We start from the raw sequence: 121,896 nt of genomic DNA, 5'->3' as shown, positions 1-121,896 counted from the left end.
GGCGGATGCTTGGAGCGATTCAATTTTCAGTTTCAGTTCATTTCTCATTCACACAGAGAGCAAAAGAGAGAGAGGTCCCAGTGTCAGAGCCGAAGAGATATTCCCCGTAAGCATTAACAGACAAACGTAGAATGTAACATCAGAACGTGTTCTGAAGACCATGGCCTCCAAGACTGGGCCACGCGTGGCGCACCGCCCGATCTCGGAGGCCATGTGAAGATAAGTTAGCTCTGTATGGAAGGAGTACTGATGCATAGTACTTAGCGCACGTCGACAAGTAGTACTACGTGTTCGAAGTGTGCATTTTTCTTTTGTCACTCAAGTGTTTTTATTCGAGTTTCTTGTTCGTGCCAAATAGTGAGGCAACGCCTAGTCAAGCGGTAACTCCGAAACTTGTGCCTGTCCCAGCATCCCTTGATGACGAAATAAAGTTGAAAGTTGATTTACTAGTGGGGGGGGGGGGGGGGGGGTCATCTAATTTGTCGTAGCGTAGGCTGACTCGTCGGTCATCTAATTTGTAGTAGCGTAAACTGAACGACATGGACACAGAAGGCACACGACAGAACACGCAACGCTGCTATCCTCATTGATTCGTTGGGTTTAACGTTCCAGAAACTCTGGGGTTGTGAAAGACTCCGTAGTTGAGGGCTTTGGAATAATTTACACCACGGTTTCGTTAACGTGCAACTAAATGTGGCCGCATCGAACGGCAGTCGACCCCGCAAGCCGTAACCTAGTACTCGGCAGAAAGTCGACAATTGGCACCAAGACTGTTAGAAAGTTCATACAGTGCTTCTTTGTCCATGCTCTCAGATAAGATGGAGGGGAGCGTCCGCTGAGGCGCGAGTTCTTCGATAAAATGCCGAACGTTTCTTGAAAGTTGGCGGGCAACAAACATGACGCTTTGCACTCGTCACGAAAGTTTACTGATGATCGACGATACCGAGGCATAGTCGCCGAAACGCACAAACACGACCGATAAGTGCTCTTACGCCGGCGCCAACACATGCATAGTACATCAGCTAACTCGTGACACCAACTTCACAACAAATTTGACTACGCCATCACTGCCGTAAAGGATGCCGGTATTTAAAGAAAAGGACTCTCATCCATCAGAAAGAGTAAACACGACGATACAAAGGAAACCCACACCAATTTTTAAAAAGTAAGCTTCGCATTTGAACAAAAGGTTTATCCTCGCCCAGACACTCGTACCCAGGACGTCAGTATTCCCGGAGAGGGCGGATGGTCGCTCTAAGACATCTGAGCTAACCAACATAGGCTAGCAGGTAGCCGTGCGAGACCCGAGGTCAGCGACTATACAGTGCTATATAGTCTTTAGCGGACAGAGCAAAATATATGACGCGAAGAGCATTTTAACACTTCTTGTGCTTTTTTTTTAAGCGCGACAAGCCGCCACAATCATTGATATGAATAAGCAGGATATGACCTAAAAACATCACAATATGATAATGATTACACGGGCACACTCTTTGCGTCTCGCTCTCCCTGTCCCTCTCTCTCCCTGCTCGCATCATATGCTGACGTCATGGCGCCGACAGGGCAAGTGCGCACGTGCACTGAATTTCTGTTGGCACACGTATGCGGCCTTTGTAGCATAGTCGTCTCGTCTTTCGTGATCAATGTTGTTGAAGCGCTAAAAAAAGAAAAAGAAAAAAAAAACACGTGGAAGACTGGGACATGCACGCGCATGTCCGTGTCTGTCCCGGTTCTCCCCGTTTTCCTCTCGCGCTGCACCTCAAGCCTCGATTAATTTGCTGGTCCAGCAGCGAGGGTTGACAGCATGCCAAAGTCTAGGGTCGCCAGTGAGAATAACTAAGGTCGTCGCTGAAACGTTCCGCACGATGATGATACGGTTTTATTATATAATGGGGATAGGCTCACACGGCCTACTATAGGGTAAGGGGGTCGGGGATCGAATCACGCGATGTCGTTCGTCACAAATAAGCCGACTAGGTTAAAATGCGACATCACCCTCACGACTCGTATAAGCCCCCCCGCCCATGAAACAGATTAACGTTTCCTTTCGTGCTCGGTCAACATACATACTTCACTCAGTGCGGGCACAGCTCTCCTTGTGGGTCCGTGACCGACACGCAGGACCGTCCTGGCGACGCGCAGCTCCAAACGAAGCCGGCCCTTCGGTTTCCCAAGCACGCAGCATGATAGTGTCGATAGTGAGCGAGATGTTCGAAGAGAGGAGCCGATAGCGTTCGCCCGCGCAAAGTCTGCCGGCGCGCCGGCGAAGCGGTATGCGTTGTCGAGCTTTTCAAACCTACGACGCCCAGAAAAAGTCGCGGTGGTGTGCCAGTCACCCAATACTTGTGAGCAGAGCTCGCTGGACCATCAATGTGAGTCAAGCTGCCCGCACGAGCGGTGGTCGTTTGAAGGAAATGTCAACGGAGCGGCGGCCCGCTGAAAAATAAGGTGAGTGTTACTGTTTCAGTTTTACGTATTGCAGTCTTTTGAAACAACTCCCGCCTAAACTTTGATTTGCGGAACGTCTGTGGAGCGTGGAGGCACATGTCCTGTCTCGGGTTTGCGCATTACTTAAGCTATCGCATTCATTTCTACAGAATACATGTCCCAATGAGACCCTAAACTACCGATGATATAGTGTGTTTCGCGCATTGTTTTTCTTTCTTTCTTTCTTTCTTTTTCTACGAATTTCGCTTTTTTTTTTCTATCGCTAGTCATATATTGCACGTGAAGCAACGTGCCGAGCTTCTTGAGATACATCAAGATGGCGATACAGGTCACTAGCTGGGATGTGACTTCTCCAGGTATCATTAAACTTTCTCTCTGAAGTATATCGTGATGGGGAGATATGTACAGAAATGTATATGCAGGACCCAGTAGAGTCCATGTTGGACTGCAATCATGTCTTGCGCAGACCAGAAATACACACAAAGCAGCAGCTGCACTCTTGTCGTTGTAAATGTATATATGTAGAGCCTTGCAGTTAGTGGCGCGTACATTCCTACTCTCGGGGATTGGCCAGGAACTGGGTAGTTCGGTACAAAATAAGGAGACAAACTTCGAGAATTTGAGGTTAGAATCATAAGAGATAGATTAGAGAGAATGATTTTTTTTATCGATGGGAGCGAAATGCGAAAACAGCTGTGTACTTAGATTTAGGTGCATGTTAAAGAACCCCAGGTGGTCGAAATTTCCGGAGTCCTCCACTACGGCGTGCCTCATAATCAGAAAGTGGTTTTGGCACTTAAAACGTAATAATACAATACAGAATGATTTTATGAAATTTGTCGCCGGAGTAGAAACGTCCTCTCCTTCGTGATGCAAATGACGAGAAGACGGCGAGCCGACCCACCCTGTATATATTCTTGAAGACATTACGTGCAACCTCACACTTCCTCAGCAACTCTCTAAACAATCGATCTGAGGAGGCTCGGTCATTGGTAGTGGAACATTTGGAAGCAACACACAAGAACGAAACAAATTTACACGGACGGGTCAATCAGCATGGATTCCGATAGGTGTGCTGCTGCATTCTGCCCAAACCCACCTGTTACAACATCATTGCCAACACCACCACGTAAATTGCTCGTGGCACTGTACCACTTTGATGAAATCCATAGTAAAGATGGGGTCCGACAGATGGAAACACACTGTGGGATACCACACGACGTCACTCTACTAACGCATTAAAAACAACACAAGGGTAACAGGGCAGCCTTTGACAAAGATAAGTCCACCTATTGAAATGTCGGCCAGCCTGCCTGAGGCACTTTACACTTGTTTATCCAACTTTTAGCTCTGAGAGGAAGTATAGCTTTGGGCTCCAGGGAAACTCAAGTTTTCCCATTTAAATACACGTGGCACACGGATTTTCTCTTCCTATCAGCTATTACCTGCCTGCACTAAATGTATTCCGCGATCATTTTTAATGAATGTGAAATTTGTTACGCTTCCGGCTTAAGTCTGCGTCGACCTTAAGCTACGTCAAAGCGACTTCCATGCGCCATTTGACTCTGTCTCTGCATGGAAACGTTCAACTATAGCGAACGTTGAGAAACGTGTCCAGCGACGACAGAATCCATTAAAATTTCTCTCTCTCTTCGTTGGAAACATGCTAACACGGACAGGAAGAACAGTCAGAGGAAAGTTGAGAACTCGTTGGGTACAACTACAAGCCGCAACTTGTTCAGTATGCTCGTGACACACTCACGCTTGTAGCGAGAGCTAAAAGACATGTTTTTTGCCACAATTTAACACACGCAAAAGGAAGACACACAAAGAGAACACGGGCGGCACTTCCAACTGGTTTACAGCGCACGCGTACAGCGCATGCCTGTATGTGTATATATATTCATGGGTCACAGCCCAAATTAAACCAGTTGGAAGTGCCGCCCTTGTTGTCTTTATGTGTCTTCCTTTTGTGTGTGTTAAATTGTGGCAAAAAATATGTCTTTTAGCAAGCACCAACTAGGCCAACAAGCAGTTCTGTTGTAGTGAGAGGTCCGAGTTGAGGGCAGACACTTGTACCGACGACGTCAAGTCGGGATTCGGGAAGCTTTTGTAAAACTCGGAACATTCGATTTTGAGTTCCCCAGCATTTCTACCCCGGTGGTATACGTGGCACTCAGATATTTGGATATACTAGTCGTCAATATACGCCCACTGCGAGAGCAGATAGCGACTTGACGTCACTGTTTCACGCGCAGCCCAGTTGGCCGGAGCCGGTTACGATAGTAAAGAGCAGACCGCATTTCCCGTAGGAATTCAGCGTCGTCTGCTCCGCGACCAGATTTTTGCCGAGAAGTCCAGAGGTATCGTAGATAATAGCGCAGACGAGAAGACAAAAAGTAAACACAGAACACGTTGGTTGGGCTCTGGAGGGAGGGGTCGGGGTCACAGTCAGGCTAGGCTCGGTGCGTTCGGGATAAGGGCAGCTGCGTGGAACGGCTGTGTGGCGAGAGCTGTGCGGTTCGTCTGCTGGTGCGCACAGTCGCGCGAACGCGCGCTCCAGACGGACGCTATCCAGGCTTGTCGTCGCGTGTAATTTCTTTCCCAGCAGGAATGTCGGCCGTGATGGGTCGGCCTTGTCCTACAGAAATTTTGTAACAATAACTTCGTCACGTTGTAACACTGAGTGGAAGTGAAAGTGAACAATTGCGCCGCTTTTGTTTCAAGCATCAACAAGGATAGAGGAACAAAAAAAAAAGGGTAAGAGAGCCTTTGTCTGCTTTCCTATCGACCTCTTCTTATCAGAGCTCACGTCTGGCTCGTATATTTCAGTACAGACGTGCAGTTGCAGAAGGGGGCTTCGCACTGTGGCAGCTCCATAGTCGCTGCCTCTTGCGAGAGCATTCTTAAACTACAAGTTCCACTTCTATCAGCGCATCATTGCGTGAACTGCTTCACAGGACGCACTGCTATCATTGCTATCATTGGCGCCAGGCCGGTCGTAACCGCCGTAACACTCCTTCCGCGGTGCCTTCAGTTGCTTCAGTTTCAGTTGCTGCATTGCATGCGTCACGGGGAGCCTCTTATCAGACCAAGAAATGTCTAGCCGCCGAAATTAGGGGCAGGCTCTTACAACTACCGCAGTGTATTCACGCATATATGCAATGAGGACACACGATTGTTACTCTGTCTCTTTCTAGAGGCTGACAAAAGCGCAGCATACATATACAACGCGTAGCTCGAGTATTCGTGCGCTCGACATTGACGCGGCTATCTGAGGATAGCTCGTGCTTCCATTAATACCAGAGATAACGGAGCGGGACAGTGATAATGAAGAGGAAGCTAAGACACAAGGAAGTACTTGAGTGATTGTTCAGAAGCACTCGATAACTGGGACTACACCATTTATATGCCTGCAGGCATACATAGGGTGCGAAGAAAAAAAATTTTTTTCGAGAACTTCGAGCCTCAGGCCCAGAGTTTCCTGCGAAAATTACTGGCGCTACATTCTGAGGGAGGGCAGAAAAAATATCAAAGGAAGAAAGGTACGGAGGTCAACCAGAAAAGGAAAAAAAAAAAGTCAGGTTTGTTACACTGCACGGGTTAATAAGGATTTAAAGAGATAGAAAGGGCGAAAGCTGAGTGGCAAAACGGAATTCGACCCAGAATATTACGAGGCGACACTATCACAACTTATCTAGCAGGTCTTATTCGCATGAGGCGAACTACAGCGCTCCGACTTCCTCTAGCGCTTAAGTCCGTTGTGACTCTATGGGTACATCCTATACGGGGATATATACATTGTCCCCAAACAATGTTCGTCATCTATTCTGCGTTCTTTTCCTTTCTTTAACACTGCGCACCAGGTATTTTCGGGTCACGAATGACATGCACGTTATCGGCGTGACATAACGCTCTTCACAGGAAAGCAGCGAGACAGATGACGATTATTGCTTTGGGAAAAGATAAGCCCAGAACGGGGTAACATGTTTTTCAAATTGATAGTGTACAAACTTTAATTGTCATATCTTGCAGGGACAATATTGTCCCTAAAAGAATAATCGCTATCTATCTTGCCTGTCTTTCCTTTGTTTAACACTACAGCCGCTGGCTACATTTCCCTGTCAGGAACATTATATGACAGTGTGGTACGCGCATGCGCGATTCGTTATCTGAAAACAAGGGGCGCGTATAGGGTTAAAGAAATCATGGCACGCAAGATAGGTGACGAATATTGTTTGGAGACAAGATAAGCACGAAAAGGTGTAAACATGCCAGCGTGGGAATAACAGCTAGAGCGATTATATATATATATATATATATATATCCACTGATATACTCTAATCTTCTGCTTGCCCTTCTCTTCCTCTTCTTTACCTTGCGGCGTTCTTCGTTGCAGTTACAACATATATGTATATACTGCGGCTATGGAGTCGGCAGCTAACTTTGAAGAAAAAGAAGAAAGAAAAAAAGAACCGGCGAGGCGTGTTTTGTACTAGTAGTTTCTTTAAGACTTCCATGTGCTCGTACTTGGCGTCGATAGGTGTGACGTCTCTAAAATAGTTGTGAATGGAACAGACTACATCGCCCCTCTGCTAAGTTTTTGTCTCGCGCTGGAAGGCAGTAACTTTGTGCATTTCACGCCGCCGTCTGTTTCAGGGCAAGCCGCACCACGGTGCTCGCGTCACCGGGAGCTGCCAGGGCCGCGGCGCGGCTGCAGCTAGACTTCGCCACGCCTTCCTCCTAAGCCTAATGTGCGGAATTCCCACGCACGGAATGGATTTCACGATGTCGTCACACAGCCGCCGCCGCCGCCAATTTGGGGCTTCCGACTTCGCCATGGAGGCGTTCGCCTTCATCTACATCTTCGCGCAGTACACGTCGATTAGCGTGTACAAGCTGCTGCTGACGATCTCGGAGTGCGTCTACCGCGGCGACTCCAGCTGGCCAGACGTCGTCGCCAACTCGACGACGTGGTCGACGACGAGCTCGACGAATGGCTCCGCGCAGCTGCTGGACGAGTGCGTCGATGCGGTGATGAACGCCACTGGCGGGACGGAGCACCCACGCGTGCGGGACTTGGTTTTCAGCCTTCCGCTCGTCGAACTGGCCTGCTCTCTGCTCGTCTGCTTGATGGTGGGCGGCTGGAGCGACGCCCACGGCCGGAAGCTGCACTTCGTACTCGCCATGACGGGTGCCCTGATCAAGGACCTGTCCGCGTTGGTCTTCGTGCTCGCCAGGATGCCCGGACGCAACGCCATCTACGGAGTGACTATTGTGTCGGGTGAGTGACTTTCTTATATTACAACGAGCGCCTTCGTTATGATGACCACATATATTTCCTTCTCTCTCGGTCTGCTTCCTCAGAACATTAGCGAAACGTATCGCGCACGTTTCCATGTGGCCGCCCACTGGTCTGAAACCAATGTAATGGTATCAGCTTACGTTACTTTGAAACCAGAAGGTTGATTCATTCATTCATTTATTCATTCATTTGATAAATCGACTGACCAGCCGCCCTTTATGTCTTTCGTCCTTACTGTTCGGCCTTGGACTCCGACCCGCAGGGCTCCTGGGGAGCCTCAACCTGTTCACGGCCGGCGCCCTGTGTCACGTGAGCGACAACTCTGACCACAGGAGCCGCACGTTCCGCATCGGGACGCTCACATTCGCGCTCTACTTGGGCAGCGCGGCATCTGTGTTCGTCGAGAGGCTCTGGAAGCCGCTCCTCGCCTCCGACTCGTTCGTACGCATCGCCGTGTCCGTGGTGGGCGCGCAGCTTGTGCTCGACATGGTGTGCCTGGTGGGCGTGGCCATGGTGGTGCGCGAGTCGCTGCGCGTCATTCCCGGGTACCACGGGAACCCATTGTGGAACTTCGTGAGCATGCGCCAGGTCAAGGACGTCGCCATGTTTGCGGCACGCAGGAGGCCCAGCAAGGCCAGGGGCTTCATACTCGTACTCTGCGCCGTGTTTCTGCTGGAACGTTTCGTATACTGCGGTGAGTTGGCTTTTCCATACGGCGAAGGTTGACACATATCGTTATAAGAATAGTTCATCTCTGGTGCTATATAACGATTTAAACTAATGGCGGTTTTCTCTGCCTACTTCCTCCCGCTTCGTGCCCGAGTGTCTCGCCTCTGCGACACGCTGTGGCCCTATATATGCGCAACACTGAAGAAAGGATGGCCTTGAGCTCAATTGTTGCCCACGCTCTATGTTAAAAGCGCAGAAAGACGACTTGAAAGCAGTGAATGAGGTTTTAATTTATCTTACTTCGGTAATGGGCAGCGTGTGCAACAGACCTGCGCTGATGTATGCGGACGACGCAGTCCTACTAGCGAACAATGCAGGGGGATTGCAGTGACCTGCGATACGCGTGGAAATGAAGCGACAGATATCTATGCCTAAACTTTAGCAAAGAGAACTCGGGCCGGGAATCTGATTGTTAATGTCTCGAGTGATCAAGATTTATTTGTGGAGCTACTTAGTCTTGTATTGCTGATGAGCAAAATTTGCCCAACAAAAAGAAAACACACAGAGAAAGATTTTGTTTTCCCTTCCTGCGTGCGTTGCCTTTTGTTGCACTAATTTTCCTAATCAGCAAGTAATCCATCAAGACACGAGTAATGCCGCGGTATTAATACAACAGCGAGTCGCGCACACAAAGTAAAGCAATGTAAATACCTGAGCGTATAAATAAACGAAGGGGAGACCTGTTCAAACATCCACCAAAGTAATCTGAGGCAAAAGATAAGTGGAATGTAGCTATGAAACATATAGCACTTTGAGTATACAATAAAAAAGTAGCAGTTTCACCCCAAAGGCGAAACTAGGGCACGATAGCGATGACAAAATATTCCACGACGTAAGGTTCGTAGTTTCATCAGCCACATAAATGGCCGTAAATATTCGCTTACTAACAAATTACCAATAATGATGTCATGCACACGCAAAGGCAAACATCAATATATCTCACTCGATGACCAACCGACACTCGCGACAACACTGGCGTGTGAAGAGCACCGGCACATTTTCGAAACTTGAGATTACGCGATTACGAGATTACAACATGACAGCGCGCACGAAGCCCCCTGCCATCGCGGCTTGCCCATAGTGTTTGCACCCGCAGCATATATAACGTCCAAGATGCTGCGCGCGGGTCGCCGTATAGCCACGGCCTGGATAAGGAGTAGATGCGCGCTCTTCTCCCCTAGAGCGCGCTTGATCCCGCAACTTCCGACATTAGGCACTGGAGTCGCAAAATTCGAAGTCATCAAAAAAGAAGGTTAGAGAAGCACAAACGATAAATTGGATGCCATGGCTGAAAACAACAAAAAAAGGAATACTATGGAAATTTTGTACGATAGCACAAAGGGCAGTGCCTCGCTATTTGGGGTCCGAGCTGGCTGCCTATAAAGACAAAAAACATACTGGAGCAAATATTCGGATGAGGCATGTGTCTACTGCAGCAAAAAATTTGGTACAACTAAGCACATACTACAGGAATGCAAAGGTATTCGCCAAGCTAGACCAGTACGTAGGAAACGTCCATCTTCCATAAAGGCTGGAATTCAAATCGAATGCAAACAATAATTGGTAGGCAGTCGATATTAACCAAACTACATTTAGAGTATAGGTAGAAAACGGGCAGGGAAGAGATTAATAGAACCAGGAGTTGTAACAGGCATAGATGACTGTACAATATAAAGAGGTGGTTTAACCGAGAGAGAAAGGTTAAAGGAAAGATAGGCGATATGTTCCATTTCGCCCTATTTCGAATGGGGTGCCAATAAACATCATAATGAAAGGGCAACATTGTAGTATACCTCACAGTAGCACGAAGCTACAAACGAAATCAATAAGGGTTTCTCAGAAAGAAGGCTTCCTAGTTGAATAATTCGTCTCGATCCACGTTTCGAACCCGTGACCAAAGCCTTTCCAGGGTGGTCGCTATACCATCTAAGCTAAACAAGAGGCTTGCAGATCGCAGGGCGAGGGTGAATCAACTCGATACGCGCGGCACTAAATATAGCAGATCAGTTCGGAAATGTGCAAGGTGGGTGAAGCTAGATGAAAGGGAAAGGCTGTCATCCGCCTAGGCTAGATCGAAGCTATAGAACACGAAGCAAAGAGGGCTTTTAATAGAAAACATTCTTTGCCTCTTTCCAGCTACCTTAATCGCGTCTGTGGTCTGTCTGACTTCTCTGGGACTTCTTCGATAATGAAGAAAGTATCACAGTTTCACCATAAGGGCAAAGCAATGAATGCGATAGCAACATGCTAGAATGTTACACGAAGTGTAAGACTCGTAGCTGTATAGTGGCAGCACGAATTGAAATAAACGTAAACTGACTAAGCAAAAAACGAGCTGTTGTGCTAGGGGTCTCCTGTTTGAATCCTTCCATCGGACACTTTCACTTATGTTTATTAAACCATCCCTCTCGAGTCACCCTCGCAAGTTTCCACTCGCACCTACAGCGTACGGCGCACCGATGTTATCGCACATGGACTTTATACGGAACCTCAGGGCGACGCCGACAACGGCGGAAATTCGCCTGGAGTGTCCATAATCGCAATAAAAGATCGACGTCAACCTGAACGTACAGTTACTCAAGTGATATTGCGCAACAAAAAAACGACACGGACGTAAGAGAAGAAGACGCACCAAGCGCTTGGTGTGTCTTCTCTTACGTCCGTGTCGTTTTTTGTTGCGCAATATCACTTGAGTAACGGATTACCAACTTGCCCGGAATGCTGCCCTCATTAAGAACGTACAGTATTCGAAGAAGCTACAACCGCGTTCGCACGTGCGATTTCTCAGCTTGCCGACTTCCGCAGCTATCCTCTGTTTCGACGCGATATACGAACGTCGGTCGACGCTGCAGGTGAGCAGGAGGTGTGGGCCGAGTATCTGTTCCGGCGCTTCAGCTGGACCCACCAGGCGTCGCTGATGCTGGGCCTGCAGTTCGTGTGCGAGGCCATGATCACGATGCTCGCCGTGTGGCTGGCGCACAGCCTGGGCTTCCGGGACTCGTCACTGGCCATCGCTGGCGCTGTCTCCTTCATGGGCGCGTCGGCCATCAAGGCGATCGCGCTCACCGGCGGAATGCACGGCATCGGTAAGTGTTCTACTCGCGATACTTACTGTTTGCACTAGTTCGCGAGGCTTTTTGTCTGAAGCCGCTTGTGTGTCACATGTCTAGCCGGCTAATCGCGCAACGTTTACTTGCGATGGAAAAACAGTCTTAGTTTACGCAATGGTTCGTGAAGCATCTTGTGTGTCACATATCTAAATACAAAAAAAAAATTACTCGTCATAGCAAGTTATCTTGGTTTTCGAATTGGTTGTCGAATTCTCTTGCCTGAAGCCTACTGTTTGCCATATGTCCAGCGCAAAATGTTACTTGCGGTAGCAAGCCATTATTACTCTTTTCACTGGTTCAGGTGCCTTTTTTAACGTCTCTTGTATGTCAGGTGTCCATTCTGATGTGAAAGGCACGTAGACGATGACACACATAAGACACGTACTCACGGAATGAAACGCGTCAATTTAGGGCTAAGTAATGCGCATAGTTTCGTTTCAACCGGCTACAGTTCGTGTCACATCGACGTAATTCCGGCGCGTACACTTACATCAGAGTGCTGGTCACCTTTGGTGACCAAATTCCTAGCGACATGACATGGTGTTCTCGCGTACTTTGCACACATGTAGGGTTCTACTAAATGTTCCGTGTCCCATTTCATTCCGTGAGCACTGTACACATATGCTATGTGTGTCGTCGTCTACGCGCCTTCCAGCTCAGAATTTGCTAAGCCAACACACCCAGTTTTCCATCTTAATGTAATGTATGTCTACATACGCAAAAATTTACTTCATTAACGTTTGCACTGGTTTGTGTCCCCTTAATTATCTGAAGCCTCTTGTGTGTCATATGTCTGGTTACGTGACGAAAGAAGTAAGCAATAGAGGAGGAAAAAGACGCAAAAGCATGTCCCAAAAGCTCGGAGGAAACAGCCACTATTCACCCAGTGTATGATAGATGGCGCGACAAACCGTGCCGCAGTGTACGCCGGAGTAGTGCTGCAGCACAGTGCTTCACCAACGCGCGCTGTATTCGCCCATGGGTTGCGCAAATTCGTCACCACGTGCACCATATATTCGCCGTTTATAAACGGCGATTTATAGCAAGTGCGCGTACAACCGTCAGCGGCACCTTGTGCAAAAGACTTGCACTTGCTATGCCGCAAGTCCTTCCAGACGCAGTTTTATGCGGCCAGCTCTTGATCTTTATCTGACGCCGATCGAGACGTATTCTCTGGTCGCCGTCTGCGTATGCAGATTCGTACTGATGCACGAATCCAACACACCACTTTCTTTTATTCCAGCTGTTATCGTCGGCTCGCTGTCCCCCCTTATCGCCATCGCAGTGTTGGCTTTGCTGACGAAGCTGATTCAACCTGAGGAATTCGGTGAGTATGTCATACAACTGCGCTTGGCGAACGGGACAAATAATGTGCTGCGGTGAAGACGCTCCTCGTCCCGTGCTACAAACAAATGTGCAACGTTACGTTGCAAAGGGAACGCGCAATTTCGGGAAGACGCAGAGATGCCAGTTCTTGAGCGAAGTGGCGCTGAAGCAAGCACAGTATAGACCCAGATAACTTCTGCTGCTCAATAACTTCAATATATTCAATAGCGAACGCCAGCCTATATGCAAATTTGTCGTTTTCCTTTCAGATTACTTAACCAAGCTCACCATGTCTACATCCCTTTAAACATGTTCGTAGGGGTGGGCAGCGCAACCGGGACGAAAGACAAAAGGAAGTAGACGATACGAGCGCTCGTATCGTGTACTTCCTTTTGTCTTTCGTCCGGGTTGCGCTGCCCACCCCTAGGAACATGTTCAATCGTCAACTCGCCCAGCTTGCCGTGTTAATCCCTTTGAAGCAATGTGCAGGGCTATAGCGTCACACTTCTCTCTTTCAACGAACACTTAGCACAATACCACGTGCGTCTGCTGACGCGTTTCCTTGTATCATTACTGCAACTGTTATTGCGCACCACATGAAATGACTGAAAGCAGTTGTTTCTCCTTTTCGATCTCCTTAGTTGGTTGACTGGAAGTCCAATCCCGAACGCCATTAGATGCATTTATGTCACGGTGCAGCTAGATTCACCGCTGCAAGTTCTGTAAATTGTAGGTAGGAACCAACTTCGCACAAAGCAATGAAGCGTACCCTCTTTGTCGTATACATACTTTGTAAGTCTTCCCGGACACTGCACGGTGACCACAGAGCAACTAGAAACACACCAAATATAGTCATAGTTTCGACCCCAAACTATGTAAACAATATATCAAAGTTCACACGTCATCCTGGTTAGAGGTGGAGTATCGGAGCACATCAAAGGCTGTAATGATGCAAGAGGCGAGTATCCCCTGCGACTAGGGCCGTCCATGGATGGCAGGCGGACAGAAGACGTGGAAGGATAGGTTATGAACGTAGGTCAGGAAGGTAGGCCACGAGCATGGAGGTTGTGGCCTGTGCTCCAGTGGACGCCCCGCAGACGTACACCAGCTTCAGACGTTGAGCCGTAGGCTCGGGAGCACCAGGCATAGGCAGGAGCCCGGACCCATCGTCCGACCAGGCTGCTGCCTCCTTCTCTCCTCTCTCACAATGGCCACGCTCCCACGTTCCTCGGTCGTGCCACGAGACTCTCCCCGGAGGTTCTTCTTTTCTGTTCATGGACTTTTTCCGGTGCCACTGCACGATCATACTCGTGCCTTCGTCGTCGTCGATGACTTCGCCCTTCCTTTGCAACGCAGCAGGCGCGCCTCGCGACAATGTATCAAACAATTTAATACCCCAAGTCAGACGGGCAAACACTTCGAGCGAGTGCACTTTGCCTCGCTGAGTGTCACGTCGGCGGCATGCTGCTAGACGCCAGAGCGAAGCGTCATTCGGGATTGATGACAATGACGACTTAGAATCGCAGAGCGCTTGATATGATTTTTAGCAAGATCAAGAGTTCGACGAAAACTCGTCTGGTCGGGATTGCTCATAGTAACCGCCTCCGGAAGAAAGCTTCCCAAAGAGAGGTACCCAGACGTTGTGTATAATCGTTGTGTACATCGGCGAGACGGGCAATTTTCGAAGGCGCATCAAGTAACGCTGTCATGATGTCAAAAAACAAAAAAAAAAGTTTCTTCTAACGCTCTTGCCCAGCGTTCTTAACAGAAGGGCATGATATTGACTGGGGTAGGGCTCATGTGCTAGCCACTGAAAGTAATTTAACCTCGCGTTTGCATCTCGAGTCATTACTAATCCAAATCACTGATACCACGCTGAACCGCAATGAGGGCAGCCTTCCTTCCGTTTATTCCCGCTGTTTGTGCCATCTATTCACACGTACATAATCCTCTCCTCCCTTTCGTTTACTTTCATTGTGAACAAGGCTGCCCGTATGGTAGCGGATACGTTTTGGTTTCTTTTCTTTTTATGTTTTTGGTCGGCGTCCGTTTTAGCTTTGACTATGATTCTTAGCATTTTGAGATTTAGAAACGGTTACTCTTCTATTAGAAAAAATGCTTATTTAAAAGAACTTTTGCAATAAAAATATTGATAATAACAACATAATATAATGCTTATTTTTCATCATCACACCGATGAAGGAAGCTGTAGGTATCATAAAAAAACACCTGCCGTGGTTTCTTAGTGGCTATGGTGTTGGGCTGCTGCGCATGAGGTCGCGGGATCGAATCCCGGCCACGGCGGCCGCATTTCGATGGGGGCGAAATGTGAAAACACCCGTGTACTTAGATTTAGGTGCACGTTAAAGAACACCAGGTGGTCCGGAGTTTTTCACTACGGCATGCCTCATAATCGGATAGTGGTTTCGGCACGTAAAACCCCATAATTTAATTTTTTTTGTAGGTATCGCAATCTAGTTAACACACCTATTTGTTTTAGTCAATACAGGCTCGGAACATATCCAAAGACACAAAATGGCGTATTCCGCCGAAAATGAGCATAGCACGCTTATTTGGGCTTCACCGATGTCCTAAGACGCTCATAACATCTGAACTCACGAAGCAGTGATCTTAGAATTAGTGCCGACTCTGCTGTGAGCATTTATTTATATATTCTTGAGGCACTGTTATCGAGGATAAGGCACAGCAAAGTAAGTTCGTCGAACAAAGTCGCTGGCGAGTGCACTCCACAGCGAGTGCCACTAGACCATCCCGTCTGTGAGCCTGCGAGTGACACTAAAGGCGAAATGCACTCGCCCGAAGTGCCACCCGTCTGACTGGGGTATAAACAATTAAACATAATTTCATTATCATGCGGACTTCAGAAAAAAAAAACTTCATAGTTCACTTTGTTTAGAAGTGAGAAGAGATTCGACATTCTATTCGACATAACTTTTTTTTCTCGAATATTAGTATTCGATTCGATTCGGAAATTTTGCTATTTGAAGGCAGCTATTAGAGAGTTTTAGAATATGGGCCCCAAACGTTTTGGGGCCCCAAAGAAACAGCGTCGAAGCCACTGCGCATGCGCGAGACGCGAACTGCGTTTGGGTTTTGCGTTGGAAACGCTATTTCACCGATTTAGCGGGAGCCCAAATAGCGGTCCCAAAAGCTTTGCGTCAACAAACATGGCGGCACCCATCGAAGCGACGGCTCTGACCTAGCACCAAACTGGGTTTGATTCGCGGTAACGCGTGAAGTTCGCAAGCTAGGAGAAGTGACTGCGGTTATCGCTTTCTGTCAACTAGCGTGTGTTATGAAGATTGATTCATTAGACGCCGCTGATCCCGAATTCGAGTGCGGATTTTACGGCTCGTAGGCCTAACACGGCTAAGCTTGGCTGGTGAAGGCACGTAAAGTTGGGTTTGTTGCTCAAAACTAAGCGCAACTAATTCTTTGCTGCTTGAAGAATAACCTCTAAGTTGTAATTAAACGCGAATACACGCAAGTCAAAATTACTATTCCTATCATAAAGTGGTATATTTTATTTAATTATTTCTAATAGCTTTTCTTAGACGCCGTAGTGGCGCTGTCAGCGCAAGACGCTATCCGCAAACGCAAAGCCCTATTCTTAAACTCTTCACTCCTCCGTGCCCCAACGCTAGCACCCGCAAAGCTCTTTGGGGCCCCAAAATAGTGGGGCCCGTATTCTAAAGCTCTCTATTTCTTCCCTATTTCTTTTGTACTCTCCTTGCGCTGTTTTGGCCGGTCATCATCATCATTATCATCATCAGCCCATTCATCTCCACTGCAGGACGAAAGCCTGTCCCTGCGATCTCCAATTACGGTAACGTCCTCTAACTTCGGATGCCCTATTTTTAAAACTCCCTAATGTTTTGTTAGTTTCCGCCATGTCTGTAATATTGTTTTTTTTTTTCTTTTTGATAAATTGCCCGCGATTTCCTCTGTTCTCGAAAAGCCTGTCCCCCCTCCCTACGGACTGTGTCCTTGAGCCCTCGCGCGTGCGTGCAGGCTCCCTGTTCGCCAACGTGGCCGTTCTCAGTATCGTGGCGCCCCTGGCAGCCAGCGTGGCCTACTGGGAAGTGTTCGCGGCCACGAAAGCCATGGTCAGCGAGTTCATCTATCTGCTCTCCATATTCGTCAGCACGATGCTCTGCCTGCTGCTAGTGTGAGTATAGGACCCCTTTGTTGGGGTTCTATTCCTTTCTTTCTTTCTAAACGTGTCCATCGGTTCCCAGAATTGAACGATTCGCATTGAAAAACACTAATTACACTGTGGCGTGGGGAATCGAACCAGCGCTTATCAGGGTTTAAGTCGGGCGCTCTAACCATTGCTACAGGTAAAGTACACAATAAACCAAAATAATGTAAACAATACCGCCAAACAGAGATCGCATAAATGCGCACGTAGTCAGGTCGCAGAAAGGCACTTGAAATGGCAGGTGTGCTACGATGTTGATGTGTGGTGCTTTATGGCGCAAGGGCCAGGTATGGCCAAAAAGCGCCATGACAAGTGGTAATGTTAACTATGTATTGTGAATGGCGTGGACAATGAATTCCTCATGGTAGATGCGACGACATGGCTGTAAAAGGGCCTAAAACCTGTCGCTGTAAATGGCATAAAATACATAGGCGCTAAAATAATGACACTGATTAGGTAGTGATGTGGGCCATGGTAGGCTGGTGCGCAACGAGAACACGCTGTTCTCCTTCTTGTGCTTGTATCAGATAGATTCTGCACTTACTGGCAATGCTGCGGAGCCATCAACGAGAATTCAGCGTAGTGTTCCAACGTGGCGTTAGCTTGGCATCACCCTAACTAATGCTCTACTGTAAACATATGCGCAACTGCAGGTCTGCGATGCATATCGACCCGTGACTGTAGGGCAACCTTTCCTGGGCAACCTGCTTAGTGGTTTTGCGAGTCATGACCAGTGACGTTATCGACAACGTTCCTTTCTGCGGACAAAACGTTGAGCGTCAGATATTCAGATAGCTAAGTATAACCCTTATCGTGGTGGCGCGCACTATTCGGAAACCATAGTTCTGCAACAGAGGCCAATTAAGAGTACCGCCTAATCGGTTTGGTCTAGTAAGGCATCGTTTCATGATTGTGTTTCCAATTATAGAAAACTCGCAAAGGCACGCTGCACAAACAGGGCAGAGGCACAAGAACGAATACAACAAACACGGCCCTCGTATAGTATTTGTTTCTTTGCTTCCATCCCGTTCACATAGCACGATATTACAATTTTGTTACTCACAACCAGCTCACCAAAGCTCACACATTGTTAATTTATATTTTCGTTCACTTGTCAGAAAATAAACATTGCAAACTACTGAAGCAAATGGAGACAAAACTTCTATTTTTTTTTCTTCAGAATCTCGCGCCGGAGCCTCACCGTCGGCACGTCAGTCTGGCGTCGCTGATTTTATTATATTTTCTCGCATTTGGGCCGCTCTGGCGCAGGTAAAGATGTCAAAACTTGCTAGGCTGTCTGTTAGTTACGTTACAATGCAACTTCTTCATGGATGAACTATTTAAGAGACTCGAGTAGACACTGTCGAGATCCACGACGTCACAGTGAGCTTCACGGACGCCGTAGTGGAACCCTGGACTAGCTTTCACCCCACGGGGCTCTTTACCGTGCGCCCGAATCTCGGTGCACGAGCACTTTTAACGCGACAGCGTTAGGAGCCCTTCTCGCAGAAAATTCTGCGTTGGTGTCCGGAGTCGGACGTCGTTGCGGCAAAAAGATTTTTCGAACCACACATACCCAGGACGTTCATGTCACGCAAGGAATTCACTGAAATAATTGAATTTCTCAACCTAAAATACGTAGAAAATCGTAAACTACGACTTAAACACAACCTACACACATGACATCTCTCGGATTGTAATTTGAATATACGAGAAAACATAACTCTGTTAAGCGAGAACTCAAACAAACCCCTTTTCCAGTGTTTCTACAATGCACAGACCGGAGACGGCGTCCGCTATTTGCGCACGCCGGCGCGTAAATCCACGGAGCGGCGCGCCCGCTTCCTTGAAACACTTCCAGCTGGCGCTCGCAGTGGAACGCCTCGCGTTGGGCGTTCACGGGAAGACTACAAATGAAGCTGTGCAGGGTGACATGGGCTGGACAAGTTTTGAAGCGAGCGAAGTTCACAATAAAATTGATTATGAAGAACGACTGAGGAATATGGAAGAAAGTAATTGGGCTGGGAGAGTGGTGAGGTATTTGTACAGGAGAAATATTAATTCAAAGTGGAGGAAAATAACTAGTGTTACGTTTCGCCTACGACGCGCGGTATAGCCGGCGCGGATGCAACGGACGCCGGGGCTTCAATCAAAGCGGCGGACATTTTGGCCCGTTCGGAGCTGCCGCAAAGCCTCCCCGCCAAGCGCGTCCAGGCGTGTTTCAGTGCCACGTGTCTTCGTGTGTGCGTGTGCCCACGCATGTCAAAGCGCGGCAGCCGGGGAGAGGAGCTCCCCAAGTGTGAAGCGAGGAGGTCTGACCGGCGCCGGCTTGGCGGATGCGTCACTACACTCGTCTCAACGTGTCTCTCAGCCTGTCCGTGCCCGCCGTCACGTGGTCTCGTCACGAGGCCTTCCTCTTGCCCTCAACTCCGAGAGTATAAGAGCAGCTGCCCCCGGACGCCAAGAGAGAGGCTCCGATTTCTTCCGTTGAGTTACGTGCTCTCCCGTCTCTCCACTTCGGTCGACCTGACCGCCCGCTCTTTTGCGATGTTAGAATAAACAAGTTGTTCTGTTACCAGTCGACTCATGCTTTGCCGGGACCTTCGGATGCTTCCAGTTGTGCCCCAGGCCGCCAGGCCAACGCTACCCTTGGGGCTTGCGACCCATTTGCAACAACTCGTGCTAGCGGTGCGATTGCAATAACGGGAGTCAGCGCTGAGATACCAACACTAGGAAGCTTACCAGCAAGTATGCAGCCTGTAGGGTGAGCAACACAACAACAAAGAACGTCAAACGGAAAGTTAGGGAGTCTGAAATAATTTGATAGGTGGCGGCAATGGAAAAGAGACCTGCCATGAGTAACTACGTAAGAGGAAAAAACGAAATCAGGAAAGAAGCAATTTATGATAACTCAAAGGGAAGCTCATCACTTTCCGAAGCGAGATCAGGATGCCTTAGAACACGCACCTATAAAGCGAGATATAAGAACGAAGAAGAAGCATTTGCTTGTGCGGTAAAGCTAGGGAAACGATGGCGCATATTTTATTAAAATGTGAAGACATATGCCCAGCGGTCGATTTAGGCACCACTGGCCTCCTTGAAGCCCTTGGGTTCAGCGAGAGAAGGGGAAAAGTAAACACGTCCGGAATAGACATTAGTAAGAGGCGATTGGAGGATTGGTGGAAGTAGGGAAACGACAAAAACGGAGACGTACAAAAACAAAGTCCACAATAGGGGGTCAGAAATATTGGTTATGGGTTGGTTGGTTGGTATATTGGTTTCTCTTTTTTTTCCTTCTTTAACCTAGCTGGGACATTAGGAAATATAATATAATAGCAAGAGCTTGGTGGAGCAACCCACCGCCCCGTTCCAAAGGGAACGCTCATAACGTCCGTCCGTCCGTCCGTCCGTCCGTCCGTCCGTCCGTCCGTCCGTCCATCCATCCATCCATCCATCCATCCATCCATCGCGGCCCATGCAAGAGGCCGCGTTTCGACCAGAAAGCCCGCCTTCGTGCCACAGAGTTTCATACAATAAAAATTGTATGAAACTATACTTCGTGCATAGCGTTCGCCGCGAGCGCTTACCGGTAAACATTACGACGCTGTAGTTGCCGGGAAGCGTGAGAAGCAGTCGGGGATCTTTAAATGCTATCGCTTTCCACTCTTAAAGGCGAAGCTTAAGCGTCCTCAAAATTTTTGCATTTTGTGGCATCCGGGAATCGAATCTACTAACTCGAGCTCATCAGAACGCCGTTCATAATGCTACTCATACGTGTGTTACAGGAATCCCTGTAGTCAAAGTTCAAACTGCGATAGTCGCGACAGGAATCCGCCATGGATACAACGGAGTCGAAGAAAGCTTGAAACAAGTTGTTGCGTATCAGAAAAAAACACTTGAAGTTGCCAAAAGTATTGGGACGCTTATCTAAGCAGCAGCTTAGGTTCCGGAGACACTCCGGCCTGTTTGCCTGCCTATCTTTGTCAGGAGGCCCCTTCCCCCCTTCTTTCCTTTGACTTCTGTTCTCTAAGTCACTATATATAGTGCTCTGTGGGATGTTTACAGGACGTTTCGTGCTTACGCCTTCTAAACCTTGCCATTGTGAATGCACAGTCTTCCGGCCAAAGGACGATTTCTGACATTGCGTGAGTCGATGCAGCGCTGCAGTGCTTCGTTTCGAGCAAAAGAACTCGTTCACAGTCCACATTTATCGCAACCGCGAAATAGCCCTCGTGGGTCATGCAAAAACCGCGAGCACACAGAGGCTCTAGTCAACGCCGCATAAATAAATCACGCTTTCTTGCATCCTTTCTTTTCTTTTATTCGTACATTAGACACAATCTGCAACCAAACCAAATTGACTAACTCTGTCGTAGCCCTAACAGTATATAGCAACCCTTCCCCAACATTGACTCTGTCGAAACCTCCTAACCTTGCTCAGCCTTAACTCTGTCCGAACCAAGAACATTGCCCCAATCCTATGAAGTTCTGACAGACTCCATCTCAGACGAATGTCGACGTTCTCATGTGATTAGAACTGAATCAATGTAGCGGCACACCGTATCGTCACCGCAGAAACGCGTCATGTACGGATAATGCATGTACGCAGATGGGCATCCTCCCTCGTGCTTCCCTCTGGGCACACTGCCCCATCTAGCGGCGCCGCCGCGACATCTGCGCGTCGCGCGTGTATGACCCTATACGCGTGTTGAGAAGATATTGCCAGCGTATCTATCATTTACTTTCCTTTTGCCTATCCTTAAATAAATTTTCTTTTGTCATCGAAGAGCGGCGCATAGCCAGTGACCCAAGTCAGCGTCGAAGACGTCGATTGATGAGCGGCACGTGCTGACAGCCACATACCCAGCGAGACAAGTTGGCGTGAAAGAGGCTCATTGAGGAGCGGCACGTACCCAGTGTTGTATCCGCCGCCATGCCCTGCCCGGCTAGCCCTAGCAACGCACACAAAAGCCGTTTATTGTTAGTCCGCGATGGGTATTTATACAGCTGCATGTGGAGTTAAGGCGCGTGCCTAGCGCCATATAGTTTGCACAAAACAGGTACTGAACGCTATAAGTGTCACACACCCTGTGACCCAAGTTGGTCCGACAATTGTTTTCTAAGCCGGTTCCCTCAGCACAGCAGCCCAGTAATACTCTATATCCATTAGACCGTGGACTACCCAGTGACCCAAGTGGGCGGGAAAACGGTTAGAGACGTAGTCGAAGTGGCAATTTGGGTGAGTTGGTTGTGCATTGCTAAATGTTCTTTGCGCTAGAACACGCGGGCAAAGAAATGGGGTAGAGGACGCGCTTCGGGTGTCAGGTACCCTTCACTTCATCCGCGCCTCCTAGCGCAAGGACAATTTTGCAATAGAGACGCAGACACGGGAATATGCGTGAACCATCCTAAGAATGCTAATCGCACGAAGACCTCCTAAGACCCCAACTTTTCCCCAACACTGACAGTAACCCCAAACTTTCGTCCCAAACCTGACTGTCCTAACCACTAGTTTGCAACAACCATAACTCTGCCATAATCCCGAACATTGACCCAACCCTAAATGTGTCCCACATCCTAACCCCGCGACTTCGCAGCAACCCTGACTGTCTTAATTTTGGCGCAACCCTATATATCTGAATTTTATTGCGTACTGCGTCGAATACACACCGTAATGTGCGAGAAAAAATGGAAATAGAGAGACACGAGACGGAAAAGCGCAGTTTAACCACGTGTATTATTTTTCGGAGCGTCATGAAGCCAATATAAAGGCAGGTTACAATTGCATCAGCTGAAGAAGCATCTGAACCTGAACCAACTAGCCTACCAAAAGATACTTCTTGAAACTATAGATCTGTTCTAGCGCCAAACTTCGCCCTGAAAACCTGTCTGTCATGACCTCCTAACTTTGCACCGACCCCAACTCTGTCCTAATCCCCTGACTTCGCACAGAACCTAACTGCCCTAACTTTGCCCCAACCCTAATGCTATTCTAACCCCATTACTATGTCCCAACGTCCACCCTCCTAACCTCCTAATTTTGCCCACCCTTAATTCTGTACTAAACGTATAACTTTGCCTCAGCCATTACTCTACCTCAATTACTCTTTAGAACGAAGTGGCCACTTGTTCCCTGTCAAAAAAAAAAGAACCTTCCACCCCTAAGAGAGAGAGAGAGAGAAGGAAAGGCAGGGAGGTTAACCAGACTGAGTCCAGTTTGCTACCCTACACGTGGGGAGGGGAATGAGGAGAGAGAGAGAGAGAGCTTAGGTGTAGGATGTCTATAGTCGGGCACTGAAGTCTGTTGCCTTCAGGTAGTGAAAAAGCGCTCGAACTGCTTTCTGCGCTAATGAACTGTGAGGCCAGGCTCCCAAGATCTTCGCTTCCGTAAATGGCCTGTCATCCAGTTTATTCAAGGCACACTGGAGAGCCTGACGTTGATTATGGAAGCATGAACAGTGGCACAGAAGGTGACTGATGGTCTCTTCACACTTGCACTTAGCGCACAAACTCCTACAGCTATCGTATTGGAATGGCAGATTCCACCCCTAAATCGCCTGCATAGCTCTCAATGCTGGCTGCGACCGACTGGTCAACGCTGGAACTGTTGAGAAATAGAGTTCTGGCCAAGCGGTCGTTTCTTGCTCCTTTCTGGAGAGAAATGCAAATGTGGGCTTGTGCTCGAAAGTTTCTAGGTTGGATGAGCGTCCTGCTGACCAGCGAACTACGAGATATTAAAGCAAATAGCTTTCTGACTCTATTCTTCGTTCTCGTTGTCGGCGGTCGGACTTTCTCCACTGACAGAATGAGAAGGAGGTAGCGCCGTAGAGACAAGGAGAGGCTGGAAAGCGAGCTACTTAGTTCAAAAGGAGTCGTGTTTGAGCAAGGTTGTGGCAGTCTGCTGCACATTGCTTTTTGTCGCAAAAGAATGTGATACAGAATGGACCCACATAGCAATCACGGGAGTGTAGTGTGATAATCTAGTGTAATAACTTATGTTGCTAGTTTGTTTAATCCCCGCAGAAAAATTGGATGGTAGGCTCCATTAAAGCCACCTATGAGAAAACAAGACAGTTAAAAAATTAGAACTACACATTTCGCCATAAGCATTCCACTCAAACATACTAATCCTATATAAAAAAAGGCACATTAAGAAACTGACAAGAGAAGTGTCCCATAATCACTCGCATTAGGTAAAAGAAAGTTAACGTAAACTGTGCAATAAAAACACGTACAGTTATACGCGCAATACACGAATGTCATTTTAACTAGTCATGACACCAACACTCAACTCAATATACTATGGAGTTCATAAAAACCTACAAATCAAAACAAATTAATAGCTTGCTGTCGACAAGAATATACGTGCTGTCAAAGCACGCCTCTGTTTAAGCTTAATAATTCTCTTCTGCGTCCGTTCAACCTTGTTACCTTACGTTCGTCACGCAGGTACGTCCGCCGAAACCTGCACCTCGGAAGCCTGGGAAACTTGATTATTCAGGAAGAAAAAGTGCCGCTTCTAAGTCCTAGGCAGCGGGACTTCGGAGCCGCCATCCTGTGAGGACATACAACTGGCCAAGACACGTCCACGCCGTGCATTCTGAGAACAGCGCTTGCTACATGTGTGTGTTAGTGCGCGTGCACTGTGACCGCAACGATGGGAACAACGGTTCAGGCTCCTGCAGCTAGCAGACAAAGCTATTAGGAGCCCAAATACTCGGAAGACACACCGCTTGGTCAAGACGTGCGCACATCGTGTCATCTGAGCACTGTTGCTTGCTACGCGAATGTGTACACCACGTGCGTGCTTGTGCGCGTTTTTATGCGCATCTGTGACCGGGACGCTGTCAGCGGTGGTTATGGCTGCTGCTAACGAAAACGAAAGACAGGAGAAAACAAATCACGCGCATTAACCACCATATTCTGGGCCGGTATTCTCGGACGGTCAGTTTTGGGGGACACTTTCACTTTCGCGATGACTACAGAGTCAAATGCACCGGATCGAAAGCATTCTTGGCACAGTGCCAAGCGAGCAGGCTGCATTGGCACAGTGCCTGGCAGGCTGCCGCCCGCAGACGCTGACGCAACCTGCGCCAGTCATGTGAAATATCGCGAAAGTGAAAGTATTCCCCGAAAGTCATCTTCTGAGAATACAGGCCTTGAAACGTCGACTCCACTCGACACTCCACCTCAACTCGACTCGACACGATAATGATGAATGAATGAATTCACCTTTGAACCGAGAATATACGGTTATATGTACCACCACTCTCAAGCAAATTATTTGGGTTCTCATGCAACTGTAATGTCATTATGCACGTTTTAATCCCACTTGTTGTCTTTAAAAAGCGCATTATTACACTATACCGTAGTCACGTACCAATTTTTATTCAACGTCATTGCGAGTCTTCTCCATTTATGCGCCACCAATCTTCCAAACGTCTCTTGCTTATGTTCTCCGCGGCAATGTTTACCTTCTCATTACATGTCTTTAAACACTATGCAATCATGAAGGCTCACCGCATTTTATCTACGCATTGAAATGCGCACTTTTGATATTCTAACGCGATATGTGTCGCAGTCTCCGCCGTATTTTTGCATGCTATGCACGACAATGATGATTATAGTTCATGGGATTCTTTATGAACCGGGATAGCGACAAAACATCACCAAGCCTGTGTGAGCAGCGTACCAGGGTTATCGTATCGTAATCTAGCATTCTACCTATCTGTATGCTTTATCTCGTAACATTACCATCGTCTGCGACGACATCGTCCCAATCTCTTCCCTGCTCTTGTTCACCAACACTAGAATCGTCCCCTTGCTTGTCTTCGCCTGTAAATAGTTAACGCTCCCATAAGCTTAGAACCCCAGCAAACCTAAAAGGAGCACAGGTCATCTTGACGGCGCCGACTCTCGACTGGAGCGGTTATTACGCTCCAATGACGCCCCCCCCCCCCCCTCCTCAAGCGATTCTAGGGCAAACGTTTTGCAACCAAATACTCTCGGTGTCGAATCGAATGCTTTGGGGTGAAGGTGCTTTTTTTTTTTTTTTAAGCAACTCCTCCTCGCGCGAATTACCGAGAAACGTTATTGAACTGTAACGCCTACCTCGGCCGATGTGTGGCGCTGTGCTCGACTCGACCCGTAAGGAACGTCCATCTTCCAGAAGCGCTGGGATTCAAAGCGGATAGAAGCATTAACTGGTCAGGTAAGTAAGAGACGTTTAGAGTATTGGTGTAAAATAAAGCAGGGAAGAGAAGGTATATACAGGCACAGGGATGTATCGAGGTTTTAATGAATGGGGAAAATATCAGAGAGATAGGCAAAATGCTATACTGCTACAAATGTATTTACTGATTGACTCAAGCAGGTCAGGTGACTGTTTGTCGCCGCCCCGTGTCGAAAGGGGATGCTAATAGAGATCATCATCATCATAATGAAACCAAGGAAAAGCTTCACGTCGACGGCAGTTTGTTGAACACGGGGATAAAAGGCACTGTCAACTCTGCTTCTCGAACAAATTTTGTCTGAATAAAGAACGTTAAAGAAAACAGCCGTTTCTGTCCGAGTACAGATTCGCGTTCACTATAGTTAGCTTTCTTTTGCCATTTGCAAATTCTAACTCAACAGCAAAGTATGCCGTATATTCGAGTTCCCGACCGCAACTCCTCGAACGAGGTATCGAGGTATCATGCTGGCTAAAAAAAAAAGAAGAAAAAAAAATAGAGACATTTCTGTCAGCGACCAACTCAAAACCTAACTGACGCTTAAGGACCCGAGCTGTTCATTTGTACAGCGTGAATGGCATATACGGTTTTCCCCAAATGTTTAAACATGCATGATGTGATGTAAGCAGCGTAACTCAATTGACTTAGTAAAAGTAATTCTCTTCTTCAAAAATATATATTTTTTTTTTTTTGCAATCCAAAATAGTGACTGTTGTAGTAAAACAGCTACTGGAAGGTGAATGGAAGGTGCGGTACTGCTCGAGCAGCAAATGAGATTGCGATATTGTGACGTTGTTATATATATATATATATATATATATATATATATATATATATATATACATATACTTACGTTTCGGAAGGCCGGACCCCGGCTGAAACGTCCATAAACCGCTTCATACGCGCGTCTACTTCACTGTGAATATTTACCCAGACCCAGAATTACCTTTCTCTCGTGTGTGTGTATATATATATATATATATATATATATATATATATATATATATATATATATATATATATATATATATATATATATATATATATATATATATATATATATATATATACACATAATGAGGCCGACAGCGATGCGTTGATGTTTAACCGAAAACTAGAACACCCAGGATATTGGATGTGTTGTCCATATTTGTTGACCACGAAAGGTGCTGCTACTAGGTATATATACCGTGTGTCCAAGCTAGCGTTAGCCAAACTGTCTCAAGCAAAAATTATTGAAAAAACACTGCACGATACGATTATAAGAGCTATGCTGTTCGGTCGTCAGAGGTGTGACTACCGAACGCCGTAGGTCTTATAATGGTACCTTGCAACGAAGGTTGTAAATCTTTATTTTCATTTAGCAGCTTGGATAACGCTAGGTGGGACACCCTATATGTTAGTGTATACAGTGACTATGTGCATTTGACATAAGCAGGTGACGGTGTGACATTACAAGCGATAAGCTTTAGCATACCGCGCACAATACAAAAACAGAGCTGTCTTCAACGCCGCTAAAACGAAACGCCCAAAAAGCTTACAATGCAGTTAGTGTAGGAATACAGCTGTCTGTCGTGTTAAGAGCAGCAGAACAAGCACCTTCCAAGATATGAATTGCAAGACGCGCTTGCAATGTGTATAACTGAGCATAACGCAATAGCACACCACGACACAAAGCCTATTTTTCTACCTGCTTCTTTTTAACACGCGTAAAAAATAACTTTTTTTCTTTATCTTACTCTTCGAAAGACATTTGGCTTCCTTTCATTGAAATTCACCAATCACACACATGCCACCATTAACGCCTCCCCCTCCCTTCAACTACCCAGCCTGCTTTGTTGACGACAGCTCAAACATCTGATTCCAGCCACTTATTGTGCATCAGCACTTGCAGTGCGCATATGCAAGGATGAAATGTATACTGAAATCGGTCTGCCATACTATGCCGTCACAAAACATGTTTTCGCGTCGGCTTATTTCTTATCCCGCTTAGAATACCTGTATCTCTCCCTTTCCCTGTGCGCCGATTACCCCTCACTTCAAAAAGAACCCGCCAATAAAACGCGGTAGCAAGGACAACTTTGCCGAATAAAAAAAAAAAAAGCAGTGAGAGAGAGAGAGAGAGAGAGAGAGAGAGAGAGCTCAGCCAGAAAACGAGAGAAAAGACACGCGTGCAACTTTTGGCCGCCAATTTCGTGTTCTAACAAACTTCACGGCCGGGTGACATACTCTATTGTGTGTGCCAACAAAGTGACAACTATTTCAGCAATATCCTGAAATCGCTGTTCCAGCGCAGAAACAATGAGCCTCTCATCTCGAGAGATGCAGTCTTATCGCCGTGAATCGAACAAAGCATTCCACGCGCGCCGTGCCTGATCAGAACGTTGAGGAAAACGCGGGAAGTCGCACGCAGGAGGAAATGCCTCGCTGAAAATAAATATTCACGAAGTAGCTGCGATTCTCTGCAGCCGGCCACGCATCGCGTCGAAATTATATGCACGGCGCTGAAAAGATAGTATAGACACTCTTCAAGACCGCTGAATTGGCTCGCTCGCATAGCTGGGCGCCCAAAATATGGCGGCGATGCGCATCACTTAAACGGCGGCCACGTGTTAAATGCACGTTTTTATTTGCCAAGCAGTTTCGTGCGCTCCACGAGAATATTTCATGAACAAAATCGCAATAGCAGCAATGGCGCACGCCAGATAGACAATATGTTAAGGCGTCTTTGAAGTGTTCCCTTTCCGTTTATGAAAAGGGTCTGTTCTTTCTGATGCAACTCTAAACTGAGAACAAAAGCAGTCCTGCAATACAGCTATGGCGAAGAGTTGCTACGTAAGAGAGACAGCCGTTCGGTATGCGCTACTCATTGCACGATTGCTGCGCGCCCACTATAATCTCGCGCTCTGAAGTGGAAACAGCAGCGTGCATTCGCTCACCAGAAAAGCGACAGTGCGATTGCATTCGTCACTTTCCTGCGTTCTAAAATCCCGCTCTCACTGGTTTGGCTTAAGAGGAAGCGTTAGCTCAGGTGCTCCTATCTAAATATATGTAAAAGGAGAATTCGTTTTTCTCGGCAACCACGGCACCAAAGTTGACGAGGTTTGTTTCATTCAAAAGAAAAACTTGAAATCTAGTGACTGTTGGTTTCGAATTCTTGATTTAGGTCGTCAACTTTTTACTAAAAATTGGCGAAGATCGCAAATTTTTAGAAAACGATACTATCAAGTTTACAACTTCGTAACTCAGCAACCAAAGCGATATCACAATTCTGTGAAATGCATCTAACAGTACATCTAAAGCGGACAAAATTTATATGTTACACATGAATGTCAAAAATTTTGTAAAGTGTAAATACAGCCTTTGCAGAACCCTTGTACACAACGTAACAAATTCACGTAAAATATACATTGATGTATGGAATATGTCCGCTTTGAATGAGCTAATGGATGCCGTTTACAGAACCGCGACATCTGTTATTGACGGAGAGCTATTAATTTGTAAACTTCGTGCTTCTTACTTTTTTTTTTCGAACTTTGGAATTTTTAAAAGTTTCTTCAACGAAATTCAGACCCTAAATCGCAATTCCGCTTTCAACAGTCACTAGAATTTTTCCTGTCTCAAATGCAACAAATTTCACTAAAGTGGGTCCAGGGGTTATCTCAGAAAAGCGTTTCTGCCTTTTGCCCGTATATTGAATGGGCCGCGTCGGAGTTGGAGCACCTGCGCGCTGTTCGGTTCGCGCAGGGTGGACGCGGCCGCGCACGCAAACCGTTAAAAAAGTTCATTAAATTATGGGGTTTTTCGAGCCAAAACTACTTTCTGATTATGAGGCACGCCGTAGTGGGGGACTCCGGTAATTCCGACCCCCTGGGGATCTTTAACGTGCACCTAAATGTAAGCACCGCGGGTGTTTTCGCATTTCGCCCCCATCGAAATGCGGCCGCCCCGGCCGGGATTCGATCCGGCGACCTCGTGCTCAGCAGCCCAACACCATAGCGCACACAAACCGCGGCGGGGACGGCTCGGCCCGTGTGTGTGTATATGCGCAGGAAGTTTACCGCGACAATCCATTGAGAAAACGAGCTCGACACTTCGAGCGCGTGCCGGCGGCGATTAGACGCAGACCGCAGCGACGAGTGTGTAGTCGCGGCCCCGTTTCCTGCCTTCGGCGCACACTCGGCGAGAACCAAACGCAGTAAGTAAAACAGGGCACAATGACCCTGCGAGCGAGGGGGCCTCTCGGGAACGTTTATCGACTTCGACGCTCTCCGCCAAAAGACACACACCGACCGATTCCGGGAGCACAGCTCGCAGAGACATCGTTGAGACGCGTACAGGTAACCGAGGAAGGACCGGATCAACACTCTTATAGGTGGCCCATGGTTGCAGGTAACCCCTTGCAGGTGCATAGAGTTCAGGTGTTCATTTGTGTGTACGTGTGAAAGTTATTAATTTTATACCGTAACCCGGTGCCGTAGTTGCATTGTAGATGACAGATGTCTCGGCTAACAATCTTCCATAAAACCTAACCCAACCTCCCCCTCCCTCCCCCAATATTCGGCAGCTCTAATTTAACCAGCCAATCGCACATTAACCCGTTTTGATCATACATATAAGGTATAGAATCACTATTTTCACGCACAGACTCACTTCAATATTCCTTACAGTGTTCGGGCATTAAGGAGTGAAACAAGATACCTAAATATGTCGCTGAAATTACTAACGACACAACATTTACCAAATCCCTTCAAGCCATAGATATAGAAATTCGGTCTTGTCGAGACTGAGTTGGAGTGAGCCCGGATGAGTAGGTATTTTTGGAAGGACTGGAGTCCAACCGTGTCGGCCCACAGTCAAGGGGTACATCTTGTGGGTCTGAGTGAATTCTGTTAATTTTGCCGACATATGTACATCAGCTAACGCAGCAGTATAGTTACCGTGTCTTCTAGCCGTCTTCCAATTTCTTGCCACGTCAATGTCTACTTCACTGATGTATCATCCTTGTATCTCGTTTCTTCCGAACAGAACACCGACGGTGTTCCGTCATTACAAGTCTGACGACCGAACCGAACAGCGTAGAGCTCTCAGAATAGTATCTAGCACAATGTTGTTAAATCTTTCTTTTCACTGGACAAATTAGGTAAAGTTAGCTGGAACCCTCTATAGACTGGATTTCTTATAGATCTCGATTTACTAAGTAGTCTACAGACCACCCAGCTTAAGATGTTCGCATGTGAACTTTTTGGGCTTCACCCCACAAAGCTCGAAGTGTCATGTTTGATACGCTGAGCTCAATACCTTGAAATGCTGATATTTATGGACGGAAAACTTAACGCAAAAAGCCCTAGTAGCGTTTTTGACGCGGTGTAGCGACGTTTCAACGGTGGATATATACTCGGCGTTCACTTGTGGATAGCTCACGAATTATACTAATTACGTTCAACTGCAGTAACATTTTTGTTGCTTGTACGAATGTGGTCTTCACCCACCGTGGTTGCTCAGTGGCTATGGTGTTGGGCTGCTGAGCAAGAGTCGCGGGATCGAATCCCGGCCACGGCGGCCGCATTTCGATGGGTGCGAAATGCGAAAACACCCGTGTACTTAGATTTAGGTGCACGGTAAAGGACCCCAGGTGGTTGAAATTTTCGGAGTCCTCCACTACGGCAAGCCTGATAATCAGAAAGTGGTTTTGGCACGTAAAACCCCATAATTTTAATGTGGTCTTCATTACGAGAAAGAAAGGTTATCAAATTGTAATTTTGTTTGGTGTAGAATGGTGTTTGGACTTTCTGGCCCATTAATTGAGATCAATAACCTTCCGGACGGCTTGTTTGCAGAAAGTGTACCAGAGAGCGCTCAATAAAACGGGCAGCTCCATAAGCGCGCAGCCTCTGCAAACAAATCCGCGACCATTCACCATGATTGTAGCCGCTCTTTTATGTTCCGTGCAGGACAAAATCATATTTCATGCAGCGACCTCCAATTAACACCTCTGTATTACGTCAGTTGGCTCCATTTGTCGGCCTGCAAATTTGCTAATCTAACTAAAAAAATTATTAAACTATGGGGTTTTACGTGCCAAAACCAAGATATGATTATGAGGCAGGCCGTAGTGGGGGGCTCCGCAAATTTTGACCACCTGGGGTTCTTCAACGTGCTCCTAAATCTAAGCACACGGGTGTTTTCGCATTTCGCCCCCAACGCAATGCGGCCGCCGCGGCCGAGATTCGATCCCGCGACCTATAGTGCTTAGCAGCCCAACACCATAGCCACTAAGCAACCACGGGGGGTGCTAATTTAACTGCACTACCTTCTCGATCTGCCATGTTTGAGCGCATTTCTCTTCCCTTGGCGCCCATTTTGTTACTCTGATAGACCACCGGTTGTCTGCTTTACGCTTTACATAAACTGACCAACTTCAGTTCTTTCTCTTAACCTTTAAAGGGACACTAAATAAAAAAATAATTTTAGCTGTATTAGTAAATTACCCTCTTAGTGCACACACACACAAAAAAAAAGCCACTCTACCGTCAAACTAGGCCTGATAAGCAAGAAGATACGCTCTACCATGAGGGAGCCAGAAAAGCCACTCCACCGTCAGACGAGGCCCGATAAGCTAGAAAAGACGCTAAAACAAAAGACGAGCGACGACGTACGCTAGGTCCATTCGATTCCGCCCTGCACTAGAGAACTAGTTACCGCCAGTTCAGTGCCAATCCTTGCTCGTGCGAAACCAGCGCAGCACCTCCCGCACGAACGCTGCACCGCCTCTCTGACGGGGGCAGAGGAAATGCTATGAACCCGCCCTGCACGAAGCCTGCCCAGTGAAACGAATGGCGACGTGCAGATGCTGCCATTTTGAAATGGTAAAACGAACAGCGAAGTGTGGCGCTTCGCGAAATAGTTCGAAAAGAGCAGGCAAATTCAATGGACTCGCTATCGCGACGTTCGCCGGGACGTCATGGTTTTTGACGACGTCTGCTAGGGCCTATATATATAGCCGGTGTTTTTGTCGTAGATACGGACAACGTTGCATTCTCAAGGAGGCAAATACTGAACATGGCAAGTTTCGTGAACTTCATTGCGTCCCAACTACCCAAGCACGAAAAAGAAAAAAAAAAGAAGAAACTTTGAAATTCATGACGTCACACTGAAGTGCAGTTAGGGCTTCTCGTTTCCGTGTATACCTATGTGGATTGGCATGAAACACAGCATACTTTTACATTTCTTATGTTCTGCACGTTCTACTAAGACTTCTTGCACTACACTATGTCTTTTTTTTTTTCTTATAGAGCATATTATTTGCAGTGCGCTCAGGGAACCAGTAAATATTACGGATCCGGTAATTTTATGATGCTTTATGTATAGCACTGTCAACAGTGTGGTATAAACCTCAAAACCGGTCCAGTCTCTCGCTCGCGGCTTTTCCATTTCACATCAATGCCACGGGTAATACTGCAGATAAATATCTGCGCGGCGACGTAAAATGTCCGGTGCGCAGGTTTCTCGGCTGTCTCGTACGCGCCCGCACGCCCAACTGCCGGTCCCACCCGGGCCGAAGGGCCGAGTCCAAGGGGGCCGCAGTCCACCGGAGGGGTGGCCGGCGGTGGCGCGCGCCCGGAGCAGACGACCAGCCCGAGCACGATGGCCGGCCACTATCGACGCCTCGAGGCTGCTATCGCAGACGCGCTGTTGGCACCCAGCTGCCGGCCATTCAAGACGGCGGGCGTTAGGCACGAACGGAACGTCAAGTTCTACACAGGTGAGCGCAGCTCTGCGCAGGTGCGCGAGGAGCGCAGACGCTGCCGGCGTGCGTACAGGCTTGCGTAAAGCCCTGCGCGCCGAGAGCGCCACCGTTCGAAATGCATTGAAACCGGCGCACTCGTTCAATCGCTCGTTTGGCCGGCGGAACATCTGAAGCCAGCTCTTGCAGGACACGTTGAGGTCCTGACGTACGCGTGCAGCTGTGGTGCTCTTTCCTTCCCTTCTTTTTCTTTTTAATTTTAGATTCCATCATTCTCATTGGTGAAGGGTAACAAGCTGGCGAGCGTCTAATTAACTTCTCTGCCTTTTATTATTTTATTCCGAGGCTCTGTTGTTGTTGGTGATGATTAATTAACGATCAAAATTAAATTCCGGGGTTTTACGTATCAAAGCCACAACAGGATTACGAGGCACACCATATAGTGGGGGACTCAGTATTAATTGTGACCACCTGAGGTTCTTATAACTTGCATCCGGTGCACGGTGAATGGGCGTTCTTGCATTTCAGCCCACATCGAAATGCGACCGCCGCGGCAGGGATTCGACCCCGCGCCCTCGGGCTTAGCAACGCAAGGCGAAAACCACTACGCCACAACGGCGGGCGTTGTCGATGACGATGATGCTGTCGTTGCATGCAGTTGTTGTTAGCTGTAAACATTTCCACCGCCTGCTAACAAAAAATACCGAACCGCCTGCTATCCCAAAATCCCAACTCTAGAGGATGAGATCTAAACGCTCAGAGCTCTAGAAAGCTAAGTGAGAGAAAGCAGTAAACCAAACGCTCCACCCTCGCTGCTAAAGAAGTATACACAGCGTATACACAGTATGCACACAACGCATCCAAAAGCAACAGAAAAATACCCATATTAAATAATTCGATCAGTATAGACTGTAGCAAAAGGGCAGCGGATTGGGCGAGTTGGTGTTCCATGGTAACAATAAAATTCAAACAGCGCTAGACGACACGACCAGAAAGAGGAGGAGACAAACACGGCGCTGATTTCTGGTCCTGTCGTCTAGCGCTGTTTGAATTTTATTGTTACCACAGACTGTAGCAAGACGCGGTCCCAACGGAAACAGTCAGAAATACATATGTTTCAGTAATGAAAAATGTTTCACTGCCTGACTAGGCACATTTGTCATGGACAAGTAACTTAGTAACGCTTTGTGCCACTGTGCTACAACTGTACAAAGTACTAACAGTCACTGGAGTGACACCTGTTTGTGGCAAATGCAACTGTTTTTGCAATAACTTTTTATTAATAAAACGCCATGCCATTCATTCTGTGCATTTCCGTGAAAACTGCACCGTGTTATTGTCTATGCTTTTTCTAATGATCTAATATTTACTTTTTCTGTTACTTTTGGATAGCCGGCTCTGTGTATCCGCGATTGCCCTGTAGAGTGCAAAAAGCGTGCTCGGGGTCACGGGGTCAGCCAAACGAGATCTCCAGAAATCTGAGAAGTGCAAGGAGTTTTCATAAAAGCGAAACTCATCCACCTGTCTTTTGGGAGAACGCTACAAAATGAAAGTCCATTCGGGTTCCTCTGAAAGCGAACTTCGCATTACGGTCGTGCGACCAGTTATATATTACAATGCTTATTGGCTGCGATCCTTTTTAAAAATTTATTCGTAAGCGAATTTCTAAAAATATTAATCCAGGATATAAAGTCAGACGTATATATGTACAGCTGTATGGAAGTGGTTTAAGCATGTTCTTCCCGTCAGCTTTCGTGAAAAAGTTTTCGCTCATTTCAAGAGTGCTTATTTGATCTCGACCGCTGTCCACTGCAGGTCCTGCAGTGGACATAAGAATAGGGTGATGGTGATGATGATGACAACACAATGATTGTTTTGAAAATTGTAATCCCCCACCGATGTATGTATGTATGTATGTATGTATGTATGTATGTATGTATGTATGCATGCATGCATGCATGCATGTATGTATGTATGTATGTATGTATGTATGTATGTATGTATGTATGTATGTATGTATGCATGCATGTATGCATGTATGTATGTACATAGATGGATTATGATGGAGCTCATGACTGTCACCGTACAATTCAGCTTAGTTCAGCCTATCCAATATTTTTAGATAATGGTCGGGACACATATAAAACGGAAAAATAATTAATGGCTTGCAAGTGTCTGAGTCTGCGGTTCCACCTATAGCTGTTCCTCTTGTTTCCTCCCTGTGATGCGAAAACCCAACAAATGGAACAGGCTGGAGCCCATGGGTGTACTCCAACTTCCTGTCGCCGAATGAACTACACGACTCTGGGTACCATAGCCTCTCTCGCAAGCCCTTCGGAGAGACACCAACCAAGGCTCCACAAGCGGGTAAGTGCATTGTGTTCTATATATACGGGCAAGCGGGGGCGAGCCGCCCAGTTTTCTTTATGGGTACACTAAATGCGGTAATCAATTACTGGACTGATAGATTCGAACATTCTCATATTTCTGAAGTTGAGAATACGTCACTCGCCGGCCGCACAAGCGTGACTAGCCAAAAAGAACGCGAGAACGAAAAACGCGTGGCACTAGCTCCTCGTCAGGCAGTTTTCTCAGCACCTTGTGGGAGCTAGACAAATGTTTGCCAGTAAAGATGTTTCCCCTGATGCGTTCGGAGCGGTAATCGAAGAATCAGCCTGCCATCCGTTGATTAGTAGCGTAACCGGGTGGGCTGGTTGTTCTGGTAATATAATGCGCGTAAAGCGCTTCTGTCACGCTATTAAACGTTCGTGCTTTACACACAATTTGCTGTCCAATGTTCTTGCATAAAATTGGGCTTAGATCAAATACTCGCATAAAAGGCGAACATGATGCATCATCGGTGACGTCATAAATCCTCGCCCCCGCACATGACCTCCTAAAGTCAGTGTCTCTGTTGTCGTTACGAATCACGCGACGCGAACGGCGCGAAACACTCCGGCGCAGTCAGCAATTTGTGCCATTTTATTTTACAGCGGAGCTGTCTTAGGCTAGTTTCCAGCGTTTCGTGATGTACGTAGGCAAAAACGATGGCGGCGTCTGTAGAGCTAAAATAGCATAAGGCAAAATCGTATCAGCGTATGTGTCCCAGCTGCGCTTGAGGCCAGATGTGTCAAAACCGGTGATGGATGACGGTTTGATGCGTATACGTAAACAACGACAGCGCAGCCATTGCTCCCTGTGCCTTCCCGACGTGGTATCTGCCGACGCATGCGCAGTACAGACTGCGGACGGAACCGTTGTCGCCACCGTAGACGTTCATCCCGGAACGTCAAAGAGGGACGTGTAAGACTTTATGATCGACACATTTGGGTGGGTCCTCCCAGTGGACACCAATCCCATCGTCACTGTGTGTGACCTTAACGTCGATATGTATCGCCCCGACGAAAAGTGGTTCTTGGCGTTTTTCTCGGAAAGGTTCCGCCTTCAATGTTACACCAAGACCAAAGCCTCCACGACGCGTCATCGGTCGTGCATAGACCTAACGTTCGCTATAAGAACATCTCCAGTGTCGTCATATGGGCGTCTATGACAGCGACCATAAAGCCATAATTACTGTGGTCACGAGATACACTTACATACAAATAAACATAACAACGTGCGTATCTGTGTTATATTTTGTTGATTTATTTTATTTACAGTTAAATACAGCGCCGCTGGTCATCCAGCTTCACAGAGTGGAATAGCTCTAAATTTTTTTTCTAGAGAGGTGTTGTTGTTGTCGTCGTTGTGCTCAGACTGGTGCATACAAAGTAAAGGCAGAACGCGTACACGCGAAATTTTGTCGTCGTACCAAGCTTCCTGGTCAGCCGCAGCTGTTAACCGCTGACGGAACATAGGTGCTTCGCGACAAAAACACTACCGCTGAAACGTAAAAACGCTTAGATTACCGTAACAGCTATCACAGAAAGTAAGACATGAGAAAAAAAAAAGCGCGCGTTTCTGGCGCATCCCCCCTCTTCCCCCTTGGTAAGAGAGTCGACGAGACCAGACTAGCTGCAGGCAGCTTTTTCGTATCGCCGATGACGCGAGTACTATGACAGCCCGCCTGCAAGAAAGAGAGAACAAGAGGGAAAGAAAGAAAGAAAGAAAGAAAGAAAGAAAGAAAGAAAGAAAGAAAGAAAGAAAGAAAGAAAGAAAGGACATCTCCAGAGTGTATGGAGACATGCAAGCTGACCAGCAGCGGAACGACAGCTGATAAGTTCGCCACCAAAGCACGAGCGAGCGTTACGAGCGCGCCGCTCAAAACAATGAGCCGGAAATGCAGGACCAAAGTCCGGTGGTCTGCGAGGGCAAAGGTTTCCAATGGACAACGAACCCGCAGTGTTTGGCCGCGAGGCTTTTCCGAACAGTCGACTTCTGGATGCGCATACGTTTGCGTGTGTTCAGAAATACGCGAAAAAAAAACAGGAGAGGAAAGGGGAAGCAGACGACACGCAGGGCCTTGTGCCGTCTGCTCCGCCTGTCCATGTTGTGTTGCGTAAGTGGCGCGTGCGTAAGTCGTACAGCGGGACGCGAATGAATGAGTGACGCGAGTGGAGCGAGTGATAAGAACCTCGACACGGTCAGAGACGCAAACAGGAGAAAACACAAGCAAGGCCTACTAAACAAACTTCCGGTGAAGAGAAAAACGCAGAACATTTACTAAATCTTTAGCCATTGCTATATGATGACGCAGAAGTTGCCATTTGTTTTATTTAACTACGATATATACTCCAGGGTGTCTACCAAGTTGACATTTCCAAATTCCCTGAGTTTTCCAGGTTTTCCCTGAGTGCCGTTGCACACTTCCCTGAGTGATGCAGAACTATGTTTTATGTCAAGACGGGCTGAAACCATATCGCCTGATGCTGTAACTCTCTAGTAAGCACATGAAAAAATAAGAAAGTGGTTTAATCCAATTTGAATACTAAGGAGTAGTGTTTATGTTATTCAAAAAGAGAATAGAAGGCAGGGGTTAGTAAAATGCACAGCAAATAAAGTGCCTTCGAAAAAAATTGCAAATGAAGTCGGATATTCACAAATATACGAATAAAAAGGAGATGCACATAGTAGCAAATATATTCGAATATGAGCTATTTCTATCAACTGATAGCAAGCTCAGTGGTATGAGGCCCGAACCCTGTCACAATTGAGATTCTCTCTCAACCGCTCGTAAGTCAGCCTCAACTGTCCTGACATACTCTCAGCCCGCGCATGACGCCTGAGTGTTGTGTTTCACTGCTCTAAAGAGCTTATTTTGCTTTGGATGCGGGACACCTGCATCTCGGCATCAGCCAAAATTTTGTTTTTTGAGCTCAAACTTCTTCAAAACGGCGGCAGCAAGCTTCCTTTCCCGCTTATTCCTTAATGCATACATCATTTCTGTTCTTGTCCCCCTTTGGCCACTCGTTCACCCCAAGGACCATTTGAAGCATCTTGGCCAGTTCACAGTCCACGACCGATTTTTAGAACTCCCTAGGGGTCGGGAAAACGTTCGAAAAATCGGCGAGTTGGAAAAAAATAAATGCGTGTCATTTACTGCCCTTAGGGGTTCTAACCGCGACAGGCACGTCCGAAAACGCTCTAAGCCTATCGGTACACATATTAGGCATATCGGCGCTCGTACTGTGACAGGAATTACAGGGTGCACGCGTGTATATTTAAGGAATGCATATTGTGTTCCGTGGCAATATCCCCTTCTAACGCTTGTTATGCTTCACTACAATACTTATGCGTATGCTTCACCATGTAACACTTCTGTACAAAGGCGAAGCTGACTTTCGGGAATCGGCATTATGCAACGCACCGTGCTTTCTAAGTTCCTAAGCCAATCACGAGGACCATAAATTCGGAGTCCGTGCCATTGCTGACAGCAGCTAATTCTTTCAATAAAAAACTCGGCATCCAACGGCAAGAAGCTTCAGCGCGAACGTCGAAGCAGCTAGGCCTTGCGTTGCCGCAGTGGTGGCAACGGCTGCCAGCGGATCTACGTGCGAGAGTGCCGGTTCGAGGTGGCGAAGTAATCAAAACAGCAGCGGTGGTACCTTTGGTTATTGCCGTTTCGGACCCGCGGTCACGGCAAAACGTCCGGAAAATCGGACGGCGAAGAGTTCTTGCGTCCGAAATTTCACACGTTCCGATACGTTGACTCTATGGGTTACGTGGCGGTGCCGCGAAGCCGTCCAAATTATCGGGAATCCGGAAACTCGGTCGTTGACTGCACACTGGCAACTCCTCCAGCCGACGACAGCGCGTAAAAGACGATTCATTACCATTCCTGTCTGTTGCTCGAGCCAGCATTACCGCGACTTTCGACCCTTTCAATAAAATTGGCGCTAATTTTCCCTGATAGAGGCCCAAATTCCCTGAGTTTTCCCTGACTTTTTCCAGACTACTCAAAATCCCTGAGAATTCCCGGTTTTCCCGGTTGGTAGACACCCTGTACTCCTCTATGTAACCCCCTCCCCCTATTTTGAAGGAGCATGTAGATAATTTATAAACTATCAATTTTCTTCTTCGGTAGAGATGAATTTTGAAATATTGTACATTATTTCTACACTGCTCAGTCGCTATGAAGATAACGTGCGTGCATAAACTCCATGTAATATGAGGCGAGTAATATGCTGCATTGTCAAACCTATCATGCTGGTCCGGAGACCTCACCTGAAAACTAAGTAAAACATCCACAGCCTTCGGCACGGATGAAATACGTTTAAGCTGAATTAAGGTAATGCTTAAGCCAACTAGCTCAGCTGAGAAACATCGCACACTCTCTTATAGCCCATGCGTTGTGTTTGGACGTCAAACCCAATCGACTAATCATGACAGGCGGCGCAAATAGAATGGACTACAAGAAAATTGGCAGTTTAGCCCGAAGGGCCAAGCATTGACAGTGATATTGAACTCCTCGGAAGGTGTTCTATAACTACGCAGGTGCGACATCTTGGCGCGACGCAGAACGCAAGGCAACTTCTGCTGGGTAGAAGGAACATCGCTCTAGCATCTGCCAGGCGTCTCACAATGCTGGCGTGCTCTGCCACCGAGCCGATTGAGCGGAGCGTGGATTATGCGTTCCATTTCGCTTCGCCTATTTTCAAGTAGAGCGCACTCCGCGTACCTCTCTGAAAGCCACCGAGCTTGAAGCCTCCTAACGCTGCATCCTCATTGCGCCAGTAGTAGCGATGATGATGATGATGGCTACTGGCATGCAATTTTAATAGGGGTGGCGAGGAACAATCACCTATTACAGTGTGTGTGAGCTACTTAAACAACCATTCGATTCGCCTTGCACTTCGTGAACTATATAGTTGCCGCCAGTTCAGTTACAGTTCTTGCTCGTTAAAAACCGGCATGGCACGTCCTGCACAAGCCCTCCACTACTTGTCTGATGAGTGCAAGGAAGTATGTGACCGTGGCCCGCGCGAAGACTGCGCTGTATGAAACGAATGGCGACGTGCAGATGCCGCCATATTGTTGAGCTGGTTAAGCGAACAGGTGAGTGCAGCACCTTGAGACATAGTTCAGATAACGCAGGCGAATTGAATTCACCTTACGCGCTGCCGTACCGTATAGTCTAACATTCTGTCTCTGCTTTATCTCGTAGAGCCTATACATAGGCGCCCATGCCAAGCGTGGCCCAGAGAGATACCAAAGAGGGATTGGCTGCAATCAATGCGCGCAGGCCTTGTTATTCAGCACGCGTTGGCACACTCTGAGGTGTGCTTAGAGAAAAGAGTTCCTTCCTTATCCACCGCGTACACAACCTACACATGTTTGCCGCTGATACGTTTGTGAGCGCCTTCCATAATCTTTCGCCCCGCTGCATCGTATCCGCCTTTTCCTCCTCCGCACAAACCGCTCCACTGCGCATCGAAGCACGAAATGGAACATGGGCGAACGCGATAAGCGGCTGTGGATGGAAAATAGGAAAAGAACAGCCTGGCCTAGCCTGCGGTCACGGGCCCGTAGTCGTATGCTGGGGACGCTTAGCTCGGACGCACATCGCAGTCGCACGAATCACCACACGTTATAGCTACAGCGCGGCCACCGAGATTGTCAGTTTGATGAAAGGTCACGGAGGCAGTGGCGAAGGCCCCTATGCCCTATTTGCTACTAAAAGCAGACGTCACCTGGCTCAATTGTAAACGTTGGTTACACAGAGGCAGTTTTAAAGTGTTTGATCACAAAAGTCTTCAAACAGCTTCATTATTCTAGAGAAGATAAGGTAAAGGTAAATGTCCCGTCGCCATGCTGCCAGCAAACGACGTTTCTTCCCTGCCTTCTGCCACACCGGAGCCGAGACACCGCGTCAGGTATGCGTCACAAGCCCCGCTTCCTTTCCATTCCTCCTCTTCCTTGTGGCGCATTTCTAGTGGCTTGACATGTGGCGGTTTCGAGCGTTCTACGTTGGCTGATTTACTGAAGCCACGTGCCGTAAGCGGTGACGTTGAAGGCAGTGCGTCTGGCCAGGTGTCATTTGGCGTAGAGGCGTTTGTGCGCGCGGCCTTGACTCTTCGGCAGAAAGTGGGGCTTCTTCGCGAGGAAGGGCGGAGGGACTTTCATTTGAAATTTGAGACGTTCTCGCATCGTGCATGATGATACTTTGTAGACACGATCATCAGCGCGTGATCTACGAATTGCGAAATATAGTGAGTAATTGCGCCACACATCAACCCAATTCAATGCGCCTGACCAACAGGCCCACGCCGCCACCCTGGCGAGAAGTCCTTTAAAAGGAGGTCGCCATGCTACCGTGTCAGGCTAAAGTTATACGTTCTGCAATAATGATAACAGTCATAAACTATGATACTACTGCCCTACCACTGGACGGGCACTTGCTATGTCATTTAATAACACTGCATTCAGTTGAATCACATATTTTCCAAATATAAAGGGAACGGCTATTCGCGCTGTTGAATGATAGTAACCACCGTTTATAGATCCTTGTAACAGCCGCATAGATTTTGATGATTTGGTTATATCACGCTAGGTCGAAATAATGCATAAAGAAAACTGATTGGAATGTCACACGTCACGTAGCAGCTACAAGAGTCGCCAAGCTCCACGGCAGGGCTTACTGACATTCATAGGACTGATCAAAGTATGAAAAGCGGCTGTAACAGGCTGCAATTTGAAGGCGAGCGCTGCTTTTTTTCTTTTTTCTGCATGATATATTAATGATATGAACATCCCTTTTGACATGGGCGGTTAGCGCCTACAAGTTCGTCTTTTTTTTTTTTCCGAGCAACGACGCCATCTGTCACTGATAAGGCGAAACACGAGGCAGAGAGCGGGAGATTACAAACGTTCCGCTTTTAGCTCGACAGATGGCGAACTAATCGCTGTCGGTTCAAAATGAGCCGTGAAATGCACAGTTCTTGTGGTTAATAGAGAGCTTTAGATTAGGGGGACGTAAGCGTTTGGGGCCCCAAACGCTTGCGTCCCCCTAATCTAAAACTCTCGAATATTTTTCTGTAGTGCATTCTCCCGCGCTGTCCAACGTGTTAACTGGAATAACGCTGGTGCACTTCGCGGCGCAAACCAGTGCAAGGCACAGGCTAAATTTCTGCCAGATTAATATGCTTTCAGTACTGACTAATTCTGCAACGTGTATCCTAAAGTTTTTAATGTAAAGGTTATTAGTCAGAAAGTGGTGATTAGTTAATTTTCGCACTGACGATTACGATGCAAAATTTTGATGTCCGCCGCTGTGTGAAGCTTATAGTAAAAAAGTCGCAGAATCGTCCGAAAAGCGAAGCATCGGTTGCGATAGCAAATTAGTAGACAGCTAAACGAAGTAAACATATTAGTTTTATCGGTCGTACAACCTCGCAAAGATTCGCTTACTAACTACTTTAACAAGCACGGTGCCACGCGCGCACAGGTAAGCATGACCACATCTCGTTCGATGACCGCGGAAACTCGCTGTCAAAACGCTGGAGCATGGCCGCTGCTGGAGTGAGTAAGAGTGGCAGCAGCAGCTAGCTAATTGGCTTTCGGGCTGTCTCGCTGCAACGCGAACTAAACGTCGAAAGCACAGCGTATACGAAGCTACAGGCCCTCCGCGTACTTTGTCCACATCGCAGATCGCGTTGAAGATGAGGCCCACGCGGGCGGGCACTTAGTCCACGTCGCAGATGGCTTGCAAGATACGGCGCCCGCGCGGTAAGCAGCAGCTGCCGGAGTAGAACACCCCCCCTTGCCTCACCCCCCGCCCCGTGCCTCGCGCGCGTTCCGCCTTCCTCCCTCGCGCGCGCGATTGAGCCGCGATCGTCGGCTGACCCTCTCAAGCTTTCACTCGCACACATAGCGCACGGCGACGATGCTATTGTGTTCGGACTTTATACGGAACATCACGGCGACGGCGACGGCAGAAACGCGCTTGGAGTATCCATATAACTGCTAGCGCAACAAAATTTGCGTCTCATCGCGAACCACTTATTATTCTCGATAATCAGAATCAGTCGACCGGGGAAACACGCAGTGCGCGTGGGTGCACTCCGGATTCTATCCCACGATAAGACACGCCAGACAGGAGAAGCTATTGGGGGCACGACCTATTCATCCTGCGAAAATAAAGTGACCTGAAGTCGGCGCAAAAGCTTTATATGTACACACAGACTCTCCTAAAATTTCAAATATACGCTGACTTTCAGACAGGGTACCGCACTCCCATACGTGACCGTTAGCAATGTGGCAAACATCCCGAGTGCTCCAATAGTGTCCAAAACCCGGCGCGCTTACGTGTTTCCGGCTACCGAAATCGCTTCCGCCGCATTATTCAACCAGCAAAAGCATAACCATCTTGCGCTGCCCCTTCAAGATGTTCAACCAGTACCAACTCGCCCAAATGTCGATCCTTCTCAAAGCATAGCCTTTAAGATCCGCATTCTAACTCCACAAAGCGCCACGCTATGCGGCGTGTATTTGGACACCACGTATACATCGTGCTTTCCTTTGACAGAAGAGACGCAAAAACGAAAGACGGGCGGCGGCAACGCTTTCAATTTCCCGCACCATCTTGCCGTAACGTCATGGGTTCCGACGGCGCCGCTGCTCAGGCCTAGTTAATATTGTTTTTTATCGGGGAAGATGCAGTCTATACAACGCATTCTAAAGGAAGCGACGAATGAACTTGGCAAGCTTCAGGAACATTTACCTAGTCGCACCGACCCAATTACGCAAATATAATTTGCAATCCGTGACGTCACACTGACGTATCGGCGTGGGGTTCCGGCGCGAAATTCAAAAACGAAAATTTTATTTCTTTCTTCTGTTAATCAACGTACTTACTGCGAGATTAACGAAAGTAAAGTTTTTAAGGAACAGTGTATCAGTCTAGGCTGATAAATGTGTTTCTCCTTAGTGTCCCTTTAAATAACCATCACCTAGCGCGAGCACTTTCCGAGCAGGCGATCGAGCGAGCGGCAAAACGTCAGGATATTTTGCCACGTCACCACATCCTGCGTCCCGTCACGTACATCTCACGGCAAACGAAATCTAAACAAGTGCGTAGAAAAACTATCATGCAGGACCCCAAATAGTAACTTGTTTACGGCTGCCCGAAGCTTGCCAGTCGTAAATGTCACGTCAGCTCTCCTCTAATGTCGCAGCACGTATACTCGCGGGCTGGTTATTATGCCGTTTGAGCATGTGAAAGGCAAGCTGCCGGAATTACGAGACGGGCAATCTAGGGGTGTCGAACAAGGCGCCAGCGCAGTGACTTTGTCGCTGTTGTATCGTGCAGTGCGCAGCTCCCTGCGAGGAATTTTGAGGAAAGATGCAGAACGTTCGCGGCCATACACGAAAGATAAAAGTTCACCGCGTATATAAACTTATCTTGTTCGCTACTTAAAGCTATTAGGCAACCTCCCCATCCGTACTGACCCACTGTCGACGCCATGCGCATACAGTCGACGCCACCACGAAGGAAAGCCAGGAGAGCATGGCCTTCGGGATCGGACGGCGCCCCATCGCGGAGGCCGTTATTAGCATATCACCGCACAAAGCGCTGACATGGTATATAACAGTGATTCAACTTGAATTGTCGTTTCCTTGAACAAGACGTCATTTACATAGTGTGTCATAGCCATAGTGGGTCATTTGACACACTTTGATCGAAAGTTCATTTCCCCGAGCAAACAAACGCCGCCGCGGTAACTTCAAAGCTCGTTACGAGCGTCATCCGGGTGCAATTAGACCGCGTGCAATGACGAACCGCCACTGAATCGCGGCTAATGAGTGCGGCTTTATCAGCCCGGTGTAGAAACAGTAGAAACACTTGAGAGATTAGACAGGAAGTGCTGATAGATATACATATATAAGATTGCCGCACCCTAAACACCACCATTTGTTCCCCACAATAAGCAGACGCCGGCCACGGCTAACTTCTGTCGAGAAAGCTGCCAACGAACATTCCAGCGCCAAGCAAAACTCCGAGCCTTGCTCTGAACAATGAACGCAGCACAGTAACACTTCGCCGAGAGCGAGGCGCGAATGTGATTAGAGCCGAATCGGCGGCGCTCCGATTAGATACAAAAACTGCAGCAGCAGGCGGGCGAGCGTAGGCCTCCATAGATTCCAGCCAATCGAGGCACAAAGGGCGCGACGTGTGACTTGTGGTGTTACACCTAGCGACAAAGGAAAAGCGCCCACGCATCTGCCACGAGCGGAGCAGACGGTGCACGGTCTTCCCGTGGCAAACACAGCATTCGCACGTGTATAGTATAATGCACGCGCGCTTCCCGCGTGTACCCTCGTCTCGAGCGACCAAGAGGAGACAACGCGAGTGACTGACCTGCACGTGTGTCCTACCACCGGTGGTACACATCACGGCCACATGTCGACTGCGGAAGCTGCGCGGAGCTTCAAGGAGCAAAGAAGCCTGGGTAACTTTGTTGATCTACTACAGTAAAGCCGTTCAGGACGCAGGATATTCTGAAACAGTGCAGACGACAGAAAAAAAAAAAAAAGACAGCATATGACGCTGGCGCTAGCGATATATATATATGCTGTCTACTGTCTGTCTGTCGGTCGCGGCCTCGTATGAGTTATTTCAGAACGTTGGCGTTGAACCAGACAGCTCGATTTGGTACTCTTTAGGTGCAAGATTTGCCTTTACCCTGCCATATATCCACTAGCCGTCTCGAAAACGTGGATGGATGCCGATTTCACCAATTAAGGTGTCTTCTGCGCGCCAAGATCAGGCGTCTAGACCAGCGTGCAACAGCCGGCACCATTCCAATGATTACGAGCAGTGCGGTCTCGCGTGTACGACACGGCAAGGTGGTGGCATGCATGAAGCGAAGTAAACTTTGATGCGATTTCTTCATTCCCGAGAGCTCAATATACCATGTGTAATGCCTCGCATTAATGTATAAGATACCTATGTAACAGGTATAGCAGACGACGCTCTGATACGGAGGACACGCGGATCGATGCATTCGCATGGTTGCGATCTTGGTTGTCAGAGACCTCCTGTAGCGAGTGTTTTAACAGACATTACTTCCAGGTAGGCTGCTGGCTCGTTCGCGCACAAATTTCGTACAAAGGTGGCACTTGGCGGTGTATGTTGCTCAGTACCACGACTGAGTGGATTGTTTGAGTGTTCAGTAATATTTGTGCCGTCTGCTGCGGCGTCGGACGAAAAATGTGTCGATTCAGCAAAAGCCATAGCAGAAACGAAACTGTGGCGACAAATCGGTTCGCGCTGTGTTTCTTTCACGTCTATCTTTTTTTTTTCTTTTTTCGGTTTATTCCGGGTCACACGCGGCGTCACATGGTCACATCTGTGGAGTAGCCATAGCCAAACGCCTTGTTAAACGTAGCTTAGAAGAACTTCTTATTGGGCGAGTTGGTGCATACTCGCAAAAACTTTATAACTGCGCAAACAAACGACCACAGAGAGAGAGAGAGAGAGAGAGAGAGAGAGAGAGAGCAGACAAGGACAGGCGCACGAGGCTGCGCCGCGCCTGTCCTTGTGTGCTCTCTCTCTCTCTCTCTGTGGTCGTTTGTTCGCGAAGTTGTAAAACTTCTTGCCTTGTTAAACAGGGCGATAAATTTGTCCACCATATGGAAAGGTGAACGCTGGAAACATAAGCACCCAGTCTTCAGTAGCGTGGCTATAGTGGCAGCCACTATATATAATGACAGACGTAACGTCAAGCTGCATGAGTGACGAAATGCCTCACGTTTTGTTACGAAAACAGCCGGCATAAAGCCGTGCCTTAGAGTGGTTATTCAAAATTAAGTGTCCCACGGCGTTTCTATTACTACTGAATATTCAAAATGCACCTACGGGAACTAATATTACGTTCCTTCATACAGAGGACTCGTACAGCCGGCCCCAACAGTTTACGGGACACGGGTTCCATCAAAAATGCGAATTCCTGCTCTGTTAAGGTATGGCGCGTCAAATTTAATGGATCACTGTGTAGAAATATATATGCTACAGATTGAAAATATGAGAGTATGTACCCAGACTTCGCTGGAATTTAGCTTTTGCACGAATGCTGTGTCCCCCTAGGCTATCGTGACCAGCTGCACATATCTAAGTCAAGCGTTCACGGGGTGCGGCTTCCGCGATTAAGCTGCTCGGCAGCATGTGGCCGCAGCAGGTATACAAAGCATTCAAGGCGTACGACGTTGGTCACACATACTGTATTTGAGGCTGCAAATGTGCATTGCCGACTGCGTGCCGCAAGCGGAAATGCCCTATATTCTCGAAACTAGAATTGCATCTGTCGGTTTCGTGCGCTCCGACTGGATGTCATGCATACACGCAGGTGTTCACTGCGGTCCCTGCAATAATATATCGAACTCACATGCGAGCCACGCGATCCCGCGTATACGCTAAGTGCGCCCGTAAAACGTGTTGCAGTTTACGGAATACCGGGTTACCTGACACGTTTACGAGAACAACTGCGTCGGTAATGCCATCTTGTAGAGCAAAATATAAACAGAGAAGACAGCTATTATTGCAGTCGTAAACAACGCTGTTCGGAACCTTTCGGTGTAAAGTGTCAGCAAAGGCGTAATCGTCAACATGCCGTCCGTCCTTTCATTTTCCTTCGACGATAAACGCCCGTGTAACAGACATTTCTAATGCTTTGTCATTGCACAAAGCGTCACAAGATATCTCTACCAGCCCTACTGTTATACGTTTATATGGACAAGCTAAAGGTCCCGTTTCACACAGAGGAGGCTGCAATGCTAGAGAGACCTCTCACTGTTAGCGTCCCCGACCAAAAAGGTAGCGCGTACGATATAAAGAAAGATATTAGGTTACGCGTAGTGTATTTAGAAGTAAATTAAGTATCTTCCTTCTACGTCGTAAAGCATTACGTATTTATTACATGAAAGGCGTAATAGATCTAAACCTAGTCACCACCGTGCGCGCGGAGCATCACGTTTCTGCGTCCACCAGCCACAGCCTTACGCCACATCGCATCACTTGCGCCGCGAGCTAAACATAATATGTCGGCTACTATAAGCAGAAATATGCGCAAGTACTGCGTGGTTTAACATAAACCTCCGCCCAGTTACAATTCTTTTCTCTTAATGTCAATTAGAATATCGACTATCCCCGTTTGCTCTCTGATCCACACCGCTCTCTTCCCGTCTCTTACCGTTATACGCGTAACATTCTTCGTTCCATTGCTCTTTGCGCGATCCTTAACTTGTTCCCGAGCTTCTTTGTCAGTCTCCAAATTTCTGCTCCATATGTTAGCACCGGCAGAATGCAGTGATTGTACACCTTTCTTTTTAATGGTAGTGGTAAGCTTCCAGTCAGGGTCTGGCAATGTCTGCCGTATGCACTCCGGCCCATTCTTATTCTTCGGTAAATTTCCTTCTGATGACCAGGAGTCTCCTGTGAGTAACTGACCTAGGTAAACGCACTACTTCACAGACTCTATAGAGGCTGACTGGCGATCTTGAACTCTTGTTCCCTTGCAAGGCTATACGACGCAGTTATGTTGTAGGTCACCAGAAAGATAGCCTTCCAAACATTAGTGCAACCCCAGCTCAAATTCGCAGCTTCTATATGGTCACCTCATCAGGAATATCTAATCCATCTTCTCGAGTCGATCTAAAACCGCGCTGCACGCTTCATTGCCCGATATTATAGCCCATTTTCGAGCGTAACTAACATCAAGTTGTCGTTGTCGCTTTCATCTTTGGAATCACGCAGGAATATAGCATTACTTTGTCTTCTGCACAAAATCTTGCATAATGTACGCCCATCTACCTTACCACTCGTTCGTCCCTCCCGCACATCTAGACGTCTGCATAATCATCTCAGTTTCCAACGCATCTTCGGTCACACCAATGCATTCAACTGCTCAGCTTTGCCACGTGCGATTGCGCTGTGGAATGGTCTTCCTGATAACGTCGCTGACATAAACGACCCATTAACCTCCAGACAAAAAATATGTGCAATATTTGGCTAGCACACAGCTAAACACAAGTATCTGTTTTAGTTTTGTTGCTCTTAACTTCATTGCTGTGTATTTATGTAAGCATTTGTTCTAAGATTGTTTGCTTTACTGTACACTGAAAAGCTAACAACTGTTGGTTTACCTTCATTTCTATTTATCTTTATTTATTTCGCGTTCTTTGTTTATTATTTGATTTTCTTTCTGTTCATATTTATGTAACAAAAAACGTTTTTGCTCCACAATTGTCATCTGTACCGCCCCCCTCACGCCGTACGCCTTCTGGAGTCTGTGAGGTATATAAAATGAAACGTTGCAAATCAAGAACCGCGCTTCAAAGTGCACGGCACGAGACATCTATCGATGCACGGCTTGCGTAGCTTCCGCAGCGTTACCTGCTATGTACGAAACAAGGTACAGCACCATCACAGGCACCGTTGCTCGTCCGTTCGAGCTGTCGCATCGTGCGCGTGACGGAAATGCGACGGATAGCGACCGCACTGGTCCCGAGGCTATAGGCTAGGTGGTGTTCGGTACCATCGGCCAGTGCACAAGAAACACACAAGCAAGGTTTTCCTCCGGCGTATCTCCGCTGAGCAGCAACCTTCCTATAAGCATCGGAGACGTGCTGTTTGCCTAGAATAGTTTGAGCGGTGATAACACCCCTAAGGAAGACAATGCCTTCAGCATTGCAGCAATGCTTGCTGCATTTCACTCGATGCCCACTTGTCAGCTGTGCGCATCTTCTTTTTTTAAGTTGGATACGACGGTAACAATTGATGTTTACGCGTCTCGTGGAGTAGTGTACGAGTCCAGCGGGTCTCTAGCTCATTCTCTGTCGTGCTTTTGTCACTTCACAAATCTCGATTCAACGAAATATGACAAAATTTTCGGTTAAAAAAAGTGCTTCTGATTCTATGTGCTATGACTTCAATTGGTCCTTCCGATTCCCCGACACATATTCATAAAGCCACAACGTGTCTAAAACCTCGAAGCAACGAAGAGCACAAGGTTGGAGGTACGCTCGACAAACACGCTGTTTGCGATAAATTAGGACACGGGTATCTCTCTCTCTCTTCCTCTCTTCTGAATAAACATTATGTTATTCGCATGAGCCTTTTTGGTGTTTTCGATTTAACGAAATAGCTATCGGGTCCATGCGCGCACCCAAAGGGTCCGTGCGCAGTGCCAGCGTACGGATTATGACAAACTCATGAAGTTCTTCCCAGACGAAGTTCTTCGCAGTTTTTTTTTTTCTCTGGGGGGACAATAAAGGTTTAATTATTATTTAAGACAACCCGCCAGCACGTAAACTCATCATCAATCACCATCTCAAAGGCAACAGTTTTAATTAAATTCTGAGGTTTTACCAGCCAAAACCACGATCTGACCATGAAGTATGCCGTAGTAGCTAAGGACTCCGGATTAATTTTGACCCCGTGGGATTCTTTAATGTGCACCTAATGCACGGTACGTGGGCGTTCTTGCTATTTCGCCCTCATCGCAATTCGGCCACCGCGGCCAGAATTTTATCCCGCGGCATATACTTAGCAGCGCAACACCATAGCTAATAAGCCACCACGGCGGGTGATTCTCAGTGTATCATTGTAAGTAGAGGGACCAGTACGGTTACACGCAGAAAAACACTGGGCTCTCAGCGCACACGTTAACCCGAAAATTCAATTTGAAATCGCTGCCTCCAAGCCCCTCGCAGCGATGGCGACCACCAATTTGGCTTGTGTGACGTCAAGGAGTGCGAGGCTACCGCTGTGTCGTCTGCTCCGACACATTCCGAAACCACGTATGCGCCTTGCTGGACTCGTTGCCCCGCACGCTCTGGCACCCAATGGCGCATCGAGGACGTCGCCGTTGCATTGTGCCCGTGGTTTCACTCGCGCGATAAAAATAGCACGAACTCGTGAACGCCTGCAGAAGCTATCTCGGCGTGACCGCCGAGGCGCACATACGAAAGCGAAAGCATATTTGTATGCCTCGAACATTAACCACGCAGAGCACACTTCTTTTCGTCACCCGTTAGTGCTTACAGGCTGCTGCACGGTTCAACTGCAACGTTTAAGAAAAAAATGAAAGTTTTTCTACCGTACCAATGCGCTCAAATTTGGGCCGGCTCGCTGAGATGCGTACAGTTTAACATGCAATGAATAATGCAAGCTCGAGGTGAGGGCGGAAAAACTCAAGCTGTAATCGGATATGCTTTCGAGCACCCGAACCGAAGGAGCCAATAAAGAAAAAACTTGCGAAAAGAATGCCGCCGCTTGTCGGCTGAATTGTTCCCGCCAGCAAAACAAGTTCCGTTAGAGTGCATGCATATATAGATAGCCTCGTCTACTGGCCACACGTTATCGCAACGTTCATAAACATGTCCCCGTGTTGCTATGTCCGCGCTCTTCTTCAGGTAAACCAGACGGCGGGCGTGTGCGGGAATGTTTTTTCGGTACACCTGCAGTGATAAGGTTGCGTGCCTTGGATGAGTACAGTACGCAAAATTGTTAACTGTAACGGCAATGCATCTTTAGGCACATATGACTACAGCTTGCCACGTATTTAACTGTATCGCGCTAGCACTGACTGCAGACACCGGTGGTAGAGCAAGCGCAGGCGCACACAGCACTCTCCCAGTGTTGCATATGCCACAATGTTTCCTTTCGGACGACGCATATTCCATCCAAAGCAGAAGTTTCGCGACGTTGCTATCTGTGGCGATCGACGCTCGCACTGGAGAGTGCTTCGTGCGCCTGCGCTTACTGTACTGCCAGTCTCGCAGATCATCACCGTAGAAAGGCGTTGATGCAGCGTGTGGTCGACGTTCGTGAGACATGGTCGAAAATGCGGGAGGCTGTACTTCTCGAAACTGCAGCAAGATGCAGGGTTTCTATAGCGAAATGTATTGGCTTTGAGCAATTGGCTGACTACAATTCAGCAAAACGACATGTTCCCGTGAAGTTATTATAAAATGAAATTCTGCCAATTTCATTGGTAACTATCGCATTAATTTGTTGTCTACCACTGCTGTGAAGCTTGCACAGAAAAATTTCATTTTACCTTGAATCCTGCTATGTTTTTTTTTTTTAATCAGAGATTGCTTTTGCTAAAACACACACTATACTTCGATTTAGAGTTACCAGAATCTTAATTGCCTGTGGCATGCAGTGCAACTCTCATTTAGCTCGCGATTACTCTAAGAGCCAGACATTATTCGCACAAAAACTCAAAATCCATGACTAACAAGTTACCAAATTTTCGCTAATCAACTTTTAAGGTAATGGCTTTGTCACACATGTCGAAATTTGTGATTTGATTTGTAGCCAGTGAGTCTTCAAGGCATATCCACTTGAAGCTAATTCTGAGGATGACACCAGTCTTGCGACACACATCTCTAAGTGTGCCAGAAAATGCACTGGAATGTTCCAGTTATGCATTTTGTTAAAAAAAGTAAGTGGCAATGCGATGCATTCTACCTTCAACTTTACTGGCGGTTATATCAAGACTGGTCCTTGTTACAAAATTTGTTCTAAGCAATTCACCTGGACTCATCACATGGGCTACTCTAATTGCAATAATGCAATACTAAAACGCGCAGCTGGGCTTAGTTGGTTCGCCTTGGCAAAAAACAAAGTGCTAACTTAAAGTAAAGTAGAAGGATATGGGACCAACACTAACTAGTGTGCTATCAAAAAAATTACTTATTTGTTTCAACTGTATTGTAATCAAGCATTTCTTAACTCTTCATTGAAACACCATGTTGGGAATCATGCTCGTGCGGTGCATCGAATTGCTAATGTTAGGTTGAGAACTCCGCACCCATAAACCTTGCAGAAGGCTCTTTTCCCACACACCTCGTGCACGCTTTGAAAGCAAAAGCTGTAGCTATTGCATGAAGGTGTGACATTCTGAAATGACAATACATGTGACCAAGCCTTGAACTAGAATGACGAATAGCTTATTTCTGGCAAAAAAATTTTATCTTATTTTTGCTTTTACAGGGTCAAGGAGAGAGGAAGTTGCTGGCATCAGGCAACGGTTCCCATCTAAGATACCGGTAAGTTGTACACAACCATTTATTATTAGTAGTATGTTTACCACATTTTTGGAAGATGATGACAATGCTAAATACTAACAAATAACCTAATGAACAAAATGTTATCTGTCCTTCTGGTGCAGCCAAAGGGACAGAGATGGATAACATATTGTTAACTGACAGTGCCATAAAGCTCCACTTGTCCTCTTTGTTCATTTCATGGTGCTCACCACTGCCCCTTAGAGTCTTTGTACGAGTGGATGCATGCGTGTTTTTTTTTTTTTTTTCTCTGTTCTCTTGTCTTTTGACTTCTTGTTATATCTTAAAGTGGCAGTAATATATATGCCAAACCTTTTGCTTGGCTAACCTCCCATCCTATCATTAAAATTTCTGTCACCAGCAGGCATGTATTTTCATTACTGGTTGATATTAGTTTTCTTTATAGTACATTCTTCGAATATACACATTCTGTGCACAGTGGGTGGGCTATGAAGGGCGAATAAGGTAAGATAACAGTGCGGGTTGAGAAGATTAGTGCCCTAGGCTAGCACCAACATTCTGAGCAATTTACCTCAGACGACCCAAATGCAAAACATATCTTTTTGTTCACTACTGCAACGACGGAAGTCTAAAATGTTTCAGACCAGTATCTACATGTAACAAACAAGCACTTATAATGAATGTTGGTTATAACGAAGGCTTTTTTGTGTTGCATGCTACGTAACAATGTTTGGCTATAACAACTGGCATCAACAACATAATCAGCATAACCTCGATGTAGCTTAGTATCAAGAAACCAAGCACAAGAATATTCTTGTGAAAATTGGCGAGACTGCAGAGTACATTGCTGTGCCCACTGCATTTGCGAAACCCATTCAAGTCGTCCGAAGAGACTACTTGTAAACCGTGGCATGGTATTCTGTGCAGGTGATTGTGGAACGCTATGCCAAAGAAAGGAACCTTCCACTTCTAGACAAGACAAAGTTCCTGGTTCCTGAGGAGCTTACCATGTCCCAGTTCATGTCCATCGTGAGGTAAGCTCCACTGCACAATGTCAACACTGTACAAATGTTCAGTTGCAGTTCAGTACACCTCAGTTGCAGACATACTGCATTGTTCAAGAGTTCCCAGATTTCTAGTGTGTATCTGCAATGGTAGCTCAGAAGATATGACAAATGTGCTTCTGAATGCTAGGTCAAGGGTCTCGAATTCAGCTACGAAATTTGAATTCCAATAAGGAGGGGATTAAGTGGAAGAACAGCTGCGTACCAAAAGTTTTGGAGCATGGTCCATGATGGAGCATAACTCCAGGACTGGAGGTATTTAAATAAAGAAAGTAAGTTCAGAGGTTTGAAGTGCCAAAGCCATAATCTGATCATGAGCCATGTCATAATGGCAAAGACTGAGTTAACTCTGATCACCTCGGATACTTCAATGCTTGGCACACAAGCGTTCTTGCATTCCGTCCGTATCAAAGTGCAGCCGCTGCGCACAAGAATCAAACACATGACCTCATGCTTGGCAGCACACGCCATAGCTGCAAATATGTTGCAGGGCTGTTTTTCATTAACCAGGTGTACCATGGGGACCTTAAAACACCCAAATGAAACCAATGCACACAAAACAAGGCCTGTTGATGAACTGTGTGAAGTGGGGTGTGAGAACTTTCATGCACTGGTGGAATATGTAAAACTCACAGCCAGCTCCACACACATGCATGCACACAGCAACCTAGGAACCAAGACAATAATGTGTTCAAAAATGCAATAAACATGGCTAGTCGGTGCACATTCGTAGTTGTATTGCACCACTTTTAGCAGAGAAGAAAGGAAGGGACAACACAAATGAAAGTACGATAGCATATACTCATCATCATCAGCAGCAGCAACTTATTTTTATGTCCACTGCTGGACGAGGGCCTCTCCTTACGATCTCCAATTACTCCTGTCCTGCGCCAACCGATTCCAACTAGCGCCCGTGAATTTCCTAATTTCATCGCCCCACCTAGTCTTCTGCCGTCCTTGACTGCGCTTCCCTTCTCTTGGTACCCATTCTGTAACCATAGTGGTCCAATGGTTATCTAGCCTGCGCATTACATGACCTGCCCAGCTCCATTTTTTTCTCTTAATGTCGATTAGAATATTGTCTATACCCGTTTGCTCTCTAATCGAAACTGCTCTCTTTCTGTTTCTTAACGTTATGCCTAGCATTCTTCGTTCCATCACTCTTAGCGCGGCCTTTAACTTCTTTTCAAGCTTCTCTGTCAGTTTCCTAGTCTCTGCCCCACATGTCAGCACCGGTAAAATGCACTGATTATACATCTTCCTTTTCAATGATAATGGCAAGCTTCCAGTCAGGAGCTGACAATGTCTGCCATATGCACTCCAACCGATTTTTATTCTTCTGTGAATTTCCTTCTCATGATCAGGGTTCCCTGTGATTAATTGACCTAGGTAAACATACTCCTTCACAGACTCAAGAGGCTGACTGACGATCCTGAACTCTTGCTCCCTTGCTCGGCTTTTGATCATTAGGTTTCTCTTCTGCATATTAACCTTCAACCCTACTCTTACACTCTCTGTTAAGGTCCTCAATCATTTGTTGTAACTCGCCTGTAGTGTTTGCTGAATAGAAGAATGTCATCTGCAAACCGAAGGTAGCATATACTACTGACTGTTTTATGCATGACCACGAACATGTTTTATATGTGGTGATAATTGAGTGTGTCAGAAGCTTCGTGAGCATTTGAACATCTGGCAAGTGCTTATGATAACAAGTCAAAGCACATGTAAGCTTTCTGTTGATCAACAGGCAGGCAACCCTGCTAATGTTTTAGATACTGCATTGGCGATGTCACACATGCTGCAAGCTGATGCTGTTGCTGGCTACTGCAAGTATAGCTAGAAGTGACTCGAGCATGAGTCTGAGATAGATGGTTAACAGTGCCGAAACTAGAAATTCCCATGTCCACAGAGCATTTTAGCTGAGTTTTAGTGGCCTGCTACGCCGAGACACTAAGCACGGATGCAGAGATGCAAATGTGGAATGTTTAGCAATGACATAAAAGAGTGGGTTAGTTGGTAATCCATATTGAAGTGACTACTGCAGAGGAACGGACAAATAAAACAGACAGGCACAAGTGCTTGTGCCTGTCAGTCCTTCGTTTGTTTCTGCACTGTACCAGTTGCTCTATCAGCAACGAGTGGGCCAACAATGCAAGAGCCATGCTAGCCTGCTCAGAGGAGCACAGCAACACCAGTCAAAGATTAGTTCGCTTCACTATGCATTCGCTAGTGAACCTCAACTGCTCTCGTAGCTCAGAACAAAAAGAAATCTTAATTCTGCAGTATGCAAGCACTTGTTTCCTTTAACCTTACCTCTGCGACAATGTTTATGTGCAAAAACGAATACATTGCAACAATAAACATGCTAAATCTAGTTGCATGTGTCAGTGGCTCCGCATCACCGTGGACAAGTGGACTTCAAAGCAAACGCAGCCTTCAAATACAGCTGAATGGAATGAGTATTGTTTGGTATGTTGTATCTTCTACTTAGCTTCTTTTACATTTAGAAATGTAAAGGTGGGAAAGAGCATAATACTAATATAAAGTAATGCAAACACTTGTTCACTAGTTTCACTCTTCACTGCTGTTCAATACAGCCAGGTGCTGCAGGTCAACCCACTGAACACATTCTGCTCCGCTGCTGCCGAGGACAGGTTAGTGTAGTGAGCTTAACGAGCTCAGCTAATTTTTTTTTTAATCACCACTTTATATAGACCTGATTTTGTAGTTGTTTATCGATATAAGAGAAAATGCCTAGTACAGCACAATTTAAGTCCAGTTCATACAGCACATTTTCTAAAGCTGTCCACTTTTGAGCAAACCATGCATATGCTACTGCAATTCTTTTTCATCTTGGGCTCTATACTATATCACAAGAAAGCATGTGTCGCTAGGAACAAAAATTGTTTTCTTCCCCCAGAAACAGACTGCAAATCAGTGCCTGCCAATCATTCTACCTGCTCGTCAACAACAGAAGTATGGCCAACCTGTCCAAGACCCTGGCTGACGTATACACAGAGTTCCACGATGAAGATGGCTTCCTATACATCACATATGCCTCCCAAGAAATGTTTGGCCTTTAGAAGAAGGACCGCGGATTATTACATGCATTTTTTGCCCATACTCATCGTTCAAGTCATTTAAGCTTATTTACAGACCTCACCAACATTATCAACCTGCTCCATGCTAATTTGCAAAATCTGGCAACAGGTATGCTTTGCATAGTACGACTATCTGCACCTGTCTGAACCTTTGCCATTGGAGCCAAGCGAGGAGACACTTCACATTTCCTGCTTGCAGAATCTCACATTCAGATAACGAGTACAACAGCCATTTTGCCTTTTGAATGTTTCACCACAGCCCTTCATCACCCTGTGTTTTACTTGATGCATGCATACAGCAAATAAAGAGATCTTATAATCTTTGCCTTACTATTTTTTAAATGTCTACTGCCACTTAGTTAATTCAAGAAAGGCCAACACTTACCACACACAGTGAGTTATTACGCAAAAGTGTAATGAGCCCACAACAAAATGCGCTGGGCTCTCATTTCATCATCTCTCAGTTTTGCACAATTAGTGTCCGCAATCTCTGCAGTTCAATGGGGAACTCCAAAAGCAAATGCACTTGAACAAATATTTCTGTTCTTTTCATATAGGCAAACCGGGAGAGCCAACTATACATGTTCAATAGTAGATTAAAAGGGCACTGACACGGTATTTTCGATTAGTCATTCTTTTGCATTGCGTGGAGAGGTTATATCTCAAACCCTATAAAAAATAGTGGCAAGCTTCACAGCACTGTAAATAATTCAACGTAATAGCTTTCCTACAACCAGTTTCGTTTTCCAGGAGGATACTGTATCATGACATGACGTTTTGACACTTCATCCGGTTGGCTCAGTCATCTCAAATGCTGCTACTCGTTGCGAGGGCTGATGTAGCAGCACAGTGAACAACCGAGCAAATCAGAGAGAGGGTCAAAGCATCGCAATGTCCTGCTCCCACATACTGTGCCGTAACATCGTGACACAGTATGAACATCTTGAAGGGGCAGCGCAAAAAGACGATGACAGAAGGCAGGAACACACAGGACAGCGCTGAACTCACAACTAACTTTATTCGAAGGCATACATACACTTATGTGCACAACCCATAGCCACGTGCTCTCCCGTCTATGGCGTCATTATCAGTGCGCAGGCAAAAAACACGCAAAACCATTTAATCTAATGCTACGCTATGAAGCGGCTTAAAAATTCAAATTCACTATCATGAAAATTTATCGATGACACGCTTACACAACGCAACCCTTTTTTTCTGATATAGAAGGCCTCAATAGTCTCCCTCGTAGTCTGACTACGAGGGAGATTATTGAGGCCTTCTATATCAGAAAAAAAGGGTCGCGTTGTGTAAGCGTGCCATCGATAAATTTTCATGATAGTGAATTTGAATTTTTAAGCCGCTTCATAGCGTAGCATTAGATTAAATGGTTTTGCGTGTTTTTTGCCTGCGCACTGATAATGACGCCATAGACGGGAGAGCACGTGGCTATGGGTTGTGCACATAAGTGTATGTATGCCTTCGAATAAAGTTAGTTGTGAGTTCAGCGCTGTCCTGTGTGTTCCTGCCTTCTGTCATCGTCTTTTTGCGCTGCCCCTTCAAGATGTTCAACCAGTACCAACTCGCCCAAATGTCGATCCTTTTACATGACACAGTATGGAATACCAAAACTGGCTGTAAAACTGCCATCATATTAAGTCACTAACGGTGTCCCAAAGAGTTGGTAGCTATTTTTTGGGGGGTATTTAGATGTCTAGGGCATGTATTTATTGCAAGAAATGAATAGTTAAAAATATCATGTCAGTACCCCTTTAAGAGTACCTGTCCAGACAAGATTGCCTTGTGGAGCATATGAAATTGTGTTGCCAAAATTGGCATAGTTTACTGGAAATTCAAGACCCTTGGCAACTCAAAAATCGGTTTAGCACACATAGCCTCGCCTCCTTGCTTTGGCAACAGTGCTTGCGGAAACGGTCATGAACTTTGAGGGATTATTCAACACTGAAAGCAGATGCCAAAATAGTGAAGTGCGTTGCCTGCTCTGAACCTGCCATTGGAATTTGACAAAAACTAACTGCACAGTTAGCTTTTACAGAACTCCAGATAACTGGAGCATGTTACTTTAGCTGCTCACACAAGCTGCAATTGTTGCACCATGCTAGTCAGACTTGGCAGTATCTTTGACTGAAGATCTGTAAAGGCTACCCGTCTTCAAGGCTACCACAGCAGCCTATCCCGACACATTGTAAAGGAATGTGCAAAGCCAACAGCACCTCATCACTTTATCAAACTGCAGCAAATTGTGGAGTATCGGGATGCAGAAAACGTGCTACACCTTTACTGACACTTTTGCTGACACCTGTTGGAATGACAAGCCACATGTTGGCTAAGACAGCTGCTGCAGTAGCTCAACAGTAGAGCTTTGCACGCATAATGCAAGAGATGAAGGTTTGGCTCCCACCTACCACAAGCTGTCTTTCCATTCACTTTCACTTGTAGAGGGAAAGAGAGTCGGGAACTATTGAGAGAAGACGACAAATTCCGGCAGCGTGGAGAGCGCGAGACAGCAACTGACACTCTTGGGCCAAGGCTGTTATTGCATCGCCCTGCTTGTAAGTAAACCCCCTTACAGTTTGGTGAAAGGTACGAGGTAATCTCCCAGTCTCCCAACCTGGAACTACGAAGCCGTACGTTACCTCTTGCCTCAGCGATGCCAGAAGAAAGCACCACACAAGGCTCTCAGACTCACGCCACCATCTGTCCCGGCGTGCTGCCTTAGCGTCACCCACCAATATTCAGCAGGACTGACGACCAAGACATCGAGGACAGGTTAGCAACTTACCAGAGGGTGAGCACAGTCAACAAATGGGAGGATGCGACTAGGCTGACCAACGTAATATTTTACTTGACCGGCGTCGCCAGTCTCTGGTTCCAAAATCACGAAGCTGAGATTAATAACTGAGCGTCGTTCAAGACAACTTTTTTGGAAATCTTCAGTCGCCCTGCGGTACACAAGCTCCGCGCAGAACAGCGAATTCGTGAACGCGCTCAACAACCCGGTGAGAACTTCACCAGTTACATTGAAGACGTCGTCGACTTGGGCAAGCGTGTAAACCTGTCGACACACGAGTTAGATAAGATCAAGCACATCCTCAAAGGAAGAGCGGACGATGCATTTCAAATGTTATTGGCCAAAGACCCAAAAACCGTCGCAGATGTCAGCTTGTGCCAGAGTTTCGACGAATTTCACAAGCAACGTGCCCAAACTCGATGCCCTCTGGAACAGAACGACTCGATCGCACCCTGACTCTGGGCAACCAGAATGCACTGTTGATTCAGATCAAGCAATTCCTTCGTGAGGTCGACCAACAACTCTCCATTTTATCGAGCATGCCCAAGCCAGCACAGGCATAATATCTGGCCCCAGTAGTACAAGTGATACAGGAAGACGTCACTGACGCTTTGCCTTTCGTTCGTCCATAACCTCTGCAGTATGCGCCCCCGTCATATTATTATGTCGTCACTGTCAGGTCACCCCATCAACCAACCTATTCTTCCGTGTCGGCACTCGTTCGGCCACAACCAGTTCTGTTAAGCCGAACAGTCCCCATGTTTTCAAATCCATGGCACACTGCAGACAATCGCCCTATATGCTATTCTTGCGGTTATGCAGGTCATGTGGCACGCTTCTGTTGACGTCACCTGTCTTTTCGAACTGATGCCATGCGCCCATCTGCATACAATCCTAGATGCTTTAACAGCACAGCATAGCTACAACAATACTCTTCGCCTGAATGCCTGCCCTCCGCTAGCCGCCGATCCCCATCACCCTGACACCACTCTTTGTCACCTGTGCACTGTCAACCCTGCCCTTCTGTAGTGGAAAACTAGATGCCACAGTTCCTGAGGCATGAACTGCGTCGTGGTAAAAAAATTGAAGTCCTTAAATTTCTTCAGCAAACCACATCGAAGTTTTTGTGGATGGCTTTCGTACCCTTGCCCTTGAGGACACTGGTGCTGCCGTTTCAGTAATAGATACAAAAATTTGCCACTTGCTCAGGAAGGTCACTACGACGTTAAAGGGATTGTCCCTTCGTACCGCCAATGCGCACCATATTCAGCCGTCAGCCTCCTCTACAGCCCACGTCATCATTCAAGATGTTGTGTATCCCATTGAATTTCTTGTACTACCGGCCTGTTCGCATGATGTCATCCTCGGTTGGAATTTTCTCTCTCACCATCATGCTGTTATTGACTTTGCTCGTGCCGAGGTGGCATTCTGTGTGTTGTGTTCCGCGTCGTCTGAACCTATGTTGGCAAAGTTGTTTTTCGCTGACGATACAAACCTACCACCCAGTAGCACTACAGCACTTGTCCCCATGTCCTGTGCTGGTCTTGGTGATTCCATAGCTCTATTTACACCTTCCGAGACCGTTCAACACTACAGGAATCTCGCATTGCCATTTGCCATTCTCAACGTACTCAACAATGCTAGATTCTTGTTTGTTACGAATCCGCCGCCAGTTCCCTCAACCTTACTTAGTGGAGAGTGTATAGGCACAATGCAGGCAGCCAATATATCCTCCATCATCTACCTTGAAAACGCAGACAACTTGCAACTTCCTGCCCCGACACCCTCTACTGGTACACCTGATCACCCACCTCTAAATATGTGTGGCTCCGCCACCGATGACAAACTTGCAGAGGTGCACCGCAAAAACTTCCTGCACTTCTACACCAGTTTCATGGCTCGTTTGATTGGCAGAAGACATCATTAGGCCAAACGCACACGGTTCTCCATCCGGTTGACACTGGCTCCCAAGCACCTTTGCGACAGTGCCCTTACCGTGTCAAGTCGAAGACATGCTTCAGCGCGGCATCATTCAGCCATCCTGCAGTTCGTGGTCATCGCCTGCTGTTCTTGTCATGAAAAAAGACGGCTCGATCCACCTCTGCGTCGACTGCTCTATGTATAGTTCTCCCTCTCCTTGCAAACTGCAAGACAACAGTTTTCGCCTAAGCTCATGCAAGTATATGCATTTCTAGTGATCAAATGGCGTCAGCAGTAACCAACTTTCATGTGTACCAAAGTTGCTAATGAAACATTATTGGAGGTATTTATATAAAGTATGACATCTGCTGCTACGCATATGCAGAACAAGCGACTTTACATTATGCCCTCTTATTTCTAAGAATTTAAGATACAGCTTAAAAAAGTGTAGCAGTTCAGCCTAAGCACACACTAAGTGCACATAATACATTGCAGTCCACTCATTTTGTTCAACCATTCTCAATGTTTGAGCACTATGCCTGTAAATAGTTCTACAATTTCAGAGTCAGAAAGGACTGCTGTGTTATGATACTAGTGGATCAGTATTAGCACACTATATCTCCAGCAAACCACATGCATGCATGCCACCAAACCATGCATGCCAGCTATAGCAGTGCACTTCAGCATGTCTGTCTGACATAGTGCAACAAAAGTACAATTCTATTTCCGTTGTTCCACAGGCCATGAGTAGGCTCCACTGCACGTGCATCTTATGTGCCAGTACACTTGCACTGGTTTGAAAATGCATAGATCCATACGCAAAAACCACGTATACCATTTCCATGGCCGAATATAGCCAATAAAGACCACAATCACCTCAGGTAAAATGCACTCTTAACGATTGCATATAGTACTAATGGCAGCATAACTGAGTGCAAGTGTGCGGAGAAGGCATTTTAAGGAATATAAAGCAGAATGCAGAAAGGCTGTTTCTTGTCTCTACACAGACACAACCTTGCAAAATTGCTCATCGATGCTCAAGTGAGCAGTAAAAAATACAGTTTATTTCATAAATAGAAATGTGACTCAGTATGGTAGCTATGAATATGACTAATAGAGTGGGTCTTTAGTAAATGCAACTTCTTTACAGAGAATTTAGAAATCTGAATTATCAATGCACCAAAAATTAAAAATTGTCTTGTTAAAATGGTAATTCAAATGTTTATAAATTGGGTACAGGGACCTCAGCTTTTTTTGAGAGCATCACTAAATGTAGTATACTTTACTTTCAAATAAAGGGGGGCAAACAGTACAAAGAGAGAACAGGCTATGACTTGGACGGAATTTTAAGATTAAAAGGCAGCAAAGGGGCACTCAAGATATTCTATTGAATGTATCTTTCCAGCAACCAAATTTCTAAAAGACTTATTTTGCCTAAATCATTGCTGCAAAAACTATACTATTGTCACATCATGCACACATACACATAACTAATTTGTGGTGATTTCAAAAATACCATTTGGAATTAGAATTGAACTGTGGTTAGTCTACCAAAGAGCTCGTTGTGGGCCCTGGAGCCATGTTTTGATTAGGAGGCCCACAATTTCTGCTAACCGAAAAGGCTTAATTTTCACCCTGGAATGCTTTCTTGCAAACTTCTACGAACAACTGGGAGTCCCATGCAGAAAGTGGTCAATGAGATCACAACTACAGAACTTCCTTCTTCATGCTACCTCAGGGAAAGATGTGGCTGCTTACACAGGGATTGGTGGGCTCAGTGGTTTCTAGTATTTTGCATGAAAACAGTGTAAAAGAAATTTAGCATCAAAATTACTACTCTTATTTAAAATCAACTAATGCATCTAGGAGAAAGTCATTATGGGAGTACATGCTATGGGAACTCCGCCACCATCATCATCGGAGCCAGCGGCACCGTCAGAACACAGACATCGAAGCCAGCTGTCGAAGAAGTGGAGGACAAAGTGACTTGGGAGTGCGAGAGGTGGTTCGAGGCTCGGCTGGGCGCTCTTGGGTGCGGCTGGCCAGGACTGGGGCCTGCTGGTGTGGACTGAGGAACCGCGCTGTTCCCACATTGGCGCCCCACGTTGGGCCCCAAATGTGATCTCAAGGCCGTGGCTCCAGAACCAGTGGCCAGCTGAGGCTCTCAGAGACGACACAGAGTGTGGGAGACATGCAAAGGACAACCTTTACTGTCCAAAGCGCAGACCAACTGAGCCCAAAACGCAGCTTCCTGATCGCCGCTCCTCGTGTCAGGGTCACTGCGCGTGGCCCGGGAGCATGAGGCCCGCTCTGATCATGATGGTAGCCCCGCTGTCCTCATAATACAAAAACATTTGGTGCCCAGCTTTTGTGCTTTCTATAGGTAGTTGCCAAACCCACAATTATGGCATGTAGCCTAAATTCCTTGAGCAGCATAAATAATTATTACATCACATTTTATGTAGATAGTTTAAAAGGTACTCCAAGCGCAGCACCATTTTATACATGAAGCAAGAGACTATTCGCATCGCCGAAACCACAGTTGGAATTCATTCGATGTTGCAAATAATTCAACCATGAGATAGTTGACTTAATGCAGCAGCTGACGGTGATATAATGACCTTGTCACTAAAAGCCGTCAAATTGACCCTTCCAATTGTGCCCTTCTTTCTGAAATGCAGGAGGACTCTCTCACCTGTAATCCTGTAGAGTGTTGAATGATCTGTTTTTACGGCATGGTCACGGTGTATATGTGTATACATCAGTTGTGTCTGGCACCATGAGACCACCACATCGAGTACTGGCGACATGAATAGACTTCTCTTTCACATTCAAAGCCACACTGCACTTTGTGCATGTTTTGAGTTGTAACACTAAAAGGTAATGTTATAATTAATAATAATTATACATTATTGAACAAGTAATTGAGGCTCCGTAGCATAATTACCAAGTTGGCAACTATCCATTCTTGGTATAAAAACATGATGAAAGTTTTGTGGTATACTCCTAAAAAAACTAAGTACTCTCTCGTCAGTACAAACAATGACAAACAACCTGATCATCATTGTTTTGATTGCAAATTCACATTGGATATTGTAAATTTCACAAAGTGAAAGGCCATTTTCATTATTGGCAAACAGCACAACATAAAACTCCATTTCTTGATGCTGACAGCACTTAAATATTGCAATTTGGAAAAGTAGAGTTTATTTTATAACTAAATTAGAAAGCTAGAGGTTCCCTGCCAATAAATTCAAGCATAGCTCACTTTCAAACGCAGTACGAATCCCATGTAGACAAGGTTATAAAAAGCATCACATTTACCTTTAAGCCACAGACGACGCTCAAGCAGCAGTTTTGATAGTGTGACAGCATATTAGCTCACATTGGGTCGTTCAAAGCCGCCTCTGAAATTCAGAAAATGTTGATCAGCTGATGCAGGTAACACAAACATCTACTTAAATTATAACACCAAAATAATAGCGCACTGGCTATTAACAGCCTTAAGTTGCACTGGCTTATGTAAGGAAAAAATTTTAATGTGACAGCTCACTATACAACAAACAAAAAATACCTTGTTTTAGCCTTGTTTCTTGTCTCAAATTTACTGTCATTGCTTTCTCTTTGCAGCCAGATTAACCGTACATCACTTCAAGCTCACATTACATGACAGGTATGAATAGCTTCATCCAAGGTGTTCCTCTTGCAGCAAGAAAGGTAGAATGTCACAAGAACAGTGGTAGGTAGCTTAAACAGAATTTCAAATGCGACCTCCAAGTGAAGACAGATGCTCCTAAAGAAAAAAAAGATTCATATGCTCGGTAAAACAAAAATGAAAAAAAAAGCTGACTATATTGACTACACACTATGTGACAACACTGTAAGTGACACAGCTCTCTTGACAGTCACATAGGATAGTGCAGCGCAGCCATTCACTAAAAACAGAACAAAGGCAAACTGACGGTTAACGTATCTTACTCATTCAACTATTATACTCATTCAACCAAACAATATTTGTAAAAGTATGTTAAAGTTCACCAGACTTGTGGATAGGCTTTTTACATTTCACACAGGAACACTGAAACGAGTCACTCGGTAGTAATGTCTGAACCTTGAAATTGGGAATTTCATTTAGCAAAAGAGGTATCAGCTGCATGCGGTCGTTACCTTAGGCGACTTAGTATTATTGGCATTGCCTTCATGCCTAAGAGTGGAGTGGACACACTTTTTATGAGCTAAATGTGGGGCCATTAGCAGAATTTTCCCGATATGGGAGGTCAAGGAACGGTATTGAGGCGACTTTCATGCGATATTTTTGTGGTTTCTATATTTAGTCTGTAGTCGCAGCCTGCGAGTGTTATTTACGCGATCATGTTTTTATACAGTGCATGTATAGTGATGAATATAGTGTCACGTAAGAGTGACGGCGAAAAAACACAGCAGCAAGGCTGTCAATAGCTGAACTAATTTTTTATTGGACGAACTTGCGCCCACAAAACCAAGTTACACTCAAAGCACAAACACAGCTAGGAGACGCTGGCACAACGATGGCGGCTAACAATGGCGGCGGTTGTGGAAATCTGACTAACGGGTCAAGCGCCGTCTGCTTTTATACATCACTCGTCGAAATTCTAGTGTAATAGACGGTGCCCGTGTGGTTTCCAGAAACTACTACACAACTCGTGTCGCGCATGCAATGTGATAATACAAGGTTCGGCGAGGACATACACAACAGATAGAATGAACGATAGCATTCACGTAAGTTCCAAATCATGCAGGCGTGTCATGGGCTGAGCGATAAGCATTTGTTAGCCGGTGAACAGCATTCACCGGAGAAAGATGAACAATCACACGTGCCAATAGTATTGCAACCGGATATCGAGTCGGTAACTCAGCTCCCGTCGTAACCTTAAAGATAGTATCATATTCAAGTTGCAAGGAGGCAAATGAAAAAAAAAATGATAACAGGCCTATAAAAATCTTGCAATCTGAAACAGCCTCTGTCACTAACTGCATCAACGCGACAAGGCGACAATCCGAAACATAAATTGACGTTCATGCCGTCCAAATTGTGCAACAAGATTCCCAGCAAAGTAGCAACCATTCAATCATATACTGATATCACTTACTGAACCAAAATAAAGCGAGGCTGTTGCTGTCGTTCTTGCAAACACGATCCGTAGTTCTCCCCTCGAAAACTCGAATCACTTTAAGCAGAGTACTTTAAAACGAACCGCCGCCACCACCATCCACCGCTTCCGAAAGTTTCAAAATCGGCAAAAAAAGCGCGAAGATGCATCGTTGCATGTGGCGTCACCTTCTGTGCTGGCGCTGCGCTTGACTAAATATTTCCTCGTGCTTACATATTTTCACTTTATAACAACTTTAATACACAGATACACAATTATTTTTTAACAGCTGATCTTTTATTTTTTTACTCACCTCTTTATGTACATTTTAAATTGCGCGCCTCCTTTGCGGGCTCGAAGTCGTGGCATGCTATCGATGAGGCGCCAGATTTGAACCGGCGAAGGTGCGCACTTCAGAACGTGCGTAGGAAATCTGCGAAGAATCAATTTCCGCGCGCTCCATTTGTGGTGCTGTTTGCGATACAATGCGTTTTATATGCCCTATCAACGCAATTATCCCATGTAAACACTACTATCCCTTCAATTTTTCTGAAGCATGCCGGCAACTTCGGCCCTCACAAAACTGACCAGGGTGACATCCTGACATGTTGACAAACTGACATCCGCCGTGTCAGACAGTTTAAAATTGGTTTCTTCAATTTTAGCTTGCGAAGCAGGGACATCAGCGCTAATGCCCGCTTTTTTTTTTTTTTTTCGCTAGGTTGCGTGCTTTGATAACGAGGTCCTCTGCTGCTGAACAGTTCAGCGCATCGTGAACTGCAAGTTGCAGGGTGTAAAAGGCGCACCTCATCCCTTGAAGAAGTGGTCCATCACCCAAAAACGTGGTCTCCTTCCAAATCCGTTTAGGCAAGGTCGGTTAAATTCTTAGCTGACGTTTCCCACTCTTCATCCTAGGACTGTACGTGGGACATGCCACACGTCTTCAGATGCTGGCTCTGCTAGAAGAGCAACCGCTCTAACCATATTCGCTCCATTGTCCGTCGTTACACTGTGCACTATGGTGCAGAGCTACTACATATTTAGAGAGCACACCAGGAACTTCACGATTTAAGTTTTCCGCGGTGTGCCGCTCAAAAAGTTCTTTCATCGCTAGTGTCTGCAGGCGGATCCTGCCATCTTCATTAAATTGTACATTGATGCCAAGGATTGCGCGATCAAGGCGTGTAGCACTGTCCATTTTCAGAAAAACAAAACGATTTTGAAGTGACTCCGGCTCACACCCGCGCTCACTTGCAATGCGTGCGGGAGTTGTGCCTGCTTCATTTCCCTGCTCTTCCGTAGTCGGAGAACCTGCTCACTGCCAGACCCTTGCGAGGATTTGCTACACGACGGCTTCTCCAGGACCCGACTGCTCTGCTCGAAACCTGAATTGCAGGAACCGTTCCGAATGGTTCCTTCGATTCGTTCCCGTTCAGGTTCAGTTCCAAAATGGCGGAAAAAATACGGGTTCCGTTCGGTGCTGGTTTTTAGTACCGGTTACGGTTCGGCACCATAATACTTCGTAATACGAAGTATTGAACTGTTTGACGCGCGCAGGACTTCATCTTAACATGAAGAAGTGCCGGTCCGGAGCTTGCAAACTCACCATACTGGGCCACCTAGTCACGAAGGACGCCATCCTTCCCGATCCATAGAAACTTCGTGCTGTTGCTGAATTCCCAGAAACCTACCATCGTGAAAGCGCTTCGCAGTTTCCTGGTCTGTGCTCATACTTGCACTGCTTTGTGAAAAACTTCACTTTTATAATAGCACCACTGACGAAGCCGCTCACCCGCGATGGCTATCTGCCTGATTGGTCGCCAGCGTGTGATGAGGCTTTTGCGACATTATGTCGTCTTCTGACTTCACCACCCATTCTACATCACTTCGACCCTACCGCTCCAAGTGAGGTACACACGGATGCCAGAGGGATTGGACTTGGCATTGTACTTGCCCAATGAAAGCCGGGTTTCTTTGAGTATACGTAGTTGCATATGCGAGTCGTGCCCCCTCTAAGGCAGAGTGAAAGTACTCGGTTACTGAAAAGGAATGTTTGGCTATTGTTTGGGCATTGCAGAAATTTCGCCCTTATTTGTATGGCTATTTGTTTGATGTTGTCACCAATCACCATTCGCTCTGTTGACTGGCTTCATTAAAGGATCTGTCGGGTCGACTTGGACGCTGGGCACTACGTTTACAAGAATTCAATATTCGCATAATTTACCGCTCTGGACGCAAGCATGCCGCCGCACTTTCCCGCTCGCCCGTGCCCTCTGACGTTGCACCTGTTTTCCTTTCTGCAACTTCCTTCGCTAACATCAATATCGCTGACATGCCTTCAGAACAGCACAAGGATTCTTGGATAACCTCGCTGATCAACGTCTTCTCTACGCCTTTAGCGACACCATCCCCGTGGCTCTCTCGTGCCCTTCATCACCAAGTATCTCATTATGCGCTCCGGGACGCCATATTGTACAGCCGCAACTATCAGCCGGATGGTGCCAAATGGCTTCATGTTAGACCTCGCAACTTGTACTCCGACCTGTACACGCACTTCCACGCAGAGCCACAAAACGCGCATGCTGGCATTTTGAAAACTTATGACAGACTTCGCCAGCGATTCTACAGGCATGGAATGTACACATACGTCTGCCAGTACATTCGTTCCTGCATTGAGTGACAACACCAGAAAATAACTTGTCACACACCTGGCCCATTACAACATTTGCCATGTCCAGCTTGCCCGTTTGATAGAATCAGCATAGACCTGCACGGGCCCCTTCGTTCAATCCCTGTGGGCAATCGGTGGATTATTGTGGCCGTTGACCAACTCACTCGATATGCTGAAACAACCGCTCTTTCACCAGCTTCAGCTCGTGATGTTGCCTTGTTCATCTTGCGAAGCTTCGTTCTTCGCCAGGGCGCACCACATTAGCAAGTCGTCCAAGAGCTTCTCAGTGAGTGCAATTCTATTCATCGCACCACTACAAGCTACCTATCCTCCGCAGCCTAATGGCTTGACGGAGCACTTTAGCTGAACACTCGGTGATATGCTCTCTATGTACATAGCTTCTGACTATTCTAACTGGGACTTGGTGCTTCTTTTCGTGACATATGCCTGTAACACAGCCACACAAGCCACCACTAGATTTTCTCCTTTTTCTGCTACACGGACGTGAGCCCTCTACCACACTGGATACTATATTTCCATAGTGCCTGGATGCATCCAGATACCGCCAGGCCTCAGAACTTGCTCAATGTGCCGAAGAGTGCCGCCAACTAGCACCCTCATTTTCATCTGTGACACAAGGTCTCCAAAATGAACACCTTGACCTGGCTAAACCTGCCCCTACCTTCCCTGTTGGCTCGTTCATGCGGCTTTCAATTCCATGCCAGACCAATAGTATCTCCCGCAAGTTTGCAGCGAAATATCATGGTCCCTACTGCATCGTTCAATGCACGTTGCTGGTGAACTACATTGTCGAGCCTGTGACACCTTCCATCGCCAGATGCTGCCGTAATAGTGAAACAGTGCAGGTGAGCCGTTTAAAGCCCTACTACGACCCTCTTGTGCTAAAATCGCCTTGAGGCACCAGGATGACTCCTCTTCGTTGCCGGGTGCAATGTAGTGGGAAAGAGAGTATGGAACTATTGAGAGATGACGATGAAGTCCGACTGCCCAGAGAGCACGAGATAATGACCAACACTCTTGGGCCAAGGCTGTTGCATAGCCCTGCTAGTAAATAAACACAGCACCTCCACTAATTGTAAAGGGAGTTTATTCATGTCGTAGAGCAGCAGTGACAAATGCCGCACCAGCAGGTAGGGTGCAGCCAGAGAGTGAACAGGGTACGAGCCATGCGATGGCGACGGGGATTTTCAGCATGGCGATCTTCTTGTTCACACCCCTTGCACTTTTATTACTCCTACATTTCACTTAAAGGTAATTAATTTTCCCTATGCTTCGGCTTCATCTTGTTTGTTTCATATGGTCGTAAATAACAAGATTGAGCTCCTCAGTTCCCCTTATTCTGCTTGCTCAAGCTAAAGCTGAAGTAATTTTTATTTCCTGTCTAGGTAATGAATCCTCAAAACAATTGATATTGCAATATCAGACAGGCTAAAGCAATGAAGTGCACAAAAGAAATTTGATGTATGAAAATGGCAAGGTTTTATTAAATATAGTGTTATATAGGGTAGGAGTACTGAACACAATTCATACACACATGTTGTGCAAGGAGTTGCACTTTGAATGCCTCACATGCAATCACCCGGAGGCAGCCTACTCTGGCTGGTTGATTCTTCGGGCACCTTCGTTGAGCACGTCCTGAACTGCCTTGGCAAAGCTGACCTGTGCGCGGATGGTGTTTATGTACTGACTGTAGGAGAGCGTGCCGTCCTGTGGATTGCTGGGGTCAGGCTTTGTTGCCACAACGGGTACAGGCAGGTACTGGTGACTGTCTCGCAGCTGCAGTGCGCATTCCTGGATGGTACGCTGGAACAGAGAATGGAAAGTCGTGCATAAATTAAATTGCAGAGTTGAACATATTAAAACGCACAACAAGTGATGAAGGTTGCCATGGTGGAAGGTTCCTTTGGATTAGTTTTTAACACCTGGGGTTTCTTCTAATGTGACTGCAATGCACGGGTGCTTTTACCATCCGGCCCACAGCAATGCAGCCGATGAGTCCAGAAATCGAACCAGTGACCTCACACTCAGCAGCAGAATGCCAGAAGGTAAGAAGTCGTACATATTTACAACAATTAATCAATGGTCTCTAGCAGTGATGTCACAGAATTACTTTTCAATCTTGGCAGCAACTTGGCGCAACGAAGCAGATGAGCACACTTTGAAAATTAGGGATACAACAAACTACGAGGTGGACTGGCTCATGAAGTTAAATGTCCCAAAGTAACACAGTGGTTATGAAAAACACTTCATAGAAAAGGTCCACAATTATTTAGACTACCTGAAGTTTTTTACGTACACCAAAAGCACAGTAGATGAGCCTCTATCAAAATGTGGCTGGTGATCAAATCCCACAACCTCGTTCGTGGCAACTTAACATTGTGGCTTTTGAGCCACCATGATAGGCAAAATATGACATGTGCAATGCAATATATTACAAGCTATGGCAAGAGCTCCAATGCTTTTTTTTTATGTTTGAAAGCATCACCCAAAACATTGTATGCAAATTCATTTGACATCCTTTCAGAGGTTTTAAAGGTCCCTTGAACCATCCTGAGCTCGAAAATTTCTTATGCTGAGACAGCTGTGTACCAGTCTGCAATGAACATACAGCTGCAAGAATATTTAGAAGTGATGCTGAATAGCAAAGTTATAGGCGTTTGAAGAATGTCCACCTGTCCGCCACTGCTTCTCACTCACTCTCACTACCCTCACACAGACATGCCTTCTTGTAGCTGCATATTGTCATCAACTCCATGCAGTGCAATGAAAGCTACAAGTTACATCAGCCAGCCAAGTTTCTTCCCTTGTCTGCTGCTGATAGGCCTTTCTGCGACACTGACTGAATGGAAGCTTCGAGAGAGAATCTGAGGCGCACAATGGGCAAGCCCCCATCCTTTCTCAGAAACTGGCTCTCATCACATTGGTGCTCTCATACCTCACTGACCAACCAATCAACAGCTTTTACCCTGGTGAAGTCAAGCACATAACCCTGCTGGCAGCATGACGAGCAAAAACGGACCAGGGAAGCAGGGAGGGGAGCACAAGATTGTTTTCCGAGTTTCTGGCTTTTCTGCAGCACGTACAACTGCCATGTTTGCCAAAAATCATTGTGATAACAACGGCTACAAAATGCACAGGTTTACTTAAAATGAGTTAGAAATAATAAATTTAATATAGGGGACCTTTACCAATATTCCATCAGTGTCGCTTATTAGAAATGGTGCCTAAAGAAGTGAAAGCTGATGAAAGAATGTCTGCTGCCTTCTGAACCTGATGCTCTTTATATAAAGCGCAGCAACTTTAATAGATGGTCATGTTGTAGTGCGACACACCAATAGCACATGCACACAAGGTTCCTTTCTTCATTTCAGGACGATTTGCCACAATGCATATGGGAAATAAAATAAAAAATAACAACTCATAACTTTGCATCATGCAGGAACCTCCGCAATGTCTCTGGGCTCTTATTGCTCATCATGCGATGAATGTAGCATTCAGGTAGCTCATTGGCTTCATTCCAGCCTTTCTTAAGGTCTTAAGTCTGATCGACTGCATTAAAAGACAAAGCCAGAGCAGGCATCGAGCATCTGACATTGCCACAGGAGCCAAGCACTAGGGACCTGTTCCTTGATTGACTTTTTTCGATACCCAAGCCCAGGCAACAGATGGTGTAAGGGCCACTCCAGCGTGAAGCCTCCGAAGAGACACCTCCTGCACTCGGCTAAGGTTATGGGGAAAGTAGCAGATGCACGGGCGGATTGAAGAGCACATGTCCTGTTGGAGTTAGGATAGAAAACTGGTCATGTTGGTTTAGCGTATCCCGAGGTGAAAGGCACATAGACGACACACATACAAGAGATACACACACAAGGTGTCTTTTGTGTGTCGCCTACGTGCCTTTTACCTCGGGATACGCTAAACCAACATGGCCAGTTGGAGGTTGGATTTCAGTGCTTGGTGGAACATCAAGGTTACAGGCAACTCATAAACTGTGTGGCCGCTGCAGCTTGTTCGTCTTCACTACCTCAGCCATCAGCGCTCTCTCCCCCTTGCCACATACTCTCAACAACCGATATTTTCTGTCAGTACTCTTTTATTCTATCGTCTTACGAAGGATGGCTGCCATGATAGCTTCATTAGCAAACCAATGCCCACTTCATGCAAAAGATGCAGGTTTGGCTCCCATCTGCAGCAAGCTAACTTTTTGTCCACTTTCACCGTTTACCTTATTATTTCTACATTTCAATTAAACATAATTAGCTTCCCCTATGCTTTCTCTGACTATATTGTTTGCTTTTTCGCATGGTTGTCTCTCTAATTTCAGTCCCCAATGAGGTAAAGTCATCAGAGAAAGCTGATTTTGCCAATATTGGTGCTCCAAGATTACAATTGGCAAAGGTTTTGGCTGTATGAATAACTTGAAGGCAATTGACGACTCAATGATCATAACCAGAACCGTCAGTGAATGCCCACAGATAGCGAAGGGAAGTCTTTTGTTGCCCTTAGATATAGAATGCAATGTGATAGCAGTTGTTAAATATTGAGCTCAGTACATACAAGATTCAGCTCGATCTGGTTGCAAATCGAGAAGAAATCTTCGACAGCCTTGTCCAGTCTTGGAGGCGTTGACTCGTCTGATGTGTTCGCTCGCCTGCCGGGCAATAAAATACGAAAAATAAAGCATGCACATTAGGTTCAGGCCAGTTGTCAATGCATTCCAAATACCACTCGTTGGAGAAGCATACTTACACTCCGTTGTCCACTGCAGCTGTATGATATATGTTTGTAGCTGCCACCCTCACTAGATTCTGAAATAAGGCAACGTACAGATAAATAAATAAATAAATAAATCATAATTTTTTTATTTCCCTTTCAATTGCAGGAGGTAGGACTAAAAGCCGTGAGAATGGTTTGAGAAGGGACCCTGACCCTTTGTTTCGGCAGACACAGCAGATGGCATAGCCCATATAACATATGTTCCAGGCGTTTCACAGGTACACTGCAAATTCTTATATACGCTCAAAAATAGGTACCTATTAGACGGCACATTTCAGGGGAAACAAATGATGTATCAGTTAAACAGACGCGATAAGAAAAAAAAAAAAAAAGAGAACTGGGTATCGTTGTTCCAAAACGGATCAAAATATTTTTGATGCAACTTATTTAATAACGTTATAAGTGTGTTGTACGAAGTGTGCTTGAAAGAGCTCAAGGGGTTAGTAATTACAATGGCTCATATTTCTTTTGTGTGTTATACATATATTTATGACATTATGTTACGTTGCTGCAAATGAAACTCGTGCATTTTGTTAAATGGACCCACCACTAGCCGCGATGGCTATAGGGTTTAACAATATTTTGTATACGTGTAGTGAATTTTGGGCGGAAGATCGAATACTCAGTTTGGCAAGTAGCGATAAGACTGTCATTCTGCTTGGCAGATGACCTCAACATACAGACCTTGTTATCTGTAACATACATCTTATTAGCAGTAACATACATTTTGTTCACAGAACATACATCTTGTTAATAACCGAGTAGGGGACAGTAGACGGTGATAGCTTACCGAGAGTGCGTCTTTCAGAGACCAAACTAGAGCTTTCACTTTGGCCACATTGTCAAACTTGACTTCGGTTGTCTGGCCTTGCGAGGAGTGTCCTGCCTGTTGCTGGTTTGGATGTTGAGGCGGCATAGATGGATTGGGAGGTCCACCAGGAGGGACGGAGGCCCCGGCAGGTAAACCCTGCAAGGGAGCAGCCATCTTCACAACAAATGAGTGCGTGAAAATATTCCCGACGCAAAATTCCCGTCAGAGGCCTTCAGCCGCTATGCGTTAGCCGCGTTACGTATACCTGCCGCGTACGCTTTGTTCAGCGTTCTCGCTTTATCTTTCAATAGACTGCTAAACAGACGTATTGTTTTTATGAATATGTACACAAATGAATTGTTCATCAAGCTCACGGGCTTTTTTTTGTTACTTTATTGAGCGCGCCAGGCGGCGCGATGATAGTTATCGCCATTGCCAACAAGGAGAAGCGTTTGTGCCGGCATGTTTATTTACAAGATAAGTTTGCTTTAATTTGCACCACGACCATTTGCATTCAGTAAGAGCAGCCAGAGCACCTGCGAACACACGCCGACACGCTACTAATCTAGCGTCATCGGCGTGGTCCGCAAAGCTTAAAGCTTATGATGGCTACTCAAAAGACACCGTCGTACGTTGGCTCTGTGAGACTAATATTTGAAGCAGGTAAGTGGTTCTCGCTTACGTTTTTGGCGCAGCTGAGGGGGTTTTGTTTCACAGCGTGTCCTGTGTGCAACATTTCAGGTACCAAGTTGGAAGCTAAGCCGCAGACTGTTGCCACAGCAGCCACGTACTTTCACCGGTTCTTCCAGGAGTGTTCGCAAGATGATTATGATTTCTATGTACGTGCCGCGGTTCTTCTTCTAATCGATGAAGTTTCCGAATAGCTGCTCACTGTGTCTTGTTGGTTTTTGTCTCTGCTAGCTAGTGGCCGCGACAGCGATGTATTTGGCCGGCAAAGTCGAAGAGGACTACCTCAAAATACGAGATGTGGTGAACGTCTTCCACAAGTAAGTGCCCAAACCAGATTCGTGCTAAATAACTGTCCCGAAGCAACACTGAAGCTATGAGAGACGCCGTAGTGGAGGACTGCAATACTTACCTAGGGTACTTTGACGTGCGTGCAAAATCTCAGTATAAAGTGAAATTAAAATAGTGCAACAAGAGGCACAGGCAAGGCTCGTAAATCTGCATACGTGAGTCCAAGTACACGAGTGCTCTGTTGAATCCCAAAAATTTTGTAATGCAGCGACGAAGCTTAACAGCAAGCGTAACTGTTCCACTGGCGATGATTTAGCCAAGCTTACATTCAAGCCAATTATTATCGTAATATAGGTTTAAAAGCTGTCCTGCACGGCATTAATAGCACTGCCAGAGCGCTTTAATCCGACCAGTCGAATATGCCTTAAGTAGTAGTCAAAGGGTTGGGCAGGCCATTTAATGTGTAAAACACTTAACCTGTGCTCTAGTAACATAGCAATGTGCGTCAATATTTTTTAAGTGGTTCACAGACACTAACTCGTACACGTTGCGGAAATCGGTTAACTGCACTTCACGCTCTAACAAAGTGCACCATAAGTTTATGCTGAGTGTGGTTTTTCCCAATGAAGACATGTCAAGCTTTGTGGAATGCTCCATGTCTAAGGGATCTGGTAAATAGGAGCAGCTTGCCTCGATTCCCATGAAACAAAGCCTTCTCATACCTAGACCACCCTGTGTACCCACCTCTGCTGAATGAGATCAGCAAGTGTTTGATCTCCCCTCATATTTCGTTCATGCAAATCAAGTGCCTCTTGCACGGCAGACAGTTTGGCATCATCAGGCAAATCGTCGATATGCCAGTGGCCATGGACCAAATGGTGATGAGTCGCCTGCTGGACATTTCCAACAACGCATCCATTTACGTATGCCTGAAGAAGATACGAGTTCTAAGGCAGGAATACGAGTAGGGCATGGTGCTTTGCATGAAGAAGACTAGATGACCTTTTTGAACAAACACAGACCGATTATGCGCCTCAACCAAGCCATCAACCCTGGGGAGCGAGCAGCTCGAAACTGAGACATGTCCATCTTCTTGTTCAATAGCGAGATTTGGCGCTAGTGCCCCTGACTTTGAAGTACTGTCCAAAACATGCCCCCTAAACATTCGTCCTTGCACTGACGGATACGTGCAACTCGGATCTGCAGCCGATTGCTGGTTTCCAGCAAATGTGTCACTGAAAATGTGAGGGCGCCAGTTCTGCCAGCGGGTAATTTTACAAGAATGAGATTGCAATGCAGAATGAGTGCATCCTCACAGATGGTGTGAACAGTGAGTTTGTTGCTCAATTCACAAAAGTGTACTTAGAGGTGTGAAAGTGGACAGTGACCAACCTGAAGAGTACAAACGATGGATTATGGACAACGCTTTCCATACATCGTTATTGCAGTATCTGGCACGAAACAAGCCTGCATGTTTATATTTAATTTTGTAGTGAAGTTATGCCACATGGCAACCCAAAGGAATATAGAGTGTACCTTACCTTGCGTTTCGTTCAGTATAAATCCAGAGCAGTAATCCTAACCACGACAAGACAACACAGTTGGTATGCACTGAAGACTTCAATGTTGATCTAGGAAAACCAGTGCTTAGCGACCTTCATGAAAGACTTCTTCAGTGTGCACCTCGTCGGCTGTCACCCCGGCCAGTCACCACTCCCCACGTTGACAACTGGTGGTGCAATTGACCTTGTGTTTGTCATAGGTATTGAGACTTCGAAAATTTTCTTGTATTTCTTAACACGCATGCCACTTTCGACTATTGTGCAAAGAACCCCACCAAGAACAAGACTAGATAAGAGAAGGCATGAGGCGCAAGCCCATTAGTGTTGGAAAGCTATGGACAGTAGCTATTTGTCTGGGGTCTTTGGTTTGTGTCTTTATTCTCCCAAATCTTAGAATAATTCTAAGTTGGATTCTTGTCCCCTGCAGTCACATCACAATGCCCATGCAGCCATTAAAATGGGGCTATTTACTCACATCAGTGATTATGAACTGACATTTCTAATTATGTTTATCATGAAAAAAAATATCTGGGTTCAATGTATAGATGTGAGTGAAACGGAAGCTGGCGCCTGCATTTAAGCACATGCTTCAGTTGATACCTCATCACAATACAGTTGGACAAAAATTACATTTGCATCGTTAACATTATGTTTATATAACATTTAAATTCACTTGTGTAAACATCAAGGAAAGCTTTGCAGAAAGGCAAACCCCAACGAAATAAATTAGTTAAAAATGGGTAGTATATACTATTGAAACAATTTTGGCAAAGCTGCAGGACGGGTAATTTTTAAATTTTTTTGCTAGCAACCTTTAAATACAGCTCCTAAGCAGAAGATGCAAGCACCTGGTTGTTAACGGATATATGATGCAGGTCCTAGCATGTAGCCTCCCAAGATATTTACGGCGTGCTGTGAACAGCTGCTAATCTCATCTTAATCCTAGTCTACTTTTAGGAACCTTTCGTGACATATCCGCTCATATTTGAAGCATAAAATTTTGCACAGAGGCCTGCTATATCTACTGTTCAAATTGGCTTTTTACGCAGCCCAAGATTTTGTTGCAGTTGGCCTTTGACACTTCGCACATAAACGTGACATCTGGTGATCTTAATATACAGTGTGTTGCATGCTGTGTTGCATGTTTATGAAATGTTATCTTTTTCCCTGGGTTATACACAGCAATACTTTTTCTCTTTTAGGACTCTTCGCAGCTTAATTTCTATTTGAGATTAGCATTTTGATGATTTGGATAGCAAGTAATCATGATGCTATTTAGCAGCGATGCCCTTTTGCCATTAAAAGCTATAACTTATCACCCATCTGGGGTGGAAGGAGATTAAATAAAATAGTGATGTTGGTAAGTTTGCTGGCATAGGGTTGATGCAGCCTGTACTGAATGGCAGTAGCTGGGAATCGCTGGGACAGGTCCTTATCCTTCAGTGAACTTAATTTGATTGATGGTGATTTTTGTTTCAACAAATTTTTGCAGGAGCGCCTATCCAAAGTCTGAGCCTCTGCCGCTGGCAGAAGAGTACTGGTGCCTACGTGATGCCATTGTCCAGTGTGAGCTCCTTATGCTGCGGGTCTTGCAGTTTCAAGTATCCGTCGACCATCCGCACCGGGTGAGTCCACCTCATTGTTACCCAGTCCTAGCAAAACATAGTATCAGCAAGAAGTCTGCACAAGTTGCACGAAGAAATTGTTTTCCACATGAATTCTAAAAGAAATTCCTGAAAAATAAATTTATAGATGTCTGCACAACTTCCAGCTGCTGCACATTGCACACAACAAACAACTGCCAATATCTATTCTTCTGCCTTATGGCTGCCTTGTGCACCTTGGCACGGCGAGGGGATGAAGTCTGTACAGCACGTCTTGATCTAGTTAAAGGTTTTAGATAAAATGGTCTCGGTTGACAAAATAATTTCTGTAATGTAAACAAGGTGTAGACAAAGTGCCACACCAGGAAAAATTGCCTTCCTACTAGGTGTAACAGATCTTGTAGATTTGATCGTTATATTTAATTTCCCATTCTTTCTTTATTATATGCTGCATTGTATGGCCGATCTCGACGCTAACGGTGGTGCAGTGGCATGTGAGCCAACGACAAAGAGTGACCCCAGAATGCTACAAAGGCTGCCGTTTTAGTGTCGTAAGGCAACAAAGCTCTCATTCAGCAGCAAGACGTTTCTTCCAAGAAAAACTTTTATCAATTGCGAAGTTTTCACTTTGAGAAGAGTAAATTGGTTTATTTTGTCAGGCTCTGGTGTATATTGTAGATAGCATAAAATTGCTCTACCCGTCAGCACATGCATATGCACTCCACTAAAACGATGTGTGTTTGCAGTACCTGCTTCACTACCTTCGGTCATTGGGTGACTGGCTCGGTCCACTGACCTGTGGTGGAGGTGGAGGAGCCCGCAGCGGTGCACTCTGCCAGATCCCACTAGCACAAGTGGCATGGTCACTGCTGTGCGACATGTACATGCAGCCAACCTGCCTACGGCATCCTCCACAAGAGCTGGCAGTGGCTGTCCTCCAGGTGGCGCTGCTCGCCTATGACGTGCGAGTGCCACATGGGGAGGACAGTGTCCTTAGCTGGTACGAAACACTCTGCGAAAACTTGTCTCGAGAGAAGCTTGCCGACCTCATCATGGACGTCATTCAGGTTTATGAGGCTGAAGGACAGTAATAAACATCACCATTGTCATCTAGACTGACTTGAAGCACTAGTCAGCTACAGTCCTGGACCAAAGGCTGGCTGCAATGAAATATCATATCGCATAAAATGCATTCTTTGTAATAGTATAGATATAAAGCAGCCTCTGTGCAAAATGTGTTGCTTGAAATGCAAGTGAATGCATTCTAGAAAGCTAGCAAAAGTTAGAATTTTGATAGCAAAACTAAAAAAAAAAGTCAGTTTCGCCCAGAAGGCAAAGCACCGATTGTGATAGCAAATTAGTAGATAGCTATACAAAAAAGGATAGTAGTTTTATCGATCGTATTGTAAACATTCACTTACTAACTAAATTAACGATGATATAAAGTAGAACCTCATTCATACGTTCTGGAAAAGAAAACGCGAGAAAAAATGTACTAACTAAAACAATTTGTCAAACTCAACTACTGTTCAGATTTACGTAATGCGAAGCATCATGCAGATCGTTGTGGCATGAGGCGTCGACGCGTAAAGCTGGTGGTGCTATGGCAACCCGAGACGCGTTTTGTTGTTTTCTTATTGTAGGGTGTTTTAAGAGTGCGACGGGAAACCGAAATCTAACTGGTGGGCAATGCCAGGTGCTGCCAAAGTGAAACGTGATGCCCATATCGCACTGCCTGCTGCAGGGACAGGGAACGGCGACGTGTTTGGATTATCGGCTACTAAAGGCGTGCGGTACGCTACTGTATGAGTTGTAGGACGATCTCGCCGCTGGCATCCAGTTGTAAGGGGTAGAGGTCATAGGGAGGAACTTGGGAGGAACTAGGTGTACAAGAATTTATTTACAGACATTTGCATTCAAACAGGGGATACATTCGACAGTCTAGCGTGACTCCCAATTGGAGCACGCAAGATGAAGCATACAGCATACGAGCACGAAGCTCCAAACACACTGCTTGTCGAGCACGAGCACACAGCTCACAAGCACCCACTAGCAGCCGACAAACAGCTGCTTATAAACACTCCGTCCTCCCTAGATCCCTAGGTGAGGGAAAACGGCAGTTCACCGCCAATTCGTAGCGTCCAACGTCATCGTAGTTGACCCGCCTTTTTGGAGTAGCAGGGCTCACGTACGCACTGGTTTCACTGCCCCCACCGAGGTGAGACGGTCTTCGCAGAACTGTGTCTTGCCCAAAGGAGGTGCCTCTTATTCCCCGAGCTGACCCCTGCAGCGTGGCTGCCGTGGTTCTCCATTGTCTTGCATCTTGAAAGGCGTGTGGGACGGTGCCGCCAAATACATTCCCTCGGGAACTCCCTCGCTCCCAAAAGACCGGGTCGGTGGTGGCGAGTTCACTAACAATAGTTGGTCCGCCGATCGCGTTTAGTCATAGCGGCGCCGAGGGGGTGTTGACGCGGCAGCTTGTGGTTCCTACGAAACGAGTCACCGCGGCAGGTGTTGAAGGCTTCGATGGTCTCTTCGGGGAAGCTCGCCACACTCGCAGCTGCAGCGGGCTGAGAAAACTGCATGTCAGCACCTCTGCAGGCCGTTCCTAACACTACCAATGGCACTTCGCACCACACGCTGTAAAGCAGGTGAAGGTGCTTATCACAGTAGGTTTGGTGGCGACAGCTATGGAGGCGGCGTGCAACGACCCGGTCGGAGATTTGTTGGTACTGGAATAAAAAACTTTGCACGCCATCGTTTTCATGTGAGACAGGCGGCTATATAATGTTCTTGATCGAGCGCGCTTTTTTTTGTTCATGTGGGATCTAACAGCTGGAAATCGTATACGATCGCAGTCTGCAGCAGGAAACGCCAGCGAGTTTCAGTTATCGCCTATTAAAAGCGTGTGCTATGCTTCTGACGGCACCACGTGGTGTGAAACAGATAGGTGAAGATCCATATCGTGATTGGCAATGATAGCTGTGAATGCCGTGTGTGATGACCCTGGAGAAGCTTTGCTGGTACCAAAATGAAAATTTAAGTGCGCGACGGCATTTTTACGTGAGACAAGTGGGCGAGTATTGCGGTGAAGCTGCCGTCGCAGGCAACTATATACTGTTCTCGATCGGCGCATGCCTCGTGCATTTTCTTGTTTACATGAGATCTAGTGGCTGGAAAACGTATCGTATGATATCAGTTTAGCGACATACTGAACGTTGGTGCCGAAAAATCGTTTTCCAGGAACATATGAACCATTAAAAATTGAGCATAACTCTGTTGGGTCATTTTGTGCTTTAGATTGCGAAAATCGCCGCCGAGAAAACGTACATAATGACAACGTATCAATGAGGTTCTACTGTAGTGTGTAAGGGCGACTGAATGACGATTTAGAAAGAAACAGACACGTCTGTTTCTTTCTACGTTCTCGTTTAGTTGCGCTTACACATTCTATCATGGACAGAATGCGCAGCGACGATGATTTTATCGCCCTTGGACTTCATACGGAACCTCAGGGTGACGGTGAAACGCACCTGAGTGTCCATATAATTGCTATAGGAAAAAAAAAAGACAGCCATTATCGCATGCCAGAAACAATGCAGATCCCTGAACAATGAGAGCTAGAGCTCGCATTGGCACCCACATGTCTAGGTGCAAACAGTGAAATCAGGTTGTATGTGTTTCTGGGATCTGCATCGTATCTGTCTACCATCAGGGGCTTGTGTCATCTGGTGAGGTGCTATTTAAAGGCTGATAATCCAAAAGTAAGGCTATTACATGACCTGCGACATTGGTCATTTGATGTTCTGTACATCTTGGATTAAATATGGCAAAGCTTATTAGTAACACGACAGCAAGGAGATTGCTTCAGGTCATTGCAGCTAGTGTGCATGCATGTGCCCTGCCAAGGCCAAGTTTAACCAGTCAGTGCACGGTGACGATTGCCGGTGGCACAAACAAGTATGGTGTTACTGACTTGGTTTCACATGCTGTCCATTCTGTGCCAGTTTATAAAATTCAGTTATCGAATTGCATTTTCTGTACTCTACCTCGTTATATCCAACACATGTTCCTGTATACCGGGCTGGCTATACCAATGCCGGCACCTAGCTGCTCGTTCCGACAGCCTGGGCTGCTTTGCTGGTGGTTCTCAGTGATAGCTCATCACAGGCGCCGGCATCTGGCTGCACATGTCACAGGTGATGGGGTCATATGACCCCTCCTGTGCTCTAACACAGGCTGTGTTGCTGGCTGTTCATGGACATGTGTTACAGACCAAGCCGTTGTGGTCGGCCTACCGCCACCACTGGCGAACCGTTAAGGATACCAAGTCACTTTGAGCATTTGCTTGGCTGATTTGGTTGTATGAGTCTGGAAGGGGAATTGTAAACAAAAGGACAAGGATGAGACAAACACCAGAGTGCGTAGTGACGACAGGCCTAGTGACACTGCAGTGTTAACCAGGCTTCAGCCAAAACCTCTTGGCATCTCGCAGGGTCTGGCTGATTTCAACAATCTTGTGCGCTCTCACCAATAATGCTTTGCCTGTGTTCTTTAAAGGGACACTAAAGGTTACCAGAAACTCAAGTTAAAGTGGTAGAGCAATGTTCTAGAACGTCTAAGGCGTCAATTTAATCGCGAACAGAGCTTTAGTAACCGAGAAATTGAGGTAAATGCATGACACGATTTGAGACCCCCCAGCGACATTCCGGTACTAGCCCGATTACGAAAGGACTCCTCATAATTTGTGTTACTAATACTCAACTACTCGTATTAAAAATATCATTTCATTCGATTATAAGACGGAAAAAAATGCTACTTGTCTACGTCTATTCGACTCTAAGAAAAAATAACATTTTGACGTTACCCTTCAGTAATATGGGTGTTCGAAAGGTTTCGTTTTCGCTCGACTCTGCGCCGCGCACGCTTTGGAGTTTCAGTACTTTCGTTATCGCGTCGTGCTGTGAGGGTTCTGCTGGCTCGCGACACTTTCGTTTGGAACAAGCAGCGAGAATGCCACGTCCATGTGATGTCGTGGGAAGCCCTCGTTGCTTTCCCGCTCCGGAGAGCCGGTGTCGAGGCCGCCGTCGTAGTACGCAACGACGCCGGCAGTGCGAGCCCTCAGCAGCAGGTCGCGCTCGTCGGTGCTCAAATCGCTGAAGTTGAGCCCACCATCGCGAGCCAATGTGTCGGTGTCAGGGTCCATTGCGACGAGCGTCGAAGTTTGCGCCATAGAATGAAGTACCAGCTTATGGGCGTCTTGCGCTGGAGTTTGAGGTATAGTAGCGGCGCCTGGTGGCGGTGCGGGAAACGACATCTGGGTCGCGCCAGCTTGGGTCGTATTGAGCCCTGGCTGTGGCGAAGCACGTTTCTAGGCCGAGTTTTGCGTCGATTCGCACTTTTTTATGCCCTGTTGCGAGTGCGAAAAGGCTCGTCACTTCTCACAGATCACGCCGACCACGCTGCGAGCTCGCCGCAGCCTATAGTTTAACGAAAACGGACTCTCCGTGTGCCGTGGGACGTAATGTGGGACGTAATTCTTTTCTCCTTCCGCTAGCCACCATACTCCCGCTTTCGCTCTGCTGTCGGCTCTGTCTTGGCTCTGTTTCTGGCCGCGCGTTTGCGTTTTGCGCAGAAAAGCCGTAGCGCCGTCTGCGGACGCCGTTCTACTCACCGTTGGCGCAACGTCACTATGAGACCATGATGTCAGTACTCCTCGATCGGAGGGCGGGTGATTTGAACTGCGCTAGCGGTACGCGGACGCTTCAGAACGCATTTTCTCTTAAAATAAGTCTCTCCTTGGCACGAAACAAGCGTTTCGAGGTTTCTGTGATGGTATTTCAACAGTCCACGTTGACTTAATAGTAACCTTTAGTGTCCCTTTAAGTGTAATCTAGCTTTGAGAATGGCCTGAAACTTCACGACTTCAAATGACTATTGGGTAATGAAGGAGAAGAAAGGGGGTTAACCGAGGGGCCTGATTATTATTTATCATATCATAAGAAGCGAACAAACAAAGACACCAAGGACAACACAGGGGAAATTACTTGTACTTGCTAATTGAATTAAAGAAATTAAAATTAATGGAATTGAAAGTGGGGGAAAGAACTTGCAGCCGGTGGGGATGATCCCACGTCTTCGCATTATGCGTGCGATGCTCTACCAATTGAGCTACCGTGGAGCTGTTTTCCCATCCACTTTCTGGGGTATTTATGCGTTACTACTATAACTAACCCTGGCAGTGTTAGCCAGTGGCACCACTCGCAAACATTGTTGGCAGATGTGGAACATCCGCCGCTGTGAGACAAGAAGTGAGACGAGCACTATGTCGCATGGGGAATCAGTGCTGGCCAGGAAGCGCTATGGCAGTTTGAGTGTGCAGCTGAAATTTGCTGATGGGTTGCGATAGCGAGGCACTGAAAGTGGCATGAAATTTTGAACGATAACGGATGTGTGCCTGGATCAACACTTGCTAACACCTGATGCTTCCAGCCAAACTCTGTCCATGGTCATGCGTGTTCCAAGGAGCACATGTGCCTTTACATTCTAGCATGCCAGTGCCCAGTTAGGTCAGATGCTACACACAAATGCCTCGAGATGATCTGTGAATTTGCTAATGCAAATCTGCAGCATGTCTTGCTGAAAGGTATCTCCTCCACACACTAAGCTGTTTGTTACAGTGCTGCTGTTGGAATGGAAAGTTTCAGCACTCGTTGCCGATAGCTGGTTGGTTTTAAAGTAAACCCTAAAGACTGTGTATCTGAAGGCTAGTGCTTTGCCAGGATATGAGCACCTGCATACATTGATGCTGCTTATTGAAACTGTCGCTTGCAGCTGCTGATAAATGCAAAGTTCAAGGGGCATCTTGCAGCATGAACATTCTGACAACAAAAGCAAAGTGTGACTATGATGACAGAAAAGAAGGGTAGTTTAAAGTACCACAAGTATATATAAATGTTTTGGCTTCGTAGAGCTCATGTGGTTGATACTGAAAGAATTATGTGTTCCGCAGCATATACAAGATTGTAATAGGCAGCTTTAAAGGAGTACTGATAGAAAATTTTGCTCTCATTCTTATTTCATTATAGGATAGCTGTATATCCAGTAATTACGCTATGGAGCCTCAATTCCTCGAGAGTGCAAGAAATAATGTTTTAAAGCAATCGGTTTAAAACTTGCACCAAGTAGAGCGCAACTTGAGACGCGGAAAAGGAAAGTAGTCATGTTGCCGAAACTTTATCTAGTGGTCTTGTGGTGTGAGGCACTGAAAGCCCGGATGCCAAAAGTCAAGTCCATTCAGCACTCGATGGGACAAGAGGGAAAAGTGTATTCCTTTGCTTTTTGAAAAAAAAATGCACACTTGGAAAGGCCAATTTGGCAGCCTTCAGTGACACATTCATTGTGTCCACTTAGGACACAATGGCTGACTAGGCTGACTGGCATGATCTCGAGTTGTTTGCGACACCATGTAACCGGCCACCTCCACTTTCAGTGACGTGAATAGTCTCCTTTTTCATGTCCAAAGCTGTGCTGCACTCATGGGTTTTGAGTGCGCCACATAAAAGGTGCTTTAATTATTTGTGGTGCTCTCAAGGAATTGATGCTTTGTACTGTAATTATGGAATCAGTAGCTACCAAAAAAAGAAAAGGAACAAGAAACAGCGGCTCAAAAGATTTTCATGTCAGTACTCCTTTAAACCCTTCTACTTCTTTGTAGAACTATATACAACACACTTTTGAATCACCACAAGATATAGCTCTGCAATTTTTCAGTCTGCAAGTTCGCCGATCTGAAGTGAAGCACCTACTCTTGAGAGCAGCCCAGCCGAACGAGAGTGCTATGACCATTGCAGCTGTGCTTCCTGCGAGTGTTTCAGTGCTACATGGGATGCCCATGATGAGCAGCACCCATCTCGAAGATCATGTGGCTGTCATGTCAAGATATTTCTTTTGAGCACAAAGCCATTGTCACGGAGTTGATTGAAAGCTACAAGGTTCTTTGCTTTTGAGTGAACACATTGTAACGCATTAGCGCAAGCTCTTGGGCCAGTTGGTGCATGATGAACTTTAAAAAAGGGGGTACCAACGAAACACAAAGGACGTGCACACAAGGAAAGGGCAAAGGGACACCAGCGTTCGTCCGTGTCTAACGCCTTTTCCTTGTGTGCACGGCCTTTGTGTTTCGCTGGTACCCCCTTTCTTAAAGTACATTGTAATGGTGACAGTCAAGGGGCACCAGTGTTTCTTTTGATGCACGTGTTTACGCAAGTACTTCACAACGCACTTATGTCATTTGCAATGTGTGTAGACTGCTCATTTGACGGCATTCACTTGCAACAAGTGTATCCAATTTATTCATCGCATGACGAATCTTGCAACATATGCTAGGAAACGTGCCTTTTCACCATCACACATGGCGTTTCGGTGCTAGCAGTGCTGGGCAAAGCATGTGCAAAGTGGTGCACATCGCATCTGCCTTTTCATTGTCACACGTAGTATTGTAGTGCATGCAAATGAGGCTTGGTCAGTCATTGTGGTGGGTGGATTGAGCAATCAGATGTAAGGCCCCTACATAGGCTTTGTTACTGGTTGGGGCCCATTTGAGCTATTGCTGTTACAGGGGAACAGCAATGAATCTGATGATGATGATGCATGCGCACAAAGAAACACAGTGCAGTTGCACGGATTCGACGAAGATGGAAGTCTGGTATGGAAGGATGTCTAGCTGGGGCGGAATCTTTAGTTGCTTCAGGGTGATTTTCCTCATAAGTGTTGTTTTTTGTCATCATAAGTGTCTTTTTTTTTTTTCGCTCAACGGGTCATTTGACGCTTTCTCATCAATGTCATCTTTCCACAACTTTCGGCCATATCGCCGATTCCTGTGTGAGACAGCGCGAATGATGGAATGACGGCGCATTAGAAGGACCTCGTGGTGTGCAAATATCCATCAGGCAATTCTGACACAGTGCAATCGCGCACCGGACGCTTCAGCGATGTGCAGCTCTACTCGGCCTGTTGGCAAATGCATTTAGAGAACATATAGCGCCAGCACACGAAGGCAAAAGAGAGGCGTCGCTCGCGTTCTTTTTTTTTTTTTTTTTTTTTACTTCTCTTCACCCGGAGACCCGGTCCGATTTCTTCGTTTTAGCCAACTTCGCCACAATGGCATCTCTTTGTACCACTCATCGACTCTTAAGTTCTTGTCGGGCATAGAAAGCAGGATGGGTTGAAACGAATGATAAAACCCGCCGACGGTCCTCACCGTAACAGTCTAGCACGCTGCTGACACGTAGTAAACGGTTCGCCTGTGTTGTCGCAGTGGCACCTATATTACGACGCGCGGTAGCCCTTCACGCCTGGGACTCGGTTTTGGAACGCATTAACGTCCCTTCTGACGCACTGGTAAAAGTTTACCCCACCGCAACCCATCCCGCGAAGCTCGCCAAGCGCAGCGAACGAGCGCTTTCTAGCTTCTATTTCGGCGCCGGGGTCCTGTTAATCGGCTAGCGAGCGTGTCTCCTTCCGCGCCCGCTGATGACTACGGGCTCGACCCCGTCCGTGCCGGGTGTCCGTTTTCGCGGGGGTGTTGTCAAGGGGAAAGGTGATGGGATGGGGGTCTTTTCTCAGAAGCCCGATAAGGCAACAGATGGCGCGAGTCTCGCAGCGCCTGGAAGCACCCGAAGGGGGGGAGCCGATTCCGGTGCGGTTCACCGCTCTTCGCCGCCACCGTTGCTACAGGTTGACCCCTCGCCCTCTTACACCCGCTGCCGGAGCCCTTTGGAAGTCTGTCCTTCCTCCCGCATTTGAACTGACACCACACCGCCACCTCCGCGAACACGAAAAACCACGAAGAACAAACTCTTCCTCCCAGCACGTCTGCAGTGGCGGCCTCTCGCGTGTCTCAAAGGCAGCCGTCGCGTGCGCGGCTCTCGGATTCCGGATCGGCGATCAGTCATGACCGCGGGGGTAGCAGGGGGTTGTAACCGCAGGGGATGCTAGAGGGCGGGAGCGTCGCCACCGCCGCCGCCGTCTGCTGCTTCGAGTGCACGAAGTAGGCGACCATCACGACGACTCGCAGAAGAGCAAGAAAAGAAAAAGTAAGAAAGGCGTTCTTCAGGAAAGATTACTCCCCCGTCTTCCACGCTTTTGATTTTTGCATCACTTTTCCGTCTTGTTCCGCGGACGTCGTCGCGGCAGACGGTGTCTGTCCTCTGGGCCTCTTGCAAGTAGAGTAACGGACTAAAAAAATATGAAATGGCGGAAAAGTGAAGGACACAGGCAGTATTGTTTTACGTTCTTGGTTCCGTAGGAAGTTGAGAAGGGTGGAGTTCGGAAAGAGGCCAGAAGTGCGGTGCTGCCACGTGTCGTCAAAAGAAGCAGAAAAACAATAAGGGATCTCTTCCGGGAAAACCACCGAGGCCGAGCTTCCATGTGGAACTCACAAGCATGGTTTTGTTTTGACTGCATTGGGCTAAAACTTTCCCTTCACAGAGGGCTGCCCTGGAAGGAAAGGCCGGCATTCCGAAGTGGTATTTGCGCTGACGTGGCTCACCGAATTGTGGTGACTGTTCGAGCCCTTAGGCGATCAAATCTTAAATAACGCTAACTTGAACTTGTCATCGTCACAGTTGCCACAAATCGCTCCAGCTGCAGATCTGCTAATCATCATCGTCGGCATCGTCATCACTAACATACTGTATTTATGTCCACTGCAGGGCGAAGGTCTCTCCCAGCAATCCTCAATCACCCTTGTCTTGCACCAGCTGACCTCATCTTATGCCATGCAAATTTCCTCATTTCGTCGCGCCACCTAGTTCTCTGTCGTCTTCGCCTAGCTGCGCTTTCCTTTTCTTGGCACCCATTCTGTAACTCATTCGGCTGTCTGCCCTACGTATTACATAGTCTGCCCGGTTCCATTTATTTTCTCTTAATGTCAACTAGAATATCGGCTACCCCCGTTTGCTCTCGATCTGCTCCACGCCGCCCTCGTCCTGTCTCTTAACGTTACGCCTAACATTTTTCGTGCCATCGCTCGTTGCGTGGTCTTCCGAAGGTACTTTGTTAACTTGCAAGTGTCTGCCCCTTTTGTTGAAGCGTTATCGCCGTAAAGCGGGAGAGTGCAGTGATTTCACATTTTTTAAACCCAATAGGCGTGAAGTTTGGACGTCCACGAATGGTTAAGTCAGCGCGGAAGGAGCACGTACACAGTACGCTGATAGTGGCTAAGGTTCTGGATGTCGATCACTGATACCTCCACCTATGCAGGACTCTGGAAATAAAGAAAGAAAAAAAAAAGCCAAGCTTCCGGAACAAATGGTGTCACGTGTAGATAGCTGAAAAGAGTGCGTCTCGTGAGGCGGTTCAATTCGTTTAATTTCTTGATTGGCGATTAACCGAACGCTGTAGCACTCGCAATATAACTTTTTATAAGACATGCGTGTTAGACCTTAAACTAGAAGCCAAGCATTTCGGCATAATTACCCTTCTATTAGGATTAATTTTGAAGTGGATAAGGTCCCCAAACTTAACTAGGATTGATTACACCCATCTTTCCGCGCCAACTCGGCGCCAAGAAGTACAGCTTTAACCCCTTGAGATACCACGTACATTATAATGCGCACTACGTTTAATATTTCTGAAGATTAACTTGGATGCGATTATGTAAAATATTCATCCCAGATGTGGAATCGGATACGTGTGTGAACTGAATGGAAGTGATTTAATCATATTCTCGCCGTCAGCTTTTATGAAAATTGACACATATTTGATCTCGCGCGTTGTGTTCCCGCAAATGACAAAAAGCAAACATGGCGTTTCAAATACGGCAAGGCGACTTAAAGGGACACTAAAGCGAAACAATAAGTCCGTTCAGAATAATGAAGCATTGTTTGAGAGGCCTACAGGCAGTCATATACAAAAAAAAAATGTTTGATTATTAGATGAGAAAATGAAGGTCCAAGTATGAGTATTTGAATTTCGCGCCGAAATCCCATCGCCGGTACGTCAGCGTGACGTCAGGGATTCCAAAGTATGTTTTCGCATTTGGGCCGCGTTGGCTGAATAAAGGTTCCCGAAACTTGCCATGTTTAATATTTCGTTCCTTTAGAACACAATGTAGTCAATCTGTACCGCTGTATACTATTAGTAGGCCCTAGAAGATGCCATCAAAATCCAAGACGTCACAGCCCCCAGGTGCAGCAACTTAAGTAGGCGTCGCCACCCGTATTTCGTTCTTGCGCTTTTTCTGGCTTACCAAACGTCTTATCGTTGTAAGAGTGGTGTTTTTGGTGTTGTAGAATAGTAATTTACTGATGCAGAAGAAATCATTTTTCACTTTAGTGTCCCTTTAAGAATGCAGGATGTACCTTTTGAATGCCGACTCACCGCACGATTACACAATTTTACACCTTTACGGCAAGAAACACGAGGAAATGGCTAATTTATCCACGTGCATGAAGCTACTGATATCAGTATCTGACTGAGGCATTATAAAAAGGGGGACGTGGGGGTTCAGGTTTGCAGCATCGCAGTTGTTAACAAGATCCGAATTAAAAAGTGATTGTGCCAGTCAGGTGTCTTGCGTGTCTGATGAGGTTAAATGAAGATCTTGAAAATTACGGGTGGTTAAATTGTTGATTCAATGGTACCGACGTCCCTTCTGTTTCCACCCCCCCTTTTTTTTTCTTCTAGCAGATGTAGATGTGGGAGCCTTTTTCACTGTAAGCATTATTGAAACTGTAAATACTTTGAAAACAAACTTTGGAAACCAAACGGTTTTTCTTCAATAGCAGAGCTGCCACCGAAATCGAAGTCAAGGCACAGATTGAAAACGGCCCGCGAGGCATTCTGGAATGAGGACGCCTCTCCAAAACTTCATTTATGTAACAAATATGTTATCTCTCTCTCTCTCTCTCTCAATGCCCGCGCCACGAAGCTCCACTGCTACGCTGAAGACAACGAGGCACGCGGTTCACTGTTTATGTACCTTTGTTTACTTTAAAGATATGACGTAAATAAATATATGAGTAGTTTTATGCTGATGTGCTGCCTTTATGTCACACGTTAGGATAATAAACTAATTAAGCTTTCTTTTCTTTTTAGTTTTTCTTGGCGAGATAGCAGAATAAGACGAGGAGGAGCGTTGGTTGCTCGGTTAGTCATTGGTTACCTTTAAGACCTAATTTCAACCAGGAAACAAAGTGTTTTATATTTTGAGGTACTATATGTAATGTGCCCATTTCGTGAATTTGGAGCGAAAGTCTATCTAAAGCATTTTTGTTCACCGAAAATGGAATGCCGTTGTGCATCGAGTAGTTGTATCGTTTGACGATGTGCCATTTCATTTGTGTTTACTGACAGGGCTGCATAACTTGCAGAAAACTCGTATGCAAGACTGATGCGCAGAAACAATAGTTTCCTCAACAGTAAATTTCGGTCAGGTTGCACCTGAAGCACATTTACGATCAAGATGACGTTCAGCCGAATTGGTACCCACTTTTGATTAGGTGCTTAGCTTCTACTTCCCAGTTTTTAGTGCGATAAAAGGTGTTGCTCTGTGCAATGTTAATTTTCTTATTATGCACTGCTCGCTGCGCGGCCATTTGTTATGACGATCTGGTGCTCGCAATACTGGAAATAGTTTCCGTAACTTACGTTATCTTTTTTAGGCTTTGTAATAACTACCACGAAAGATAACTTGTGCATCTAGGAGTGATAGAGCATACGCTTCAGAGCCGTGAGGTTCGAAACCGCTTAAATTGGCCGACCTTTTTTTTTTCTTGTACTTCATTTACATTCCGGGGCTTCGAGCGTGATGTTACGGGGGATATTCAGCTCATTATAACTGCTTAGCATAGTAAAATAAGGCAGTGTCCGCGTGTCTTAGAAGCAGAATTAAGTGCAGTGTGGCAAATACGGGCCAGATAATATTTTCATATTATTTACTATAATGCTTAGTTCTTATTGACATCGTATTTGTACCAGTTCACTTTTAATTCCACAATTTCCGGTTGCTAATCTCACTTCATTTATTTTCCTCAAAGTTCTATTCTGCTGAACTTGCGTACCGCCCGATTCGTGACCGGTCTCCCAGAGTGGGTTACGGCATTTCACTGAGCAACAGACAAGCACTGAAGCTGACTCTCCGCATTCTTGATAAATATGATCATTGATCTGGGATTCATGAATACATCTTACATAGTTTTGTTTCAGTCAGCGTAAGTGGCAGTTCGCTCGCGTACTAATCTTGCTTTTCAGGGCTTTCCTTGTACTCAGTGGCGTAGCAACAGGGGGGGCCGGGGGGCCGTGGGCCCCGGGTGCAAGGGGCCAGTGGTGGGGGGGGTGTCATACGCCTGAAGACGCCCCTCTTTCCGCCGGCTTGACTGGGCGCAAATGGCAAAGAATGCTCCGGTATCCAGTAGCCCGAGCTCAAGTTCCCGATGCGCTGCGCCGCAGAATTGTCCGCTGCAGCTCTGTCAACATCCCACGAAATAATTGCACGAATGTGCGGGCTCAAAAATTTAATTTGCAAAATGTTCGCTAAACTATTCGCCTTAGCGGAACGCTTCATGTGGGGTGCGCTCAGGCCGTGCGTTCATGCTAGGAGCAGGAGTCGCTAAACATACAGTGAGGCGTTGTAAGGCGTTAAGGCTCTTGGGTCCCTCTTCCGTTCAGAACGCGCAGCGAAGACGAACAAAGACAGCAGTAAGAGGGCGTTCAACGAGCGCGCCCGGCGCTCGCGTTTACGGCGAAGCGTTCGTTGAGAGCGACGTTGCATAAGTGCGGCCGTCAAAAGTCTCGAATGGGATTCTCTGGATCGTCTTCAATCTCGGTGCGGCTGAAGAGTTCGGCGGCGTATGACTCGACAGGCTGTATATAGTCGAGGGCGCCGCGATGTTCAGCTCGCTTTTACTTCCCCTCTCCCGCTCGCTCCGAGAAGCCGCTGCGAAACCTGCCGTTATGTTTCACGCTTTCCTTCTTACCCTCGAACGCTTAAGAAAACTGTTGTGGTTGTGTGACTTCATGTCACAAGTACACACACGTCTGTGTCAGCTGCACAGAATTTTACAAAAATAACGTGAATTTTGTAAGGATATTTCCTGATATTCTATGAAGTTATGTGTATGTGATTACTAGGAATTCGGTAGCGTGAAAAATATGGCAGATAAGTAATAACCATATCCTTAATAATCCCTCAATTAGTACTTATAGAGGAAGCACTTCAATTCCAGAATTGAGGACTCAAACTCGTATTATTAACTCAACAAAAGCTTCCTAAACAAAATCGTTTTGGTTGCTACAACCTACAGTACTTTGGCACTGCGGGCGGCGCCTGTGTATGGCAGTAGCGAAAGAAATATGAAATAGTGGACCAGTGAGGTTGATCCCTCAACCCTCTCCATTGCGACTGCAGACCAACAGGTTTCGCTCGCACGGGCTTCATCGCGGTCTCTCTCTCTCTCTTTTTTTTTTATGGTGACGCCAAGAATCGACGCGAAGCGTGCTCTGTCCTGTTCCCAATCTTTCGGTGGTACCGCAGCTCGGATAATCACGTTTGTCCGTATAGCAGCAAATAAAAACAAGGCTTTATTGATCAGAATGAAGAGAACTCGTAATTGTCATAACATTGGCGCCCGCGCAGCAGGGAGGCAGGTGGCGTTTCCCGTTTTTCTAATACGTTGGGGAGATCAGCGTCACTCAGACACACTTTAATTTTCGTTTTCGTTCAGGGCTGCCCACAGCCAAAATACTGCGGGCCATAGTACCTACGACGATTTTTGTGAAGTTGTTGTTGGGCAAGATATGAATGTCGGCCTTCAATTTTGCAGATGAAATGTTGCCGCTAAAATTGGTAGTTAAAACATGGTTAAAACATCGTATTTTTTTTTTTACTTGTGACGTGACCCGTATTTTCTACGATGCCGCATTTGTATTGGTTGCCAAGCCTTACAGTCTGACAGAAGTGCAGCACCCTGTGTTATTTGGCGCAGAAAAAACAGCGTGTACTGGCCTCGAGCTGCACCACTGGAATAGCTGGCGCCACCGTCGGCGTGACGTGCTATGAGGGATCACGTGGACATAGCTGCCGCGTCGGCTGCTTCGGGAGCGCCGAAGCGAGCGGAAAACGAGAGTTTAAGTTCCCTCGTACGCTGCGGTCCTCATTTAGTGGCGAGATTTTCCCGCTTCGGGTGTCTCCTTTAAACGACTGAAAGCACTACACTAGGTAGTGGCTGCCTTTGAAGGCGCGCAACATGGTAAGCTACTGCTCGGTGCCGCAGTGCCAGACGTACGCAACGGAGCCCGGTGTCAGCCTTATTCACAAGTAGCCGCAGGACAAGAAGCTGCGTGAAGCTTGGTTCGCGAAACATAAAACCGGCAAACAGTCATCGGCTACAACTCGGGTATGCAGCAAGCACAGTCGCGGGGAAGATTTCTGCTACGGTGCCGGGCCTGCGATGTTCGGAAAACGCGCACTGAGACGCTCGCCCGAGTCCGCTGCCCTACTAATATGTCATGACGGTTTGGTCTATGAACTAGTCGATGCTATAAATACTTGCAAGATCAGTGGAGGGGAAAGGGAGCGGTAAGAAGCACATGAAAAAAGAAGTATGGCATATGGTCATGTTTGTGTTATGAATTAATGCACTGGATTAGAAAAAAAAAAGAAGCAGTGGGAAATCGCACGCTGAGAACACTGATAAACATATAGTGCGACGCAACTCGAGAAATAATATTGAAACGTCCAAGAATTTAGAAAACAAGAAAGATTGAATCGTCGGGGCGGCACATATCACAGTCCCCGTAGGCGTCGAAGTCTCTACAATGAAATTATTTTTGAACAGCTCTGATAGCGCCCACGCAACAATGGTTGCTTGTATACTGTCAAATACTCATATACTGTGGCCTAAAGCTCATGGCACGGTGCGAAAACGCGCGCGCGCGAAAGCGAAACAGTACGCGGACAAGCATGCAGACGCGCAGTCGGTCGCTGCGAAGCTGTACGATCGCTGCATTGAGGGTTCATTCTATTACGCTCCATTTAGTTATACTAACACAATAAGAACATATTTCACAAAGTTTGCTCTCAGCGTTTGCCTATTTTTCACGCAAGAAGCCGGTTCGGGAGACTCCATCGCGGCGATCGTGCACAGCGGCGTTCACTGTACGCATTCGGTAAACAGATAGCGTCTCTGAACGATTCCGTGCTTTCAGTTTGCCCAAGATTATTATTTAGACAGTAAAAACCTTCTCTCGTTTCGAAAGTACTTACAAAAATGTCCGGGAGAGCTCCTGCGTGGTGTTTTCAGTGAGCGCTGACAGCAAACCCTATGAGGAGCGCGCCGCGTGATCCCTCATACTACGCCAGCGAGGCGCTTCCGATAGATGGTGACTCCGTAACTCCTCGCCGCCAATACCTGCTGCATTCGCGATCTCTGGGAAAGAAAGCGAAGGAGAGGGGGACCCGGGGGACGGGCGCGGTATCCAAGGCGGCTGTACTTGTGCTGAAACCCGGAAATTGTCGATATCCTCGCCTTCCTCGACTACACCCGGGGGGGGGGGGGGGGGGGGGTGACAGAAGACCTATGGGCCCCGGGTGCCAGATGACCTAGCTACGCCACTGCTTGTACTTTTCGTTCCTCCCCTTAAAATCGTTATTTCTCTCACGCTACCTTCTGCCGCCCGATTCTTGGCCTGCTACGCTTAATGGGCACGTGTAATAGGTGAGATTCACCGTCATCATCTTCAATAACAACAACAACGCCAGTACGCACTGTCGATGTGTGCGAGTCCGTCGTACTTACGCGGAAAAAAACACAGTTTCAGAACTTGACACGAGGTAACTCATTCTTGGGCAAATTCGTTGATACATAGTTGCGTAATCTTAGCGCAGGCAAAACAAACACAACGAACGGGAGATAGTGGTGCCCTGTCCTCTGTGTTTGTGTCAATTGCGCTACAATGGCTTCGCTAGGAACTTAGCACCTTTGGAAACGTCGTTGCGCCTTCGTCATTCAAAATATTCGACTAGCAAGAAGATTGCATTCTGTTTTAAGCGAGCTGGAGACCCGAAGCAGCATGTTTCAACAATTTTTTTTTGTTCTCCACAGAAATTACCTATAACCAGGCGGAAAGAAGAAAAGGTATTTTTGAAAATTGTGACGTCGCATTGGTGTGCAGTGCCCACGATTGAAACGCGATATTCGGACAGCATGGCGGCCGGCGATTTTTGCGCTACAGGTGGTCACCTCAGTGTCACCAGCGCCCGCAGGTGGCGCAAAAAAGTGTCAGCCGCCATGTTGTCCAAGTATCGCGTTTCAATCGCTGAGCACTGTACATGGCGCCGCAGTTTAGGCGCAGATTCCAACAGAAGATGTTGGAATCTGGAAAATTAAATTCGTCTGCATGCTTGTAATTAACCACTTCTGGCCAAATACATGAAAATGGAGTCCTAAAAGAATACCTGCACCTGTTGATTAACCAATTTTCGGGGTTCCTTTTCATTGTCCCTTTAAATGAAAGGTACGACAAGATTCGGCAAAGAATGTTACTGCGTCAGGAAGATGGGTATCGCAAACATTTCCGCAGTAAGCACGTAGTAAAGATTACGTATAAAGTGTTAACGTATATACAGGTTGCCCCACATAACTTGAGCCAAAGTTTTAAAAATGAAAGGCACTCCGGACGTGAGTTGAACCGAATGCATAATGTTGGCACTGGCCTAGAGTTACTCAGGCAATTTCTTTATTTCCCCCTTAACTAACTGATTAGTTATGTTAAATTAATCAACTTTTGAAGTTTTGGCTGCAGACCCCAAGTTGGATACGCAAAGTTGTAGAGTAGCTTGAGAAACCTCTCAATAAATTGTTTCCAACACGTGGTATCTCACGTGGTCCTTTTTTCTCCGTTCCAAAGAAAGCTTGCGAAATAAGAAAAAATACTACGTGACGGGGCGCTTCTGCACTGTTATTGTGCTGCTCTCAAGCGTGCGATAGATGAACAAAGTCGGCTGCAGCGAAATTGGCCCGCGACAGGGCTTTATGCCTGGTGTATATATGTATCTGGGCGTGCGGCTCTTATCGCATGACGGTGCAAATGCATGCTGCTGGCAGAGCGTTGCCGAAGCGATAAAGCGACTAATGCCACGAAAAAGGAAAAAAACAAAATCAGCTTTTTCATTCTGCTTAAAAGAAGGAAAGGGCGAAACGCGTGGGAATGATGGAAGGCGATGACGGCTGCTACATTTCGCCTTTGTACACAAATGACCTTGCAGTATTCGAATTGAACGATGATGCTACAACTTTAAACCTTAGCACTCTAACAGCGGACGAACCACAGGGGGCAAAACTAACTAATGGTAAAAAAATAAAAATAACAACCTTGGCTATATTCAGGGAAGATTACGCATGTCTTCTTCAGACGATGACTCTTTCCGCACTGGCCCCGTTGCTCTCCGTCTGCAACACCTGTTACTTGTGTGATACGTTGCTTGAATATAGACGAATTAAAGCTTAGAGAAATAAAAAGGCCTTAGAGAAATTAAAGGGCCTGGTGAGGGACCCTTTAAAAGGTAAGATCGAATTGTTGGTAAGGACCAGTGAAGTTTACTTGTCTGCCGACGTTTTGTGGCAAGTAAATATTATGACAGCTGCGGCAGGCGACAGGAAAAGTGCATTAAATAAGCTTTCAAAGCTTTCGCTGTCAACTTTTCTTGTGAGATATTTCTATGCGCCCAAGGTGGTCAGAATTATTACACCGTTTTCAACGGTGTAGTTTTCTCATCACACCTGTAGCTAAAGTTTGCTGTCATGTGCAATAAAATTTTCTATAGCCCTAAAGGCAGGGTTATTGCCCATGAGACAAGTAAACAGCCTTGAACGTGTCATTTTTTATAAAGTGTTCAATGGTGCTAGCTTATTTAATGTGTCTTTTTTTTTCCCAAACCATTGGACATTTGCTCCTCACAGTCCGCGTTTCTTAAAGTTAGGCCGTTACAAAGGGACCTTCATTGTTCGGGTTGTGACGGCGGCTGTACGGACTACCATACATCGCCACTGGTTGGCAACAGGCTGCGCTTGCGGCGTATAGTCGGCCATGAGCTCGCATAAGCAGATCGTGAGCTATGTACACTATATAGCATACGTATAATAAGAGGTTTCATTGTACATCATAATTGTTCACCGTGCCGTGCCTAGATGCCCACGCAGTTCCTTTGCTGCCATTCGACAAAGTGTGTCATCAGCTGCTACTGCGCAAACTAAGTTTTCTCAACCTTGACCCTAACCTTTTTAAGTGGATTGAATCGTTCTTTCTTAACCGATTACAATTGGTTAGTGCTAATGGCCATAATTCATCCTTCACTAACGTTCATTCCGGCGTTCCAAAAGGGTCCGTCCTTGGACCCCTTCTATTTTTAATTTACAATAATGATCTGGCTTCCACTGTTTCCTCTGACACCCTTCTCTTCGCCGACGACCGTGTAATTTTCCGTGAAATTAATACCGATATGGATACTAACACTCTCCAATCTGACATAGTTGCTGTATCTAAATGGTGTAAAACATGGCGAATGGAACTAAACGTACAAAAATGTAAGATTATGCGTGTCGCCCGAAACACTAGCAGTCCTCCTATTTATCTTTTGAACAATGTTCCACTACAATCCGTCACATCTTATAAATACTAAGGTGCTCATATATCATGTAATCTAAATTGGACAGCGCACACAGAAAACATTATTAACAATGCTAACCATATGCTAGGACACTTACGTCGCAACTTTTCGACTGTTCCCTCTTCAGTTAAACTAACACTTTACAAAACATTAATTCGACCAAAGCTTGAATACGCTGCGTCTGTCTGGGATCCTATGCATGTAAAAGTAATCACTGCCCTAGAACTTGTTTAGAATAACTCGGCTCGTTTCATTCTCTCTAACTATACAATCGCACTGCTAGCATAACAACCATGAAAGCCAGCCTTCCCCCTCCGTCTCTAGCCACGCGTCGAAAACTTAGCCGCTTGAATTTATTTCACAACATATGCTATCATACCGTTCTTCACAACAAATTTATTTTATCACAGCAATAGATGTCCCATAGCGTTGATCATCGCCATAATTAAGGTAGGGATTCTATTTTGTAAAACAAAAGCTTTTTCCGAATGTTTTCTTCCGCGCACAGCAATCAAGTGGAACCACCTTCCTGCTGACATTGCATCAATCATTGATAACCAACGTTTTCGCGAGGCACTAACCACCATTGTTTAAGTTCATGTCTGTTTGAAATTGTTATTGTAACTCACTGTACCTTGTTGTTCTCTTTATGATTGTATTTTTTCCCACTCCCCTCTGTAATGCCATTGGCCTTGAGAGTAAATAAATAAGTAAAATAAATAAATATAGCATACGTATAATAAGAGGCTTCATTGTACATTATAATTGTTCACCGTGGCGTGTCCGGATGTCCACGCAGTTCCCTTGCTGGTTCGCAAGGAGATCTTCCCGTCGGTGTCCTAACAATTGCACACCCACGACAGCACACACGCACAAGCACCACGTTCGTTGTAACAACGTTGACTGTGGTCGTCGCTTCGCGCCTTGAGTCTGTGTCGTTCAGCAGGGGCTCTCTTGTCCTGCGATGCAAATCACCATTCACTGGCTCCACAGTCTTGTTTGCAAAATGCGCATGACACGCGCGTGCATACTACACAGGTGACGTCATAAAATATCCCTCGCATTAATCCATGCAATAATCATCCATGCAACGCATCAGTCCATCGAACAACGAGGGCAGCTTTAAGTCTGATGTGGTTATTGCGCAACTACCTCTTCTGTGATCAGGCGCTTCTCAAAGGCAGATTGCGGCTGGTATTCTAAGCACTGTCAAATTCGCCACCCTGTGCTCTCTGGTTGGCTCAAAGGGCAGCTACGCCATCTCCGACTGGCTCAAACGCCAACCTGGCCGAATTCGGCTACGTGATGGGCTTGTGTCTATAAAAGTATACCTTATATATGCTTCTCTATACAGTCGATCGATAGAGGGGACAACCGCTAGTCTGTACCCTCGTGTTAAATAAACTTTGAATTGACCAATTACAGAGCGTGACGTCACGAAGGTGCGGCAGCGCTGCCGTCACTTTCCGCGCGGGCAGAAATAAAATTATAATTTCTTCTAGCTCGGAATCGTTCACGATGTTCCGGAAAAGAATATGCATGCAAAGCTAAGTGAAGCTTGTTCGACGCTGATATGAGGTGAGATCGCGTTCACAGTCCTTTTCACTGCCATGCACAGACTTTATCCTATCTGTATGCGGGCCACACGTCGCGTCACCATAGCAGCCTCCGACGTTTGGCCATTTTCCCGGTGACAACGCTGCAGCGTCTCGCTTCGTATGTACTCCCGCTGTCGGTGGTGCGATTGCCAGAGTTCGTGTTTCGCGGTGAACCATGGGATCGGTGGCAAGCAGGGAAGTCACATTGGGTGTAGTCGGTTTCGGCCGATCCGTCTTGCAGAGGGATGTTTTCCGCAAGCCACGTAGTTCCGCGCTGTCGGTACACCCTCGACAAGGTGTCTATTAAGCTTAGGAAACAACGAAACGTTGGAGCGCTGTCAGGGGCTGTTTGGAGCTATATAGCCGCATCCTCCAAGGGATCGTGAGGGTCTTGGCGCAAAGTCTTGCGTGCAGCCTTGCGAGTCGCGACGAACGTTTATAGCTGCGCGACTGATGAGAAGACGAGAAGAGATGGCTGTCAGAGAGGCTGTCAGAGAGGCTGGGCTGCGGCTGCGGCTGCAGCTCCTTGCAGGTAGTAGCCGTGCAGGTAGTAGCTGTGAGGATGTGCGTAGGCGCCCAGGAGAGGAGGCGGAGGTGGGTGGTGAGGAGGAGCCCAGCGGCTCAGCTGGGCTGCCTGGAGGCTGCGCATACAGGGGAGAGAGAGAGGAACGCTAAGTCCCGCCGTTTTCATTCATGAAGCCTACGCTAAAATAAGAAGAAAACAAACAAACAAACAAACAAACAAACAAAACGTTTGCACCCCTTGGGGCGTATCTTGTCATTAAAAATTCCCAGTAGAACCAACTTTCGGTTGATATATTTGTAAGCGATAGCTTGCGCATTACAAGAGGCTCCTTGCAGATTCCAGTGATGAATGCGTTCCTCAGCGTGACATATAGCATTCATGACAGGAACGTAGTGAGCGGAGAGCTTTCAAGAAAGGAAACGCAAGCCAGATAGATTGCTGTTTGGGGACAAGGTAAAGCCCAAAGGGTGTAAACTATGTTTAATGTATACTGTGTTTTAAAGAACGGTTGTGGGCGAACAAAGAGTATTGCTGGAGCCAACGTTTCGACAAGGGAACTTCGTCAGGACTGCAACTGCTTTCCATAGCAGTGTTTACGGACTCGCAGCTCTCGCACTTTCAGTGAGCTAGGAGAATAGACTGGTACGCAGAGTAAGCTGAAAAAAGTCCGACTGTCGAACAAAAAAAAAAAAAAGAGGGGGGGGGGGAGAAGAAAGGGTGCGGTGGTGATGTTTTGCAATAGCAAACGAACAGGTAGATATGCCGCTGTTGATTCTTCCAACAAGCCGAGTGAAGAGGCAAATGCTGCCCTGATGAAGTCACTTTGTCGAAACGTTGGCTCTAGCGATATTCCTTGTTCGACCACTGTTATTCACTTCAAGCCTCCATCTCTCTGTAAATTTCTGTCTTGTTTTGTTTCAGAACACCATATTTATCGAAACTAGTGGCATATAGGCATGTACGTTTTTTTTTCTCCACATCACACACGTACACACGCACACACGCACACGAACAGACAAAGAAAAAACATATTTTATGCTTACCGCTGCTTTGAGCTAGCTCAAATTTCGCAGCAAGGTTGAAGTTTATGCTCCGTATCGTTCAATATAGCGTTCAACACTGTTACTTGCTGGTTTGTCAAGAAAACAAAAATGCGAAGTTGCCTTCGTCTGCGACCCCTCGCAATGAGTGTTGTCCAAAACATGGCGGCTATGACGTTACCTGGTCGCTTCCAGAATCTACAGTACGGCAAAGCATGGCTTTCGAGATTGGAAAACATTAATCGTTGGGGAAAGCTGAACGATAAGAGGAAATGTAAACGACAAGAAGGACGCGGGCGAAGGCAAATTCGTATTCATTTTTATTGACAGACCAGGCTAGTAACTGTGCCTAGTGTTATGTATTGAACGCTTACGGATCTCTTTTTTCTTTTCTTATGATGCAAAAGAGAAAACACAGGTCTCTAGAATATGTACGACTCGTCATGCCAGAGCGCTTCGACAGCGCTATTAAGGTCGGTCACGAAAGCTGCGAAGCTGTATCGATGGTGTTCTAAAAAAAACGGCCGTGACGTCGCCAGTAACTTTCAGCGCCTGCAGTATTTTCATTACTCTGAGGGAGCCCGCGCTTGCATGTGTTATTTGGGTACCATGTATTACAATAATACACTTTTCGAACAACTTTAAATCGATCTTCACTGTCATCAGTTGAGCACGCTTATCGTGTTCGCAGTATAAGCTCTTTGACTATCTTACACACATTTCAATATTGATTGATTGATCAGTCATAACTGGCTTACTGGCTGATTACGTATACGTTATGTTGAAATACAACCCTGTTGCACTCGTTTGCAGTTTGTTCTGTCTCGTATCAAAAGCCGGTTCGCGTACAGCGTACTGAACTGAACAAAAGATCAGCTGTTGGATTCAGCGACCCTTGCCTGCGTGGCGAGTAGGCAGCGGCGCACCAGCTTGTGCAGCGGTCTCCTCCGTACCTGGCTGTGGCTGTGGCTGTGGCTGTGACGCCGTGCGTGACCTTGTTGCGCAGTATGCGGCTGATGCTGCTCACCGACGGCACGTTTCCCTTGTCGCACACGCCTTCGGACAGCAGCCGGTCTCGGATCTCCCACGCGAAGATGCCGGGGTCACGCCGCTTGAGCTCGCGGATGCACGCCACCACCTGCACGAGAAGCGACGCAGTGTTGCAGCCCTTGAGCGCCTTCTTGTGGCCGCCTTGTCGATGTCCTAGTGTAAGGACACAACTGTCCTGTACGCGCATCGCGCGTACGCTGTACTCTGTATCATAGGTATATGCATTATCTTAGCATTTCTTTCTGCTGCGCAGAGTCGGGCGAGAGGCAAGGATTGCCCGGCGGCCGCTTTTCTCACATTCAAGGAACACTTAAGACGCCCAGAATTAGATGTGTCACCAGAATGCGCCACCGCAAAAGGGGTGCTCATGTCACCATCATCAACGTTGTAGTCATCTTATAATCACTACCGGCGGCGTTCCTTCACTCCCGCGGCAACTTCGCTTCAAGAAACAATATCACGAGAAGCACGCGCACAAAATGTTTTGTTGGAGCAGCTTTATCGGAATAAATAAATAAAAGGAAATTTAGATATTAAGCATGCTCCGCTGTCGATGCATTTGAAAAGCTTACTCGCTTGCAAAGCACGCTAAAGATCGTTCGTCAAAGGTGGCTTCGCTGCAGTAATACTCATCGTGTGGAGGAGTCCGTTTTAAAGGCGAAAAACACCGTAGTGCTGGTGCGTGGTTTTCATTGGTTTTCCTAAATTTCCTTAACGCACTCCATTCTTCGGCCACCTGAAGGTGTACGCGCATTCTTGGCCAACACCTTAAAATCGTTATGCGCCACTACACAAGGTGAATAATTGGAGCCCGAAGTTTGTTTACGTTGCGTCACGTGTTTCTCTGAATTCTTCCCTCGACAAACATCGCCTTCGTCTCCGTGACACCACTGTGCGACGTCTCGCAGCGCTCATCCGCATGAACCGCTGTTTAAATTTCGACTTAGTAATGTCGTTGTCAACGGTGTAATGCATAAAGATAAACACTGCATGTCATTAAAATTGCGACCTGCACACTACAATAACGTAAACGTCGCGTGAGATTACACATTGCATAGAATGAAAATAAAAACAACTTTACCCATCGCATTTAGTTGTATACGACGTTTGATTAACCACTTCTCTAAAACTTCGCTTCACATAGATTGCAACATGTGCGTTGGATCTGCATGAATTTCAAGGTTTTTTTTTGTCTTGCTCCTTCTCGTTAACTTTCCCGCGATGCGAGCGAGGCACACGTGCAGCCACCTCCTAAAGCTCGTTTTCTCCGGCTCCGTTTGCTCGCCCCTGGTTAGGCGAGAACAAACTGCGCCTGCTGTTCCTCGCGCCGATGGTAGCGGCGGAGAAACGAGCGTAAGTCGGGTGACCCGCAGTGCATATACGTATGCGAGTACACGCATAAATAGCGATGTGAATCTATCCGTCCATCTTTTCTTTTTAGTTGGGGGTGGGGAGCCGCTATATCCCGCACCACCTGCGTCCATGCGGCTCTTCCAGGGAACGAAAAAAATATACTCCACGAAAGCGGTAGACCGTTGATGCGGCACCGTTTGTTTGCACGGCCCTGGCGGCGCCTTTCCGCGAACGCCGTTCCCCTTTTTGTTTTAGGTTTTTTTTCTTCTTCCCACATCTCGGTTCTTCATCTCCTTCGGCCATCTTTGTGGATCACTTTTTCTTGCTTTCCTCCTCTCCGATGCTCTTCGTCCTACGCATCTCTCTCTCTCCCATTCGAAGCACCGTTTCCTTTCCTCCTCGCCCGGCTATGGGCGAGCCTTCGAAGGCGCCGTTCCGGATCGGGTTGCAAGGAGATGCACCGCTGACTGACTGAGAAGTTGGGGAGGGCGTTCGCGGAAAGTGGCGGGAACAGATCGCGCCGCCCTGCTCGTTGACACTCGTCGTCGTCGTCGGCGCCGGCGGTGAGGCAGGCCACAGGAGAGAGCTCTTAGTACGTTAAAGCTTTTCGCTATATAAGCACCAGTGGCGGCAGGCAGAAGAAGCTCATTATTGTACGCGGAACTGGCGGGAAACAGGAGAGCCTTGTCCTTGCTTTTCTCGCGCCGGCCGCTGTGCGGCGCTGCGTGCGCGCGCATTCTCGTCGTCTGCTCGGCCGAGCGTGTAGCAGACGGCTATGCGCGCGCGCTATGTATGCGCATTCGAGAAAAGAGAGCGGCAGAATAGATAAATGAAATAAACAGACAGCTGTGTATAAGGGGGAACCGTTAACGACATGCAATTCCAAAAAAGAAACAGGCGTTTAAAGGGCGCCGTTAAAACGCCTTTACGTTTCGGGACGCTTAAAATCGATCGCGACGCAAGGTTAGTCCGAGGAATCTGAAAGCACGGATGCTGTGTCGCGCTCTTCTGAGGTTTTGCAAGTGAGACATGAACGCTTATCGATGCCGCTATACATGGGCCTACGCCGGCACTGCAGGCATTTCTAAAGAGAATTAATCTTCGCGTCGCGGCCTGTGGAGGCGCGAGAGCCTTTTAGTTATCACAGCAGTGGTGGACACTGTTGCCTCGGACAGGTCTACGGAGGCGTCCTAGAGCAGGTAGTTTTACACCAGTGCTCCATAAGTACGAAACTGAAGCCTAAGCGGCGCTGCTATAGCACTCGGAAGACTCGGGGTGGTATTCAAGGGACTGCCGAATTCCTCCATGTCGTCGAATGCCGCCATGTTGGCGTTTCCAGCCAATTATAGAGGCCGCAGCAGCCCTGTGAGCCAATCAGAGCTCAAAAGATGGCTGATCAGCTATAAGGAATTCGGAAATGGCGGAATGCAGAATAGCGTCCCCTGTCAACCAATATGGTGGTGACCTTGAAAAGTGAAGGTCAGTCACTGCAAGCGATACCTGTCGTTCTTGCGCTATTCATCGCGTTTGCAGTCAGTAAACGGTGCTGCGCAATTTCGCTGTATATCATCTCTCGGAATTCGAAATGCTTTAGAACTTATTTCTCAATTTCTCTGATATCCCAGCTAGATCTTAAGGGGCTGCTAAAATGGGATGCCGTAAGTTAAACTAGTTATATAAATTACAAAGTCAATTCTTACTGAGGCATCGGGCTTTAAGGAATATAGAGAAAAGCGTAAATGAATCTGCGGTGGAGATTAGTAAAATGTGACTGAATTGCTGGAGTGTAATGGTACAGAACACGTTACTTTTTAGGGCAATAAAGTTGTTCAAGATTCGATGGTTTGTTAACACTAACTACGGGTCTTAAGAGCCAATAATAAACGCCACGCATACCCGGAACTCTGCACACAGATCCGGAAGCCCCCGAGTCACTGACTGAACACGCAGATCCACTGCCATGCACCCGTTCGCATGACGTATAAACAAAATTCACAAGGCGGAATGAATGTTTACAAGAAGTAATGCTCGATATTGGTCTCTGCTTGAACACCACATTGCAGCGCTCAGCAACTGTTGTCATCTTGAGCTTTTACAGCATGCCTCCGCAAGCAAGTGACGATTTGAGTTATCGGTGGCAGAGTAAAATCCAACGCACCAGCTGCATGAGTCAAGAAAAACCGTTGGCGGATGTGTACAAGAGAGGCCGTGCATTTATTCCGATTTGTTATTTGACCATTCTCCCCAGGCTTGCAAGAATGTGGCGCGTTGTTGCATGCACGCTTCTCTCCTTCGGCGAACATGCACTTTACGTGCATATATGGCAACAAGCTGTTCCCTTGTTTAATTACTAGCTGTCATTGCTTTGGTGTTCGAGTTAATTAAAAGTAGTTGTTTCTCAATTACCCGGACGTCTAATTGTGGAATGTATTACACGAATGGTGTCAAGGTATATAAACCTGATTTAAAAAAAAAAATTTACCAGACAGATTCACCGCAACTTCATAGTTCACGTTGCTTTATAGAAAGGAAAAAATATCCGAGCATTCGATTCGATATTTGATGATCATTTTTCTCGAACATTCGTGTTCGATTAAGAAATTTCACTATTCGTATACTCTAATGCAAACAGCGCGCGCTCGAAGAGATACCGGCTCGCGCCGTCGTATACCTTTGGCGTGGTGACGCGTGGCTTGCTTCCGCCGATGGCTCCAGGCAGGATGGAGCCGGTCTCGTGGAACCTCGCCAGGATCTTGGAGACGCAGCCGTGTGAGACGCGCAGCTGCCGCGATATGTCGCACGGCCGCACGCCGAGCTGCGCCAGCTCGACGATGCGCAGCCGCACCGCGTTGGGCAGCGGACGGCCGTTGACGAACACGCCGCCCAGCTGGTTCACCTGCGCACGGACGGGCGTTCGCGGACCGCAGGCGGTGTACGCTGATCTTGGAAACCGAGCACGCATCACGCAATGTTGCAGCGGAACACCACAGTCTGACCCAATCGTTACACTGTTGCGATTGCGAATGCTCGCCAAAATTCGCAGGCAGTATACAGTTCTTTTCAGACACAGAACAAAAAAACTGCAGCCGTATGGTCGAATCATGACATATCACTAATGGCGGTATATAGACCATATAGCACGTGCGTAAGTCAGCCCTCGATACACAAGATGTGCCTTCGCGTGTACGTGACTGACGAGTTGTTTCTGCCTTCCCTCGAACATGCGCACATAAGTTTTGTGCCTTCCTTAATTCTTTTCCGCCACCCCACGACCTTTCACTTGTCCTTTTCACTGTCCGTTTCGCTCCTTGTTGTATCCGTATTTGCATGCGTACCTTTCGGCACCTAGTCTTCCTTATAAGCGGTGTTTCGTTAAAAACGTACGAGCTATAACATAGTACCGGTAACGCGGGATGTACACCCTTGCAATTTTTTAACAATAGCACGCGAGCGTCGACGGTAAGGCGTGTCCGCCTTGTAGCGGCCAGGGACGGCGGGATTGGTAACTTTACGTGCGGTCGTGCAAGGCGAACTCTAGTTCGAATGTGTACTGCTGCACTGTTCGCTTCAGGAGTGCCCCTCACCGCTGCAAGGCCACTGACACGCCGTGTGGTCGGCGCTCGCGCGTTATTGTTAAAAAAATTGCAAGGGTGTACACTCAAACACCATGGGAGCTTGCTATGCGTATGTTGAGAGAAAGCCGCATTCGATAAATGCGGCGTGACAGAGACGACATTCTGCTAGCGCAGCGACCAGGTGCCGGTTATCATCACGTGATACATTTAGTCCCAAGGGACTGCCGCCGAGTGGCGTGGTGGCGTTTGCGTCGCCCCTTGTCTTGCAGATTGATTCGAAGAAACGCAAATGGTCACCATGTAGGCTGCACCGAGATGTCCTGTGTAGATTTACGAATTTCTCACAATTCGTTCGATAACCGGAATTCGTTGTTATACGGCGCTTTGAATAATTCGGTCCAAAAATGCACGCACTGTGGTCGGAACAACGAAAACTTCGAATGAAACAATGTTTCGAATAAAGCGATTTTATTATCTCGATGGTTCACCTTACTAGCGATTGCTGTGTTTCGTTGTTTTTTAGCGTTAAATAATAGGAGTCTCAGGCGTCACTCCAAGCCTGCAGGTGTAGTGCACTGGAGGAGGTGAATTTCAAGCTCGCTGTCGTCAAATTAAAGAAAACACTTATAGAAGGATTCGAACTTCCGACTATGGCTGCGAAACATTCCACATAGCTCAGTCAGATAATCCCGTAGGTGGTGAGGCTACCTTATCGCCGACAAGTACAGCCCAGAGGGCCTTACGTGCCTAAAAACTTATTTGATGTATCCGGGTAGATACCTATAGAGTAACTAACATAGAGTGGGGTGACTATAAGGTAATAGGGGTAGCCATAGGGAATATGGTAACGATAGGGTAACTCAATATATCAATATAAAACGATTTCTAAACGTTAAAACGGACGTTTGGGCGAGTTGGTAAGCCATATTTGAAACAGAACAGCGCGGTTTTGACGAGGACAAGAAGGGAGAAACGATACGGACGAGCGCTGACTTGCAAATGAAGTTTATTGCTTGGAACGAAGAAAATATGACAGCTCCAACCAACAGGAGAAACCAAATAAACATACATATATTCAAAGTCAATCATACATGTCGCACTGAACAAGGGAGATGATTGTAATCATCATATCCCCCCCCCTCCCCCGCTAAAAATGCCAGTTCTTTGGACATCGCTGACTTCGCTCGAACACAAGCTTTAAGTAAACATAGTAACCAACTAACGCGTGAAATCATCGAAGCAGCGCACATCGCTTGGTCCAAAAGACGCATGCGTCAGTAGCCCCTCCTTATCGATTACGTCCAAAGAACTGGCATTTTTAGCGGGGTGGGGGGGATATGATGATTACAGTTATCTCCCTTGTTCTGTGCGGCATGTATGATTGACTGTGTATGTTTTTTTAAGTTTCTCCTGTTGGTTGGAGCTGTTATATATTCTTCGTTCCAAGCAATAAACTTCAGTTGCAAGTCAGCGCAAGCCCGTGTCGTTTTCCCCTTCTTGTCCACGTCAGTACCGCGCTGTTCTGTTTCAAAAGATTTCTAAACGGTTCTGGCCTCGTTGTTCCGGAAAAGTTCCGGAACCAATTACAAACCAGGATTCTGTTGCAAATACTGCCGTTTTCAAGAAATGTGTCAACTCGTGGCTTCGAATAACGGGTAGCATTAATTTTCACCACCCGAGGTTCTTTAACGTGCATCCAATGCACGGCGCACGAGCGCTCCCGCATACTGCCTTCATCGGAATGCGGCTGCCGCGGCTGGGATCGAACCCGCGACCTCGTCCTCGGCAGCACAAAGTTGAGTCACTGAGTTATCGCGGCGGGTGTTCGGACTTATAGTAAAATATCTTGTCGTGATGCTTCTGTTTATCTGCGTTTCAAACACCAAACTGTACTATATCTGTCGCGTGCGATGGAAAGTGTATAGGCGAAAGTTAAATAGAGCGAAGTTCGCGCGAAAGGAAACAGAAAGGTCCCAGAGCAAGGTCAATGCACTTGTTCTTCAAGCAGTGTCTGTACGCTCGGCGAAAGCGTGTTTTGCGGCATTCTGATTGAATGTGGGTGTAACGGACTCCGCCCGGAGCTCAGAGTTCGTATAGGCCAGCACCGCACTAACTGTGTAACGTTGAAAAGTTAATAATAAAAAAAATGAAAAATATATAGCGCAACCTAATGAAGCATATATATATATATATATATATATGTTGTATAATATATAAGGAGGACGAAATCGCTCACCCTCTCTGATAGGCGACTTTGCGTTCGACGCATTAACGTGAGCTCCTCTTCTAAATTTGTTGATTTTTCTTTCTTCGCCGAAACTAAAATAGTAAATTTGCGTGACTTCATTGCCATGCGGTGGCGAGAGCTATTCCTTTTGCGCTTATAATGCCGGAGTAATAACGACAGTAAAACAAAAACATTATCCCGCAGAGATTATACACTTCAGCAAGCTCTTCCCACGCAACGTTTTCGCCACCGCTCGACCAAGACGGGTAGTAGAAGTGTTGTGGGGGCAAGGGGGGGTCGCACATGACCTCTAGCCACTTCCAGCGCGTAGAGCGCTCCTCGACCTCGGCGAATCTCACGACAGGAAAGCGAGAGAGCGCGCGCACCACGTAACAGCCGTACTTCCTGTGTGCCTATGCGAACTCGCGTAAAGAGTATGCACACGATGCACGCGGCCGCCGAAAGTACGATTTAGCACGCCGTAATAGGCGTACAGCCGACACAGAGATTACGTTTCTTTCTTTAGCGCTTCCGTCCCTTCTACGCGCACCGCTGTATTAGTATATAATGTACTATGCGACGCCCGCAGCCATCTGCCGCGGGAGCTGTGTGCCCGGAGCCATAAAAAAGTTGGTCCCCTCGGGCGCATGCCTTGCGCGCGTAGCGGTTCGAGATGACGAATCTCCGTCGCCTCGCCGCGCACAAAGGAGGACCGTGTGCCGAAAGAAACCTCGTTACGACGCAACTCGAGGAGACGCGAGGCGATTGCAGTCAGGGCCGAACGTATTTTTGCTATGTATACGCTACGCGAAAACGATGTGAGTGCTATAACTATTTTCTTCGGGCGAGAGTAACCGCTTAACCTGTCCCTTAAAATTTAATTCTGGGGCTTTGCGGGCTGAAATCACGATCCGGTTATGAGGCACGCCGTGATGGGGGGCTCCGAATTAATTTGTCCACCTGGAATTCTTTAACGTGCAGCCAATGCATATATTACACGGGCGTTTCTTTCTTCTTTTTTTTTTTTTTTTTGCGTTTCGCCTTTATCGAAATGCGGCCGCCACCCCCGGGATTCGATCCCGCGACCTCGGACTTAGCAACGCAGCGCCATAACCATCAAGCCACCACGCGGTTACTTATCTTGCACCTTAATGGGACCCAAAAAAGAACTATCGAGTTAACTTTAACTGGGTTATTTTACGTGCATTGCCAAATATACCGCCCATCAAAATTTCAAATTTCCTTTCTTTTCAGCTTTGATTGGCTCACAGAGCGGCCATAGGGTCTCCCTGATTAGCCCAAAGCGTCAACAGGGCGGAATTGGACCTCTGGTAGATCAGACGGATCGAACGCCAAGTACAGGCCAACGTTATACCGTCAGCCATAGAGTATGTAAATATAATATCGCGCTATCCACGCCTACGCGGTTTGCTTCAGCTGCCCTTCGACCTTCGTGGCAGTGATGGAAAGAACACGGATCTTGGCTAAACTGCGTCCTTCTGGTTTCGAAGGACGTTGTTGATTTCTACATCAGCCATGCTTATTTTTCATCGCAGAATTATTGTACGGCATTTATAAACGGGTTCTACTGAAATTGAGAACGACGGAACGAGCTATGGAAAGAAGAATGATAGGTGTAACGTTAAGGGATAAGAAAGGAGCAGATTGGGTGAGGGAACAAACGCGAGTTAATGATATCTTAGTTGAAATCAAGAAAAAGAAATGGGGATGGGCAGGACATGTAATGAGGAGGGAAGATAACCGATGGTCATTAAGAGTTACGGACTGGATTCCAAGGGAAGGGAAGCGTATAGCGGAGGGCGGCAGAAAGTTAGGTGGGCGGATGAGATTAAGAAGTTTGCAGGGACAACATGGCCACAATTAGTACATGACCAGGGTAGTTGGAGAAGTATGGGAGAGGCCTTTGCCCTGCAGTGGGCGTAACCAGGCTTGATGATGATGATGATGATGATTTATAAGCGTCATTTATTCTCTATTTTCTACGGTTAGGTGGTTCTTCAGGAAATTGCAAGCAATCGCTATTACTTAGAATACTTAAAAAACTCGCGTGCGCAATGAAGTGAAAACAAGACAGAAGGTTTGCAGGAAGATGAAGACTTGAAGGTATCAACAGTTGCCGAACAAGGGAAGGGGCTTCGACCTGGAGAGCCCAATGTTTCTACAAAAAAACTTCTTCGTCAGAGGCCGCAGGAGCGGATTTCTCGATCGCCATAGGTTCCGCTTGCGCAAAGGAGCCAATCGCAGTTCAGAAGCGAAGTCAATTGCGATCGAGAAATTTGATCCGACGCCCCAAACGAACACAAGCTCCTTTGTAGAAACGTTGTCTCTTCAAGCCGAGGCCCCTTCCCTCGTCTGCCTTATAGATTGTTATAGTAATTCTATGGGGAGTTCACCCATAACTGTTCGCCCATAACGAACTTTATGGGTAAACCATAAAGATAGCTATTCTAAATCTATGCTAAATCTATACTAACTCTAGCTATACAAACTGTGGTTGACCCGTTGCTGTTTGCATGGTGAGTTTTACTGTGCAACAGTTATATTTAGCGACACGCATGGTTGAAGCTGTAGCAATTTTTTTTAGTGCTGGAGATATGCGTACCAAGGTAATTGTGTAGGTGTAAGAATTAATTGCACTAAGGAAACACTGGCATAGCTTAACAACATAATTGAACCACAAGAATAGCAATAAAATGAGCCTGTCTCAGCGGATCCATATACGAAATCATCGACAAATCCATGTACTACCGCGCTCGGTACGAGCTATATACAACGCGAACTTGCATGGCAAAGCGCGTGGCGCGTAGTAGCTCACATTGAGCGCGATAGTACTTCCTATTATTCCCGCGGTGGCTGAATGACTGCAGCCCCGTACTTCCCTCTATAGATGTTATTGTGAAATTATCCGGCCGTGGGCCAAGGCTCGCGGTAAGCCTGAAAGAACGCAAGAGCCAAAGAAGGGTGGCGACGCCACCTGATGTTCCCGAGACAACATCCCGTGACGTCATGGATTTTAACTGAGTCTATACTCGGGGCTAGCTGATGGTTTATAGAAAAATAAGGATTGCCTTGCTGTATATTCATGGATTAACGAAATATTTAATCTGTATGAACGGCTTTTTTTTTCCGCGCAAGAACGATCCGGCTTGCTGAAAGTGGCCTGTAATCCATCACACGAAAGCCACCAGCGCGCGCGAGCAGAACTCGCGCGCAGAGGCAGATTCCGTGCGATATCGCGCGGCTAATATACGACAGCTCGCGCAAGCGCTCAGGTGGTGGTTCGGTGAAGCAAACTTGCAGCACTTATGGCACTAAGCTGGGCTAGTTTGATTTCTGGTAAACTGGCGCATCAAAAGAAATGAAGACGAAAGTACAAGAGACAATGAGAAATGCAGGCTGATTCTTGAGGCTTACCATATCAAAAAACAACAATCCGATAAATGTATTATCACTGCCTTTGTCTCATTGGCAATGAAAGAGTGCGACTGTCTGCGTCTAAACGTGTGCTATACACAACTGCGACTATAGTGGCCTGACGCATGCGCCACAATTCTATAGTTCTTTCTGGCACCGCGCGGGGTGTACTTTCCGGAAATAAAATCAGCTGAAGACCATGATCTTCAGCTGATTTTATTCCCGAAAGCAGGACATGGATGAGGCTGCGGAACCATCACTGTTCTGTTTTCTTTTACTCTCTAATTTTTACTGTTTCTTTAGAAGTGCAGGAAATGCATCAGTTAAGCTTACAGCAAGCGATGATCCATCGCATCACGGCGGGTCTCACATCCTCGTCTTCCCGTCGTCAGTAGTGAACGCATGTCCACTAGCCGGGGATGACATGTATATCCGTCAGGCACGCGCTTCACTGTTCGCACATATTGCAGTGCAGTAGTTAGTACAAGTCAATGTATAGGTGTGTTGACTTGGTTGGCAATGAGTGGTGGCAGTTATTCCGAAAAGCACGCGGGTGGCATAAAGGTGCGAAGTGGGTTGTGTGGGTTAGGGGAGGATATCCATCCTGAGCTTCGCACCCCATGCAGTTTGATACGCCGATGTGCATTTCTGGTGATTCCGTGCTCAATGCAGCCCTAAGGCACCTGACACACAGAAGGCTTCAGACAAGGTGCCAGCGCAGAGCTTAACTTGGCATCCTGCAAGGTGGAGAGAAGTAATGAATAAAGGGAAAATCAGACGCCCACCCGTTCGTAGCAATTGCTACAAAGGAAACCCATACGGGTTCTTCGAAAGAAAAGCCTCATAGTTGAAGAAAAATTCCTCCTGGTCCGGGACTCGAACCCGAAACCACCGCCTTTCCGGGGGCAGCCGCTCTACCATCTGAGCAAACCAGGCGGCTAGCAGATGGCAAGGCGAAGTCGAGTTTGTCGACAATAATCAACCTTTGTAGCAATTGCTACGAATGGGTGAATGCCTGATTTTCCCTTTATTCATTAACTTGGCATTGCAAGTAGAATTTAGCACGGTTACGCATCTCGGAGGCAGACGTGACACTCAAGAGGATTCAGACAAAAAGCTTCACGAATCAGTGCAGACAAGAAGTGCAATCAGCGATCCAGGTAGAACTGTTGAAAACAGCTGGTCTGGATTGTGACCACGCCAATTAATATTTACATTTATGATTGTGTGTTCGTTTGTTTCATTCTTTAGTGCCGTGCTGTGGTCACGAGGTTCTTTATGTCCGAACCCCCTCTTGGGCATGAGTCAGTTGTTTTGAAGAAAAGTAAGCAGCAACAGCATCGATAACATCAATAATAATAATAATAATAATAATAATAATAATAATAATAATAATAATAATAATAATAATAATAATAATAATAATAATAATAATAATAATAATAATAATAATAATAATAATAATAGTATGCCACAACGACTCACCTCTCCATACTGCTGCTGTGGCTGCGGCTGATGAGGCGGCGTCTGCTGGACCTGATGGTGCGTGTGGGCAGGATGCACACCGGTCAGCCTCGCCTCGGACGCGGACCACGGCTCCGGAGCTGCTGCGGCGAAACGGTCCACAATTCTTCAGTGACCTGCCAGCGCACGCGTGCGCCACTCGCTGCAGGACTACGTGAACGGCGACGCGACGGTCTCTTCGACGTGTTCGTTATCTATGGGAACACTCTCGCTGTTGCTATAGAAAGGTCGTGTAACCCGGCACATACAGCGTTGAAGCTGCAATGCGAGACAAAAAATTGCGCGGAAACAACCGACGATGATTGTCAATGTAAGCGATAGGCGAGCGCTTTCAGAAGCTACGCGCGTCATTAAAATAATGATGGACATGAAGGCGTATAGTCGTCGTAGTGGATCCATGGATCCGGTGTTCGAACGCCCTTTCCGTCGCCGTGAATCATGAAGAGGCAATGTGGCATTAATTAGTTTGGGGGAAAAGGAGGTATCGGATGCGGTTTCTACGTCGTCGGGCGAGTTATTAATTCCACTGGCTTACTGTGCGCGGGCAAAAGGACGAATTCTCTTCTTCAGTGAACACAAGAACACCTGCACATCTGGTAACAAGCCCTTTCCTCCTTTCGGTACGGTAATTGCCATGGTGCATCAGACAACTGAAAGCAGTCGTTTGTCATTTTCAAGTTCCCCAGTCTTCCGAACGTGGATTTGGGAATGGTATAACATGCGTATGTCAATGTATATGTCTATATAAGCTTGATTTCTATTTTTACCAAACGGACTACGCGCAAGCTTCACATTCACGTTGCTTTATAGAAATTAGAAAAGCTTCGATATTCGTCTCAATAATCATGCAGTGCCCGCTTTTTCTCGAACAATGTTATTCGGTTTGATTTGGAGATTTAAACTCATTCTAACATCCCCAACTATAACCAGATATCGAACCTTTAGACTCCTCTGTTTCTCCTCGCACATTTAATACGCGAGTGTGACGTAAGTACATAGTCGACGTGCCGAGCCGGGCGTCTATTCATTTTTGCAAAAGCCGGCGCTATAACAGAGTCAACCCTGTGCAACCGTCAGCGAAGTCAAGCCGTGGACGTTGTATCGCGTGCTTCGGTGAGGACTGACATAAATTTCTAAAGACAGCGTAGAGGTCAGTTTTAGGAAATGTGTAACTGCTTCTACCGCAGATCGGGGAATGCACTATGGTATAATAGATAAACTGATTAGTTGACTAAATTTTACTAGCAAACTTTCTAAATGTAGCGTTGTTTTGTACGTCCATGCAGCCTCTGTCTTTATAGAGAGAGTGGAATCGGAACGCAGCGAGCTTCTTCGTGAGGTGTTCGAGCACCTCTGTCGGCGTCATATATTCCAGCGATAGTTTCGTTTGTATAGCGTCGAAACTATTCTATTCAACATTCTGTAGTAGTGTGACCTTCAGTGACCGGTCCTACTGTGTGTGATCTGTACTGTGCTCTACTTCATTCTTTAGATTTGTCCTGTTGCTCTTCTCCTTCCAATCTTCCATGTCTGTGTTGCTGTCACCTCCCTTCTGAAGAGTAGGCAGGCGTTGTGCCCCCTTCCGGTGGCATTTGCCAGCCTGCTCCTCGCTTTCTCTTTCCTGTTGTGTATATGTGTTCAAAACAAATAATAATAATAATAATGCCGCAATGGTCGGGTAACCATACATAGAAAAGAAATCGCACGGGCTTCCTTTTTTCAAGTGTGAGTGAAGTCCCGCGATTTTCCACGCCAATTGGTCGTGGAAAATTGATTGAAAATTGATTGATTGATTGGTCGTGGAAAGGAATGATTGCACACTCTATAATGCCGTCGTATAGGCGCCATTTTCCGGGACACTCCGTGTCGACCACCTGACGTGCACTGGGGAGAGAGCCGCAAGTTCTGCAGCTGTAGAGATTGTAATACGCGAGCTAATGAACCGTTGCGTCATTCCTCTTGTCAGTGCAACAAAGCCGTCGCGGAAGCCGATACGACGTCCACTTCCACTTTTTGGGCCACTTTCTTTAAACCGTGTGACACCCTATGCATGTAAGGGGTACAACCATCTTCTTTCTACTTTCGTGAATACGCTTGCGCGTACCACCCGGTGCACTTAGAGTTTCTTTCAGCGCATTTACCGCCACTGACAAAAGTACGTAGACACGCGTGTACGTGTGTCCTGTCGTCGTTCCTGTCCGCGTGAATCCAGCGTTATGACCTCAATTACTGGGTCTAAAACCGACCGAAGTTCAATAGATTGACTTCACAGTTAAGGGATTATTGCAAACACTGTGAAGGCCGCGTGTGTTTCCCTGGCACAAAAAAGTTTACGGAACGCCGTAAAGAGGTCGGAAACGAGAACCGTTATTGTGGCCCACAGCGAGGCATTACGGAGCAGGATATTTAAGCCATTCGTGATCTTTTGGAAGGCAACCGATGTTGGAAGGTGTCGGAAATTCGTTCTAAGATAGGCAGAAGTTATGAAAACACTCATTTCATATTCGCAAAGGACGCATCTATATGACTCCATAAAGTGTATGCCGTTGAGCCTCGCGTATCCGACTGCAAACAGAAGTTGGCACATTTGCACGTGTGTGACCGGCACTCAGCGCGGTTTGCACAATAAATGGGTGCGTTTCTGAATCGCGCCATTACCTGCGATGAAACCTGGATGCACCACTACGTGTCTGAGTTTAAACAAGCAAGCATGCATGGAGCGGAGAAAGAAAGCCGAAGCAGCCCCTGTCAAAGCAATGACTTGCCTATCAGCTGCTAGATAGATAGATAGATAGATAGATAGATAGATAGATAGATAGATAGATAGATAGATAGATAGATAGATAGATAGATAGATAGATAGATAGATAGATAGATAGATAGATAGATAGATAGATAGATAGATAGATAGATAGATAGATAAAGGATGTACAGAAAGTGAGGGGCGTTAACGAGACGTGAAGTAGCCAACTGGAACTGCAGGTGGTTTTGGGACCATCTCAGGGTTTTGCGCATTGATTCCCTACATTATTGTCAGACGATCAACTCTGCATATTACCGTGAGCTTTCGGGTAAGGTTAAACCTGCTCATCGTTGCAAAAGGTGTGGCCAACCAATCCGTCAAGTAACTCGGTTCGGGCTCGACTGCGGGCCGCTGAAATCCTGCTCGCGGTCAGCACGCGTGCAGCCCGCGGGCTGTGTGGGCGCATGTTGTACAACACCGCTTTCGAATTGCGCGTTTGCAGCTCGCGCAAGCGTTCCGTTTAACGAGGTCTCGCGGGACGGGGCCATTCGGCGCCGGCTCGCGCCGCGTTGCGATGCCGACCCCTCATCAGTCACAGCGCCTGTCGAGACGACGAGGCGCTCTTATCTCGCGACGCCCTCGCGCGAGATAACACGAGCGCGGGCGTGCAATGGAGACGCAGCGGCAGCAGCTCAGGGGCGCGCGCGCGCGCGCGTGTGTGTATATACATTACACATATACCACGCGGGACTGCGAACACGGGCAGCTCACTCTTCCATGAAGCTGCTCGTCACCGTATACGTAAGGACGCCAACTACAACCGGGGTGGTTTCCTATATATATGGCTAAAGCCAAAGACAACGGGGTTCGCGAAATGTGTTCAGTCTGCACCGCCAATACAGTTCCATTTAGGTTCCAGCTTATATAGGAGTGAAATTTTTGCAAATGTTTTCCACTTACCTAAATGGAGCGGCCTTCCACGCAAACGAGCAAAATATACGCTTCTATGCCCAACGCTTCTACTCTAAGTAAGATTAGAGAAGTTTTCCTTCTATAGTGTTACGCTTCCCAAGCTATTAAAAGCTAACAGGGAAAAAGCTGGTCTGTTAATAAAGAAAA

At 46.6% G+C, this 121,896-nt stretch overlaps 5 protein-coding genes across 9 annotated transcripts; 3 read left to right on the top strand and 2 right to left on the bottom strand.

Annotated features, from left to right (window-relative positions):
• The first annotated feature begins 2,076 nt into the window (after positions 1-2,076).
• Positions 2,077-26,694, top strand: LOC126533038 (lysosomal proton-coupled steroid conjugate and bile acid symporter SLC46A3-like). Of its 2 annotated transcripts, none has more exons than XM_050180228.3 (7): positions 2,077-2,448; positions 7,108-7,732; positions 8,016-8,447; positions 11,335-11,568; positions 12,836-12,919; positions 16,951-17,107; positions 24,590-26,694. In XM_050180228.3, the coding sequence occupies exons 2-7, from the start codon at positions 7,201-7,203 to the stop codon at positions 24,699-24,701; spliced, it is 1,551 nt and encodes a 516-aa protein (XP_050036185.1). In that variant the 5' UTR covers positions 2,077-2,448; positions 7,108-7,200; the 3' UTR covers positions 24,702-26,694. The 2 variants fall into 2 exon arrangements, with proteins under 2 accessions (XP_050036185.1, XP_054927690.1); XM_055071715.2 differs by lacking the exon at positions 2,077-2,448 and adding an exon at positions 4,911-5,208.
• Positions 26,695-30,386: 3,692 nt separating this feature from the next.
• Positions 30,387-59,080, top strand: LOC126533058 (uncharacterized). 4 transcript variants are annotated; one of them, XM_055071718.2, is made up of 7 exons: positions 30,517-30,762; positions 33,875-34,135; positions 36,368-36,484; positions 54,555-54,610; positions 55,517-55,623; positions 58,042-58,122; positions 58,574-58,660. In XM_055071718.2, coding segments are annotated over exons 1-7 (798 nt in total). In that variant the 5' UTR covers positions 30,517-30,587; the 3' UTR covers positions 58,575-58,660. The 4 variants fall into 4 exon arrangements, 3 of the variants coding, with proteins under 3 accessions (XP_054927693.1, XP_054927692.1, XP_050036220.2); XM_055071717.2 differs by having other exon boundaries at positions 30,527-30,762; positions 58,029-58,122; positions 58,574-59,080; XR_008612858.2 differs by lacking the exons at positions 58,042-58,122; positions 58,574-58,660 and adding an exon at positions 48,443-48,517 and having other exon boundaries at positions 30,387-30,762; positions 55,517-55,548.
• A 13,679-nt stretch (positions 59,081-72,759) lies between these two features.
• Positions 72,760-77,091, bottom strand: ix (mediator complex subunit intersex). Its single transcript, XM_050180262.3, has 4 exons — positions 76,871-77,091; positions 76,054-76,112; positions 75,862-75,955; positions 72,760-73,107 (listed from the first exon to the last, which is right to left on the bottom strand). The coding sequence occupies exons 1-4, from the start codon at positions 77,063-77,065 to the stop codon at positions 72,895-72,897; spliced, it is 561 nt and encodes a 186-aa protein (XP_050036219.1). The 5' UTR covers positions 77,066-77,091; the 3' UTR covers positions 72,760-72,894.
• Positions 77,092-77,319: 228 nt separating this feature from the next.
• On the top strand, positions 77,320-82,148 carry koko (cyclin Q). The gene is made up of 5 exons (XM_050180252.3): positions 77,320-77,554; positions 77,633-77,730; positions 77,813-77,898; positions 80,924-81,056; positions 81,782-82,148. Exons 1-5 carry the CDS (start codon positions 77,494-77,496, stop codon positions 82,124-82,126), a joined length of 723 nt encoding a protein of 240 aa, XP_050036209.1. The 5' UTR covers positions 77,320-77,493; the 3' UTR covers positions 82,127-82,148.
• A 20,278-nt stretch (positions 82,149-102,426) lies between these two features.
• LOC126533050 (paired box pox-meso protein-like) lies at positions 102,427-110,235 on the bottom strand. The gene is made up of 3 exons (XM_050180253.2): positions 109,945-110,235; positions 105,824-106,008; positions 102,427-103,945 (listed from the first exon to the last, which is right to left on the bottom strand). The coding sequence occupies exons 1-3, from the start codon at positions 110,233-110,235 to the stop codon at positions 103,795-103,797; spliced, it is 627 nt and encodes a 208-aa protein (XP_050036210.2). The 3' UTR covers positions 102,427-103,794.
• Between the last annotated feature and the right edge of the window lie 11,661 nt (positions 110,236-121,896).

Source organism: Dermacentor andersoni, chromosome 7, assembly GCF_023375885.2.
Source record: "Dermacentor andersoni chromosome 7, qqDerAnde1_hic_scaffold, whole genome shotgun sequence".
NCBI lineage: Eukaryota > Metazoa > Arthropoda > Arachnida > Ixodida > Ixodidae > Dermacentor > Dermacentor andersoni.
The sequence above is the reverse complement of the archived record's forward strand: the minus strand, read 5'-3'. Positions and strand labels throughout refer to the sequence as shown.

Excerpts from the sequence above, each read along its gene's own strand:
- koko (XM_050180252.3), top strand. The coding sequence starts at position 77,494 with ATGATGGCTACTCAAAAGACACCGTCGTACGTTGGCTCTGTGAGACTA. Across the intron at positions 77,731-77,812 it reads AAGATGATTATGATTTCTAT|CTAGTGGCCGCGACAGCGAT; the intron begins GTACGTGCCGCG and ends TGTCTCTGCTAG. Across the intron at positions 77,899-80,923 it reads GTGGTGAACGTCTTCCACAA|GAGCGCCTATCCAAAGTCTG; the intron begins GTAAGTGCCCAA and ends AAATTTTTGCAG.
- ix (XM_050180262.3), bottom strand. The coding sequence starts at position 77,065 with ATGGCTGCTCCCTTGCAGGGTTTACCTGCCGGGGCCTCCGTCCCTCCT. Across the intron at positions 76,113-76,870 it reads CTCTGAAAGACGCACTCTCG|AATCTAGTGAGGGTGGCAGC; the intron begins GTAAGCTATCAC and ends GCCTTATTTCAG. Across the intron at positions 75,956-76,053 it reads GCTGCAGTGGACAACGGAGT|GCGAGCGAACACATCAGACG; the intron begins GTAAGTATGCTT and ends ATTGCCCGGCAG.
- LOC126533038 (XM_050180228.3), top strand. The coding sequence starts at position 7,201 with ATGTGCGGAATTCCCACGCACGGAATGGATTTCACGATGTCGTCACAC. Across the intron at positions 7,733-8,015 it reads CGGAGTGACTATTGTGTCGG|GGCTCCTGGGGAGCCTCAAC; the intron begins GTGAGTGACTTT and ends TCCGACCCGCAG. Across the intron at positions 17,108-24,589 it reads ATGCTCTGCCTGCTGCTAGT|GTACGTCCGCCGAAACCTGC; the intron begins GTGAGTATAGGA and ends TTCGTCACGCAG.
- LOC126533058 (XM_055071717.2), top strand. The coding sequence starts at position 30,588 with ATGACCCTGCGAGCGAGGGGGCCTCTCGGGAACGTTTATCGACTTCGA. Across the intron at positions 30,763-33,874 it reads TAGGTGGCCCATGGTTGCAG|GTTTCTCGGCTGTCTCGTAC; the intron begins GTAACCCCTTGC and ends TCCGGTGCGCAG. Across the intron at positions 58,123-58,573 it reads AATGGAATGAGTATTGTTTG|AAACAGACTGCAAATCAGTG; the intron begins GTATGTTGTATC and ends TTCTTCCCCCAG.
- LOC126533050 (XM_050180253.2), bottom strand. The coding sequence starts at position 110,235 with ATGCGTGCTCGGTTTCCAAGATCAGCGTACACCGCCTGCGGTCCGCGA. Across the intron at positions 106,009-109,944 it reads CACGCGTCACCACGCCAAAG|GTGGTGGCGTGCATCCGCGA; the intron begins GTATACGACGGC and ends CTTCTCGTGCAG. Across the intron at positions 103,946-105,823 it reads ACAGCCACAGCCACAGCCAG|CCTCCAGGCAGCCCAGCTGA; the intron begins GTACGGAGGAGA and ends CTGTATGCGCAG.